Source organism: Vombatus ursinus, unplaced genomic scaffold (assembly GCF_900497805.2).
Source record: "Vombatus ursinus unplaced genomic scaffold, bare-nosed wombat genome assembly UNPS02014821.1, whole genome shotgun sequence".
NCBI lineage: Eukaryota > Metazoa > Chordata > Mammalia > Diprotodontia > Vombatidae > Vombatus > Vombatus ursinus.
This window is the reverse complement of record NW_020954599.1, coordinates 11691067-11835245: the sequence shown is the minus strand read 5'-3', so window position 1 is coordinate 11835245 and position 144179 is coordinate 11691067. Positions and strand designations below refer to the sequence as shown.

At 38.2% G+C, this 144179-nt stretch overlaps 1 protein-coding gene across 6 annotated transcripts; it reads right to left on the bottom strand.

The window, feature by feature from the left end:
- Positions 1-30322: 30322 nt before the first annotated feature.
- NPNT (nephronectin) lies at positions 30323-141880 on the bottom strand. Of its 6 annotated transcripts, XM_027837448.1 has the most exons (14): positions 141722-141880; positions 138652-138752; positions 112675-112725; positions 90855-90947; positions 77402-77494; positions 70643-70762; positions 68178-68297; positions 66698-66832; positions 66338-66460; positions 64153-64569; positions 45678-45770; positions 45113-45211; positions 36346-36602; positions 30323-33513 (listed from the first exon to the last, which is right to left on the bottom strand). In XM_027837448.1, the coding sequence occupies exons 1-14, from the start codon at positions 141790-141792 to the stop codon at positions 33397-33399; spliced, it is 1890 nt and encodes a 629-aa protein (XP_027693249.1). In that variant the 5' UTR covers positions 141793-141880; the 3' UTR covers positions 30323-33396. The 6 variants fall into 6 exon arrangements, with proteins under 6 accessions (XP_027693249.1, XP_027693252.1, XP_027693253.1 ...); XM_027837451.1 differs by lacking the exon at positions 66338-66460; XM_027837452.1 differs by lacking the exon at positions 66698-66832.
- Positions 141881-144179: the final 2299 nt, after the last annotated feature.

The window sequence follows — 144179 nt, the reverse complement described above, 5'->3', positions numbered from 1 at the left end:
CTTTTTCTTTTTTTAAAGATAAAGTTTTACTGAAATGTCTTTTTTCTTAACATCAGAATTTCTCTCAATAACCTTCCCTCTCCCCACCAGAAAGCCACCCCATATAACAAATAATATTTTTAAAGAAAAAAAAAGAGGAACGAAGAGCAAAAGTGATCAATAAATTGAAAAAATCTGAAAATTTTATGCAATATACCACACCCATGGACCTCCTACCTCTGCAGAGGAGTGGGGAAAGGTTACTTTTCATATGTCTTTTTTTGGGGGGTGGGGGCTATGAACAAGAATAATCCCTGCATTTATAACCAGTGGGTTTTTTACTCTGTCTATTTTTTGAAAGGAGTTTCTTACCCTAGAATTTCCCACAATGTTTCCCACAATGCCATTTTACACTTATAAGACCACTTTGATTTATATTGAATCCCTCACTTTCTTCAAGACTCAGTTTACATAACACTTTAGACATGATGGCTTTCCTGATCCCATCATAGTTATTATTCTCCCTCTCTACTTTATGTTTATTTCTTATTTATTCTTTACGTAGGATCCCCTATTAGAATATTGCCTCCTAACTTGCACTTGCTTTTTGGGTACCCCAGAGGGAAGCTACCACCTTAGGATTCAAAGTATATCTTGTGGGTACCAACTTCTATACCTAGAGCTTGCAAGCCCCCACTGGTGTGTTTGCCATTAAAAATTAGCCAATGGACACAATTAACTCATAGCAAAAACATAATAAGCATAGTAGCTACAAAACATTATCCCCATAAACCTAGAGCACACACTCCCACAAAAACACACTTTATCCATGGGAAGTGTGGGCACAAATGGAGAGTGCAATGGTGGTGAGGCACATATGCAGGGAGCAATATGGCCAAAGCAGTTCAAGTCTCCACAGTGTCTTGACATGGTTTCTACCTGTAACTCCCCCAGATTGCTACCTCTCTGCTGGGTGGGTTACTCATCTGGGCTTTTCTCCTCTCCATGGGTCAGTTCCTATCTACTAGGGATAATTCTCTTCTCTAATGCCGGGGGTCATGATCCTTTAAAAAGCTTTCTCCCTTTAGCCACTGGCTCTCTCTAGCTGTATCTGACTTAAGAGTATAAACAACTTGTCGCTGAACTGTGCCTCAAATTTTTTCAAACTAAAGCACTCTTTGACTGCTGGATGGAGAGTCTCTTACTGGAAGGATGGATCTACTGTTAGATGCCATGGTCTATGGGGGAGGGCGGAGCAATATATTCTCTCCTCCCTACCTGCTGCCCTCTTGCAGAGGTCACAGTCCAAAAAGTTTCTCTTGGTTTGGACTCACGTAAGCTGATTCTTATTGAGTTATTACTTTTAGACTTCATTATCTATCCTTTACTTTCTCTGATTGCATTCTGGGCTTCCTGAACTAGGGAGCAGTTAAAGATCACCTCCCTAATATGTATATCTTCATTCTGTATATAAGTGTAAGGGTATTTTGGCACATACCTAGATCACCTTAAATGGAAGCACCTGAGGACATGGAAGAAGACAGCCTATCATGTGGTTGTAAGCAGCCTTTTTCCATTGGCTGAATGGCTGGGATTGTCCGCCTTTTAAAAACCACCAAACTGGAACAATCTTCTTTTTCTTGCAAGCCCCACTGGTGTGTTTACCATTAAAAATTAGTCAATAGACACAATAAACTCATAGCATGTCTAGGGGTTCTCATTCATCTGTAGCATGGATATCATGCAGTAGGCTGTGAAGGAAGAAGGACAGCCTTAGGCTATGTGGCCCCAAGAAACAGACTTGGAAGTTTGGTTGATCTCATTTATCAGTTTCCCAATACTGTCAACTGCCTTGCTGACAACTTAAAGATGCCTGCCCAGCCCATGCCATCTACCCCTCTGATGCATTGTTATGACTTTTAGGACTTAGGATTTTTAAGTCTTTTCTTTTGCCCAGCAGCTGAACTCTCTAACATGCTGTCTTCCCCCAAGTGTGAACTTGACCATCGACTATATTTTTTTATTATCTCCAGTGCTAAACATAGCACTTGGCAACTAGTAGCAACAGATGCTTTTTCATTAATTCATAATTTCTGGTTTCTGGCTGCCCTGACCTTTCTCATAAATGTCATCCTTACTTTATGAAACAAACGCCTCTTTTTCTAGTTAGAATTTGGTGAAAGTAGAAAACAAATCAGCAACATGGATGGACGTTGGCCCAAAATGGATGTTCAGTGATATTCTGATCGATAATGATGTTGAATATTTCACATTCAAATTTTGTTCTTCCTTTTTTGTAAAATGTACTTTACTTTTATAATTTTGGTGGGATGTTGGTTGCTCTTACAAGTGTGTAGAAGCTTCTTATAGATGGTAGATGTCAAGCTTTTGAGTTGATGTAACGGCCTGATACTCTTTTATTTCTTTTTAAGCCAAAAGGCTAATATAGTTTATTAGTCAAAGTCAAAAAATTAAATTGTTTCTTTTTGATGGAAAAAATAAAACAAATATTCCATTGTGAAACTTAATCTGACTGTTAAGTGGTTAAATAGAACTGGGTTGCTTGGACCTCTAAAACTGGGGAAACACAATCAATGGTGGCTGTAGCCAATTGCAGAGATGAGAGATGCCCAAGAATACTAGAGTATCCTGGGGAAGGGGGTGAAATGTAACATACATAGCCTTCAGGCAATGGGGGAGTCAGGTTAATCATTGTTACACTTATACATGTAAATATTGTCTGCCCTGGTAGAATGTTAGGCCCGCCAGAGCAGAGACTGTCTTTAAATTTCTTTGGATTCCCAACATTTAGCACAGTGCCTGACAAACAGTAGGTACTTACAGTAAATATTTACTGACTGACTGATGAGAAGAGGAATTGTTTCAAGGTTTTTTTTATTTTTTCCATTAAATAGGAACAATTTAATTATTTGACTTTGACTAATAAACTATATTAACCTTTAGGCTTAAAAAGAAATAGAAGAGTATTAGGCAGCTACATCAACTCAAGAGTGTAACATCCATAATCTATAAGAAATTCTACAAACTTGTAAGAGCAATCAAAATCTTAGCTGAGCCTTGAAGGAACCTGGAGAAAACAGGGGGCAGAGGTGAGAAGGGAGATCTCCCCATTTCAGATGGAGGACAGCCAGTGAGAAGCCGTGGAGTTGGGAGATGAAATGTTGTGTGCAAGGAACAATCAGAAAGTAAAGAGTAAATAAGAGATCTGGAAAGGAAGGGGTCAGGATGTGGAAGCCTTTAAAAGCCAAACAGAAGATTTTCTATTAGATCCTGAAGGTCATAGGGAGTCATCGCACTTCACATAGTACCTTGTACATAATAGGCCAGGCTGATTGATTGGCTTAAATACAGGATATACTTTGCTTGCCCCCCCTCCTTGTTCCAAATTTGACTTGCTTGTATAAAACCTGAGCACAACCTGTAATTGGTATTATTTTTCGGTATGTATTTCTTAACTTTATGGCTTATATTACCAGGAATTCTATAATGTTAAGTGGAACTGGGATGCTTGGACCTCTAAAACTGGGGAAACACTCATCCATATATGACTCATCCATGGGAAGATTTAACCAGCGATCTTCTTGCTGGTAGAAATACAAAACAGAGGTATTAATGTAGACACGAGGAAAAAAGTCATAGCTCCACCCAGACCTTTCATTTACTCCAGGTTGAATGGCATGGCAACCAATGACATTCTGGAAGGTTAAAAGAACATAATCACCTCTGCTCCACACAGTTGCTTTGCAGTTTTGCCAAGTGGAGCATGTAGGGCTGTCTTGAAGAGACAGAGAATAATGACTAGAGGAAAATGGGGAACTCTAGCCTCAAGTTACCAATGCAGTAAGAGGAATTCATCCAAAAACAACCACAAGAACGACAGATAACCTTAGCCTGAGGGCTTCTCTTGGTTCCTGCTGACGCATGACAGGTTGAAACTGCTAATAACCCTGAGCTATAGCCTAGGATTAGGGCTAAAAGAATTGAACCCTCTTACAAATGAGTCGTGCAGAGCTGGGCTGACTTGATTCTTTTCAACCCCTACAATGCCCCTGGTTCCCTTGTGAGTCAACTTGGAAAAAAACCAGAAGAGCCAGGTGGAGCTATGACCTCTGCCTTAATTTTTTTGTTCTCCATTCCTGCCATTATTATGTATTTAATGGTTCAGCATCAGAAACTGATAGGATTTTATCAGTGGAAATGACATTGGAGAACACGGGCATTATAATCCCATGAGACTTTTCCATTTGGCTCACAGCTGAAACTTTCCCTTTGGGTTGTTTTCCCCATTAGAATGTGAGCTCCTTGAGAGCAGGGACCCTTGCTGCTTTCACAGCCTGACCCCTGCCTTTCCAGACATCATATTTACTCCTTTCCATGCATTCTTTCATCCAGCAACACTGGCTTTCTGGCTGTTCTTTGCACATAGCACTGCTATCTCCCATCTTTTCACTGGCTGTCCCCCATCTGAAATGGGGAGGTCTCCCTTCTCACCTCTATTTGTATCCTCAGTACTTAGCACAGTGCTTTGTACATACTAAGATCATAATTTCGTTTTTCAGTCGTTCAGTTGTGTCTGACTTTTCATGACCCCATTTGGGATTTACTTGGCAAAGATGCTGGGGTGGTTTGCCATTTTCTTCTCCAGTTCATTTTACAGGAAAATGAGGCAAACAGGGTTATTTCTTCTTTACCTCTTGAAATGGAAGGTGATTCCATATTGTCCTTCAAGTAAAAGAGAGAATTATTTGAGGACTCTGGTCCTTAACTCAGTCAGAACTTACATTTGTCATGACTTTGATACTGATGCTTTACTGTCTAGTTATGTATATTGGTCCACTTGCTTTGACTTTTTCATGTAAAGGACCTGTACTAATTTGTCCACATTAGTATTGTACATTAATGAATGTAAGCATCTAGAGGACCAGAACAGGATAAATACACCCTGAATCACTGATGATGCCATGAATTCCTCAGTGGTAATATGTGATTCTACTGTGGTAGATATACCTTTCCAATGATGAATGTTGCAACCCGTCTAAACCATCTCACCCTGGGTGACCCTTCTGCCCATGTCCTCAGGAAAGGGCTCATCCAAAGTGCACAATTATTATCCTGGTGTTTTAACATTGAGTTAATACCAGTATAGAGTGTGGGTGGCACTACCTGTCATTCCTTGTTTTTTGCTACATGACCTGTCCACCTCCTTTTCCAATCATATGTCTCAGGCAGTCAACTAGCATGTATTAAACAATCAACATGTATTAAATGCCTCCTCTGTGCTAGACAGTGTATGTAGCATCTCCTGGATGTTGTAATAATAATAGCTAGCACTTATATTTTGCTTTACAATTTGCAAAGCATTTAATACATCTTATCCCTTTTGATCTTCTGGGAGATGGGGCACTTAAAATACCCATTTGACAGGTGAAGAAATTGAGGTAGATTGGGATTATGTAAGAGACCTTCCTATTTCTAGGTCCAGGGCTCAATTCACTGTGCTCCCTCGCTTCCTTTAAAAAATCTTATTTAATATTTTATTTTTCCCAATTACATGTAAAAATAATTTTAATATTCTTTTTTTTTCAAATTTTGAGTTCCAAATTCTCTCCCTCCCTCTCTTCCCCCACTCATTGAGAAGGCAAATAATTTGACATAGGTTATATGTGTGTAGTCATGCAAAATACATTTCCACGTAAGTCATTCTGTGAAAGAAAACATGACAAAAAACCCCCAGAAAAATAAAGAAAAGGTGTCCTTGATGTGCAATCAGTTTTTTCTCTGGAGATGGACAGCACCTTTCATCATAAGTCCTACAGAATTGTCTGGGATCATTGTATTGCTGAGAATAGCTAAGTTATTCGTGGTAGATCATCATAAATATTGCTGCTACTGTGTACAATGTTCTCGTGGTTCTGTTCATTTCACTTTGCATCAGTTCGTGTAAGTTTTTCCATATTTTTCTGAGGGCATATTGATCTTCATTTCTTAAAGCACAATGGTATTCCATAACAAGCATATACAACAACTTGTTCAGCCATTCCCCAATTGATGGACATCCCCTTAATTTCTAATTCTTTGCCATGACTAAAAGAGCTGCTATAAATATTTTTGTACACATAGGTCCTCTTCTTTTTTGTTTTTTTATCTCTTTAGGATACAGACCTAATAGTGACCCTGCTTGGTCAAAGGGTATTTCTGGCTGTTCTTTGCACATAGCACTGATATCTCCCATCTTTTCACTGGCTGTCCCCCATCTGAAATGGGGGGGGGTCTCCCTTCTCACCTCTATTTGTATCCTCAGCACTTAGCACAGTGCTTTGTACATACTAAGATCATAGTTTTGTTATTCAGTCATTTCAGTTGTGTCCAACTCTTCATGATCCCATTTGGGATTTACTTGAGGTAGTATGTATGCATCCCTTTGGGCATAATTCCAAATTACTCACCAGAATGGTTCAATCAGTATACAACTGTACCCATAGGATATAAGTATTTTAATTTTCCCACATCCCCTCCATTTGTCATTTTCCTTTCCTGTCATATTAGCTAATCTGACAGGTGTGAGGTAATAACTCAGAATTGTTTCAATTTGCATTTCTCTTATCAATAGTGATTTTAGAGCATTTTTATATGACTACAGATAGCTTTGATTACTTTTTCTGAAAAAAATTACTTTATATCATTTGACCATTTATAAATTGAGGATTGGCTCTTATTTTTATAAATTTGACTCAGTTTTCTATATATTTGAGAAATGAAGTTTATCAGAGAAGCTCACTGTAAAAAAATTTTTTCATGGTAATGATTAGCAACTATGTATTTCCCTCCATGTTATTCCCCCCCCCCCATTTATCCTACTCTCTCTCCTTTTGCCCTGTCCATTTTCAAAGGTGTTTTGCTTCTGACTTTTACCTCCCCCAAACTGCCCTTCCTTCTATCATCTCCCCTCCTTCTCTTATCCCTTTCCCTTCCTACTTTCCTATGTTAAGATAGATTTCTACATCCAACTGAGTGTATATTATTCCCTCTTTGAGTTAATTCTGATGAGTAAGGTTCCCACTTCCCCCATTTCCTCATCCACAGTAAAATCTCTTTCAGGCCTCCTTTATGTCAGATAATTTATCCCACCCTACCTTTCCCTTTTCCCCTCTCCCAATGCATTCTTCTTTCTCAGACCTTAATTTTATTTTTTTAGATAATCATACCATTCAACTCGCAACTCTGCTTTCAATCTATATATACTCTTAACTACCCTAATAATAAGAAATTGTTAATCATTATAAATACCATTTTTCCATGTAGAAATATAAACAGTTTAACCTTATTGAATCCCTTGTGATTTGTCTTTCCTGTTTACCTTTTTATGCTTCTTTTGCATCTTGTATTTGAAAGTCAAATTTTCTATTCAGCTCTGGTCTTTTTGTCAGGAACACTTGAAAGTCTTCTATTTCATAGAATATCCATTTCCCCCCCCGCCCTGGAAGATTATACTTAGTTTTGCTAGATAGGTGATTCTTGGTTGTAATCTTAGCTCTTTTGCTCTCCAGAATATCATCTTCTAAGCCTGTCTGTTAAGGTAGTAGCTGCTAAATCTTGTGTTATCCTGACTGTGGCTCCACAATATTTGAATTGTTTCTTTTTGGCTGATTGCAATATTCTCTCCTTGATCTGGGAGGTCTGGAATTTGACTATAATATTTCTGGTAGTTTTCCTCTTTCCATTTCTATTTTACCCTCTGGTTCTAGCATATCAGGGCAGTTTTCTTTGATAATTTCTAGGTTCTTTTTTTGATCATGACTTTCAGATAGTCCAATAATTCTTAAATTATTTCTCCTAGATCTATTTTTTGGGTCAGTTGTTTTTCAAATGAAATATTTCACATTTTCTTTTTTTCATCCTTTTGATTTTGTTTAATTGTTTCCTGATTTCTCATAGTCATTAGCTTTCTCTTGCCCAATTCTAACTTTTTTTTAAGGCAGTTGGGGTTAAGTGACTCGCCCAGTGTCACACAGCTAGTAAGTGTCAGTGTCAAGTGTTTGGTCTGAGGCCAGATTTGAATTCAGGTCCTCCTGAATTCAGGGCAGTGCTCTATCCACTGCACCACTTAGCTGCCCCCCAATTCTAACTTTTAAGGAATTATTTTCTTCAGTGAGCTTTTGTACCTCCTTTTCCATTTGGCCAATTCTACTTTTTAAGGAGTTCTTCTCTTCAATGTATTTTTGTGCCTTTTTTACCATTTGACCTCTTCTGTTTTTTAACAAGTTTTTCTCTTCAGCAAAGGTGCCTCCTTTACTGAGCTGTTGACTCTTTTTTCATGATTTTCTTGCTTCACTCTCATTTCTCTTCCTAATTTTTCCTCTACCTCTCTTACTTGGTTTTTAAAATCCTTTTTGAGCTCTTTCAAGGCCTGAGACCAATTCATATTTTTCTTTGAGGCTTTGGATGTGGGAATTTTGACTTTGTTGTGTTCTTCTGAGTGTGTTTTGATCTTCCTTGTCATTATGGTAACTTTCTATGGTCAGAATGTTTTTTCTAATGTTTGTTCATTTCCCAGCCTATTTCTTGACTTTTAACTCTATGCTAAAGTGGGGCTCGGCTTCCCAAGTGGAGGAGACACTGTCCCAAGCTTCAGGTTTTTTGTGCAGCTGTTTTCAGAGGTAATTCTGGGGACCTATGAGTTTTTGGCTCTTCTGAGGTGGAATGGTATAGGGAGAGGTGTGTTTACTACTCTCCTGCACCATGCACTGGTTTGTGAGCAACCACAAACACTCTTTTCAACCCTGACACTGTGACCAGGATCCCTGCTCCCCTGAGGCCCACAAGCTCTGTGCTTCTCCTCACACTGGGACTAAGACCCAGGACTGTGACCCAGATCCAAGTATAAGCAATACAACAGAATCTTGCCCCTGGTGCCAGCAAAGGGACCCCTGTAAATCTCCTTCTGACTGTCCAATCCCCTTACCATCTGTGGGCTGAGAGGTCTGGGAACCTCCACTGATGTCACTGATCCAGTCACTCCCGAGGCCTGCTCCTGGTTTTCTGGGGCCTGGTCTACACTGGCATGGCCTGCACTAGACTGTAATCCTCTCTCACCCTGGTACAACAGATCTTTCCTGCCAACCTTCCAAGTTGTCTCGGACTGGAAAATTGTTTAATTCTGTCTTTTTGTGGGTTCTGCTACTCTAGAATCTGTTTAGAGTCATTATTTAAAGGTATCCAGAGGGGTTGGGGGAGAGCCCAGGCGAGCCCCTGCCTTTACTCCACCATCTTGGCTCTGCCCCCTCCCCTTGCTTCCTTTTATAGCTATTTCTTGTACACAAGTCATCATTGGTAATCTGACACAGCTTACTTATGTCAGCCATATGTCTTCTCATTGCTTTTTGGGTTGTCTGAAATTCTGAAACTGTATTTCTCAGTCATATAGCATTATTGGAAGAATGTCAATGTGTAAAAGATAGGTTTTTGTTTCAGGAAGCAGCTAGGAACATTGAAAGCATGGAGAAATTTCCTTGTTATAATTCAGCTGGTTCTTTTCCTCCTATTCAATTCTGGGCAATGGTGACTACTTCTCAGTAATGTCTATTCGAGATGCATGCACCAATTGACAGTTCAATGGGCTATCCATCCCGCTGTATATCATAGTCTCCACAATAGAAATTCCTTATTCACTTTTGTGTGGGTAGGAGGAGTGGATGGATGGATGGGGGTTGTTAGGCCAAATTCTTTTGCATAGTTGTATATCTCATTTAGGATCCTAGACTGGAACTGAAAGGGACCTTAGATAATATCTCACTGAACGTCTTCATTTTACAGATGAGGAAACTGAGGCCAGTAAGGTTAACTGACTTACCTAAAATCACATAGGCAGTAAACATCATAAGCAGGATTTGAACCCATGTCACCATGGTGAAGCTTTTATTTTATTCTTGGGCTTAATGTACCATCAGCCAACAGTATTGTCAAACTCAAAAAGAAATGGGGACCATTACATAAGCATCTCTTTCAGACACAGATTGACTTAGAAAAACACATATTTATGCATCAATTGTAATTCCTATCTGATTTTAATGTGTTTGCTAACACATTAAAATCAGATAGGAATTACATTTTAATCTGGTTCAGGCCATATTCCAGAGTGTTGGGGGCCACATGCACATTTGACACCTTTGCTCTAGAGCATCTCATCTTAGGAAATTCCTCTTCCATTTGGACATCTTACATGACAGAGGTCTCTGAGGAGCATGTGCCTCCGTTTCATAGCTCTGTAGAGTTTTTACAACCTGCAGATCATTAAAATCTTTATTAACACATATGATTCTATCATATGCATTGAATAAGCCTGATTTGTATAAGCTAGGTGACATATTGGGTAGGGCATTGGACTTGGAATTAGACAAAATTTGAGTTTGAATCCTGCCTCGGCTATTTATTAGCTAAGTGACCTCAGGCAAGTCATCATTCACATCTCTTGGCCTTGGCTCTTTGTAAAATAAGAATGTTGGGCCAGTTGCCCTCTGAGGTCCTTTCCAACCCTAAATTATGATCCCATGAATGCCTTTAGAGCTATGCTTGACAAACAATAAGCATCCTGGGATCTTATCTCTGTACCTTTTAGTCAATGGTGTGACTGTGAAGATGTAGCCTGCTGTGGAACACAGTTTGTGAAAGCCTGCCTGTTTCTTTTTTGTATGTTCACCAAATATTCTCTTGACCCTTGTGTAGCTCATTCTTGTAACCCTTTCATAGAGATGAAAAAGTAGCTTTAGTTATCAATGTTGTGATAGGACCAAGATCTACCAGAATTCTTTTCTCCTATTTCCTCCGTACCACCTCCACCTCCCATCACTAACATAGGTAAAGCAAGGTTTTCCCTAAAAAGAAGATAAAGTCAAGATTTGATTGGCCTGGCTCAACCTGTGCCTCTCTTGTTTCAGGAAGCTTCCTGGTAGCCTCTGGTTGTGTTGATGTGGCTTCCCGGTCTCCTAGAGGCATAAAAGTTCTCATCTTTGTAGGGTTAGGGACCTTCAGGTTCAGTGGATATCTGAAGACCATACAAGTCACTACCCCCTACCCCACTGACCAAGTATAGAGAGGAGAGGGACCTTGTCTATCCAAGCTAAGTGCTATTGTTTATCCTTGTTATATTAGAGTTAAATCGATCTTTTGTTAACTCTTCAATGACCTTTGAGTTCCTCATTTCATTCTAACGGCAAACTGATCTAACAGGGTACTAGCATAAGGCCCTTCCCTAATAAATTTCTTCTTAATGTCCCCTTTTTAGTAGCACTATCAATTTTTTTCTCATCATGTTGTATCTATTTCTCTGAAATCTTGAGAATCAATCAACATTCTCAAAATGATGTTGCCTCTAACAGAGATTTTGTCTGTGTGTACTTAATTTGATCCAAACTTGTGGCAAATGTGGAAACAAGAAAGCTGTTCACAACTGACTTAATGCTGTATCCTTGCTGAATATCCTTTCCATGCTATCAAGGAACAGGCATTTATTAAGTGTTTACTATGTGCCAAGTACTATGCTAAGCACTTTACACTTTTCATCCCATTTGATCCTCATAAATATTAACAAATAAAGTTCTTTTTGTTAAATGTTAGATAGTTTATAAGTGTCTCATTTCATTCCAGGCCTGACCCTGAACCATTGAACTGGCCTGAGTCAGGCCAAAAAAGAAATGGATAGAGATTCAACATTTAAATATGGAGTGAAGGTATTCACTGAATAGGGAACACCTTGACGCAAGGTCCAGAGCTAGGCCTACATGACATTAAGGTGAAAGAAAGTGGTTTAGTTTAATGAAAATGTAGCTAGACGTAGAAAGGAGTAGTGTGTTAAAGACTGGACAGAAAGGATGGTCCCAGATTGAGAAGGGCTTTGAATGCCAAGCTAAGGGGTTTCCAATTTATTCTGCAGGTAATAGGGAATGGTGGAGTGATACAATCAGATTTATATGAAAAGAAGTTGGGAAGATGTGTGAGGCATGACTGGAACAGAAAGACAAGAAGAGTGGGAGAGACTATGTAGATCACTAGTCTTTTTCTGGTTTGAGGTGAGGTTGGGGTCACCGCCAGGCCAGTCCCTCCCAACGGGCCATACCCCCACCTTTGTCCTCTGGTCAGCATTTCTCCCCTGGGGATGTCCACCTGCACCAGGACTCCTCCTCCATACTGCTGAGTGAAATCCTCTGCTGTGGGAGTTTACGAGGCCTTCTGATGTTCTCCCTGACCTGGCTTCCTGCCTAAAGCTTCTACTGGACATCTGGCCTCATTCCCATGATGTGACCTAGCGGCAGGAAATCCTGAATTTGGCTTAGTGGCTCATATCCCCAGTGCCCTCCTGGGACAGGACATCCTGCTTTTTGTCTGTTTTCCTGGCCATGCCCACTCTGCAAGTCCTACTGCCCACAGGACTCCCATGGCATAGGGCCACTCCCTTCTTTCAACCTTCTTTCTAAATATGCTGTAAAGGAGCTAGAAAAAGCTTACAGGAATCATATAGACAAGTGGGAAGAAAAGAGAAGGCATTGAGAGGCAAAAGGAAATTGGAAAAAAATCAGTAAATAAAGAAAAGGAAAGTATAGGAAGAAAAAAGTGAGGAAATGAAAAATAGCATAGGACAGATTTAGGGATGTAGTTATTTAAATTTTATGATTGATTTCTTTTTTTACATCACCTTCATTTCCAAAATTTTCCCTTCCTTCCCCCTCCTTATCCATTGAAGTAGCCTTTGCAATAAAGAAGGTGGGAAAAAGTCCTTAAAATTTCAAGAAGTTAGTCTTTGGGAAATGATGCTATGCAATGACGACCTTTGTGGAATGACCTGTGTGGGTCAAGAGCAATTGACAGTCTGCCAAAGAAACATATCTAGGACTTTGCATTCTTAGATTACGTTAAATTCATTGACAGGAATAATCTTTAATCTCTGTTCTAGTGGCTTGTCTGTTCTTCTTGACTGATAGTGTATGTTAAAGTGCTGAGTACCCCATGGAATTCTTAGGTCATATCTCCAAAGACAAGGCTAGAGAACTGCTCATTTCCACTTAGCTTGGGTATTTGAAATTGTCCCTAACCACTGGGTTTTATCAGGTATATTTCAGCCCATGGGCAAACCTGGGCGTTAAAGGCAAATACAGGCAACTGGGAGGCTGTATGATGAAGCCGGAGGCTAATTTTGCATAGGTGATAAAATAGTAAGTGACTTCATCTTGGAGATTGGCATCCTGATCCTGCTAATGGGCAGGATTTCCTTCTGTGCCCAAGGAAATCGCTGGATTTCTTCTGTAGGAGAGCAGAAGGAATGGAGCAGAGCCAGAATTTAAGTGTGGTAGCATTTCCATCAGTCCTACCCAAGTGCGCTAATAAGCACAGCCCAAGAGTTCAGTACAGAGGAACGTTCTTTAGACAACTGGCTAATCTGTTTGGATTTGTGAAATCAATGTAAAGCCCCGAAGATGTGGCAAGAATAGCAGCGTGTGTCTGACAGAATTCCCTATTACTTCGCTACTGCTTTAAAAATACCTAGGGACTTAACTTTTTTATAAAAATAACTCGGCACTTCATGCATGAGGGTGGGAGGACTGAAGGAAAAATGCTTCACAGTTCAGTTCTTTGACCTAGATCCTTCTTATTTCTTTCCAAGTCATCTCCTGAGAAAGACTGGCCGGTGATTTCATTAAAATATTAATAGAGACCTTTGATTCCGTTTAGTGAAGGGCACTGCTGAAGTGAGCAGAAATAACCCTTTATTATCCTCTCCTACCCAAGAGAGGGAGAGTAGTATAGTAAACTGTGCTACAGCTGGAGTCAGGAAGATCTGGGTTCAAGCACTACCTGTAACTTATGCTAGCTGTACAGATATATGGCAACATCCAATGCCCTAGCCAGCTAACCCGGTAGACTCAGGGTTTTCTCCACCAACGAAACCGCAGGTCCAGATCAAAACATTTTTCCAAAAATATTTTGCATAATAGCATTATATATTGTATCCAGATAACATCTGTGGTATCCAATGTTTTTGGGGAAGCTAGCATAAATATTCAGAATGGCATAGTGAATAGAACATTGGGCTTGGAGTCAGGAAGACCAGAGTTCAAACCCTGCCTGAGATACTCTCAGACAGCTGTGTGACCCTGGGTAAACCTCAATTTTCTCATCTGTAAAATGGTAATAATAATAAGACCTACCTCACAGCAAAGTTGGGAGGACAAAGTGGGTTAGATAGATATCACTATATGTATATAATGTAATATATTAATAATATTATAATATATAAATTATATATTATAATCTAATACATATAATATAATATATATATATAAAGCACTTTGCACATTTCAATGTACTGTGTAAGTGCTAGTTATTATTACAGTGTATCTGTAGCTAATATTATTGGGCAGCAAGATGGCACAGTGGATAGTATACTGGGCCTGGAGTCAAGCAGACTCATCTTCTTGAGTTCAAATCTGGCCTCAGACATTTACAAGCTCTGTGACCCTGAGTAAGTCACTTAAGTCTGTTTGGCTTAGTTTCCTCAACTGTAAAACGAGGTAGAGAAGGAAATGGCAAACCAATCCAGTATCTTTGCCAAGAGAACCCCAGACAGGATCACGAAGAGTTGGACATGACTCAAATGAGTAAACAACACCAACAAATATTATTATTATTAATTTGTTTTAATCTGCAAGGACCACATCTAAAGTTATTTAGGGACAGCTCAAAGTAAAGAGACCATCTCAGTTTCCTCATTATAAAATGAGCCTATGATCCTATCTATTCCACATTTGGCAGATGACATTTCTGGAAAAGGTCCTGGACTGGTCTCATTCGCTTGATTTGTATCTGGCCACGTAATGGTTATATGCATCAGACATGGCCAGTAAAAGAAGATGATTGAGTGCGTCAAGAGCAGAAAGGAGGTTGGTGCAGAAGAAAGAGTCAAAGGATCTGGGTTCAAATCCTGGCTCTGTTACATGATGCTTACGGAAGACTGGGTGGGTCGCTCCCTTTCTCTGGGCCTCAGTTTCTCATCTGTAAAAAGAAGGGGTAGAACTAGCTATCCAGCTCTAAATCTGGGATTCCACGAATTTCTTTAAAGAAAAATAAAACCACATTTTAGATAATGCCCCAATGTATTCAATATAAGTAGTACGACAAAAACAGATGTTTTGTATATTTTCAAGCTATCAGAATAATCAATATCTCGGCAACATCAAAGTAACACTACAGACCTGAAAAACGGAGCTCTTTGGAACATGCTTCCTTTGAAAGAGCATTGAACGAGTCACCACCACCATGACACCACACCAGGCATGTGTCTATTTACCCTTTATTATTAGTTTGGGACCCAGGAAGAAGTGACCTAAATACAACGGCATGAGCAGAGGACCTGGTTTTGAGTTCTGGTTTGGCTACTCAATACTTGTATGACCTTGGTAAGTCATCTCACTTTCGTGGGGTTTGGTTTCCCCAAAATGAAGCAGCTGGACCAGAATATTGCTAAGGTCTCATCCATTTCTAAAACCTGCTATCTAAGATATTTTTAAAGATTAACTCCAATGCAAACAAAGAAGCCACATGTACATCTTTCTCATTCCTTAAGACAAACAGTAATAGGCTCTGAAATGACCCTTGAAGTCTGGGGCTTAAAGGTCTTTTAAAACATGACCACCTGCTGTGGTTTGGGATTGAAGGAATTGAACAGGGGTGGAGGGAAGGCTTAAAGGAAATTTTTCTTTAGCCTGATTTCTCCCATCCCCACGTGGGTGGTAGGGGTGGGGTTGACTGTTTTGTTTTTGAGGGTGTAGTCTCCTTTATCTTGTCTCTTTTGAGAAGACAAGATCGCTTTGGCCACGCAGGAGGGAGGCTAAGCTTTGCTCAGAACCCCTCATGACAAGCACAGTACCTATCTTGTCCTCCCTAAGAAATCGCCCTGGGCATAAGAAGTTTGGGAATTAATCCTGGCTATGTCCAAACCTCACATGAGAGTGAGACCTTTCATTTAAAACTGGCACGGAGACTTCCATTTTAGAAGGCGGGATACGAAAAAAGATGTAAGCTGGCTAAGGTCACAATTGAGCCAAGATTTGAAGTAGGGATGGAATTAAGGAATTCCGTCTATTATAAGGGAACCAGGTTAATAAAATTTAAAAATATTTTGATAACTGTATAGATATATATATAACTGTATAATGATATATTTACACATAAATACATATATGTATACATGTATTATACATATATACACACAAAACACACATATGTATAAAAGAAGGAAACCAGATACCCAGAAGAATATTGTCTTTGGAAAACAATAATTTAAACTCTAAATAAAGCTTCCCTCTCCGTCTAGCCCTTGTATTGAGTTCTAATGGAAGCTCCTTCATATTTCTGTTGCTGAATGAAGGGATAGAAGAAAATAGTCATTTTCCTTAGTCATAAGTCTGCATTAGTCATAATAATGATAATGATAATACTAGCTAACATATAGCTCCTATTATGTGTCAGGCACTGTGCCAAGTGCCTTATAATTATTAGTCTCATTTCATCCTCGCAACAACTGTAGAAGGGAGGTGCTATTATTATCCTCATAAAGCTGAGGCAGACAGAAGGTAAGTGACTCACCCAAGATCATACAGTTACTAAGTGTCTGAGGCCAGATTAGAACTCAGGTCTTCCTGACTCCAGGTACAGAGCTCTATCCACTGAGCCACCTAGCTCATCTAGAATGAGTCACTTTGGGAAATATGGCAGGAAACCAGGTTCTCTTTCTTCTTTAGTGCTAATGAATGGACTCAACTGACAAGCATCTACTAAGCATTACCTTGTGCTAGGCAGTAGGCTTGGAACTGGAGATACAAAGATAAAAATGAATCAGTCCTTGCCTTCAAAGAGCTTACGTTCCAGCCAGGACTGACAACATGGACATATATTATACAAAATAAATGTGAAATACATATAAGGCAATTGATGAGGGGCACTAGCAGCTGGGGGATCAGAAAAAGTTTTATGTGGAAGGTAGTCCCTGAGTTGAGTCTTGAAGGAAACTAGGAATGCTATGAACACTGGACTGGGAGTTAGGAGACCTGAGCTCCGGTGCCAGGCTCTGCCACTAACTAGCTGTGTGGCTGACCTATCATTTAGACTTTCTGAACTTCAGTTTTCCTATCTGTAAATTGAAGGTCTGGAATAGATACTATTAGACTGTAAGCTCCTTGAAGGCAGGGAGTGTTTTTTGCCTCCTTTTGTATCCCCAGTGCTTGGCACTGTGACTGGTACAGTGTAGGTACTTAATAAATGTTTGTTGATTGATTGATTTATGAAACTTTCCAATTCTCCTTTCCTCTCCTCCCTTCTCCTCTCCTTCTCTCTTCTCTTTTCTTCCCTTTTTCTCTTCTCCTTCCATTCTTTCCCTCTCCTTTCCTCTCCTCTCCTCTCCTCCATTCCCCTTCCCTTCTTTTCTTTTCCTTTCCTTTCTTTTCTCTTCTCCTCTCCTCCCCACCCCTTCCCTCCCTCTCCTCCATATATAAAGATAGAGACTCAACTCAGTCAATCCATCAAATTAACCCAACCCACGTAAAGTAAGCAACCACATGTTATACTTTGATACCTTTATCAGGAGAGTACACATCTCAGCTGTTCACCAGATATGAACAAGACATTTCAATTAGGTGTGATGGGAAGTCTATTCACATTGGTTGAGGACCTTCCCATGCCCTAGTTTGGAATCAAGGACTCCAGTATCTTATAAGTTAAGATAGTCCCTTCCAGCAAAGCTTAAAAAAAAAAAAAAAGGATTACTTGGGAGATGGGAGAAAAAGAGCCTTTTCCAGGCCTTGATTCCATTCCCTACTCCCCTTGGCTAGAGAAGAACCTTATGAACTTCAGAGAAATAGAGGATTTTGACTTTTTTCATCAGTGTCCTATGAGTGTCCCTAGAGCAGCAATGGCTGATGGGTATGTCTGCATCAGGGACTGTGATTGTGGTTTGTGCTTTGCTCTCAAAGAGGACCATCATCAGGAAGATGATGACATAACTTGCAAATGAATTGGATTTGAGTGAGGGAAGGCTGTGCAAAGTCACCTCACTTTCTCCTCCAGAGTCATCTGGGTCCAGTGGCCAGATATAGATCAGGATGACTGGAGATGGACCAGTATGTAGTGGGAGACGTTGGCCTTTTAAAGCTAAGGTCTTTCTGAGGTCTCACTTTGAGTGAGGCAACACCCATTCAGTGAATAGGCCTGTTTAAGAAGTGAGTCAAGGGATGATCCCTTTAATTAAAATTGAAAAAAAAAAAAAGAATCAAACTGAGAGGGGAAGACCCTCAGAGCTGCTGGCCAAAAGAGAAACAATTACTATTTACATTCAATCTGAGCCAGGAGGGCCCAAAAAGTAACTATTAAGTGGTTCTTGGACAGGGACCTATTGTAGTCCAATCAATGAGAGCCCAAGTGAATTGGGTTTAAGCCATGATCTTTAAGAAAGAAATCTAGCCAGTACACCCTAAGATAACTAGGTAGGTTTCAGTCAGCAAAATTGATCTTCTTTGGGCAGAACACCCTCAGGTAAGTGTATAATACCCCATGTGGGGAGAGGAGAGGGGAAGGGAGGGATCAGGAGGGAAGGGAAAGAGGAGCTGAGTTGGCCAACTGGGACTAACCTGGCCATCAGGACCTAAGAACAGGGTGGACATGGCAAGGAAAGGCAGATTTGAGGCTCTACATCTACAAGGAGCTGAAAAAGAAAAGCTCTATCATATCTAAACAGAACTTCATGAGAATCCTATGAAGGGGGAAAAGGGACTTACAGTGACCAGGAGCTGAGTTACCCCTTGGCCATATGTACTCTCTAAACTCAAACCCACTTTCTCCTGTATTCTGCATGCACTTAAGGGAGAGTATGTCACAGACTTTTGAGGGCTATGTTTTGTACTGAATGTTCTTAATAGAACACCTTTATATACACCCCTCTCTAAAAGCTGATTATTTCTGGCTAACTGAAGTCAAATGATAATCATGAGAGGAAGCACAGCGGTGAGAGTTTCAGAGCTGTAGTACTAGAAACAATCCCCAACTCCTCAGGGTTAAGCCCAGAGCCCCGAAGGGATGTGGCAGCTGTGTTCTGGGGACCCAGCCTTCCAGCACCTCTAGAGTTGGGACAAAAAGTCCAATATTTGTAACACTTATATATGCATTGATTAAAATTCTGTTTGAAATAAATTGAAAAGACATATAAAGCTAAAGCATTTTTGTTCATTCATTTGGATTTACTGTTTTAAGCATTAAAGGTCTTTAGCAAGACTTTATTACTTATTTTTATGTTTATTTGATTATATCTTTGTTGATAGATATTGTGCATAACTTTTAAAAAATTATTTTAGGATACAGGAGAGGACCAACTAGACTGTTGTGAAAAATTCCTGGAAGGAGGGCTCATTGGCTCATGGAGCAGGAAACATGGAACCTGTTGGTCGTTGAAAGAAGGGATGGGTTTCCCTAGGCAGAGGTGAGAATCCAATGAGGTTCGTTCAGGCTGGGGCCATTGTATAGGAAAAGGCTTGAGGCAGAAGGCAGAGAAGGAGAGGGCAAAGTGAGATTGGGAAGCATATAGCAATCCAGTTTAACTGAAACACAAGTCAAATGCTTTCAAAGTCAGCATTCAGGCTTATGCACGGGCATATTGGCAGAGGTGCTTAAAGCATGCATAGACAGCACAGACTGGTGTAAATAATTCTTATTATCTCTGCAGAACTTTGTCCCAGATCTTCTGTGTACCAACCTGACCTAGTTGGACTGAAGCCTGCGAACAGCCCTTTTCATCTGGGTTAAAGATACTGACAGTTACTTGCTTTTATTTGGATTTATTCTTTTTGTAGCCTACGTGAATGACTATTATTTGTTTGAGCACATACATCTTTGGGTTGGCCTTATAGCCCCTGGGCTGTGACTCAAAGTGGGGCAAGTGTGAGATAAGGCTACCTAGGTAGGTTGGAGCCAGACTTAATGACTTTAAATGTTTTGCTGGAGAATTTGAAGAGCTGTAAGTAGGAATACTGCTGCCTGGAGAAAACTCAGTCAGTAAATCAATCAGTCAACAAGCATTTATTAAGTGTTTACTACGTGCCTGGTGATGTGCTAAATCCTGGGGATACAAAGAAAGGCAAAACATGGGCCTTGACCTCAAAGAGCTAGTTATTCTATTATTATATTCTAATGGAGAGATAACATGCAACTATGTACACATGATATACACAACATAAATGGAAAAGAATCTCAGAAGAGGGGCAGCTAGGTGGTGCAGTAGATAGAGCACCAGGTCTGGAGTCAGGAGGACTCATCTTCTCGAGTTCAAATCCATCCTCTGACACTTACTATCTGCGTGCTCCTAGTTTTACTAACTAGTATCTATAATACTAGATTACTAGCTGTGTGGTTCTGGGCAAGACACTTAAGCCTGTTTGCCTCCATTTCCTCATCTGTAAAATGAGCTGGAGAAGGAAATGGCAAACTGCTCCAGTATCTTTGCCAACAAAACCCCAAATGGGGTCATGAAGAGTCAGACATGTCTGAAACAACTGAACAAGAACAAATCTCAGAAGAAAGCTAATAGTTAGGGAGAGGGAAAGAGGAATCGGTAGACAGCAGGTAGGATTTGAGATGAGATTTGAAGGAAGTCAGGGAAGCAGGAATGAGAATTGAGGAGGAAGAGAATTCTAAGCAAAGTGTGAGGTAGCCTGGGTCACAGAGAGGTTGGCTTCAGACTCAATGGCACAGTTGATACCTCCTCAACTCTGGGGAGAAGGCTGAATGGGGAAGGGAGAGACCAGGAAAAGTCTCCTGAAGAATGGGACATGAATGGAATCTTGATGACAACATGCAAACAACTATGTACAAAAAACAAGACATATACACAGGATAAACTGCAGAAGGTGGGGTTTTAGCTGAGATATGAAAGAAACCAGGGAGGCAGGAGGCAGAGATGGGGACAAGAGCATTCCAGGCATGGGAGACAGTCAATGAAAATGCCCCGAACTGAGAAATAGACTGTCTTGTATGAGGAATAGCAAAGAGGTCAGTGTTATTATATCATAGAGTCTGGAAAGGGGTAAGATACAAAAAGGCTGGGATAGAAAAAGGGTTGGGTTATGAAAGTTTCTAAAAACAAATTATATATATATAATATACATATACATATATATAAACACACACATATATATTTATATGCATGTATGTGTGTATATACATGTATATATATGTGTGTGTGTGTGTATGTGTATGCATGTTATGTACATATTTGCTCCTGGAGGGATAGGGAGCCATTGGAGTTTATTGAATCAGAGGGTCAGTGACATGGTCAGACCTGGCCTCTAGGAAGACCTCTTTGATAGTTGAATGGAGGATGGACTGGAGTGGGCAGATGCTACACATGGTGTGTTGTGAGGTTCTAGGACAACAGTCTGTATGGTTTAGCACAAGGAGAAAGCATGTGCCCCTTCCCTCCAATGTTCAAAACTTGAGACAAAGCTCCATTTGCCCATCCTAATGATCACTTTAGTGGCATCACATAGCTGGCAGAAGATTACAAAGCACTAGTAACAGAAGCACTGAAGTACCTTGTATGAAGGAAACAAATCCCTTGTATGTAGGTGCCCTGGAGAGAAGAGCCAACTATCCCATCCTAATTATGGCTCCAGGAATTTGTGTTTTACTGAGTAGGGCCCTGGGGCACCACATGATTTTTGAACAGGGGAGAAAAGTGAACAGTCTTGTATGTACCTGGGCAGCTATGTGAAAACTGGGTAGGAGAAGGAAGAACCTGGAGTCAGGGAGACTATTTAAGAGGCTCCTATACAAAATAAGGCCAAAGGTGATGTGGGTGTGAACTTGGGTCTTGACAGTAGGAATGGAAAGGAGGGAATCAATGGAGGTTATCAGGGAAATAAGGTAACTAGAACTTGACTACTGATGGGATTGGGGGAGGAGATAGAGAAGAATACAGAACAATGTTGAAGTTTCAAGTCTATGTGACTGAGAAGATAATGGTGCCATCAGCAGCTATATGGAGTTTAGGAAGAAGGATTGTCTGGGCTGGAGGAAGAATGGGAAAGAGAAGACTTGTTTGAAGCTTGCTGGGTTTGAGGCACCAGGTGGAGATGTTGAAGGGGCAGAAAATGTTCCCCAAGTAATCCTGATATCTGCTGGCCTTCCTTAGGCTGCGAGCGTCTTGAGAACAGGGATTGTCTTTTGCCTTTCTTCATATCCCCAGCACTTAGCCTGGCCCATAGCAATCACTTGCTAAATACTTGTTGACTTGACTTACATGCCTTGCCCAAGGTCACACAGGCTTGTCAGAAGAGAGATCTAAATCCACGTTGATTCCATTCAACCATGCTACCTCCTATGGCATGGAACACAGCAGCATGCAGAAATCAAAGAACGTCAAAAGAGGAGAAAAAAGTGTAGTCATCTAATGTAATTCCCTTAGTTCCCTGATGATGAAACAGAGTAATCAGCAGTCAGGTGACTTGTCCAAGGAAGCAGAAATCCTTAGTGGAAGAGCATCACTAGAAGCTCAGGTGTCCTGACTCCAGGATCCATGGAACACTATTACCCCACACTACAGGTATGCTTCTCATCTACATTTGAAAGTATTAAATTAGACAAATTAACAAAGCTGAAATAACTGAATTATTTTGAGGGGACAAAAAGGGATACAAAAAGTATCTAAGTATAGGGATTTTGCTGCTACAGCATCTATACATCATCCAGCAAGTTGGCTTAAATAAAATTTGCTTAAAATTAGCATAAATATTACATTATTTTGCTGGTCAGGTGAGGTATAAAACCATATGCTTGTGTATGTATGATAACTTGGTTCTCTTGAAACATAGCTTAGCTTCAGAACAGTTATTATTCACTCAAATTCCAAAAACATATTTTAAACCAAGGTAGGTGGTTTCATGAGATTCACTGAATAGAGATTTTTAAATTATTCATTTTGCCTTTCCCCACACATACTGATTATAGTCAGGAAGTCAAACCAGTAATTATTACTATTTAGTTCCAGTTTGGGCTCAAGTGCAATTAATTTGGTTCAGGTTGATTTCACACCAACGATATAAATTCCAACTCGAGTCAGTTCAAACCAGTCCTAACCAGATTATTAATTCTGTTTTGTGGGGATATAAACCTGTTTCCCCCATCTGCCAAACTGATGAACCTTATAAAATATCTCATGTTGTTCTTAACTTTCTTTTTTTAAAAAAAAAGCAATCACCCAAAGTATGGGAAATTGTAAAGGTTTTAAGATTATCTCTCCATTTTGAAACACAACCTCTAGCCAAGGCAGAGTAATCACTTATGATTTAATTTAACCATACATTAGAGCAGATTGGTTTCTATGTTAATTGCTGAGCTCAACTGATAAGATGCTGGACATATTAGAAGTCTAGGAAGTAGCCACTCCATTTGGGATTTTTAAAGTATGATCTAGACACCTTGGGAATCATAACTGATAGAAAGATAGATGCTGCCAATTGAATATAAGTTCCTTACAGGCATCCTCATCCTAGCTAAAGCAGAGGCATCTCGTTATTTTACCCCAAAAGAGATCTCTTCCTGAAATCTCTGAATACTTCCATGAAGATGGGGCAGAAAAATCACATCTACCCCTCTTATGCATGCAGAAACTTATGAGGGATTATGGATTTCATCTGTTCCCTGAGTCTTGCCCCATTCTTCTAAATCCAGAGCATCCAGTTTCCTTTCCTGGAGGCAGAAAGCATTCAGTTGTATTTAGCTGCATTTCAGCCTCTCATATGTTTAGCCAGCCTTTAGACAACCAGCTGTTCATTCAGAAGCTGCCTTCCCAGCCAGACCTGCCTTCCCTAAATGTGGACAAGTGGAGAGTGATTTCTTGGCGTGGGTCCTCTTTTCCTCATCCTGGCTTTAAAGCTGTGCTCACAACTCATGCATAGACAGAAGCCTTCCAAACCATAAAGTCCTAAGCCAGAAACCTCATACCCAAATCATGGATGGCAGGCTGCTCACTGTAGTTAGAAAAGTGTGCTTTGGACTAACAATACCCTTAAAAGACCAGAAGCACTTTGTAATTTATAGCCTATGGACACACATTCCTTTACTATAAAAAGAGGGCACTCCTGGCCTGTTACTGAGCAGGTCAATCTTCATGCTTTAAGCCACAGCTCTGCTCTTTAAAATTTTTGGTCAGCATGCTTGACCCTGTTGGATGTGAATCATTTTATTTCTGATTTGCCAACAGGGCTAGCTATCATCTGCCAAAAAGGCCAAGACATTTCCTGAGAGGTAGTATATGGATGCTACTGACATCATAGTAAACTCCATCTAAGAATAAAATCATAAATCTCTTCACTAATTCTCTGGCCCCTCAATACTCTGAAACCTGGTCCTGGGATTTCCTAACTTTTTTAGCCAAAGACTGCATTGACTGTATCAGACCATGTGTTTGAAACTGTTCTTTTCATGTGTAGGTTTCTTTTTCTCATAGTTCTCAGCCAGGATTTCTTAAATCTTTTAAACCATCTTTGTCCACCTTAAAAATTTTTTTATTATTAAGCAGATATTTTCTTTTCACTTCTTCATCCAACTGAAAGATAAATGAAAAAAGAAAACCTTTGTGATAAATATTCATAATCAAACAAAACAAAGGCCCATATTGGCCATATTGAAGAATATGTCTCATTCTTTATATTAATCCATCATTTCCCTGCAGCAAGTGAGTAGGATTCTTCCTCATCAGTCCTCTGAAATCATGGCCAATCATGGCATTGATCAGAGTTCTTTGGCCTTCCAAAAGGGTTTATTTCTCACCTATAACACCCTCCACCATTTAAAAAGAAAAAACAAAACCCTTATAAAATATGCATGATCAAGTAAGATGAATTCCTATATTAGCCATGTAAAACAATATGTTTCATTCAGCACCCCAAATCACCTCACCATTAGGAGGTAGGTAAGTATTCTTTATCATCGGATCCCTTGAGCACTTCATTGATTTAGAATTCTTAATTCTTTCAAAGTTATTGTTTTACAATGTTGTTGTTATTATAGAAATTGTTCACATTTTTCTCACTTCACTCTGCATCAGTTCATACAGGCTTCACTGAAACCATCCCTTTCATCATTTCTTAAAGCAAAACAGCATTACACTCCATTCATATGCCATAAGTTGTTCAGCCATTTCCCAACTGAAGCGTACCCCCTTAGTTTCCCATTCTTTGCCACTACAAAGAGAGCTGCTATCAGTATTTTTGTACATCTAGGGCATTTTCTCTTTCTTTGATTCTCTTTGGGATAAGGGCCTAGTAGTATATCAGATGGTATATATATATATATTTGTAACTTTGGGGGCATAGTTCCAAACTGCTTTCCAGAATATCTGTATCATCCACACGTTCACCAGTGATGCATTAAAGTGTCTGTTTTCCTGTAACCACTTCAACATTTGCCATTTTCCCTTTTTGTCAACTTTAGCAATCAAGTACAAGGTTGAATATCAGAGTTGTTTTAATTTGCGTTTCTCTGATTGTTAGTGATTTCTAGTATTTTTCCTATGGCCAATAGCTTGTGTTTCTTCTCTTGAGAACTGCCTATCCATATTTTTTGACCGTTTATCAACAGAGGAATGACTCTTATTTCTGACAGACAACTAGGTGACACTGTGGCTAGAATGTTAGACTTAAAGTCAGGAAGACCTGAATTTGAACCCAGCCTCAAATATTTACTGGCTGTGTGCTCCTGGGCAAGTCAAATATGTCCTCTGGGCCTTGGTTTCCTTATCTATAAAATGGAGATAAAATAGGACCTATCTCACAAGGTTGTTGTGAGGATCAAATGAATTAACATTTGTAAAGCACTTTGCAAACCTTAATAGGCTATAAAAATGCTAGCTACTAATGATATTAATCATTTGAAACAGTTCTTCACATATCTTGGTTTAATTTTTAATTTATTTTTTATTTTTTTAGGCAATTGGGGTTAAGTGACTTGCCCAGGGTCACACAGTTAGTAAGTGTCAAGTGTTTGGTCTGAGGCCAGATTTGAATTCAGGTCCTCCTGACTTCAGGGCCAGTGCTCTATCCACCGTGCCACCTAGCTGCCCCTTTCTTCATATATCTTGGAAAAGAGACTTTTATCAAAGAAACTTGCCAGAAAAAAATTATTTCATTTAACTGCCTTCTAATTTTAGATGCATTGGAATTATTTGTGCTAAACAAAATTTATTTTATGTAATCAAAATTATTCCTTTTATCGTTTGTCGTCCTCTCTATTCCTTATTTGGCAATGAACTCTTTCCTTATAAAAAAATTATTCCTTGCTCCTTTAATTTGTTTATGATTTAACCTTTTACATCTAGGCCATGTATCCATTTGCAGTTTATCTTGGTATATGTTATCAGATGATGGTCTCGACCTAATTTCTTCCAGACTCCAATTTTCCCAACAGTTTTTGCCAGACAACGAGTCCTTATTCCAGTAGCTGAGATCTTTGGGTTCCCTCCATCCTCTTCCCTAGCTTCTTTTTTCTTAGTCCTCTTTATCGCCAGTCTCAGTTATATTCCCCAGGCCATCTTTCTGGCTCTGGCCTTCCTACTGAGGGAAATGAAGTCTCAAGCTTCTTCATGGTGAAGGGAATGGAGGTAGTAGGTGAAGAGGAGGAGGAGGAAGCACCAATATTTAGTTCTATTCTTTTCTCATTGATGTAGTTAGGGTATACCTACTTCATCTCTCTGGGCTGTGACTTTCTGTTCTGGAAAACTCTCCCCTCACCAACTAATCCACCAGAATTTGCATGAGGCAATGAAACAGGTCCTACCAAGTGAGGAATCTGCCTAGTCCCATAGGAATAAGTCTGGTACTGTGAAGCTGTATTACATGTGTATTTTGAACTTTTATCAGATCATGTGGGAAACATGGGAAAATCAAGCTGGAAATCACCTTTTCCTCTGCAACAGAGTATATATCATCAGCAGTGCCTGCAGGACAAGATTGGTCCTAATGCTACTTACACTTTTGTATGCCAGAGACCTGGAAAGTCCCCTTAGACAGCATTCATAATGTATGACTATCCCTTTGCCTTTTGCTAAAACAGACAATGGAGGCTATCTCCATTTGCATTCAGGTATCTTAAGTGGCATAATCTCTATCTTATCACGAAGACATTGAATTGTGCCTTTTGTTGGGGGAAGAAATATTCTTACCCCAGGAGAACAAATCTAAATATATCATATAAGTTTTTCAAAGATGTTATTCAATGCAAATCCCTCAGTGAATTACTTCAGATGGGAAATTGCAAAATCAGAGAGGATGGAATCTTCCATTGTTAATGGTAATGCAGAGAAAATAGCTTTAATCTCCCCTCTTTAGTACGTTTCTATAGATGTTTCCATCTTGTCTCCCCTAATCCTAATTAATCATGTCAACATTTGGCCATCCTCCCCCCCCCCAAAAAAAAGTTGTTTTTGAAAGACTCTTTTAAAATAAGCAACTCCTTGCAATTTGGCCTCCAACTTTATTGTTCAACTGAAATGTCTCTCCAAATTTACCAATGATCTCTTATTTGTCAAACTGCTGGCCTTTTCTCAATCTTCAACCATCTTGACCTCTTTGCAACTGTTGACTATTCTCTTCTCCGACTTTTCATGACTCTCTCTCTTCTCTCTGTCTCTCGCTCTCATCAGCTCCCATGAATTTAATGATCATCTCTATGCTAGTAACATATATATGTATATATATATATATAGTATATGCATCTGTCTGTGTCTATGTGTGTGTCTATATATATATATATATATATATATCCATATTCTCTCTCTTGAGCTCCAATCCTGCGCCTTCAATTACCTATTGGACATCTATAGGCATCTCAAACTCAACCTGTCCGAAACATAACTCATTATCTCTCTCCTCAACCCATCCCTCTTCTAAAATTCCTGATAACTGTCAAGGATGTCATCATCTTTTTAATCACACAGACTCTCAACTTTGGTGTTATCCTCCACTCCTTACTCATCCCACCTGTCCAGTTAGTTGCCATATCTTATTGTTTCTAACTCTACATCTCTTGCAGATGTCCCTTTCCTTCCATTGACAATCACAAGTTTACCTCATTACCTCTCACTGGATTATTACAATAACTGGTCTCCTTGTTTCCAGCCTCTCTGGATCCAATCCATCCTCCACATAGCTACCAAACTGATTTTCCTAAAGCACAGGTCTTATAATGTCATTACGAGATTTAATAAACTCTAGTAGGTTTTTTTTATTTATAGGATCAAATATAAAGTCCTCCATTTGGTATTTAAATTCCTTTAAAACCTGACCCTAAACTTTCTTTCTAGCTTTATGACACATCATTCCCCTCATGCACACTTTGATTCAGCCAAACTGGCTTTCTTACTGTCTCCCAACTCTGTGTCTATACTTGCAATGCTCTCCCTCTTTATCTCTCTCTTAGAACCCCAGCTTTTCTCCAACTCTCAGCTTGTGGCACCTTCTTTACTAATCCTGATCCTTCCAGCTGGCACTGTCTTCTCCACCCCCTCCCCCCACCAATGATCTTGTATCTATTTTATATACTTTTTGTCGATGCATGCATATTGTTTCCCATCTCTTGACTGTAAGCCCCTTGAGGGTAAGGACTGTTTCACTCTTGTTCTTGTAACCCTAATGCTTTAATATATATTGCTTATTGCCTCACTGTAAAAAATTATGAAGAATTAGCAGTCAATGAAGAATGTGCTGTAGTTTGTCTGTTTTTGATTTGTTTGTTTTTGGTCTGGAACTGGAATTTCATGAATGTAGGGAACTCAATGTGGAAAATTTCCTCCACCAATGTAGTCAGCAACTTGTCTGTAACTGAAAATTTTAGAGGTTATTTGGGGGCACTAAGATGTTAAGTAATTTCCCTAGAGTTATATAGCCAGTATCTATCAGAAGTAAAACTAGAACCAAGGTCTTCCTGACTCTAAAGTGAGTTCTTTATATATATATATACACATATATATAAAATCATCATTATTATCGTTATCCATAACAGCAATGTCGCATAATGCCCAGAGTATTGGACCTGGAGTTAGAAAGGCCTGGCTTCAAATCCTTCCTCTGCCACTTACTAGCTATATCACCCAGATAAGACATTTTAAGCTCTTTTAGCCTCAGTTTTCTTATTTGTAAAGTGGGGATTATATTATCGCACCCATCTCACAGGATTGTCGAGAGGGTCAAATGAGATAATACATAAAAAGCACTTTGCAAACGTTAAAGCACTACATCAGCATTAGTTATTTACTTCTACACGCCTTAGGGCACTTCTTAGGGTTTATCTACTGGGCCTTCTTTGAGAACAAAGAACAATCTACCAAGTCATATTTGGGATGGGAGAGAGAATTATGCCCCCTCCTTCCCCCCATGAAATTACTGATATTATTATCCAAGAAAGCCTAACGGAGCCCCAGATGCTAGGTTCTTATATTAGATAAATCAATTGGGACGTAGCAAAGCCCTTACATAGAACAACTTGTTAAGCTATTGTCTATCAAAAAAGTTCCATCACTTTCTCCATATAATCCACATGTAAACCATATTTCTATCCCTTACCCCAGCCCTACAATGGAGCTCTGCTTTCTAAAGAGTTCTCTTGTATGTTCTTATGAAAATAGTAACGAACCCCAAACAAGCCATCACACAAAATTGTCAAACACCGATTGGCATTTACAAAGAAACATTTTTATTTTTAGCAATTATGGAAAACCATTAACTTTTTCATTTTAGAAAACATTAAATAATAAACCGGTAAGATGTTATACAGTACTTTTGATAACTTCTTCCATTCGTTTAGTGCAATATATTATTGGCACCTACAAGTGGATTTTTCAATTTTCTCCTTCTATTTTATCCTGTGCAGTTATCTGGCCAGAAGAGAAGCGAATGGTCTATAATGTTTTCTGTATAGAAGTCCAAGGTCGTGTTTCCTGTCCCTTAGTTTATATGGACCTCATTAAGTGATATTTCTCACCTCACACCTTCCCTTCTTTCCCAGTAAATGATAAGACGCTCAGTGGTTTCCACTGTTGGCAGAAATTTTGCTGCTTGAAAAAGTGAGAAACCAGACTGGGCCATCCAGAGGACAAAGGCCCCTGACACTGAAGCGCTTGGCGGTCAACCCTTTAGAAAGGCCCAAGAACTGTACTCCCCTCTCCTGGGAGGTTCCTGCCACTTCCGTGATGAACGGAATTTCTCTGACATTCTCTCTACTCTATACTCTGTCTAAACCCGGCCAGAGTACTTTTTTTTTTTTTTAAAGATGAAGTGAAATTCTCTCATACTATACCATCAAACACATAACAAGCCTATATAGTGTTTATTTTGTGTAAGGAAAGCTATCTAATAGTGTTAGGGAATATCATGAAATGAAAGACATCTGCTGGGATCTTGGCATTTGGCAGGCATGGTACAGTCTTTGGAGGGAAGGGACCTGAGTTCAAATCTTGCTTTTGTCACTTCACTATTTGTGTGAGCTAGGGCAAGTGCCTTAAACCCTCTCGGCCTCAGTTTCCTTATTGGCAAAATGAGGGCGTTGGACTTGTTGGCCTCCAAGGTCCTTTCCAGATTTAACATTTGTGATTTCCCTGTAATCAACCATTATATGACCTATAGTTAGTAGGATGTGAGGATGACATGGGCTTCCATCTGCCCTGGGGACAAGAAAATCTACAAAGATCAACATATGGAAATAGCAAATTGGGACAAAGAAGCTATGATGCAGCTCCCTAGTCAAACTCACATTGTTTGATCTTAATAAAGCCATTGTTGGGTTAGAAGGTGTTTGGGGAGTTTATTTAGGTACTTGATTTTTTTTTTTTTAATCTATCTTGATATAGGGCTAGACATCCCAATCAGACCAAAAGAGCTACCACGTTTTCAAAGACTTTTGGAGAAACAAAGTCACCCAGTTCCCCTTCCTTCAGTAAACATCTAATTTAACAATTCTTTCAGTTGGGAAATTCCCTCTTGTCTCAACTTGTTTCCTCTTGTTATCTTTATTGCATATAAACGACAGAAGGTCATCATTCTCTGTGTAACTGAGCTTCATAGACTGAAAAATCAACATCGATTTGCCCCCAAAATCTTTTCTTCTCCACGCTAACCAATCTCAATTCTTTAAATATTTCATCACAGACCTTTCTCTCCCAACCCTCTACCAGAGTTTGTGATTCCTGGCAAGACTGCAGAAACTATTGTTATTATCTGAATGTAAATAAATAATAAAAATCAAGAAAGTATTATTGCCTTTAGGAAGCATTTATTTTTATACTTAAGTAGAAATAGGTTGGAAGTAAATATAAATTGGGGTTCATTTAGTCTAAAATGGTGATAGACCTTGTTAAATGACTGTCTATGAGCTGTAATGTACACAGTAAGCCAATCCATATCTCATATATCCTCCAACTTTCTTCATATCTTAATGAGATACTCTGGCATATAAATTACAAGTCAACATTTTAAAAAATTATTAAAATATGATTAACGCTTTAAATACTGGTCCAACAAATTCCCTTCTCATCTCCTTGGTAAGAAGTTTTAGAGATTCCTCAAGAGAGAGACATAGGACTACAGCAAACAGCTGTTAGTCACCATGTTTGGCTTTGAAACTATGGCTCCAAGCAGTGAGGGATGTGGACGTGCTCAAGAGCCAGTGTGACACAGCAGGAAAAGCATTGGTTCTAGAATCCAAGGACCTGGGTTCATATGTTGCCTCTGCCATTTACTTGTGGAATCTTGGGCAATTCATTGAATTGCCTTGTGCCTCAGTTTCCTCATCTATAAAATGCGACGATGGCCTTTGAGATCCTTTTCAACTATAGATCTGTGATCTATGACTCTGAGTCATTCTGGGTCTTACTTTCTTCATCTATAAAAAGGGGAATTAGACTACTAGATGAACCCCTAGGTGCCTTCTAGATTTATGGTCCTATGAATTCAAAAGTAGAGATTTATCCATTTATAAGATGCCAGAAATATACTTGTGTACTATAAAGCAATGGTTTGCTGCCCTTAGCGGGAAGGAAGGACCTGATTCCAATAAAAATTGTCTAGGTAACTGATGCCAAACTCAAATAGAAACCAGTCACCATACCTGTGTTTAAGGATTCCTGTGGGCTGCATATTGACTTAGAAAACTACATGTTAACACTATCTATGTTCTATTGTATATTGATTTATTTTGGGAAATATTTTCCAATTACATTTTAATCTCCTTCAGGCTATTCTGGGGAGTACTGTCAGCAGCAATATGGCCTGCAAGTCACAAAAAACTGTGGCAAAAAACCAATTATTTATTAAGGAAGTATTGTCTTTAAGAGGCTCTATTTTTATTCTTAAGTTAAAATCGTGTGGAGGTAAATATAAACTGGGATTCATTTAGTCTAAAATGGTGATAGGACTTTGTAAGGTGCTGCCTATCGCCTGCCATTATGAACCTCTGGTCTAGATTAATCAGAGGTAAGACAATTATGATATAAAATTATGTATTTAGCTCACACCAGTGCCTTATCCTGTCAAAGTGAGATGATATTTACAATTTATATCTGGCCTACAACACAGGGTCACAGAAAAGGATAAGATTTCACATGACGCATCTTTTTAAGCTCAAGAGATCACAAGCTGTTTTTACCTTACAGCTAGAGTCTGTAAATATTAGGAACACATAAATATATAATATCAATAGCACATTTACAGAAAACACAACTCTACCAATATTAAAGGGATGCAATGCTACTCTATGTAATTGTCTTTTTTGAAAAAAAAATGGATACAACATAAGAATAAGTGTAATTTGACATAGTACACATCCTTCTTTCTTAAAAAAAAAAATGGCAGTAAGTAGACAGCCAGAGTTTGGGTCCAGGCTAGAGCTCACTTAATTTAGGACAAACAATTTCCACAGGTATACCGTAACACCTGTGAAATGGTTATTACATCTGGTACAACAATGGACAGTTAACAGGATGCCCTTTTGAATGGGATGTTTTCATTTGTTTGTTTAGAAAACTCCCCACCAAGATGTACTCCTTTTCCTTTATTTCCAGAGACATCTTAGATCCAGGATGAAGGATGTGATTTGTCCCATATACACTGCAGCACCAGAAAAGACAATGGATGAAGGGCTGGGGGGTTTGCCTGATGGCTATCATTGGGGGTTCTTTATAGAAAGGAGAGTTTTACTCTTCATTGGGAATTGCACAAAGTGGGCCAACAAGAAGTGGATCACCACTTGCTTCTGACCCAGCTCTTCTCAGCCTGGTGGAAAGGGAGACGGGAGGGAGGAGACGGAGCCAACAGATGCTTATTGCCAAGGCTGGTGGAGATAGGGTTCTTCAGAGCACTGGCCTCTTTTCAAGGTCACATCATCCAATCCAATCTCTCCGGGGTAGCCATACCTTTTCTCACCTTTGAAGATGACCTAAGGAGAAGAACCATGTACCGGTCAAGACTTCCACTCACTTCTACTTCCACTTACTTAATGACCATTTGGGCTAGAATTTTAACAAAAAAATCAAATATTAAGTTGCTTCTGACCAGTTTTTACCCAACAGGAACAGCTAGAGAAGTGTTACCTTCAAAAACTTGAGTTGTCCATAAGATTTTAAAGAGATTGTATTACAAAGTTGTTCTATCAAAAACCACATTTAAGTGTTGAACTCTAGGGTCTTTATCTGTGGACTACAAGCCACTCCCTTTCAGGACAAGTAAGCAAGGTGAAAATATTGGGAAAGAGTCCAGAAGTTTAAAAAATGGGATAAAGTATAGAATGAGAAATTGAATAACAGAATGTGTCCCTGTTGCAGAACTCTGTGTGTGTGTGTGCGTGCGCGCGCAACCGTGTAGGTAACAACCTTTGTGAAGCCTTTCCTCCTCAATGTCCCCACCTCCACTCCCACCTCACAATAATTGGCTTCATACCTCTCTTATCAGTCAATAAACATTTACTACATGCGGCTTCACAAGCAATTAATCTCTAGGTGGCTTCACATGACCCTCTTGCTGACAGTCAATTAAAAGTCAACAAGCATTTATTAAGTTCTTACAGTGAGCCAGGAACTATGCTGAGGACTGGAAGGACAAAAACACAGTAGACCAGTTTCTGTCCTCAAGAAGCTTACATTCTAACGGGGGAAGACAATACATAAAAGGAAGCGGAAAGGTGAGAGGGGATGTGGGGGGGAGAAAGGTACCCAGCTGGGGGAGGGGCATGGTAGAGAAAGTCTGGAGTGCAACCTGGAGAGGAATGGGACATAGGTGGCCTGGGCACCCTCCTCCAATGGAGAAAGAGCCATCCAATGAGAGGGAGAAGCCAAAGAGGCAGAGGGTACGATCAGTCAGCAAGTATTTATGAATATTGTGCTAAGAACAAGGGATACAAAAAAGGTGAAAAATAAAATAGTCCCTCCTTCCAAGGAGCTCACAGTCTAATGGAGGAGACAACATGCAAATATCTAAATATATAGAAGATACGTGGAATAAAGATGATCTGAAAGGGGAAAGCATTATGTGAGCGTATGTAATACACATATGTTGTTATATGTCACATATGACGGTTAGCTCTATTCGTGTCTTATTCTTTACTAGGTTGAGAGCTCCAAAAGGGCAGGGACTATGTTTTGTCTAAACCTGTGCATTTCTCCCAGGGCTTGGAATAATAGTACTCAGTACATATCAGGCACTTAAGAATGTTTGCTTAAATTGAATGTCATGCAGCCTAACTTGCTTTTCTCAATAACTTGATAACCCAGTTATAACTTACAGTCTTAAGAGAGCTGCTAGGGGCCGGGAGATGGGGGCTGTGTCTCTGAAGGGTTAAATAACACGTGTGGGGTCATAGCCAGTATATGTCAGAGGTAGGACTTAAACTCAGGTCCTGCTGACTTTAAGGTTGCCACTTCTACTGATTCTGTATGGACTGCCTCTTTTTTATTCATAATCATAATTACATGAAACCATCCATAGTGCCAAAGAGTCTCGTGGATGCAAACATCACAATCTAACCCTAAGGAGATGCTATCATTGTATAAGTCGTGAAAACACTCAAGAATGCTCTTATTTTAACCAGAAGACAACAGTACTGGTAGTGCCAGTAAAACTAGAATAAAAAAGAATAAAATAAAAATAAGAGAAAATAGAATAAATATTAGATTCTGAAAGCAGTTATGTTTCTTGGGTCCTGACAAAGTATAAAGGAAACCTAGAAAGACATAAAATCCTAGAGCCACCAACTTGACCTCTATCAGTATATCCTGTCATTATTTTCCAGAAAATTATTAAGAAGCAAAATAGTATAAGGAGTTTTATGATTTAAAAGAAATATGATTAAAACCTCATTAGATTGTAGCTCCTTGAGGGTAATGGCTGTTTTAGGCTTTAAAAAAATTCCTAGCACTTAGCACAGTACCTGGCTCGTAGTAAGTGCTTAATAAAAGTTTATTGACTGATTTATTGATCATGGCTTGGCTTATATAGCCACAATGTTAAGCACAGTTTATTATAAAGACTAATATTATACAACCTGTGCCCAACCCTCCTTTATTTGGAGTCAAGGCATAAAAGAGGAATTAAGTATTCCAATTAGGACTCAAGAACTTTTGAAAACAATTGTTATTTAAACCAGGCCAACCATGCCACCTCATAGACTTCTCTTCTATTTATTCCTTTGTCTGTGCTCTGTATTGAAGTGAAAAGAAAACTACTAATGTTGTTTGAGGAATGCTTTATGACGTGCTCAGTGAAATCTGATTTCAGATTTTTAAAAGTATTTCAACCTTTCAAATATTTCAGTATTTCAGCCTTTCAAGGAATATCTATTTATGGTTTATGATTTTCAAAAGTTTGAATATGAGGAAATGGAAAGAGGAAGAGAAAAGCAGAGTTTTTGCTGGTCAAAATAAATAACATACATACATACATACAAACATATCATTGTATCACTCTCCACTCTCTTTTCCCTACCCAACACCATTTTTCAAAGTCTTTTCTAACAACACCATGACAGATCTTTGGTTCTGTCTCTTTTCCCAGGGTAAGTCTGCAGTGAATTACAGAGTGAGTAGAGACAATTAGTGAAGCCAGCTGAAGGAGAAGAATCCTGAAGCTTTACTGAGCCTTAATTGGTGGAGAGACCAAGATTTTCTCCATTCTGGCTTTTTAATGAAGAATAATTCACAATGCTTATCACTCACTCCAAGCTTCTCTGTTGTAAAGAGAACCTCACAGGCACTGATCACTCTGCAGTTTTACTTACACTCTTGATAGTTGAATCCCGCAGGGTGATCTGTGTTTGCCTCCAGCCATGGCCGCCATTTCTCCCCCACAGGGCCGCTCCGTGGGTACCATGCTTTCTCATAAACACATGGAGTGCACCAGAGTGAAACCCAGATACTTTGTGCTTGAATGACAAACACAAATCACCCGAGTTCATGAGGTGGCCTAGAGGCAGCACCAGGCGAGCTGCTTTTCCGCTCAGGTCTTTAGGTTCTGAGACGATCAGATACTGTCCACCTAAAATAGGAAGATAAACAACAGTGGTATTTTTATTCATGTTGGAAATTCTTTCTTTCACATATGGTTCGCTCTTTCTTTAATCAGAAATCTGTTGGTTGCTAAAGCTGTGTGAACTGTCCTAGACTTTAGGAGATTAAACGAAACATTAAGGTTAAATGATGTTAAAGTTATGTCTAAAAGTCTATGCTTTAATTTTTTCCTGATTATGTAGCTCCTTCTTTTAATTTGTGTCAACCCTTTCTTGGCCACTTCATTTTACAGAGCTTTCAAGGCACTAGGAATTAACTTCCCTGGGTCACCCAGCCACTACATACTGAGGCAGGGCTTGAATTTAGGTAGTCTTGAAATGGATGCTGGCCATCTATCCAGCATGCTATGATGTCTAATAGTTTTAAAAGCATTTACATGTTGCTTAACAAGAGAATCAGAAACACACTCAGACATGCCTGTCCGCTTACACTGAGCATCCCATATAGTCTCCTATTCCAATACTCTTCTTGATTTCAAGAATATTACCAGTTTAACCTTACGATGGTAGTATGAGAGCTTACGGGGAAGAAATTGATCAGAAAAACATTTCATTATGTATTAATCACTTGTAATTGACAAAATTGATGGTAATTTCCCTTTGTTTGCTGAATCCATCTTTAAAAGCCCAGATCAGGGGTTAGCCATTTTATAATTCCTATGCTTAGCACAGTGTCTAACACAGAGTAGGTACTTGTTATAAATGCTTATTGACATGACTTCCCCTCTTAAACCTTCCATAGCACTTTGTTTGTACTTCTCAATGCCCTCATCTGTAAACTCTGTGAAGATGAGAACCAAATCTTAGCTTTGTATCTCCCGCAACACATAGTATGATGCTTTGCATGTAGTGGGCACTTACTGTCTACTGAACTGAATTCTGAATTGCTTCTGTAAATTATTCTCAACCAATATGCTGATGACTTCTATTTTAATATATTTTGATGTATTACTAATAAAATAATATTAACAATTATTAATTATAAATGTATAATATAGTATATATTCACATTATATTAGAAATTATGTTATATTGTGTTGGTTATAAATTTACAATTAGTTTTTAATTATAATTATTAACAACCTAATGTAACTTTTGCAATGCCTGTTGACCATCAGTTAATCATCCTTCTTTCATACCTAAATGACTGACCCATCTTCCTTTCCAGTCATACATGTCTTAGATGATGTCCTTTAGGACACTTTTTGTCATCATCATTAATATGTTGCAGCCTGTTCAACACCCACCAAACATCATCTCTGTGTTGGTCACCTTCCATTTTTATTCTTCTGAGAGCATGGTATTCTAGGATCATAGCACAATGGATGGTATTTTCTTATTTTATATGTCAAGGTAAGGGGATAAAGACAGAAACAGGTATTAAGTGTCTGCTATGCGCCAGGCACTGCACTAAGTGCTTTAAAATATTATCCCAGTTGATCCTCACAACAACTATGGGGGGTATTATCTCCATTTTACAGTTGAGATTAATAGAGGTTAAATGACTGGTCCAGAGTCACACAACTAGTAGTAAGCATCTGAGATTGAATTTTAACTCAACTTTCCATGACTCTACACCTAGTGTTCTACATATTGCACATATGTATATATATATTGCACACACATATATATTGCATATATATATAGCTGCCTCTAGGTAGCTAAAGGCGATCATGTCTTAAGTGATATCCCTCACATCATTTCCTTTCCACATCATTAATATGCTGCAGCCTGTTAATACCCATCCAGCATCTCTTCACTGGTCTTTGAGTCACCTGAAATTTTGACTCTTCTGAAGATGTGGTCTTCTAGGATCATAGCACGATGGATGACATCTTAAAAGCTGCCTAGTCTAACCCTCTTATTTTATGGATGAGGAAATTGAGGCCAAGGAATATTAAGTTAAATGTCCAAAGTCACATAGAAAGTTAAGTAGCAGAGTTAGGATTTGAACTCAGGTCCCACAAATCCCACTGCACCAGGTATCTAGACTTCACTAGAAGAATATTAGTGTTAAAAATACTGATCCTGACATTGGGAAAACAAAGTGATAAGTGCCATACAAAAGCCAAACGTTTTTATTAAAAATCCTGAAAGCCTTAATCTTTTCACCAATTCTTCACTTCAGTAAATGTACCTGTTTCTTCTAGGTCAAGTGACTTCAATAATTTTCACCATTATTCACCATACTGCACCTTGAGAAAACTGTTGAACAACTGCTTCAACTGATCTACTGATACTTATATTCCACTTAAGCCCTTATCCTATTCTAAATTACACTATTTTTATCTCTTTATGTATCTCATCACCCCAAACTAAACTATAATTATAAATTATATACCCAATGATTCCCAGCATACATCATTTCCAATATGTTGGAAGCCTTCTTTTTACTTTTCCTCATTTACGCCCTATAGTTTATCTTAGAGAACAGGATCCAGATGCACATAGAATGCATTTAGTGTTTGCTGAATTGATACTCAATTAGGATCAGAGATCTTGAGCTGGAAGGGACCTTAAAAGACATCTAGCCCAACCCCCTCATTTTGCAGATGAGCAACCTATGAACCAAGGAGTTTAAGTGACTAGCCCAAGGTCTCAGAGCTAGTAAAAGTCAAAGGGGGGATTTTAACTCAAGCCCTCTAACTCCAGAGCCAATGGTCATTCCATCATCTCCAGGGAGATGCTTGCCTTGACACTAAGCCCAGCACCCTGTCTAATAATCCCATAAGAAAGAGTTAAAGTTGATTGTCATTTGACCCCAGCTGCCATAACATCGAAGTGATTTGAGTCCATTTCTACTTTTTTCATGAATTCTAATTCTAACTACTCTACCTACTTGATCCATGGTTAAGAAATGGATCAGAAGGCATGGGTATGTCACAAAGTATACTGGTAGAAGGAATACCCACATCAATTAAATCAAGAAAGCACGGAAGTATTAACATTGTTGTTGTTATTATTAATAACAATAATAATGGCTAGCATTTATCCAGAACTTAAGGCTTACAGGGCAATTGACAAGTATTACCTCATTTGATCCTCACAACAACCTGAGGAGGTAGGTGCTACTATTATCCCCATTTTATAGATGAGGAAATTGAGACAAACAGAAGTTAAGTGATTTTCCCAGAGTCACACAGCTAGTAAGTATCTGAGGTGGGATTTGAACTCAGGTCTTCCTGACTCTGAGGCAGCTAGGTGGTACACTGGATAAAGCAATGAACTTAGAATCAGAAAGATTGACCTTTGTGAGTTCAAATCTGGCCTCAGAGACCTACTAGCTATGTGATCCTGGGAAAGTCACTTAACCCTGTTCGCTTGTTTCTCATCTGTAAAATGAACTGGAGAGGGAAATGGCAAACCACTCCAGTGTCTGTGCCAAGAAAACCCCAAATGGGCTCGTGAAGAGTGGGACACAACTGAAACAACTGAACAGCAACAGTAAAAACTTCCTAACTCCAGGCTCAGCTCTCTAGTCATTGTGCCACCTAGCTGTACCAAAAACTAGAAAGAAGAATCAGAGTATCCTCTTCATATACCAAAGGCATGGGCATGTAAGACCCGTAGAGGAAGACTAGACTGGTGTCATGGTGAGTGCTACGTTAGAATCCATTAAACACCAGAGGGGGAAGGCCTTTGATCTATTGGTAGATCTTCTACATAGACATGGACAAAAATTGTACAGCAGGACAAAGTCTGGTTGATTTGTGACCTGTACTAATATCTGTGAAACCATGGATCCATTGAAAAGAGAACTCCTGCCTGCCCTAACCTCTCCTACATTTGTCATGCCAAAAAATCACAACAAAATAATAACAATTATGAAATAATTTTAATAAAAATAAAATTACAATGAAAATAAAAGTTGCAATAAAAATCCCATAATCTTAAGCATTTGCATGAAAATAGAAAAGTCCTTCCAAGTGTCAACTTTTGAATAGTCACAGGTATTCGGGTTGTCTGGAGTGTGAGATTATTGTAGATAGATAATGTTCAATTAAAAAAAGACAATAACTGGGATTATCTTAATCCTCCCTGGAAACAGATACTAATACTCTCAATCTGCTCCACGGTGAACGCAAACAAGAGGGTCTTACAGAGCAAATCAAACTAATAGCAATTTGAAATGATCTTTTTGTAAAGGCTATCAGAACCTTGGAGTCTCACTATGATAAATGAGGCTACTATTTATCTCACTTTGTCTTTAAGGTGTCTGAACCACGTCATGGAAAAAATTCTTTCACTTTGAATGGAACAGGATGGGTTTGGTTTTTTTTTTCTTCAAAAGCAGGAATAATAGCCTAAGGGGAAAACCTGATCCCTTTTTTCCCTACCCAGCAAAGCAGGTTAAGAAAATAAATGAGAACTCTTGTCTGGTAGGACCTGTTGGCTTAAAAAATGTTTTGAAAAATATTTTTCAAAGATATTAATGACATTTCTGTAAACAAGAAAATGCTACATAATATGATGAGGAAAATCTCAGAGGAATTTGAATTAATCTCTTTACAGAGGTTAAATTACAGAAATTTAATTTCTTGACAGAAAGCCATATTGCTTTGGAGATTGAGAGCTGTCCTGTGAGTAAGCAAGATCTGTGTTCAAATCCTGCTTCTAATACATACTGACTGTAGGGGCAAGTCATTTAATTTCTCAGTGCCCTAGGCAGCTCTCTAAAAAAGAGGTGCTTCACTTTTTTGGATCCTGGTCTTTATGGAAGTTTGTGAAGCCCATGGATGGACCTCTTTTCAGAATGTTTTAAAATGCATAAAATAAAATGCAAGATGACAAAGGAAGCCCATTATATTGAAATAAAGGTGTAAATTTTTTTCCCTTCAAAATTCACTCCAGTGGTAAGAACCACTGTTTTTATTGTTTTGTTTTTTTCCCCACATTAGTCATGTTGTGAAAGAAGAATTAGAACAAAAGGAAAAACAAAAACTATAGGAAAGAAAAAAAAACCAAAAAAGTGAAAATAGTATGCTTCAATCTGCATTCAGACTCCATAGTTCTTTCTCTGGATGTGGATAGAATTTTCCATCATGAGTCTTTTGGAACTGTCTTGGATTGTTGTATTGCCGAGAAGGGTTAAGTCTATCAAAGTTGATCATTGCACAACATTGCTTTTACTGTGTACAATGATCTCCTGAGAACCACTGTTCTAAGACAAATTATAGAACACATGAAGACCTACATTGGTAGGGCAAGTTTCCTCACCAGGAGGGCCCAATATGTATGAAATCACAGGTCCCATTTCCTCTCCATCAAAAAACACCCACAAATCTATGTTTTGTTTTATAAATTTCTGATTTGTATCTATTGTACAAAGGGAATTCCATAATGACCACTGAGTAGACTTTGTAGTTTGGGATAGTTATGCTATATTTCCCAACTACAAAATCAGTTGAAGTAAGGCTAGGATCTATGGTGTTTGTTATGGATTTGCCATCCCCCCAAAAAACTGCCAAAACTCTGAAGGGTGATATTCTGCAATAAGAAAGATGTGTGGATCATAGGATCCCAATCAGTTCCTTCAAGTCAAGTGACTGGGAAATAGTAATAGGAGGTCTAAAGTACTTATACTTTTCTAACATTCAATTAACCATTTAGTCAAAGTCTAACAAAATGGTTTTCAATAAGCTTGTGACTGGAGGTGATCTTCCATCCACAAAGAAAGGCAGATGGAGTGGTTGGAGAGAACTGAGACTCATAACCTGGGCTCACACCCATCTCCTAAGGGCTTAAGTGTTAACTTGGGGTACTCCCAGGGTCCTGGTAAGGATCAAATGAGATAGTATTTGTAAAGCACTTGGCAAATCTAGGAGCATTATAGATTATTTTAGCTATTTATGATTATTTTTAGGTTGATAATTGTAGCTCATTGTCATTAATTTCCTTTATAATTTTATATATTTTATGCATTTGTAGTCATTCCATCGGCTTCACTAGACTGCCAAAGGTCCATGATCCACTGACCTTAAGGTATTCTGTCTACTTACTGTGCCATAATGTCTCTCTTCCCTTTCCTAATTACACTAACTATATTTAGAGATTTATCCCACCATGTACAACCTCTCATCAGCATATTCCACTTTCCTGCCAGGTAGGATCAGTGGGCATGGGAAGGCCAATCTTCTGTTCTCAAGCCCTTGACATTTAAAAATATTCAATTATAATTAAAAAAATGAAAAAAATTGAGAATCAATACCATATACAAAATGGTCTTCTGACAAATTGTGAATCTGTTGAATTTGTACAAAGCAAGCCATACTTTATACAGTGATGGGAACTAATTATTTAGAGGAAAACTATAACAAACCCTTTTGTAAATTAAAGCATCCTTTAAAAAAAAAAGAACTACATTCCCCAATTTATTTTGTTGGTTAAGGGTTTTACACATCAGATTTTCTTACAACAGGCTCAAAGTGTTATTTATTAGTGTTATAATCATCACCATCATTTTCCAACTTGTACTATTTATTAAACTGATCACTGCCAGAAAGGCAGCTTTAAGTAACAATCAATTTTGCATTGTTAATGAATCTATGGTACCCAATACATCTGCAATCTGCAAAGCTAATGCAAGCGCATCCCTCTTAGTAACTATGGATGGTAATGAAGGTCCCAACTAGCCTATGGAGCAGTAAGGAGCCATGACAAGACTGCAAAGACTCTGTAGACATAGTTATGCCTAAAAGAGCAATTCAGAAGAGTTCTGTGAAATGATCAAGTCATTCTTGGGAAAGGTTCAGAAAAGTCAAAGATGGCAAACCAATACAAACCGGGATTCCAGAAGGCTGAAGATAAAGTTAGTTACCTAACTCCTTCCAGGGACAAGACAAACTTAAAATGCAGAAAGGGATATAGATTTTCAATCATGGTCAATGTGGAGCTTTGTTTGCATTATGCAGATTTGTTATGAGGTTTTTTTCTTTTTCTTTTATTTGTTCAATTGGAGTGGGGGTTGGGAGGAAGGGAAAAATGCTTACCAAAAATAAGAATAAACATTTTTAATTAAAACTGATTGTAGACCAAGACAGGGATTATTAAAAATTAGACATTATATTTTGTGCAGCTAACATAAGTAGTTTTTAACCCTTAAAGTGCTTTATAAGCATATGATCAAACAAAAGCTAGTTTTAGTTTTTAGAATACTTTGGAAGGATGTATGTGTATGTGAGAGATATGTGTGTATGTATATTTGTCTGTGTATATATATATATATACACATACATATGCACACGTGCGCGCGCACACACACACACACACATATATATATATATATATATATATATCTGTTTCCTGCATCCCTAGCCCTTGGCACGGTGCCCGGCACACAGTAAGCTTTTAATAATTGCTTTGTCTGCCTGATGGACATTTTTCTGTTTAGTTTCAGTTAGATTTACAGGCAGTGTAGGGTTCTCTTTTCTTCCACTTTGTGTGCGCACATGTAGATGAATATATGAGCACCTCTGTGCTCTTACTTGGTGTATGCTATATATGTTATTTTGAAACCCAGGGGTGTCTATAAACAGATTACACAACACATTATTTATTTAGAGGTTTTATTTCTCCCCTCTTCTAATATGTCATGTTGTTTCTTCTTGGCCTTGAAAGATGATTTCACAAACAAAAAAATTCCCAGTTTAATTTGTTTGCTGTTAGCTGGGTAATTTAAACATCGAGGAAGCAAACCAAATCATATGTGTTTCTGCTTCCTAAAAAGGAAGGGTTAAAGATGGACTACATAAAATGCTACTCAATACTGAGATTTTAGATAAGGAAAAAAAATATGGCAAACTTAGAAGCTTTCCAGAGGGCCATTTCCAGAGCAATTCACCTAGTGAAAAGCTTTGTTCTAGTCCTGGGGTACATCATGGTGGATGCTTATAAGATTTAATCTCTCAGACCACTCTAGATGGGAAATCTTCAGAATTTGACATGAGTTACTTTGGAGGATTTTCTGTTTTCAAACCCTGGTATTCTCATTCAGTAAGAGGTGCCCCAACTGGCCCTGTCCACTGACTAGCCATGCAGTTTTGGATAAATTGCTCAATCTCTCTGTGTCCCAGTTTCTTCATATGTATTAGAGAGCCAGTGCCACCTGCCCTACCTTGCACCAATGCCACTTGAACCTATCTTGCAAGGTTGCTTACTGTAAGAGTCAGCTGAGATAATTCAAGGTAAAGGGTTTTGAAAAGTGTCATATAAAAGTCAGGTCAAGTATACAGCGGAAATAATGGAGGAACTGAGTTCCAATCATGCCTCTGTCACATACTGCTTGTATGGTCTCAAGGCAAGTAAGTCACTTAACCTCTCTGAACTTGATTTTACTCATCTGTACAATGACTACATAACCTCAAAGATTCCTTATCACTCTAAATTTATGATTTTACAATCTTCTTTCATTACAATTGCTTCACAAGCCTCTAGGCAGATGGAACCTTATATCCAAGATGATGCCACTAAACGCTTTTACCTGCTGGATCTCTGGATGATTCCCAGTGTAAATCATCATCTCTTTCCCTGATCCATCCACAAAGACCATGATCAAAGTTACAGCTGTGGATCAGAACACCTAAAGGGGAGGAGAAAAACAATTGAACTAACACCTGAAGAAAACTTTAAGATGATTGCATTTTCCCCCAAATTAAAATTTCTTTCCATCCTTCCCTTCCCTCTTTCTGCTTCTTCAGCATCCCAACTTTGGTCTCTCTGAGACCACATTGGAAACTGCATAAAACCTCTCCCAACACAACTGCCAGCTGAGGCCATTTGTAAGAAGAGACTATAGAAAGTGGTGCCAAGTTCTGACAACACAATTCAGATGTTGCTTGATTCCCTTAAACATCAAAGAGAATGGGATAAATCAACAGTTTTGGTTCAAGCCCCTTAACTTCAGAGGAAACAAAGGTGGTGTGAAAAAGTCAGAATACATAGCATTCCCGGGAGTCAACAAGCGAAGATTTGGAATAGCCATCCTTGGAAGGGGGAGAAAAGGAATAAAAATTCATTAACATGTAAATAGGGATGCTGGAATCTACCTGGATCATCTCTGGCTTCATCTTCTGCACTGATCCCTCGTTCAATTTCAAATATTTCAAACAGGTCATTGTTCACTCCAGGCTGGCGAGGAACTGCAAGAGAAATGAAGGTGGTAGATAAGGAAGTAGGTCACCAAGTACCATTATCTTTAATGAGGGACAGAGAAAGAATGCCTAAGGCATTTTACTCCTCTTGGAGAACCCAATATACTTAATTACATTGCCCGTGGAGATTCACAAACTTTGCTCTTCAATGATTTATGATGTAAGAGTTATCTGAGCACAGTAAAAATTGATTTTCAAAGTTTCTAAACTTCTATAGAAAAAAACTAAAAAGTCTTCAACTGGACAATGTTTTATTAACAAATGTTTTGGCCTTGAACTTGCTAATTTCTAATCAAATGTGTCAAACCAAAAGACCTGTCTTCGCAAGAGATGAATTATCAGAGCCCCCGAATTAAAGCTGTGTTAAGCAGAAAGGACTGCAATTATAATGAATGTGGAAATGTTACAGTCTACATTGTTTACAGTAAAAAAAAAAAAATCCTTTGCAATGACAACTAATGGCAAAGGACCAGGATAGAGTTTGTTTCCTGATGGAAGTTAGAAATGACTGCTACCTGACCTAAAAATATGCCCAAGATCATTGATCCCACTTTTCAAAATGAAATGCACTTGGAGGTAGGAATGTTTGTACGAGCCTGTTTCAGAGCACTCTCCCCAGGGACTGAAGTGGTGGAAGGGAAAGTGGACTCCAGTTTAGGAAGATGGGAGGAGGAGAGAGAGAAATGTGTTTTTACTTCTGTTCTTGATATATCTTCTTGGTAAATATCCCTTTGTAAAAATTGTATTTTTTAAAAGATTGTTTCTTTTAAATTAACTGTAACTAGGAAACATGAACCTAAAGAACCAGGAAGCTGGCTGTTACTAGACTCTCAGCTTGTTCATTTCCATATTTCTTGTCTTAGGTTCCTACTGCTTTTCCCTGACTCCTGGGAACCATCTGATTGAGCATCTGATCGTGCACAACTACACATTCAAATACTGAGAAAGGGAAATGTTCTTTAGAAATCAGAAACTTGAAACCATGAAGACCCCCTGACATTCCACGAGCTTTGGATTCTAGGGGCAGCAGAAGCAGTATGGATATAGATTTACCATAAATACTCTTAAGCCTGCACTGAACTGTTATAAATAGGATTAAAATCCCATATAGCCTTTGTTAGAGGGCAATTTCACGGACACAAATGTCTTTAGGATGCCTTATAGCGTCTTTCCATACGGCGTGACCATGCTAAATTTAGGTCTTAAAATACTACTTTTAAAGGTTAAAAAAATGCATCAAACTTCTATTGATCCAAGATAAAGTCTAATAATCCTTCTCTTTTTGAGAAGAAAATCTCTATCCACATCCCTCTACTGGTAAACTCATTGCTGGAAACTATGAAACAAAGGCATAGCTTTCAAAAAGAAGCATTTAAGGCACACAACTTTTTTCTTTCTAAGGCAAATTCAACTTCTTTGGCCCCTTCGCTGTGGTATTTTCTGTGACACAAAAGAACAATTCTGCAGATGTTTGTGTGAAGGAGAGCTGGCCAGTGGGGGGCCCAGTCCTCAGAGCATGTGCAGGAGGGTTCTTTGTGTTAACAATCACCCCACAGGTGATTTGCTGGAATCTGAAAATGGAAATGTGTGGTAGTACACAGAGGGGCCCATCCCAAATTCAGATCATGATATGCAGTTATTTATTTCCTAGTGGCTTACCACAGAGTTAAAAATGCCTTTTAATTGTCTGCTGATGCCAATTAAATCCACCATCACCATTTCCCAGCCACTTCTCCCTTGAAGAACCTAGCCTTTCTCACCGTGGAAGATCCCTCCACCCCTGAAGCTCCTTCCTCTGATTGGTTAGTTCCTCTTGGAACCTCCATTTTAAGAAAGAGCCTAAACTAGCCGTGTTTGCTCCTTCACTCCTCTCCTGGCTTTGTTTCTGACTCCTCGGATTTCTGTTGTCCACCATACTTCTATGTGGATAACACCCACCTCCCCACCAACTCTCGCTTTCAGCTTCCTTTTTCCGTGTTATTTTCCCTCATTAGAATGTAAGATCCTTGAGGGCAGGAATTGTCTTTCTTTTTGTTTGTATTCTTATTCCCAGCATTTAGCACAATACCTGGCATTTAGTAATTGCTTAATCAATGTTGGTTGATTCAATTCAAAGAGGTGACCCTGTGAGTGTACACAGAAGACTCTAACAGAGAGGACCTTCAGAGTTCTCTCTCAATTGAACTTTTCCTTTCTTTGGCTCTGGAGTGTTTATTTTTCCTTAATCCTAATTCTCGTAATTGGAGCCAGAACTTTCTATACCAAGGCAGATCGATGCTTGCTCTGCAAATTATAGATTCAGAGAGTTGCCAGTGGCACCAAGAATTAAGTGACTTCAGTGCCGCAGGACCATCATGGTCAGAGGCAGGACTCAAACCCAGGTCTGGTCTATTATCTATTATCTCAGGAAGCTTCTCAAGAGAACTATTTTAAAACAAACACAAGTGCTTTCTCTCATGCTTTCAAGCATAAAACTTTAGCTAATCAAACAAAAACTTTTAATGCCATTTCCACCAATATTATTTAGGTAGATTAAACCCAAACATAGATGTCCCAGAATTCACAAATACATAAGAGTTTTGATAAATGTGTCCAAGGACAACAGGTTCATCACTAAATTAAATTCCTCTTTCTTTTCATTATTTGATCGGATTCTTGACCAACTTCGATTCTTGTATTATCTTCTCAATCTAGTAACAAAATTATGAAAAGACTCTCAAAATCAGCTCTGCTGGGCTAACGGCAAATTAAAGTCATAAAATTTTCCCATGAAACACTGGTAGATTAGAAAAAATGTATCTGTAATTATTTCTGTCACTCACAGTGTCACTGTAAACATGAGTGATGAAGAGGCTGGAAGCAGGAATGTGCCACTGTAGCTTCTCCTGTTCTGTGACCTGGCCAAATTACTGAATTACTCCTACCTTCTCCCCAGTACAATCAAGAAGACTAAGAAGGCTTCCCAATTACGTAAGAAAATAACAGCCTGCCAGCAAAAAATTTTTCCCTATAGCTTTTGCAAATATAATAAATAAAAATCTGGCCTCCTCTGAGAGAATTGAGAACAAGTGCTGCATAATAGCACCATATGAGCATAACGCCTAAGGACAGCCTGTTAACTGAGGATAGCCGTTATCTATCTGATGACTGTGGCCAAACATAAGTTAATGTTCAGGGAAGAACAATTAGCAGAGTGTCTGAGGCCAAATTTGAACTTGGGAAGAGGAGTCTTTTTGACTCCAGGCGTGGCACTCTATCCACTACACCACCTAGCTGCCCCCTACTTATGCCTGTAAGTTGCAGTGCCAATCTGCACTGGTAGATGGAAGTTTACTCACCTGGATGTTCACAAAGAAATCACACATTTAGTCCCTATACACACGTATATGTATACATATGTATATCTCTGTGTATATACACACATACACACAGATATACATAAACACCAATATATGAGGAGTCTCACCCCTACTGAGTACATGTGGGGATACGGCTGAAGAGGTATGTAAGATAGACTTAAGTTTTGAGTAATTTTCCCTAGAACTACAGGATAGGGGTATGAAAAGTCAAAGAGTATGAGGAAAAAAGAGCCTGAAATCTCTCTTTAGGGGTCAGACTCATGTAAAACGGAATCTGGTCAGCATGAGTGGGCAGAGATGGGCATGAGAGGATGAGGACACACACACAGAGCTAAAATATTTTTCTTCTTCAATTGAACACAATAAGAATACAAAAGAAAGGTGGTTTATTGTTATTATTGTAAGTGAAAGTGTGGGGTAGTGGAAAGAACAATGAACTTTACATTAGGAAACTGGGTTAAAATCCTGCCTCTGACATTTCCTGGTTGTGTGACTCTTTTATAAAATGAGGACAGCAATAGCACCTGCCTATGAGGGTTGGTGCACAGATCAAATAAGATAATACACACAGAAGGCTTTGCCGAGCTGAAAGCCTTATAGAAGTTAGTTATTATGCTCTACAACAGCATTATTTTTGACAGCCATCTAATAGACTAAAAATAAGAGAGTAACAGGTTCAGAGGCAAATATTAGAGGTTCTCAGCCCTCTTTTATGATGCATATGAAATGAGGGGCAGCCAAAGAAATCACTTCTACATATAAGCAATTTCTTATAAGCAACTCAAATTTAAGTGTAGTCCATTATTCTCCCTCCCCTCCCTCCTCACTCCCCACAAATGGGGCTTCATGAATACATATCTCTGGTGAGTTCTTTAACATTAAAATAAATTTGGATCGCGAGAGGATGCTTATTATTTAACGTCATGAAATATAACAACTTGAAGGAATTACACACAAGCACACTATGGGAATGTTCAAGGGAGGTTTTTTACATCCATAGTGGAATGTGGATTGGTTCCATAGACAAGTAAAATGTAATTCTTTTCTTTAATACTTAAGACATCTTTTCTCCCCCTTGAAATGGTCACACCTTGCCCATAATGAGTAATTTATAAGGACAGTCTGAATTAGTCTGGATTAAGGAATTGTGGTTCCATCACTTTTAGACGTGTACAATAACTTGAACTTGAGCCTAATAGAGCTCCTTAGGGGAATTTTGATACTTGCAATTTTGATGATCCTTTCCAGCTTCCCAATACTATAGTCTTAGGGTTCTATTATTTATAATTAGCATACTAATTATATACAGGGTGTCCCAGAAGTTCTAAGGAAGCTATTAAAGTTTAAAGCTGCCCTGAGATTTCTGGGACACTCTGTATAAATGGATTCTTCTAAATTTAGAAAATACCTTCAAGTATTTTAAACAATTCTCTGCCATCTTGTTTACACTGTTAATTTGCACTTGACAAGCTAAATTATAGCCAAGCTTCTTCCTGAATTAATATAAACTCCATATTAGGACAATCTGAATTAATAAGGATTTATAGTATTTATACAATCGTGGAATATTTTAGTATTCAGTTTACCATCACAGGCTACATATTTATATAAAGATTATACACAAAAGACATACATAGCTTAGATACTTAAAAAAAAAAAAAGCTAGACCTGGGATTTCATGAGGGTGAGGACCTTCATGTGAATAACTTGCTCTCCCAATGTAGCCTGACACTTTCTTTGCTATTTTTAGTTTTTAGGAGTTACCTGGGGGCATTGAAAGGGTTACTTGCTCAGCTTCACACAGCCACAGTGTGCATGCAGCAGAGAGGTGAACCCAAGTTTCCCTGTTCCCAGGCTAGCCCTCAGTCCACTGTACCATGCTGTCTCTCAGATAATACCTATTGAAGAATATACATATATCTCTATATATTTATATATGTATGGATGTATATATACACATACAAAGTCTAGCTATGTATAATTATATTTTGTACATTAGCAGAATGGCATAGTTGACTCTAGTTTGCTCCCAGAACAATCCATTTCCCTTTTTTTTTTTTTGGTAAGATATTTTTCTACTAAGAAGAAAACAGGAAGAAGAGGGAAATTATGTACTTCATCTAGCTGTTGTTAAGGACAATCCAGGATCTGCACCCCTTGGCAATCTTTATGACTTCTATGGTAAAAAAATCATACTTAGCTATACCAATTATGTTCCAGTATAGATTTGTGAGAAGGATACAGGTATGCTATAGGGGTTGAGCCTATACTTTACCATTTAATAGCTAAGTGATCTTGGACAAAGTTCATCCATGTATTACTGTGGATGTGTGATCTCATAAGTGAGAGTGAAGATCACATTTACGTGATGGGGATAAAATACGATTTCACTGGACCAACCTAAAGGCAGGGGATGGGACCAGATATTCTCCTGTTTTCCTTTCCAATTTTTCTCTGATGATTTTAATTTCAAAATATGGTTGCTACAGTCTAGCACTGACCACTCTTGCAAGTCACCAGAAACCAGGACCTTACTATGGTCTGCTGCTGAAAGCCATGACCTGCAGTGATCGTTTCAAAGCAGGGAAAAATATAGGCAAAATATGAAATTATATGGGTGAAACATTTATTGGTGCTTTTCCTCTAAATGGGGAATATAGAGGTAAAAAAATACATGAGCAAATTCATAGTTTGGATATGGATTTTAAATGTACAAATACCAGAATTCTGCCTAATAGAAAGCCCACATGTGTAATTTGCACTATTCAAGGGAATATTGATCAAGATCAGGTAAATACTGCCTTGTTGCTCAATTTTTTCTACCTAGAGTGAGTGATTTAGAGATAAGAATTCTGTGCTTCATAAGGAGAGATTTAATCAGCAGTAATACAAAACTGGTTTATCCTAAAGTTATTGCAGTAAATGCTAGCAAGCACAGTATTTTTTTAAAGCACTTTTAATCTTAAAAAAACAAAAACAAAAACAACCTTGCATATCAGCATCTATCCAGTTAATTATTAACTCCATTGCTAGGAAATTAATGAATCAAAGAACATGAAATTTAGAGAGCTAGCAATACTGATACATATAATACAAAAGGAATTTTATACCAAAAGGATAGCCTAAGAATAGACAATGGGAAGATTGTCTATATTAACCATATAAGGAGGGCTTGCTCTTGCTCAAATTGTGTCACAATTTGAGTGACACAGGCATCTGGGCTGTAAACTAGTAGTTATTCTTCCTTTCCCTACTTTCCGTACTTTCTGCCAGGTACTCTAAGCTAATTTGCACGAACCAGCCTAGCTTCTTTGGAAGAAGATAGGGCATAGGAAGTCAAGCTGAAGAAGGACACAAGAGCCCTCCTAGTCCCAAGGCAGCAGTGGAAAAGGTGGAACATGTAAATGGCACTGGGTCTAGGATCCAGGGGTGGGGAACCTGCTGCCTCGAGGCCACATGTGGCCTTCTAGGTCCACAAGTATGGCTTTTTGACTGAGTCCAAGTTTCACAGAACAAATCCTTTTATTATTTGTTCTGTAAAGTTTGGATTCAGTCAAAGGGCTGCACTTGAGGACGTAGAGGGTCACATATGGCCTTGAGGCTGCAGGTTCTCCACCCCTTGATAGGGAGAGAGGGATACCTTGGATTTGGAGTGGGAAATGGAGGATAAGGTTCTTATACCCAAAGCAAATATTGGTTTGTAGGTTTGGGATCCCTCGTAAAGAAAAGAAGGAGGGGCAGTTAGGTGGCGCAGTAGATAGAGCACCGGCCTTGAAGTCAAGAGGACCTGAGTTCAAATCTGGCCTCAGACCAAACACTTGACACTTACTAGCTGTGTGACCCTGGGCAAGTCACTTAACCCCAATTGCCTTAAAAAAAAAAAGGAGCAAATATCCTAGCGTCATTCTGGCCTGACTGAACACTAACCTTGTTGACTAAGCTATGGCATAATCCCACTACCATCCTACTTTTCAAAAAGAGTAGCAACTCCTGCTGGTCATGTAGAGCAAGAGGGCATCTTCAAAAGGATGGGGAAAAGACATCTTTGCAGATAAATGAATAAAAAGTAATTAGGGGAGGTAAAAGGAGAACATAAACACCATTAGATTGGAAGGTAGAGGACATGGAGGAGACTAATAGGTTGAATTGTAAATAGAGGTTTTCAACAATCCTGAAGACTTAGAAAGATCAGATATAGGAGAATTCAGAGGAATTCAGAATGCAGAAGGATGCCTGCTATAGAGCATCTGTAGAAGGAGGGAACCAGGAGAAGCAGCTACAGTGGAAAGCTCTGACCCTGACTCCTGCTGGAACCCTCCACAGAGCAGTAAATGTGACTCCATGTTACTGTTCACCATAGCACACTGCCATTATAGCTTCTTTAGACATCCAAAAATGTTTGGATACTTGACTTTTTAAACTCCATTCTAAGGCTGGGTATATGCCTGAACTTGACCCAGAATGAGTGTCTCAGGGCTATATTAAGGTTAGACTTACTGATTGGGATATAGACCTTCCAGGCTGTCATTCTCAATTGTCACAGAATTTAAACTTCTTGGCTAGGTTTCCCTTCAGGTTGTGGTTCAAAGATAGGGCCTTGAAGAAAGAAGTGGAAATAATTGCCAACTTCTCTCTTTACTGCCACCTGTTCATTCTTGCTTTGATGAGTAGTTTCTGGGCCAAGTTGTTAGATTTTTGGTATAAGCATTTACACCTCAGAAATGGTTATAAATCAGGGCTTGGTTTAATGTTTTGTCAATTGTCTAGACCTAAAGAAGTGATGGAGAAAATATTAATAATGCAGATTAAACTTAAAACTTTAAGTGTGAGCTGTATACATCCTCCCCTCCCACTCAAGAGCCCGTTTTTCAGCACACATCTGGATATATCTCATGTAAACTTTTTATCTCCTATAGCATCTACCATTAGCTCTCTGCACACAGCTAGTACATAACAGTGTTAAATGAACGAAAGTTGTTGTTATCTTGTGTGTTGTTTACCCGGAAAGGAAACTGTCATTGTTTTATAAGAAGATTAGACACCTTCACCAGAAAGAAAGAGGTGACAATCCTGCTGTTTTCTGCCCTGGTTTGACCTCATGTGAAGTATCATGTTCAGTTATAGGCAACACAATTTAAAAAGACCACAGACAATATGGATTAGTCTAGAGGGTAATGGAATAGGGACCAACCTTTATTAAGCACTTACTAGGCACTAGGAGCTGCTCTAAGTACTTTATAAACATCTCTTCTGAGATAATAGGAGGGAGACCAAGACAATCTGGGGACTGAAAACCAAGGTTATAAGAACTACCAAAGGAATTAGGGATGTTTATCTGGGAGAAGAGAAAACTTATGGGAGAGACAATTGTTTCTTTAAATATTTGAAATGCGGGCACATGTAAGAGATGCCAGGCATTTGTACTAATTGGCAGAAGTAGCACCAAAAAAGGGGAAGTTAGAGAGAGGTAGATTTTGGTGCCAAACAGAGCTTTCCAAAAGTGCAAGAGGATTTTGGTAGGTAGTGACTTCTCAATCACAGGAAATCATCAGGCAGAATGACTAGTTGAACACAATAAAGAGAAAATATTTCCTCAGGTTGTTGATTGGATTAGTTTACTTCTGGGATGCCTTCCAATTCCTGAGATTCTATAATTTTATATTTCATAATTCTTATTTCTATGTTTCACATTTTGAATATATAACTCTAGCTTAAATAGCCCCTTTTATAGAGATTTTACATGTTGTTATTTTTGTTTGTCCTTCGTTCTCAAAGAGGACCATGACATCAGGAAGGTGGTGTCATAACATGCAAGTGAATTGCATTTAAGTGAGGGAGGGCTGTGCAAGGTCACCAGCCTCACCTTCTCCTCCGGAGCCATCTGGGTCCAGTGGCAAGACATAGATCAGGATGATTTTAGATGGTCCCAGATGCAGTGGGAGACCTTGGCCTTTTCAAGCCAAGGTCTTTTCCAGTTCTCACTTTGAGGCAATGCCCTTTCAGTGATTAAGGCTAGCTGTTACTATTTGTCCTTCAGCTGTTACTATAACCTTATGTAGAGGATTTTGAGTATTGACAGTTGAGTCAGTATGAAACATTGAAAATGGCTTAACCAAACTTCATTCCCAAAGAGACTAGAACAGTTAAGTTCCACTGAAAACATGTCCGGGATGGACTTGGAAAGTTCATCTTTGAGAGGCAGTGTGAAGGGGCTGCTTGGAGAGAACTGAATTTAATTACCACATTTCCCAGAGTAACTGATCTTCCCTTCCCGATAAGAACTAAGCTGAGTTATTCTTTTATACTCTGGAGAAGATATCCCAAGGAAAATTCCTGAAGGGAATGGAGAGACTTTTAACTGCCATCCCGAGGTGAACTCAACTAATTGTTACATCTGAGGAGAGAGAAAGAGTTAACTGACATTTCTGAATAGCACTGAGTAAGATGTCATTCTGAGAGGAACAGAGTTCCAAAGATCATGGAAAAGTTGGATTGTGGCTCCAAGGTTTTGGAGTGCACAGAGATGACTCTAGCTGTGATCTTTCTCACAGCTGATATATTGTTTAAAAATTTATCTATGTCTTTATGTTACCTGTTACTGCTAATAAATTCCATGGTTAGTAACACTGTTATTTGTCTAAGACTACTAGCTCAGGGTTTGAGACTGAGGAGTGATTTAGCTTATGGGAAATGAAGTTTTCCTCAGTTTTGCCAGGGTGGGGGCTTGGAGCTAATTAATTGATTAATTAATGAGAGATTTTGCATTTTAAGTAATTTTTAGGGGCAATTTTTGATCATATCTATTATAGTGCTTTTCAATATATTTAGAGAAAAAAACTTTATGTGATAATTACTCAGGTGTAAACTGAAAAGTAGGAACTTGGTATGTTTGTCCCTAAGAGTACCTTAGGAATATTGTACTGCACACTCATATTTCCAGTGTCTCTGAATATACAAAAAAAAAAAATTTTAGTGATAAGTAAAACATTCATTTACTGACTGTGTTTCTAATCTTTCTCTCTGTTTATACAAAACCTCTTACAAAATGAAGAACCTTGATTTATATGAGCCAATAATTTCATAAACACAACCAAATACTACAAGACAAGAGAGCCGGTAAAGTTATGTCCTCATTTAGAGACCAAAACTAGAATTTTCAATTTTATGTGTCTCAAGTAAATACAATTAAATATGAAGACAAAATGTGATGTTATTCATATTACAGTATTCATGCCTGCTAACTCAAGGCCCTGTATAGATCTTACAAACAGCTATAGGAATTTTAAAAACATACAGAAATAAAATTTTAGAAAACACTTAAAATTTCTTGCTTTGTTGAGTTTACACACAATTCAATTTGTTCATTTTTGTGGTGAGCCATTTCTCTTTGCCTAAGACCACAAGATCCAATTAAAAAATAAATCAAAAACCTTGAAATTTTTTAGAAATCACATCACCAGATCCTGCCCTATACGCAGCGATAACTCCCTCATTCAAAATACTGAAAGACATTTAATCTTGAGAGAGATGGCAGACACATCTAGGAGCTCCTTGAGGCTCTGCTGTTTACTAGGAAGGAAACTAGTTTGGGGACCTTTTTACCCCTCAGCAGAAACAATCTTTTTACTCATCACCACATCATACAGAATATAGGCTTCAATATTTTCATGACTAAGGACATCATTGCCATTCTAGTCACATACTCTGTACAATTTGTAGAAGGGGAAATGAACAGAAAAGTACCTTTTTCAGAGTGCTTCTCTCTACATTAATGAAAAATATGTCCCCCCCCTTGCAGGCAACCTTAACCTTTCCGTCTATTTTCTCATGCTCTGTGCTAATTTGGACAATAATCTGTTCAGATGATGAGTTGTTCTGATCCTGACAATCAGAATCCTAGGACACAAACATCAAAATATACATTGCATTTCTATGTTCTATGTTCACTATGTACACTCCTACATCCTTTCCTCTCACTTTCTTCTTAACTCTCTGCACTCAGGCTTCAGATCTTATTATTCAATCAAAACTGATCTCTCCAAAGTTACCAATTCATCTCTTGATTACCAAATCTAATGGTCTTTTCTTAATTCTCATCCTTCTTGATCTCTCTGAAGTCTTTGACACTGGTGACATTCTCTTGATATTGTCTTTTCTCTAGATTTTTGTAATATAGCTCTCTCTCCTAGATCTCCTCCTACCTGCCTAAATGCTCCTTCTTATCGTCCTTTGCTAGATCTTTGTCTAGGTCATGCCTGTAACCCCGGGTGTCCCCCCAGAGCCCTACAGTGGACCATCTTCTCTTTTCTCTTCATGATATTTTACTTGGTGATCTTAAGAGTTTCCACAGATTCACCTGTCTTCGCTATGCAGATGATTCTCAGATTTATCCATCCAGTCTTAACTTCTCTCCAACTGCCTGCTAGACATCTTGAACAGATAAACCACAGTAATCCTAAATTCAACATGGCCAAAGATGAATACATTATCTTTTCCCCAAAACCATCCTTTCTATTAATTTCCCTCTTACTGCTGATCATACACCACTGTCCTCCCAGTCAACCAATCTTGCAATGTAGGTGTTATACTTGTTTTATCTCTCTTAATCCCCACATCCAATCAGTTGCCAAAGTCTTTCAATTTTACCTTTGTAGTATCTCTCACACGCTCCCTTCTCTCTTCTGACACGGTCACAACACTGGGACAGGCTCTCATCACCTCACATCTGAACTACTGCAAAAGCCTACTGGTTGGTGTCCCTATCTTGTCTTACTCCACTAAAGTCCACTGTCCGTTGAGCAGGCGAATTAATCTTCCTTAAGTGAAAGTCTGACCATGTCTCCTCCCCTTTCCCCATTCAATAAGCGCTAATTGACTAACAATTATTTTTACTGGCTGTTATAGACACACACCAAAGTACTAAAAGTTAGAAGTGATGACTTCAGACCTACTCTGAAGCTGAGTAATCATCCAATGGTGACATATATTACAATCTGCTATCAAATGTGATTATTTTGCATAGGAACATGCTTTTTAGTCAATAAGTAAGAATATCTACCCCTGTTGGTTGGTTGGGCAGCTAGTTGGCACAGTGGACAGAGCATGGAGCCTGGAGTCAGGAAAAGTCATCTTCCTGAGTTCAAATCTAGCCTCAGACACTTAACTAGCTGTGTGAACCAGGACAAGTCATTTTACCCCTGCTCAGTCTCCTCCTCTGTTAAATAAGTTGGAAAAGGAAATGGCAAACCACTCCAGCATCTCTTCCAAGAAAACCCCAAATGGGATCAAGAAGAGTCAGACGTGATTGAAAATGATTGAACGTCAACAAGCTGGTTGACCTACCTGCAATTTGTCAACTTGTGAAAGAATCTTAAAGGCAATTAGAAAATAATTAAAGACCACTTTCTGTGAAGTTTTTAAAAATATATAGTCTCAGCCCTTTAACTTATAGAATTTTAAAAAGTATTAATAATAAAGCTTTTTAATCCTGCAATGAAGATGTCCCTTGTGTTAGATAACATTCATATATTTTGACCCATTCAGGATGAGAATAAGGATGAAAATAGGGCTAAAATAGAATAAAAATAAGGATAAAAATGATGTCACCAATGTGACTTCATTGGTGCAGAGAAGTCCTCAATAAAGAATCCTCCCCTCTACCAACGCAGGTTGGCACCCTCTCTACAGTCTTAGAGAACTACCTAGAACACCAAAAGGTTAAGCAATTTACCAGTTATTTAACAACCAGTAACAACCAGTGTGCAACAAAGGCAGGACTTGAATCCAGGTCTTCATGACCCCAAGGCCAGCTCTCTATCCACTACACTATATAGCCTCTGTCACATATTCAAAGCCAGGACAAATTGTGAGCCAGTGAAATTCATCCTCAGTCCCCCATTTCCTTCCCTTTTCATCATGCCTATTTTGGGAGACTCACCATAGGTATCTATCCCATTACCCTACATCTACCCATTTATCTTTATTTCCCCTCAAGACCTCTTACATCTGTCCCTACCTTCCAAATTTACCTCTCCTTTAAATTGGTTTACCAATATCTGAACAGTCAATCTGTTGATCTAATACATGCAACGGTGTTAGTGGCGGTGGGAGCTGGGTTGCACAATGCATAGAGTGTTTGATTTGAAGTCTAGAAGACCTGAGTTTGAATTCTATCTCAAATACTTACTAGTTGTGTAATCCTGGGCAAATCACTTATTCTCTCTTGGTCTCAGTTTCTTCACCTGTAAAGTGGGGATAAAATAGCACCTACCTTACAGGGCTGTTATAAGGATCAAATGAAATAATAGAGGGACAGTGCTTTGAAGATATTAAAGTATTATATGAACACTATTATTGTTGTTGTTGCTGTTAATAATAATGGGATAACTGCAATTAATGGAATTTTATTAATCTACCACTTTAGGATAAGATATGCTTAGCAGCAGTCTTTTTTTTTTTTTTTTTGGCGAGGCTATGGGGTTAAGTGACTTGCCCAGGGTCACACAGCTAGTAAGTGTTATGTGTATGAGGCTGGATTTGAACTCAGGTCCTCCTGACTCCAGGCCAGCGCTCTATCCACTGTGCCACCTGACTGCCCCTACTGTGGTCTTCTTTATACAATACCCTACACCTTCTTTTTGGTTTGACCCATTAGTGACTCTAATAGGAATTTCAGGCCTTCTATGGCAGGGCCTTTTCAATCCCACCTCCTATCATATAAGTAAGTCTCCTCTCTTGCCCCTCACTTTTGTATTTTTATCCTCAAATCTTAGCACAGTGCTTGGCACATGTTTCTTTATCACTCATTTAGTTTTTCCGTTACAAGTATAGTACAAGGTAGGGAGAGATGCTGGCAAAAGAAGAAAAGTCAGACAACATGCTCCAGGAAAAGAGGAGAAAAGAATACTTCTTAAAGGTTAAATCATTTTCAGGTTAAATCAAATTCTTAAATCTCACTTTTTGAAGAAAATTAGATTAGATAATGGATTCCCCTTCTCCCCTCTCCAGCTTCTGAACTGTTTTAGTTCAGTAATTTTCTTTTTATCCTTACAATTCATCCCCAGATATCTTTATAATCTCCAAAACCCTCATATTATTTAGAAAACCTGAGGCTGACCTTTGCATTCCCACCCCCTCACTGCAGACTGGAGGAATGCAATGTCACGCATGCATGCATGCAATATTTGAAAGAGTCCAGGGAAACCCTGAATGCCCATGAGCAGCATGACTATAACATTCCTGCAGTCAGGAGGGCTGATCCTGCCACTAACCAGCTAAGTGACTGGAGGCAAGTCATGTCACCTCCCTTTCTCAGTCTGTAAAACCTGGAGATTAGACTAAATCTCTAAGGTCCCTGGGGGGAGAAAGAACTGGGGAGAAAGGCCTTTTAATATTTTACAGCTCTATGGACAGCAGTTCTCCATCTACCTTGAAGGAAAAAAAAGAATTCCTCTGTTTTGAATATCTGCTGCATGCTAAGAAACCCTGAAATGAAGGAGAACTGATATCTTACATGGTAGTTGTAGTCCTTTGTTCTTGAAAAGGACCAAAATGACGTCGCTATGCTAGAGTCAGGTTTCAGTGGGTGTGACTGGCTGATCAGACCAACAGGAGCTCGGAATGTTCTACCACAGGTCGGGCACAAATAGTCCGTGTGAACTTTTGGGGTGGATTCTCTAAATTTGCGCATCCTGCATTTCCTTTGAGCTGTTTCAATTCTGCTTTGCCCATTGAGCACAGCACCTTCTCCAATGAGGGTGTGCCATGCTGAGCAGTCCTGTGCGAGTGTCTCACGTGTCATGCAATCAATTCCAAAGTTCTTAAGAGACACCTTGAGAGCGTCCTTGTATCATTTCCTCTGACCACCATGTGAATGCTTGCCCTGTGTGAGTTATCCATAAAATAGTCTTTTTGGCAAGCATACTTTTGCATTCGAACAATGTGGCCAGCCCATCAGAATTGCGCTCTCTGAAGCAGAGGTTGAATGCTTGTCAGTTTAGTTCAAGAAAGAACCTCAGCGTCTGGTACCTTAACTTGCCAGGTGATCTTCAGAATCTTCCTAAGACAATTCAAATGGAAGCTATTCAGTTTCCTGCCATGGTGCTAGTAGACTGTACAGGTTTCACAGGTTTCACAATGAGGTCAGCACAATGACTCTGTAGTCCTTCAGTCTGGTATTCAGCCTAATACCTCTTCTCTCCCATACTTTCCTTTGGAGCCTCCCAAATCCTGAACTAGCTCTGGCCGATATGTGCATCAACCTCATTATCAATATGTACATCTCTGGAAAGTACACTATCAAGGTAAGTGACCTTATCCACAGCATTCAAAACTTCTCCATTTGTTGTAACCCAATAGTTCCAAATATGGATGGTGTGGTGGTGGCAGATGGAGCACCTGTGTTTTCTTTTCTTTTCTTTTTTTTTTGGCAATAATTATTAGGCCAAAATTAGCACAAGCAGCAGAGAATTGATCCATACTTTGTTGCATCTCAGCTTCAGAGTCTGCATTGAGTACACAATCATCTGCAAACAGAAAATCACGCACCAACACTCTCCACTTTGGTCATGGCTTGTAGCCTTTTCAAATTGAAGAATTTATCATCAGTGCGCTAACTGACCTTGACGCTCTGGCCTGATTACTGAGGCAGATGGGAATCCCATTTTGTGGTGAACACAAAAAAAAATATACAAAACATTTGCAAAGATATTCCACTCATCATAGGCACATGGTATGTGCACACACTTACAGGCAACACAAAATCCAAACCTGAAAGACAAACAGTTCTTGTTGCAAGAGAACTCATCAGGTATCACATCAAAATAGCAGCCCTGAGTGAAATAAGGCAGGCAAATGAAGGCCAGCTTACTGAAGATGGAGCTGGATACATATTTTTCTGGAGTGGCCGCAGTGAAAGGGAGTGCCACGAAGCTGGTGCAGGTTTTGTAATCAAAACTAATCTAGTTGATATCTTATATACTCTTAACCTAACTACCAGCTACACTGTATTAGCATGGTACCTGTCACATAATAAATAACAAATGCTTGCTTTATTAATAAATCTATCTACCTAGCTATGTATGTGTGTATGTATATATGTATGTATGCATGTATGTACATATGTATGTACCTATCAATCCGTGTATGCATATATGTATGTATCCATTCATCTATGCATGTTTGTATATATGTATGTATGCATATGTCTCCATCTATCTATCTATGATGCTCAGTATGAAATGAAGAGAGTATTTCTTGGCAGGGGCAGCTAAATGACATGAAGTCATGTTATTCATGGCATACACTAAACTTGGCAGAGGACCAGAGAGATCAATGCCTTTGCAGGGCAGTACTTTCACATTACATTTCCTCTTCATAATGAATATCTTAAAACCCATCAAAATTTGGTGCATCCCACTTTTTTCATGGCAAATTTCACCATCCATCCAACTGCCTCTTTGTGTCCACCAATCGGGGTGAAATATGGTATTGTGAATACACATATATCTATATATATCTATATATATAATATCTATATATATCTATATATATCTATCTATATATATATATCTATATTATACATCAAAGTACCACAAAGGTACTTCGATGAGGAACCATAATATATAATTTATGATAATGTAAGTAAAATGGAATGTTCCAGTTAAGTTGTTGCTCAGACTTGCAAACAACAGATTGTTTTTTAATTTACACAGAACTATTTTAACCTAATAGCAATGTCTTCACAATCATTAGCTCTTTCTATATCAATAGGTCTGTTACATTAGGGTGTTCAGGAGCTTCCAATCTCAGCCACGTTCTTACAAAATTAGGTGTGTTCAGAAGTTTGCAAAGAATTTGGAACTACACTGATATCAGATAAGAAAATCTCTAAGAAACTACCCTGTAAGAATCACTTCCAGAAAACAAATCAACTCTGTATCATCACTATTTTCCAGAGCAGCATCTCCTGCCCACCCCCCACCCCATCCCAGTCTTTTCCCCAGTCAGTTGAAAAGGTGCAAAGATAAAGAGAGAGAAATATGGATAGATAGATAGATAGATAGATAGATAGATAGATAGATAGACAGATAGATAGATAGATAGATAGATTGATTGATTGATTGATGTAGAGGCACTTTTGTAGTACAGAGCAAAGAATATTAAACAAAGTGGATGTCATTAAATGAGCAAAGGCTAAATAAAACATGCTATATAAATGGAGTGATGTAAGAAATGGTAAGTATGATAAATAAAGAGAACCACAAGAAGTCATATGGACTGATGCAAAGTGAAGTGAACAAAACCAGGAAAACATGACTACACCAACGTCAATGGAAAGAACAAAAAAAAAACTAGTCAGAATTGAACGGTTGTGAAATTTTGATGCCCAATCTTTCTTCAAGGAAATGATATGAGAAGATAGCTCCCCTTGATTCTTTTCAGTGATAATGGATTATAGATGGAGAACTTTCATAGTCTGAGCTTTCTGTGATTATGAATAATTTCTTTTTAGTGTAAATTCTACAAAGTTACCAGGATGACAGTGCAAAAATCATAAAATAAAGAGTTGTACATATATATGCATATATATGCATGTACACATACACACACACACACACATATATAAACAGATTTCAATTAAAAATTTAAAATCTTCTAATATTTAGAACTGTTGGCTCTAATGGGCTGCTTTATAAGGAACTTACCTCCTGGTCACTGGAAGTGTTTGACCTGAGGCTTAATTACCATATGTTAGGAACATGGTAGAAGGGATTCCTGCACAGGATGGCTAGAGGATAATCTCTAAGGCCTTAAGCACTTTTTTCTATTCATAGACAAAAAGAAAAGCTGGGAAATAGTTGTTTGTAAAGTTCTTACAACATTTCATTACCAGCAACCGTAATTGATTTTGTTGAATAATTAATTCTTTTCATGAGTTCAATTTAACATCAGGTTTAACTCTATTGATATCCAAAGAAGCTAAGAAACAGAACACTATTAATGTTACTTACTGAATACGTCTCCTCTGGGTTTCTGAGGATCTGTTGGTATTCTGTTGTCAACCGTCATTCCTCTTGGAGAAGTACTTTCCACTGGTATTTTGGTTGACAATGAAGGTGCCATTGTTGATGGTTTGGGCTGTGGTCTTTGTGTTGTCACTGCTGTTGATGGTGGCGGTGTCATCCGGACAGTAGTAAGTTGAGTTGTGGTTGGTGGAAGTGGTGTTGTTGGCTTTGGTGTAGGTCTCGGGGGCTTAGGAGTAGGTCTCTCAGTATGAACAGTGGGAATGTGTGGTGTCCTTAGAGGCCATCTAGTACTTGCAATATCAGGAATTGTATTAATATGTCCTCCACTACCTTTTGGGAAAGTACTGTTTCCTTCTGATACATGAACTGGTTTCGAAGGTTCAATCATAACCTTTGGAATATCTGAAAGAGCAAAAAGGAAAGAATCAAATCAACATGCAACCATTTCTCTCTCCAGGATGAAAAACAACAGAAGGCGTTACTCTATTGTGCTTACTGAAAAAAATGTTAATTATTTCTATACTTATTCTCTATGAATGCAAAACAAGTAATACAAAAACCCATGAAAAAAACTAAGGTTGGTTTAGAGTCCACATTTAAATATTTCATATTACAGTCCAGCCATCTTTCAGGTGAGTAGATAAACTTCAAGTGTATGTTCAGCTGCTTTATGGGACTTTCAAACCTGAATGTTATATAGTCATATACTGCCTAATATGAGAGAGACAGTCAGAGACAGATAAGAGACAGAAATAGAGAAACAGAAACAGAGATAAATGGAAGAACAAGAAAAATAAAACTGAAACTAAATGTTATGAAGTTATGATCAAGTTTGACTCCAAAGAAAGGATATAGAAACGTACTTCTAGACCTTTGTGGAGATGGGGGACTATGAGTGTGAAACTAGACACAATGTTGAACTCGGTTGATATGTTGGTTTTAATAATCCATTTCTTTCTCAATCTCTCTCTCTGTCTCCCTCGCTCTCTTCTCTCTCTCTTTCTCTTCAGATGGGGAGCAGATAAGGGAAGAAGGGATGTATTGGGAAATGAAAGTGACAATGACAAAAGTTCTAAATAATTTTTAAAAGTTTTTGTTTTTAAAATACCAGAAATAGCAGTTGAACTGAACTGATTTTCTATTGGTAGATAACCTTGAGACATCAACAGAAAAAAAAAGAAAGTCCCTTGCCCACTGAGTAGACCCTCTACGGTGAATTGATGGGAGAACGTAGCTAAGAAGATTGCCCAGCATGGGCAGGCATGGCTGGGATGGAAACAGCATCATTGGAGGGGGAAATCACACGAAAAAGATGACAAAGTCAAGGAAGTACACCTATTAAGACAGTCATTGACTCTCAATACAACAGCTCTAAGCCCTTCTCATTCTTCATCTTAAATCTGCTTACAAATTTCATAGCTCCAACAAGCAAAGAAAATGATGATTAAAGGAATGCTATACACGTAAGAAAGGCTGGGAGTTAAAGCTTGAGCACAAGAGTACCACAGTGCTACACATCCAGGTCTAACTTCAGCAGAGTCTAAATGCCAATGACACAGGAAATTTCTGAATTAAATGTTAATCTAATTTACAGCTTTCACTTGTCACAGAATTCACCTTCCTAATTCTAAGGATTAGATTCCTAAAGCTAAGACTCTGTAGCCAAAATAATGTAGTCAGGCAAGCTGAGATGCTTTTTAATCTTGGATGCAATATTACATCTTTTCTTATTTATAAAACAATATTGGGTGACTTTAGTTCTTATGAACATCAGAACAATATTGTTGTTGGCTGTGTAGAGCTGAAATTTACTTTGTGGTTCAGTTGTTCAGACTTTTTGTGACCCCATTTGGGTTTTTTTTGGCAAAGACACTATAATGATTTGCCATTTCCTTCTCCAGTTCATTTTACAGAGGAGAAAACTGAGGCAAACTGGACCAAGTGACTTACCCAGGGTCATATAGCTAGTACATGTCTAAAGCCAGATTTGAACTCAGGAAGATGAGTCTTCCTGACTCCAGACCTGGCATTCTATCCATTGCATCACCTACCTGCCCCTCTGAAATTTAGAGTCTTAGATAAAAGACCTTCTTTCCCATCTTTCTGAGTAGATTATTTCTGTGTTTTATTTGTTGTGGAAACTCAGGATAAAAAGGTAAGTATGACTTACATATGCAGTTTATGCCATCTCCCCGGTAGCCATCCCTACATTTACATTTGTATGACCCGTATACGTTGTAACATCGGGCAAAGTTGCTGCACTGATACTGACCAAGAGAGCATTCATCTATATCTAGGACAGAAAAAGGCAATGAATCTATTTAGTGAAGAGACAAATGAGAAGGGCTAAAAAGATTCTCTTTATATGTTTCAAATTTTACATAGTAAAACGACCCAAAAAATCAGCAAGAGAAAATGATCATGCTACACAAGCAAATATATATATGCATATATGTATATGTTTATATTTATATGTATATTGTTCCTAGACCCTTGCACAACAAGTAACACGAGGACTGAATTTCATTACCATGACACTGGTATTTGCCTCCAATATACATGAGGTCAAAACCTTTATGGCACTTGCAGATGTAGCTTCCAAAGGTGTTCACGCATTGCCTAAATCTGGGGCAGGAAGCTCTCCCAGTTGCACATTCATCCACATCTAGAAATGCAAACAATATGACTTCATAAATAGAGAGGACTGAAGTTGCTTAATTCAGAATATATATCCTCTACCGAAGTCCTGCTCTGATGCTTCAGCACAGCATGGAAGGTACCCTTGGGCATTCTTGAAGGCTTTGCCAGGGGAACCTGAACCTTAGCAAAATCTGCTGAGGAGAGAAAGCCTGTTTGTAGAGGCAAAAGGGTCAGATTATGCATCTTTTGAGACACCAGTTTGAATATGTTCCAGCAGGCTCACCCCTTGAAGACTGACCACCAGATGATGAAATTTTTTGGCCACAGTTAGTCATGAAACTGTCTACACTAAGGCATAGAGGGGTTGCAATCTGTATTGGTAGAGGAAGTGTCCACAGTGATGAGATCAAAGATCTTTCTAAAATGAGCAATTTTTTTTAAAAGATCTGAACTGTCCATAATTGAAATAATAGTCTTATGTGTAATGACAAGGTTTAGTTCACAGCTATGCCATTCATTCACTCATATATTAAGTACGTAGAAACACACAAAGTGCATAGAGGAAGTTTAGAGTAGTGGATAGAGTGATAAACTTCAAGAAGACCAGAGTTCAAATCTTTCCTCTGATACCACGTGAGACTAGAGAGAATGGGAGTGTCTTTGCAACCTGAGTGATTAGTACAGTGCCTGTATATAGCAGGGACTTATTAAATACTCATTGATGAACTGACCAATTTGCATAAGTCAATTAACCTGATATGCTTGTCTAGGGAATAAGCATTTATTAAGTACCTATTGTATGTGCCAGGCACTGTGTGTTGTTCAGTCATTTCAGCCATGTCCAGGACCCCATTTGGGGTTTTCTTAGCAAAGATACCACATTAGTTTCCCGTTTCGTTTTCCAACATATTTTACAAAGGAGGAACTGAAGCAAACAGGGTTAAGTGACTTGCCCAGGGTCACATAGCTAGTAAGTGTCTGAGGTCAGATTTGAACTCAGAAAGATGAGTCTCCCTCACTCCAGGCCTGGCACTCTATCCACTGTGCCACCTGGATGCCCTGCCAGGCACTGTGGTAAGTAATTTATAAATATTATCTCATTTGATCTTAACCACTGAATCAGTTATGGGAATCCCCTGCTCTGAGGCTGAGGACTCCCACGTTGAAATCATGAAATCCATGAGTACTCGCAGATATACAAAGTACATAGTTCTGTACATGGCAGACAATTAATAAACTTGTTGAATTATGTAGCTCTTTGTGCATATAGATTTAAGCCATGATTTCCTCTTTTTCTTTAACTAGTTATGATGCATTCATACAAGTACATACAAGTTCCCTCTGTTTCCCATTCCCGTTTTCACACTCACCCACACAGGTCCTCCCATCTGGCCCCAGCCGTAAGCCTGGGGAAGGACAGCGGCAACGCACATCACCTTTCATCACATCACAGCCATACTGACAATTCGCCATAGAACATGACAGGGCACCTAAAACGAAACAGATACTTGTTCATACAAGGTGAGAGAAGAAAATGGACCCCACTCCAATTGACGTAGGTCCCTGGGGGACTCTGGAGAAATAAAACATGAGGTTTTTTTTATCTAAAGGACTTGCAGATCAGATCTCCATGGGCCATGCAAAAAGGAGAATGCATGGAACCAGTCATCTGGATAGCCCAGGAATATTTCTCCCCTTTTCTCCAGGCTACTATCTCACATGCCTGATTCACTTTTCTAGCAAGGTATAGAAACAAATGCTCCTATGAGGGTTTCCCCAGTAACCTGCCCAGTCTCATTCTAGGGTCACTGTTCCTGAGACAGTCATTCATTCCAAGAAAACCTCATGTTACCTCTACACTGTGCCAAAACTGCTGACTATCTATCCACTGTGTAACAAAGACTGAAGCCAACCCTTACAACCATGTGTAGTTTGATGCAAAGCTTACATGGACTGCAGAATATTCTATAACTTTTCAGTCCACCTGACCCCAAACTGGGAGTATATTTAAAAGACACTAATAAGACAAGATGTGCCTGTCTCCCACTCTTAGCTGCCTGACTAATTCAAGTGAGAAAGCTCTACTGAAAATTTACGGGTGGAGAGAGGTGCTGGACCCTCTCCACTTGGGCTGACATGTAACCTGAGAACATGGACCTTTGTTCTTTGCCTCTCTCTATTTCTTCTTTGCTGTTTTAAGATAAAGAATTATTAGACTAGGCTGAAACCTAGTGAGCATTAAGTTTGTGAGAGTCAGTCACCAGAGGTCTAAAAGCTTAAATCCATACCAGATTTTGTGGACAGCTGAGTCAAGCTCCTAGTAATTCATTTCACCCAGCACAGCAGCAATGGAAGGCAACCTAGAAGGAGCATCAGTAACTCCTCCATTGGCTATGACTCATTTAGAAGTGAATTTGGTGGGCTGAATGTCTTGTAGCAACTACTTTAAGGTTGTGTTTATTCTCTCCAGAGACTGAGGTGGTAATAAGGGAGAGTGTGCCTCCCAAGTCAGGAGGGGAAACAGTTCATAATTTCTGTTATTGTAGCATCTTCTCAATAAATATCCCTTTGTAAAAGTTAATCGATATTAACTAGTTCAAAGATACTGGAGTGATATTCACTGGGATATGTTAGTGATATAAGGGAGATATTTGTTATAATTAGAGATTCACATTGAGGAAAACACATCAGAAAGGGGCTTTGTGTCCTTGCCATTAGAAAGACAACACCCAATCCCTCAGGGCTACCCTCAAGAGCCCGAGGGGATATATTGTAGTCTTGCTTTAAGGAAGCAATTGGAATTTGGGATAAGGACTCCAGTTTTTATATCAGCTACATTTGTTTAGTCAGGTGTTTGTTTGTTTGTTTTAATCTACATAGTCAATTCAGTGAAAATAAACAGCCCTGTCAGTTGCTTGGGGTGGTATAGACCCAGAGGGCTGTATTTAGAGCTCAGAAAAAAAAAAACCCCAAATGCTAGAGGAAGTAAAGACCTTATTATTCCCATTCAAGGTAATCATCTATAAGAAGATGACTTTTATTCTTTTTCTTTCTTTCTTTCTTTCTTTCTTTCTTTCTTTCTTTCTTCTTTTTTTTTTTTTGGTTAAACCTATGGTTTTATCAATGTAGGGATCAAAGCCGATTATTAATTAATTATCAAAGCAGATTAACACCTGCTCTGCCACATCTAGTTAAGTGTCCTGGGAGGCTGAGAGTTTAAGTTACTTGTCCAAGGTTACATGACCAATACATATCAGAAGCAGGACTGGAAATCAGACTTCGAGGTCAGCCTTCCATCTATTACATCAATCTGCCTCTTGACAAGATAATAGGGAGAGTTAGAATTGTGGAGGTACAATTTCTTTGTAACCACAATTACAATTTCTGTAAAACACAAAATTGTGATTTATAGTTAGCAAGCATTCAGGTTGTCTGACACATAGCAAGAGATTGCTGCCCAGCTTTATAAAGAATAGCTAAAGAAAGGAAAGGAAGGGTAGAGAATTGTAGATATTTGTTTGGGAAATGTCATGACCAAATTTAATTCTATTCTTGTGTGGATTGCACTAAAGTACCAAGATATCCACCACATCAATTTTAAATGGCCACTTACAATAAGATAATGCTATACATTTATTCCGAGTGCCTCCAATTTCAATTTTAAGCCAATATCTACATTGAAACAGCAAGCAAATTGAAATATGCAAGTTTCTCTTGAGATAGAATGAGGAGACTCTCACAAAGTATTTGAAGTACCATAAAAAAAAAAAAAAAAAACAAGCCAAGAACCCTTCCAGAAAAGGGGGGGGGGAGAGGAAAAGGAATATTGACATACTTGAACAAGATCCATCTGCCATAAGCATGTACCCATTCAGACAGTAGCACTTGTAGCTGCCATAAGTATTCATACAACGATGCTTGCAGGGCCGGGGCTTCAGACCGCATTCATTTAAATCTAAAAAGAATGGGGAGAGAAGTGGGGTAGGAGCAAAGGCAAATGACTTCCAGCATCAGATCTGAAAATATTAACTCACTATAGGGTGTGTGTGTGTGTGTGTGTGTGTGTGTGTGTACATGTGTGTGCATATGGATAAGTACAGAAAATGGGAGAGAGAGCATGGGAACTGATAAGTGAAGACTGAAAAAAGAAAACTATCTCATTCTCACTTTTTCAGCCTTTCCACAGTTGAATTCCAGCTGGATTGATGGGGAACACAGGCTATTTTTATCTGTAACACAGATCTTTGTGCCAGTGGGATGGACATCTGACCTTCCAGGGTCGGATGGACATCTCGTGTGGGTCACCCCAAAGGGGGAGTCCAAGAAGTACTCCCTAAAAAAACTCAGCTGACCTGACATTCAAAGAGAGCTGAAGGAGAAATATTAACCTTAGGAGAAGCAGAAATCTGACTGTTGGTGAGAGAGGGAGGTGAAGACTGGGAAGAATAAATTGGCTGTTTTTATTAATCTATTCCACCCAACTTATGGGAGCAGAATAGGCCAGACCTGCATTTTCACCCTCCAGGTCCTCAAGTGCGGCCTGTTGACTGAATCCAAACTTCACAGAACAAATGCTTTTATTGAGGGGATTTGTTCTGTGAAGTTCAGATTCAGTCAAAGGGCCCCACTTGAGGACCTAGAGGACCACATGTGGCCTCAAGGCTGCAGGTTCCCCATCCCTGTCTAGGTTGAGTTGGCTGTTACCTTCCTCTTCCTAAGTCTTATTTTTTTCATATCTATTTTTTTTTTCAAAAAGATAGCTACCCCAACTTATCTCATCAGATGAGAACAATTTGTTTAATGTGTAGATGCCTGGAGCTTTTCAGAGGAAAGGTGCATCTTCAGAGCAAAAGTACTAACCTAGTCCAGATACTTCTGAGTTTTTCTTTGGACCAGAACCTTGATTTCATTAGTGTAGAAAGTGAGGCATCTCCTTTCTTAATGCAGGCCAGTACCTTCTTTGCAATGTTTTAGAGAGCTGCCTGGGACACTGAGATTAAGTAAATTTCTCAGGGTCCCACAACAGGTTTGTTTTCAAAGTAGGAATAGAATTCATGTCTTCCAGACTCCAAAAGCAGGTTCTCTACCGCTATTCCTAGCTGCCTGTCATTATTACAGGTAGAATTGTTATTCTTAGTGATTCATTTATCCAAATCGTATCTATCTAAGATCAAAGACAGGATCTGAGTTTCTCAGTTTAGTAGCAAATTTTAAAAAGCAGCAACTAAAAAAACCCAAAGCTCTTAACCAATTTAATCTAGGACATTAAAAGGGCAATGTGGAAATACTAATTTAGATATTAAAAATTGAGCATTATTGATTTCAGGTTTATCAGTTTAACTAAAAACACACAATGAAGTACACATTATGAAAATTTCCACCTTCAAATCTTGCCCCAAGTGAACATAAAGCTCATAATGGGAAATAAATATTGTGAAATACTAATGTCAGGATGATAGACTTTATTAAAAAGAAATGTGACCAACTGTTTATTTTCTCTGGAATCGCCAGTATAAGCACTAAATTAACATAACTTCTATTGTTTATGGGCTCCTATTAGGAAATCTGGAATATAGATTATCAATATATATCCGGTGAATCTTAATCTTTAAAAAATTAGTTCAGCTAAAATCTGAGTTTATGACTTATTACAGGTCTATCCATTTCATTTGACCAAGTGATTAAGTTACAGTATGTTTAAAATTGAAGTTGCTTCTCACAAATCCTCAGAGTCTACCTCCTTTCAAGGTCTTATTTTCTTCCACACTACCTCACCATAATGGTAATGGTTAGGAAATTAAGCCCCACTTCTTCTTTAATTTTTTTTTCTGGGTGAAACTAGATGAAAATGGAAAGGTTAAATGGAAAAAAATATCCCAACATTGAGATGAGATCCCATACCACTATTCTGCTCTCCTTTCCTACTTTGGATAAACTCAAAGGGCCTCAGAACAAAATTGTATCTCAAAAGATTTCAGGAGGAAATGTTCATCGTATAAGGGACCGGCTACGTAGTCCATTGTCTACAAAAATCTCTTTTCCCCTCTCTCTGATGGATTGAAAAATCTCAATTACAATGAATGAAGAGCAACAAGAGGCTTCTCTTTGCCTTCTTATTCACTTCTTAATTACATTTTAATCTTTATTATAAATGAGACTCAAGGAATCACTTGTTAGGACTATTTTAAAGTGGCAGACTATATTATAATGGATAAATCCCTGAAATTCATATCTAGTTTAAAATAGATTACTATATATTTAGTACTATAGATATAGCATTTAAACTTGAGCACTTTCTGTTGGAGGATGGCCTAATATCACATTATCTGCAGCATAAAAATTGGATGATAAATACAATTCCATATTCTGAGGTTTTTCTTTTCTTTTTATAGGGCTGTCCTCTGTTCATAGTTACTTCTTGACATAACCATATTCTTCCAATAGACACCTTCAAAATAATAAAGATAAACCACTAAAATAAAGCCAGGGAGTGATTATATATGATAATGTGCAAAATCATGGTCAACTTTACCACTAGGAGGGAAGTGAGTTACACAGGACTGAACTTTGATGATGGCCAGACTAACCAGCTTCAAAGTCCTGTTTCTGATACATGCTAGCTGCCTTCAATGTCTCCATGGCTGTCAGCTGCAGAGAAGGTTCTGATCTGCATTTGTACAGCTAGGAGGTTCTGTTGAAATCACATGTCTGGACCAAACTCCCCAAAATGGTTAAATACCCTTAGCATTGTTTGGCCTCTTTCCTGTGCTCCAAACGACCATTTTAGTAAACTGTCTTTCAGATAAAGCCGCATTCTCTTTGTCACAAACTGGTTAGTTACAGATAGCAATAATTATACACATATCCTTGCATTTGGGATACTTTGTATGTGAGCGTATATATGTATCCGTATATAATACACTATTGTTATTATTGTTCAATCGTTTTTTCAGGTGTGTCCAACTCTTCGTGATCTCACTTGAATTATTCTTGGCAAAGATTACTGGGGTGCCATTTCCTTCTCCAGCTCATTTTTCGGATGAGAAAACTGAGGCAAATCGGGTTAAGTGACTTGCCCAGGGCCACATAGCTAGTAAGTGTCTGAGGCCAGATTTAAATTCAGGAAGATGAGTCTTTCTGACTCCAGGCCAGGCACTCTCTCCACTGTGCTACCTAGCCACCCATATAGTATATACATAATGTAATTATTTCAAATATCCCTAATGCCCACAAGCTCTGTCCTCTAATTGAGATATACACTTCGCCCACAGATGACCACCTACAGTGGGTATACATTCCCTTATAATTTGGACTGTGATGAGCCTGGGAGACCTGATCTATCTCACAGCTGCTCTTAAAAAAAAAATTAAACGAAAACCATATAGCATGTTGGGAAGAAGGAAACATAAAATTTCTAAAATAGGGACCAGAATTGTTTTTTTTTAAAGTTAGGACTTCACTATTCTAGAAAGTGTGGTGATAAACAATAAGGGATTCAGCAACATACAGAAGAAAACATTTAACGGAATAGAGATTATATATCTATTTCTAGATATCTAATATATGTACATATGTAAACATTAAGTACACCTCATTCCAAAGACTTGTTTTCTTCTACAATTTATAGCTCCAGAAAAAAAAAAGGCATGTCAGCTATAAAGAGAGCATGGTAGAGTGGGTTGAGTCTCACAACCCCAAGATCTGGGTTCTGCTGTTAATCTACACTGATAGAAGGAGTTTCTTCATGAGGTGTTCACAGATCAGGAAGATTTATATATATATATATTACATATATATGTATGTATGTATGTATATGTATGTGTGTGTGTAAATATATGTATATAAGTATATATATAAAATATATAGATGGATAAGTGTGCGTATAAATATATATATGTAAGTATATATATAAAATAGGCGTGTGTGTGTGTGTGTGTGTGTGTGTGTATCCTTTGAGGATATACACACATACCCATGCATTTAGGTTTGAAAAGGCCATTTTCCAAATGACACACAAGACATTCTAAAAAAGTTTAAAGCAATTTGAGAAAATTGTAGCTAACAATTTGTTGACAGTACTGAATGATTCTTCCTGACAAATGGCAATGCCTTGATACTTACCAGTGACTGAAATAGTTTCTTCTTCTGACACATACATGTATCTCCTAAAAAAACCTCAAGCTGTCATTCACAGAGGTCACTATGGAAGGTCTGAAGTTGAATGTTAACAATAACCAGTGACTGTCAGCATTCACTAAACAGCCGGCATTCACTCTAACAGGTAGCTTCAAAAGGCGAGATGGGCCCCATGTTATAGTGTCTGCCCCTCCCCACCAACTGCCAAGGTTTTTAATTACTTCTTCCATCACTTTCTTGAAAAATTGTTTCTATTATGTACTTTATGATGGATTTTTTTTTGCTTTATAAATTCAAGTCAATGTGGACTGCCAGAATTAAATACCATACTCAATATCTGCTGATGAATAATATGTATATATGTTGGTATAATAATATAATGATGAAAAGTCCTATGACAATTAAGTCAAAGTTCAACTTCAAATGCTATGGTACTTATAATAAATAATCTCCCTCTAGGAAGGAAGGAAGGAAAGAATGGAGGGAAGGTGAGAGAAAGGAAGGGAAGGTAGGAGGGAGGAAGGTAGAAAGGAAATGGAGAAAGAAGGACAAAGAAGAAAAAAAAGAAAGAAAGGAGGGAAGGATAGAAGAAAAGAGGGAAAGAGAGAAAGGAAAAGGGGAGGAAAGAATGAAGAGAGGGAGGGAAGGAAGGAAGGAAGGAAGGTTTTATGAAAGAAAGAAGGGAGGGAGGGAGGGAGGAAGATATTGCCTGGGCACTGGAAAATGAACATTAAAAACCCACAAAAGATTAAAGGGAACCTAAGTAAATTAAAATGAAATTTTATGTCTTTTAAAAATATATTAACTTTATTCTTGCTCCTTCAGAACTTTAAAATGTGATATGAATTATAATGAAGGACGGGGGTAAAAGGGTGTTTAATGAGTCCCATTATGTTATGGAGTCACCCACTTAATTCAAAACTAGAGAATTATAGAGTTAAGCCACTTAAATCATAATGCTACAACTTTGTACACAATATAGAAATGGCACGTATAACCACGATGAACACATTACAAATGCCACATGTCAAAGCAAGTTGGGTGGTTCAGGTGCTTGAAAAGGAAAGCAGGTTCAGGAGGTAAGCCAGGCTGCAGAGCTATATTCCATTTCAGAAAAAGAGGAGAAAATGTAAGTGCCAAACAAGGCCTAAGATCTCTGGGTAAGATTCATATACAAGCCTCTCAATCTTTAGCATACCTTCCATCCATATTGGATTACATGTCACTATGACAAGGACTTGTGTTCAAGTTCAGCCTCTGACATATATTAGCTATGTGACCCCTAGGCAGTGAATTAACCTCCCAGTGGTCCAAGCAACTCTCTCACTGATTTTAGAAAGGGAACTCCCTCCACTGTGGTGGTTCACAACCTGTCTATAAATTTTAGTCCCGTTGGATCATACCCTATATGTTATCAAGTAGAATATTTTACAGAGCATTACATTTTTTGTAGCTTTAAGCTTAATCTAGGAATTGATTGGGAGTGCCAGCAGTTTACGTTTAAACTGGTTCTGATTTAAGCATAGTGGTAGAATGTCAGTAAATTTTAATAATCTAAGAATATAAAAATATATCATCAAAATTTTATTTAAAAAAAATTCTGTGCCCACCATTGGTGACTCTGGGTCTCCATTGCCCTAAGGTTCTTGACATCATCACCATGTCACCTTATCCTTTTTCAGTTTCTTGTACATGTTGTCTTTCCCACATTGGAATGTAAACTCCTTGAAGGCAAATATTAACTTTTTTTTGCTTGAATTTGTATCCTAATCACAGTACTTGACACACAGTAAGCAATAAATGCTCACTGACCAACTCCTTGTGCAAAGTCTAAATGCAGAAAATATCCCAATTACATTTTGGCAGCATTTACCTAAACTCTCTGGAAGTTCCTGAATTTATGTCTGCATGAAGGACATAGTCTCTCAGAAGAGAAATTGTATTGTAAAATACACCTTAGACTGGGGAAATTGGCTTATGATCTGATTGTTAGATGGCTTAATAGTCTATATTCAAAAGAAAAAAAATCACTTCTACAATCTATCTGGGAAAAGCTGGCCCTTTGATGGCAAAGCCCTATCCGCATAGTATCTTTCCACTGCTATGATGTTGTCACTGTGCTTTTACATGAAAACCAAATGATGACATCCTAGGCCCAAGAGAATGTCTTAGAAAGCATTGCAATGCCCTGGAAGGAAAGGACAGCAAGAGCGATTATATTGAAGCATGGAGAGTTGCTGAAAATGGAACCTGTTCATAGAGCACAGAAGGGAGTAACCAGGAGGAAAGAGCTGTCCATTGGCTGGCTGCACATGCTCAGGGACTTCAGGCCTGGCTCCGAGATGGCAGCAGTCAGCAGCGCATCATTCTTCAAGTACATTTGCAAGACATTTGTATTATGTAATGGAAGCCGTGCAGGTGGGAGGTGCAGACCACCTGAAATCAAGCACTTTCTCACCCCTTGAAGGTAAATTCGTTGCACGAAGATCCGGGGGGTGGATGTTAGGCTGTTCACTGTGCTGGTCAAGAGGTGTTGGATAGAGGTGGTCATCTTCACACCAGGAAGAAGGTAATAAAAGTCAAAAGACCAACTCTTTGAAATGATCAAATTTCTTATCTCTAAAATACCTCCAAATAAGTATAAATTATATCACATATAAAAAAAACCAATAGGTTTCATTGGCAGGGGAATTGAAAAATAACTTTGATGTTGGACAGAAGATACTTGCTAATTACCTTCCTTTCAAATTCCATTATTACCACCTTATACTCAAATATGAAAATGATCATAAACCTCCCATTTGTATCATATTTAAATATACAAAGCACAGTCACAGCCCTTGTCTCATTTGAATGCATATTACATAATATTCTCATAAACAATCATGTCAGGAATACACCTCCTAAATCAGTGTTTTCAAAGAATGGTCTATTGACTCCTGGGGTCCCCAATACCCTTTTAGGGAGTCTGTGAGGTCAAAATTATTTTCCTAACAATACTAAGACATTTCCATTTTTATATGGTAAATAGCAATAGATACTGAGCTAGCTAGCTAGATATAAGCAGCTGGATAGATATGAACAAGAATTCTTTGGGGTCTTCAATAATTTTTAAGAGGGTAAAGGAGTCCTGAGACCAAAAAGTTTGAGCATTATTATTCTAAACGATTCAGTCAAGACAGTAATCATAAAAGTATAAGACAAAAATCCTACACTTTCTAATCATCAACATGGAGGAATCATGTCAAACCAAGGCAGTTATGAATGATCAAGGATGCACAATTTACCCCAATTACTGTCTTTCACATAGTCTACATTTCAACAAAACTGGACTCCTAGACTTTCTCCACTTTCAAACATTTACACATGTCTAACACAAACTCCCTCTAACTCTACTGGTTAAAATCCCTTTTCTTCTTCAAGGTGTCACCTCTTCCATGGAGCCTTCCCTGATACTACTCATTGAACTTAGTATTCACTCCATCTTCAAATTTTCCTAAAGTACTCTGTTAGTCTCTCTCCTTTGACAGCTATCAGCTATGCTTTGTATTTGTGTATGGGTCATATCTGCTTAGCAGATTTGGGGATTATGTGTCAGCATTGTGTCTTCAGTGCTTAAGACAATGCCTTGCACATTTTGTGCATAATAAACATTGGTTGAATTGACCTGAATTCCTTTTTAGGTTAACCATTAAAAAATATATTAAAGAACTATGCAACAAAAATTCACGTCACTCTGACATTTCAGGATTACGAACATATACATGATTTCTTTTTTTTTTTAAAGCCCCATTCGGAATATCAGGAGGTATCACTAATATTTTCATTCCAGATAAAGGGATGATCTTAGGTTAAAATCACTTTGTATTCATGCATCTTTGAGAGAAGATTTACATTGAAAACGTGAATGCTACCCTTCTCAGCTTCTCAAAAACATTGCAAGCTAGGTGGAAATCAAAGTAAAAAGTTCAATAAGATAACAAACCCTTATTCTCAGATTCTTACAGCTTGTTTTCACATCAAATTAAATGCCTGATACTAAATGAATCTCAGTTCCCGGATAAGAAAACACAACACACCTCTCATATTAACAAGGTCAGAGGCAAGTGCTGTCACTGTTGACAAACTAAAACAGGGGTTGAAGTGCATGGATGGTTATCCTTCAGAAAAGTGATCATATTTCAGATGAAACCCATCTGTCCGCCAAAGGTCACTGTCTGGTTCTGAGACACCAAAGGCTGATCTTTCCCTTGGCATGCAAGAATCAGGCAAGATGAAACACAAAACCATGTTGAAATTACAATAGTAACACAAATTTAGACATTCCTCCTTTCTTTCATGATGATCCCAACACATCTGTCTGTGAATTCATTGGCACTATTTTCTAATTCCTCAAAAGGCAGACATTCAGAATATAAAATTTCATATTTTAAGTATAGGAGAATAAGGGGTGTTGCTTCTTTTTGGGGGGTGGGGAGAGGGGTAGACAAATTGTACTTTTGATGATATTCAATTACCTATTCCCAGTCAATACTATGTTGGCATTACTGGAGGACATAACGCATCGAGCAGTGAGTGCTTCCAGTGGGACTGTTAGAATATCAACTCCTGTGAGAAGAGCCAAGAGCTTTCTGTGGTGTCTTGGTGACTGCCTCAAGGCTATGGTTTTTTTTATATCTTATCTCAAAGGGGAGAACGAACCTCCAACAGCAGATTCACACTAAGCACCACAGACAGTTGCTAAATTAAGTCAACTGGAAGCATCGCCTGACTTCCTGCTTGAAGTCACTGCCCTGTAAGCACTTGGAAACTCACAAGTGCCTTTCCCAGGCTGTCTGTATGAGGTCTTATGGCGGGAGGGGGGGGAAATGAAAAGAGGTTCTTAAAAGATATGACTTTTACCAGAGTCATTCCTTGATGCTCCTGCCTCCTGTTTTCAATCAAAACCTACTTTCCAAACTCAATGTAGTTTTTTCTTAAGCCCAATTCAGTGTGAATGTAATCTCAATCTCTTTAAGCTTTCCCAACTCCCTGTGATTTTCTTCCTTCTACAGGAAAAGTTTCATATACCAGTAGAAAATTTTCCATACATATATAAATATATGTATATATATGAATATACATACATATGTACACATACACATATAATACACATATATGTATCGGGGTATATGTATATATGTGTATGTGTGTACATATGAAATAAGTGCGTGTGTGTGTGTGGTTTTTTAAAAAGCAAGGCTTTTTTGAAGGAATATGCTTTAACATAGTCATACAGTTTACAGTAGAAGTGGACCCTATATAGGGATCAGTTCTAAAGTCAGGGGAAAATCCAAAAATCCTCATACTGCTGTCAGTAGGCTGCTAAAATGAACAGTCTCCATCATGAAGGAGAAGGAAGTTAGCAAGCCAGACCGTAATTTTAGGGACGGAGTCTCTTAAACTCTGAATTTATGATTTTATGATCCAAGATTGCCTTTAAGGGCTGAGTCATCAGGCTGGGGCAAAGCAGTGCTGGCCTGAGCACCAAGTTCCTCCTACGCATGCTGCTCACTTGCTCCCCAGACACAGTGTTCCATGTTCAACTCCATAAATGTGCCTCTATTTACTTAGGTTTCCTTTTAACTTTTATGGATTTTTGGTGATATTCACTTACCTGTTCCCCGTCAATAACTTCTCTTGGAGGGAGGAAGTAAGATCACTTTTTATAAGTTCAGCAGGTTCCCCAGAGGGAGGAGGATACTTGACATCAAAAGTGGAGGGGATAGGTTTATGTCTATCTCACCTACTTATTCTGGGGCATATGCTCATTGAGCAGAATAGTGAGTAGAATGGCAGAATTCCTTTTTTCCCCAGCAATATTAAAAGTATTATTCTCTCCTCCCCCCTCTCTTTTTCTATTTCTCTCTCCTCCTCTTCCTTTCCCCTTCTCTTCCCTTCCTCTTCCTTCCTTCTCCTTTCTCTCTTCTCTTTCTCCCCTTCTCTTCTCATCCTCCTTTCTCCATCTCTTCACCTTTCTCTCCTTCCTTACCTCTATCTTCCCCTCCTTTCCTCCACTTTCCCCGTTTTTCCCCTCTTTTCTCCTTTCTTCCTCTATTTTCTTCATTTCTCCCTCTCCTTTCTCCCTTCTTTCTTTTCTCTTTTCCTTTTTTCCTCTCTTCCTTATCTTCTCTTTCTCTCCTCTTCCTTATTTCTCTCTCTCCTCTTCCATTCTTTCTATCTCCTCTCTCCCTCCTCATCTCCCTTTCTCTCCATTTCCTCTTTATCTTCCTTCTTTATCTCACTTCCTCTTCCCCCCCTCTTTCTCCCTCTCCAAATCCTCATTTTTTCCTTTTCCTATGGTGAGATTCACCTGAAATTTAAAGAGTTATCCCTCTCATCTACCCAGATATCATAGCAGCTTTCTCCAGCCTGGCACAGATCTTAGGGCCAAGGAGCTGAATAATAGTCCTAAAATAGTATACCTGACATATCATAGAACTCTTCACTTCTCCCAAGGCACACAAAACCTCCAAGGGTCTCTAGCAGCACTGACAACTTCATTAACAAGCAACTAAGAAGCATCCAATGATGACTATAGCAAACATTCAGCATGGATACAGATTAAATATAACATAGCATATGCCCTTCCAATCTAGTAAAAAGAGAAGACAACTATAATGCAAGTTAGAATATGCCAAGTGCAGCAGGGAGATCAGAGAGACATAACAATAACAGTAGCTAATAATAGCTAGTACTTATATCACTTTAAGGTTTGCAAAGAACTTCATAAATATTATCTCATTTGATCTGCAAGACATTAAAGGAAAGATGGATCACTTCCAGCTCTGGGGACCAAGGGAGACTTCATGAAGGTGGCACCTGAGATGACTCTTTTAGAAAGGGAAGGATTTAATGACTGAAAACAGGGGGAGTTGAATTACTGTGCTGGGTTTGGAAGGCACTAAAGAGTAGAATTGGAAGTGAGCAGAAAAATATGGGGGAAGGAAGAATAGTTCAGTTTGGCTGTTACATCATCTGACATCAGGCTGTCAAGGTATGTCAGAGTCAGACTGTCAAGGAGTGTCTAGACCAGCAGTCTAGGGTGTTTGTATTTTAGCAAGCAGTGGAGAGACTCTACAAGAAAACAACACTATCAGAATTGTGTTTTAGGCTGGTACAGCATTGTTGCTATAGTACACCTTGTTCTCAGGGTTCTTCTCACTTTGCTCTGCATCACATACCTGTGTTTTTAAAAGACTACTCTATCAGGGATTTGGAGGATGAATGGGCAAGTGAAGAGTTTGGAGTCGAGAAGATTAGTAAGGACAGTCTTATAATAGCTAAGGCAAGAGGTAAGGAGGGCCTGAACTAGGATGATATCAGTGGAGAGGGAAAGGAGGGGTAAATGTAAGAGACAGAGGAAAGGTAGACCAGACATGGCTTATTGGAGGGTAAAGGAGAAAGCAAAGGTTCTAATAAGCCTGGGCAGTTGAAACAATGGTTGTGTAAAGAATGTAACGATGAAGGAAAAACCATTTTCTTAAACACTTAATGTGTGCCAAACTCTGTATTAAGTGCTACTGCCACAAATACAGAAAGTAAGATAATTCCTGCCCTTAATGAGCTTATGTACTAATAGAGGAAGACAGCATACATAGGGGAATGTCGGTCAGGGAGGTAAGGAGATTTTGCTCTGGGAAATCATAATGATGATGACAATGATGACAATAATGGCGATGATAACAACAACTTTCATTTTCATATGCCACTTCAAGGTTTATAAAGCACTTTACATACACTATTTCATTTGATAAAGAGGGTAAGAAGCAGGCTTTTAGGAAGAAATGAATTCATTGTTGAGCTTAAGGTATTGGTATTAGAGGTGGATAGATCACTGGTTCTGGAGTCAGGATGACCTGAATTCAAATCTGGCCTCAGACACTTCCTAGCTGTGTGACCCTAGGTAAGTCACTTAACCTTTGTCTGCCTCAGTTTCCTCAACTATAAATGGAAACTCCCATTACCTCCCCAGGTTGCCGTGAGGATCAAATGAGATAATATTTATAAAGTACTTAGCACGGTGCCTGGTAAATAATAGGCACATAATAAATGCTTATTCTTTTCCCCTGGTAGAACATACACGTTGTCTTTCCTGATAAGATGTAAATTCCTTGAGGACAGTATCTATTTCATTTTTTTCATTGTGTCCCCCAGTGTCTACCACAATATCTAGTACATTCTCAGTGCTTAATAAATGGTTGTTGATTGATTACACATGTATTTTGAGTTATCTGAGGTGTTAGAAATCACCCTGGCAAATCCTTTCATTTTGTAGATGAGGCCACTGAGGTTTTGAGTTATATAAATAATAAATAACAGAACTATGTTTAGAACCCATCTCCTTTGTCTTCAGAACCAGTGCTCTTTCCACACACAACCCTACCTCCACGTCTAGAAGAGAGGGAGGGAGAAACATAAGACTCTAGCTCATGACTAAAGAGAAATATTTGGGAGTCACTCACATAGAGATGATAGTTGGAGTCATTAAAAGTGGCCAAGAGAAGAAGGTAGTTGAGGACAGAGCCTTGGAAGACTCCTCCTCTCAGGGAAGAGGGACAGAAAGGAGAATCAGGGATGACTGAGGAGTGATCTAAGTGGCAGGCAGACAATCAAGACAGAGCGATGTGTGAAATCCAAGAGAAGAAAGAGCATGAAGGAGGAGATGATCATCAATGTCAGGAAAGATGGTGGTAACGTGTAAAGATTTCTGCTGGGTGCTATTAGGAATATAACAATGAATATGACTTGGTGATTATACTAAGGAAAAAAAACCCTATAACTTATCAATCAGAAAGTTGCCACAGGCATTTTCCATAGGATTAGAATTTATTCCTTGAATCCATTGAGACAATTTACCACATCCATTTTGCCTATTCTACCCTGTCTCCTCCCCTCCCCCAACTCAATTCTTCCTGTTACCATCTCAAACCCACCATGGCTGTCTTCATACTTTGGTGCACATTCCTATCACATTTATCAAAGGAGTACAAAGAAAAAGATTATTAAGACATGCTCACGTAGATGTGTCAGTTTTATAGTCAGTTGGAATTTTTATTTCTAAAGCTAGTTTTAATTTTTTTTTCATTTTGATGTTTATAGCTTATAACAATTTCTTTTCTTTTCTTTTTTTTTTGCAAATGTAAAAATGCTGGTTCGCAAGTTAAAACAACATCTGACTTCTCCCTCTCCAAAAAGTACCATATAAGGACTGTTTGGGGGTCTGATATTTGAACCCAGTATATTAAAGTTCTCTGACGAAAACCAGGAGCATACATAATGAAGAAGTTCATTGTAAACTGATTTCCTCATGCTAAGAGACATGAGACAGAGTTCTGGCACAATGGGTAGCCTAAGTAGTTTGGAAGTGTTTTATTTAAAATCCTAGTAGCCATCACAAAGCAAATTGAAACTCACTTCCTGAAACCTCAGAAGTGGCTTATTAAGCACACTTCTCTGAAGCACAGCCCTGGCATTTAGGGACACATTTGTAAGGTATTGACGTACATAGCCACAGTACTTTGGACTGTGTACTCTCCCTCTTTAAAAAAAACAGTATTAAATTAGGGTTTTAATATAAAAACAGATCCCACCATAACCAAAGCCCGACTTACTACTACTTGTGAACATTGGCCAACAAGGAAGAGCAAAGAAAACAAGATGGTGGTTTTTAAGAAACAAAAATGAAAAAAAAAACAACCTATCATATGTAATGTGTCAAATTTTTGGCTCAAATGAATTGCCCAGGTAAAACTGGCAAATCCCAGAAAAAGTCAGGTTTAAAAGAGGAAAACCAAGTAAGAGCTAGCATTTACATAGTGCTTTAAAGTTTGCAAAACACTTGAACCTCCTCTCCACCTCCCCTCTCCCAACAACGAATTTGGAAATCAATCTCAAATAGATTGAAAGATACTGGGAGAATCCATTTCTTCAAAGTAATCTATATAGCTACTGACGCTGCCCCATTTTTCTAATCCTTTTCCATATTACATTTCCACAAAGCTGGCCTAGACTTTGAATGTCAATAGTTATGAATAATTGTGACAGCTGAACTTATGAATCTCGCAATTAATTAATTCATACCATCACACCAAAGAAGTAGGGTCAAGTGATCAAAGGCTAAAGAAAACCTCGTGAAACCTATTTCTAAGTATGTAGGGAAAGATGCCTACCTCACATATATGCAAGCAATGTAACTATGGAAAATGTAGGTATAAAGAACTGAGTATATCTACATATCACATCCTAAAATGGCAGGCAGTGTAGCTTTAATTTCAAAGATATGTTAGATCTTCAGTCTTTTCTTTTTCAAATTAATTATAATTTGATTTTTTTCACTTCCAGTTTCTTTCTTACCTGAAGGCAAACACTTTAAGACAAAAATTTTAAAGCAAAAGGTCATTAGACTTGGTAACAATGTACAAAAGAATTATCAACAAAAAAGATCGCTTGTTATCCATCTTTCTTTCAGTTAATTTTTTTCAGTTAAAAAGTACTTTTCTCTCCTTCCCACGTCCCGCTTCTCTTGGAAAAACAGAAAATCTAAATCATTGTAACAAAAATAAGGAGTATTAGTAAGTTATAAAATAATATCATTTGTTACATAACAAGCTTTATTGTCGCTCCTTTGTGATTGGCTCCATTGAGCTCTAATACCATATCCAGATCTACTATCTATCAGTTTCCAGTGATTCTTCCTCCTTTCTCAGTTCCCAACTTGAAATTTTCCTCTCCACCCAAATCCCTTATATTTGGAGTCAAGCAAAGCAAATTCTTATATTGGTCATGTTTAAAAAAATATGTGTCTCATTCTGCTTAGTCTATCACTTCTCTGTCAGAGAAAAATGTTTATAGCAACTTTTTTGTGGTAGCAAAAAAATGGATCCCCTGTTAATTAGGGGATGGATAAAAATTATACTGTGTGAATATATTATCTATTATGCTTAAAAAATGATGAAGGGCACAGTTTCAGAGAAACTCAAGAAGGCTTATATGAAAGGATGCAGAGTAAAGTGAGCAGAACCAGTATAATAACTTATATAATAACAACAATTGTTATTATATAAGTTATTATACTGGGAATATATATATATAATTATATATACATATATAACTTATAGATATTAATATATTCAATGATATTTTCTTTTACCTTTTGCAACTACAGTTAATAAAAGGTTTTACAAAACTTGTTGATAAGTTTCTAGGCATATGACCACATGTATATCATGTAAGTTCCCCAAGATTCAGGTTAGTCATCTGTAAAACAGGGATTACCAGTAGACACTTTATGTAAACTTTAAAGTGCTATACAAATGTTAGATATTGTTATTGTTGTTGTTGTTGCTACACAGAGGGTTGTGATGAGGATCAAATGAGGCATTCTATATAAGGTGCTCTGTAAAGCTTAAAGGATTATATAAATATTTTCTATCATTGTCACTGTCATCATCATCATCACTACTGCTAATGTAACTGTTTTACCATTTTTTATCATCATCATCATCATCATCATCATTACTACTACTAATATAACTGTTTTACCATTCCTCCTTTGTGGTTGACTCTATGAAGGTCAAACACCATATCCAGATAGATCCTGGCAGCTATTATTTACCAGTTCCTAGGTGATTCTCCTTCCTTTTTCAGTTCCTGGTTTGAAGTCTTCCTCTCCACCTCAACTCCTTATATTTAGAGACTTCAAACTTGTAAGTTGATGTCACCTCAAATATCTTTGCTTACCAGTTCATCAGCCTTTTCAACTCTTCATTCCATTTCAACTATATAAAATGACAGTGAGGACATTCCTCACTCACCAATGTTCCATACCCACAAGTCACAGTTCTGAAATTCATCTACAGTTTTTGGCCATAGCCATGCCATTCTCTATTCTCAGCTCAGCCTCTAGGAACTCCATCCTTCTTTTCCAGGCCATCATTGTTGCTTGAGTCTTACCACAAAATCTTGACTTTTATTAATCAGTTTAACTTTTACTACCCTCAGTCATTGAATCCCATGTTCCATCATCCTATTACTAATCATTCCTATCCAAAATCCAGTCCAGTATTATCCCTACCATTCATCTTCTCATAAGTTGCTGAATGACAATAAAGAAAGTCACAGACTGTGCTGAGAGGGTCCAATATGAATTTATGTTATCCATTCTCTTAATTTTTGTGCATTGCAACATTTTTTATTTTGTTAAACATTTCCCTATTATTTATATATATATAAATTATTATTTTTAACATTCATTTTTAAAAATTTTGAGTTCCATATGACCTCCCTCCTTGCAGCCCCTTCCCTACCCACTGAGAAGACAAACAATATGTATCAATTATACATGTGAAATCATGCAAAACAAATTTCTGCACTAGGCATGTTTTTTAAAAAGCAAGAAAAATAAAGATAGTGGAAAAAATTATACTTCAATTTGCCCTCAGAAATCACTTCTCTCTCTGGAGGTAGGTAGTATTTTTTTTTATCTTGAGTCCAGAATTGTCTTGGATAATTGTATTGATCAGAATAGCTAAGTCATTAACAGTTGATCATCATTACATTATTGATGTTACTGCGTACAATGATCTCCTGGTTCTGCTCACTTCACTCTGCATCAATTCATATAGGTCTTCCAAGTTTTTCTGAAACCACCACTTTTTATAACACACAATCCTATGCCACAACTTGTTCAGCCATTCCCCAATTGATGGGCATCCCCTCAGTTTCCAATTCTTTGCCAACACAAAAAGAGCTGCTATAAATATTTTGGTACATATAAGTCCTTTCCCTTTTTCTTTTTTCTCTCCTGGACACAAACCTAAGTCAAAGGGGGTACACATAGTTTTATAGTGATTTAAGCATAGCTTCAAACTGTTCTGCTGATTGGTTGGACCAGTTCACAACTCCACCAACAGTGCATTACTATTTTTCTACATTTCCTCCAGCATTTGTCATTTTTCTTTTCTGTCATTTTAGCTAATCTAATAGATATGAGGTAGTACCTCAGAGTTGTTTTAATTTGTAATTCTCTAATCAATAGTGATTTGGAGTAATTTTTTTCGTATGACTATACATAGCTTTGATTTCTTCTGAAAACTGCCTGTTCATATCCTTTGACCATTTATCAATTGGGGAATGGCTCTTTTTTTTTTATAAATTTGATGCAGTTCTGTATATTTTTGAAAAATGAGGTCTTTATTAGAGAGTCTTGCTGTAAATTTTTTTTTTCAGTTTCCTGCCTTCCTTCTAATTTTGGCTATATTAGTTTCATTTGTCAAACATTATTTCAATTAATACAATCAAAATTATCCATTTTGTCTCCCATGATCCTTTCTATTTCTTTTTTGGTCATAAGCTCCTACTTTATTCATAGATCTGACAAGTGAGATATTCCATACTCCCCTAATTTGCTTATGACATCATCTGTTATGACTAAGTAATTTACCCATTTTGACCTTTTCTTGGTATACAGTGTGAGATGTTGATCTTTGTCTAGTTTCTGCCAAAATGCTCTCCATTTCCCACAATTTCGGTCAAATGGTGAGTTCTTGACCCCAAAACAAGAGTCTTTAGGTTTATCAAATACTAGGTTACTATGGTCGTTTACTCCTGTAAATGTTCACTGATCCATCACTCTGTTTCTTAGCTGGTATCAGCTTGTTTTCATAATTATTGCTTTGTAATACAGTTTGAAATCTGGTGCTAGGCCACTTTCCTTCACATTTTTTTCATTGATTCCCTTGATATTCTTGACCTTTTGTTCTTCCAGATAAATTTTGTTGTTATTTTTTTCTAGCTCTATAAAATCATTTTTGGTTAATTTGATTGGCACTGAATATGTCAATTAATTTAGGGAGAATGGTCACTTGGCTTAGCCATGAATAATTAATATTTCTCCAGTTGTTTAGATCTGTCTTTATTTGTGTGAAAAGTGCTTTGTAATTGTGTTCATATAGTTCCTCAGTTTGTGTTGGGAGGTAGACTCCCAAGTATTTTGTATTGTCTGCTGCTATTTTTTTAAATAATATTTTATTTTTTCCCCAGTTACCTATAAAAACATTTTTAACATTCTTTTTTCAAGTTTTAAGGTTTGAATTCTATCCTTCCTTCTCCTTCCCATTTTTCCAGTTATTTTAAATGTAATTTTTTTCTATCTCTTCCTACTGTAGTTCTATTTCTAATTCTCAACTAAGTTCTTACTGCTGCCCATCAATCTGCTTGTTTTTTGATTGTCTCTTTATCACACTTGCCACCATGACTATTTCAAACTTCTTCCTCCCTTCTCAAGCCATCAGCACCCTACTACATCCTTCCTCCCTCTCCACAGAGGGAAAAATGAGGTGACTTTTTGTCTTACAAGTTCTGCCCTTGATCTTATCCCTTCTCATCTCCTCCAATAACTTGTCCCTTCATCCATTCTCTATTTTCCTAATTTCCAACCTCTCTTTATCCAGAGACTCCATCCTTGCTGCATGTGAACATGCCCAGACTTCCCCTAGTCTTGAAAACCTTTATTTGACCCTATTATACCTTCAAGGGATCATCATTTACATCTCCTTTTCCCAGTCAAACTTGGGCAAAAAAGTTGTACTCTTCCACCACCATATATTAAAGTCCCTAACATTTACTTGAATCTAATCTCTGTCTCTGTTTCTCTGTCTCTGCCTGTCTCTCCCTCTCTCTTTCTCTCTCTCTATATACATACACACATATATGTACACATGTAAAATTTATTTACAGGTATCTATCCTTAAGGTATGTGTGTATCTATCTATCTATCCATCCATCCATCCATCCATCCATCCATCTATCTATCTATCTATCTATCTATCTATCTATCTATCTATCTATCTATCTATCTATCTATCTATCTATTTGAATAGGGATTGTTTCATTCTTTATATATGTATCCCTAGCACCTAGTACAGTGTCTGGCACATAGCAGATGTTTTGTTTTTGACACAAACATTTCGAATTGATTGGCTGATTCTTAGAGAAAACATTCCAATTTCATTAATTGGCACATCCAAAGGAGATTTAATTACAGAATCACAGATATTAGAATCTGAAGGATCCTACAGGAATCAGCAGGCAGACAAGGTGTTATCAACCCTATTTTAGAACGAAAACAATTGAGACCCAGAGAGGTAGAGTAACTTGTGGAGAGCCAGACCTTGGACCTCCCGTGGGGTTCTTTTCACTCCACCATATTGCTTTTCAAAACTTAAAATGCATTTTTAGAAAAGAGTAACTTTTAGAAAATAAAATCAAATAAAAAATAAAAAATTTTCGAAAAGAACCAAAGGGATAGAGCTGCTTTTTCTGTTTTAAGACCTGGTTCAAAAAACACAGGACTATCATCACAGAGCTACATCTGAAAAGGATCTCAGAGGCAGCTGCTCATTTCACTGATGATGAAACTGAGACTCAGAGAGGTTTACTTGACCATGGTCACATAGGTAGTCAGCAACTGAGTCAGGATTTGAAACCAGGTCCTCTGACTACCATCTTCTCGTTAAGTGGTACAGTGGCTTGGGATCAAGACCAGAATTCAAATTCTGCTTCAAGCACTTACTGTGTGACCTTGGGCAAGTAACCTCACATTCCTCTTTCTCAGTCCTTTCATCTGTAAAATGGAAACAATACCAGCACCGATCTCGTGGGATCACTCTGAGGATCAAATGAGATGCCAAATGTAAAGCACTTTGCAAACTATAAAGCGCCATATACATGAGTGGCATCATTATTATCATTATTCCATTTTTGCAGACCATCAAATGTGGTTTGCCAAATGTTATTTAGGAAATGATCAAACTTTGGAAAGGAGCTACCAGTAAAGGATATCGCATTTTCTTTTTCTAGGGTGTTCCTACCTTGATTGCAGGTTTTCCCTGAGTATCCAGGATGACATTTGCACTTGTTTGGTCCTATACATTCACCGTGCTTGCAGCTGGGTTGGCATATAGCTGTGGAAAGAAGGATGCACATGTCATTACTAAGTCAATTAGTAAACACATGAAACACATTATGTCTGTAAGCATCAGCTCTAGTCTTGTTTCAATGACAAAAAGAAAAGCAGTACCTATCATCGAGCAGATAAAATATACAAAATTGGGGGGAAGAGTGTCTAAAGGTTTTACATTTTAATTTAATGTAAATTTCTATTTTAATTAATTTTTTTATTAATTAATTAATGGTACTTAGTCCTTAAAATATTTCATCTTAGCATTATACCAGAAAACTTATACCATGGATTTATCTACTTATAGATTTTACTTGACCTAGAATATTTACTAAGATGTAGGGGAATACTCGTATTTAAACGGACAGTATATGTTTGAACACAGATTTGGGCATAATAAAGATACCGACTTTGCATTACCCTCTAATGGTAATAAGTGCTAACATTTACAGTTTAGCACTTTAAAGTTTGCAGAATGCTTACCAGCTTATATCATTTGATCTCTATCACTACCCATAATCTCATTACTCTAAGCACACTCAAAGCTGCTTTAGCTGTAAGCCTCTAATTGGGTGTATTCAGAAGCTTGAAATGAAATTTGTAAGTAAAATTATCTTCTTAATGAAAACTGTGTTAAAAGACAATATTTTGTATTTGTTTCATAAGTTGCCATGGCCAAAATCTTGTTGATCTCTCTACTCTGGTCTTCCATAAGCAGATGTAGCCTCTACTCTTCATTAACTCTTTCTAGCATGGAAGAACTGGCAGTCTTTGGGCTCCTCAGCCATAGCCTTTGAGATGGCAGGCTCACTTTGTTTCACGGGAAGGCTTTGTGGAGATAGCAGAGAAAGGAAAAACGGCCCTTAAGAAAGCAATGATGAGAAAAAAGAGTCAGGCCAGACTAAGTGTATCCAGAGGAAGCCTAGTGTCATTACCCCAAATGAAGGTAATCAGCAATAACTATTGATTCATATGCATGCTTTCCCATGTCTATAAAATCTTTACTAGAATAATCCAAAACCACATTGAAGGTATCCCTGATGATGGTTTGAGAAGCTTCTGAAAATTAAATTCTTAATAGCAGACAATGTCATTATGATTAAGAACTGACTGACAGGCACAGAAGACAGGGGGGCAGCTAAGCTGATACACAGTGAACAGAGTGCCAGTCCTGGAGTCAGGAAGACCTGAGTTCAAATGCAGCCTCAGACACTTACTAGCTGCGTGATCCTGGGCAAGTCGCTTAACCCTGTTTGCCTCAGTCTCTTTAGCTGTAAAATGAGCTGAAGAATGAAATGATAAATTGCTCCAGTATCTTTGCCAAGAAAGCCTCAGTTGGGGTCATGAAGCGTCAGACACAACTGAGCAACAGCAAATAAGAGGCAGAGGACAGAAGCTTCCACTGGACTTTGGTTTGTTTGTTGCCTATAAAAATGCACTTGGTTCAGTAGAGGAAAACACCTCTCGGAAGGCTCCTCACCTCTAGGTGCCTTCCCTCCACCCCCCACACATTTAAAAATCAGACGGGACTCCTCGAGACGTGTACCAATAGAGTGTGACCCTCTGTTTGAACAGGTAGTGGCAGTACAGTGGGAAACAACATTGGACCTGAAGTCAGAAGATATGGGTTTACATCCCAGCTATGACACTCACTACCTGTCTGACCTTGATCAAGGCACTTAACTTTGCCGGTCCTCAGTTTCCTCAGCTGTAAAATGAGGGCTGAACTAGATGACTTCTGAGGTTCCTTCCAATTCTATATCTAGGATCCTAGGACAATAATTTGGCATTTATCCTCCAAACGTGTTATTAAATTGCTGATTATTATATTATATTATATTATATCATATCATATACTATACCATATCATACCATATAACATCATATCATATTATATCACATCATATTATATCATGTCATATCATATCGCTGATTATTATATTATGGAATATAGGTAACAATATTATATATATGTACATATATATATTAACCCAAAACAGAGTTGAAATGAAAAAAAAAAAAAGGATTCCCTATACATGATAGGGCCTCCCAGATTCTCCTGTGTTAGTTGCATCAAGCCTTGGGACACTGCAAAGCTTTCTAAATATGAGCCATAATTCATAAAAGAATTTGGTCCAACTATCCATGAAAGAAAATCTCAGTGGATGAAGAATACCCTAAGAGGTTTGGACTATTATGTATAGTTAGAAAGACATTGAGTTCATATATGCATATACATATGCATAATATAGATGTATATTACACATACACATGTGCATATATGATGTATGTGGGTATACATGTACAACATACACATGTGTATATATAAGCACACATGCATGTGCGTACACACACACACACACACACACACCTTGGACAAAGCTGCAGATAAAAAATGAAGCGGGCCCAGTAATAAAGAAAAAGGGAAATACAGGATGGACTGTCTTTGGGAAATAGTTACTCACTGCTTTTAATGACTCAAAGCTTAGCCCTTTAGCAAAGCCCCATCATTTAACTTCCAGTTTTCCTACAATGCTGCATATTTGCAACTTGTAGAATACCAGAAGCTCCAATAAGTTAAAGGACAATAGCAAGATATAATGTTATTCCCAGCAAAGAGGCTATATAAGTGAAATCATATAATGTACATTTGGAAAAGGAGGGTTGGCCATGTATCAAAATGAAGGGATCACTAAGAGATAGTCTCTGTGTTCCTTTGGCATTCACGCACTGGGTTTATGAGAGGATTTGGTCAACAGTCATACGTGAAAAATATAAATGGGCTGTAAGGTGCACTGCTGGAGAGAACACTATTGGTATGAGATCACAGACTAATAGAAGTGACATAAAAGTTGATGTAAATTGGGGAACAATGATTTCATGCAATTCAAGGCAAAGTGTTTTCTTCACATGTAGATGCCACCTTTTTGAAATCCCATCCATACTAGGTTATTTCATTGTTAAGAACCTATAATGGTTCCTCCTGATATATTAGATCAAAGTTAAAGTTCTCAGCTTGGTATTCAGAGCCCTCTGTTGCTTTCTACATATCCTTTCTATCCCCATTAGTAGCTTTCAGTTCAGTTTTTATCACAGCCTTCCCATTCCAGGCAAGCTAGTTTCTCACTTATTATATTTTGTTGTTGTTCAGTTGTTTCAGTCATGCCTAACTTTCCATGACCCCTTTAGGTTTTTTTTGGCAAAAAACCACTAGAGTGGTTTGCCATTTCCTTCTGCTGCACATTTTATAGATGAGGAAACTGAGGCAAGAAGGGTTAAGTGACTTGCCCAGGATCACACAGCTACTAAGATGAGTCTTCCTGACTTCAGGCCCGGCACTCTCTCCACTGTGCCACCTAGCTGTTTATATTTGCCATCTATTAACCAAGTGCTGGGTCCCAAGCAATAAGCAAAAGAAATGTGTGACATTTTCTAAGTCTTCTGCAACCTAAAATTAGAGTTGGGAGTGGAAGGGCAAGATACACATACATGAAATGATTAAGTCTCAATACGATTACCCAAATGAAAGGGAGAGCTTTAAAGGAATTCAGAGGAACTAGAGAGATGTCAGGGAAGGACCTATGGAGGAAAAAGGCATTAGCTGAATTCTGAACAATTAGCAGGTAATTAATAGGCAAAGGATTTAGATAGGCAAAGAGGAGGGGAAAGGGAATTCTAGTATCATAATTAATAGTTTGGAATAAAGAAGGCAATATTTTATTTAAGGGCCAGTAAGGAGGCTGTCTGGGCTGGGTGTAGGAAAATAATAATAGATATGGTTGAATAAGCAGAATATAAGCTATCTGAGGGCAAGGACTCTTTAATTTTTATCGCTGTATCCTCAGTGCCTATCATAGTGCCTTGTTCATAGCATGTGTTTAATAGGCGTTCATTGAACATGGTTCCAGACCACAAAGAGGCTTCAGCACCAGACTGAGGAATTTGAATTTTATCCTAGGTGAAAGAAAGCCATTGAAAGCCTTTTAGCTGAGGATGGGGGCAGGAAGGGGGAAGGACATAATGAAATTGGTATTTTAGAAAGATTAATTTGGAAGTGCCAGGTAGAATGGAAATGGGGGAGCCTAGTGGTAAGATCAGGTAAAAGATCATTTCAAGAGTCCAGACTCTGATGATGAGAATCTCAACTAGGGAGATGGTGAATGAAACAGGAGAAGTATAAGAAACAATCTTGAGGAGGAATATACAGGATGTGGTGACTGACTTGATAGGAAGAACATCGGGGTGGGGGGAGCCAAAGATGAACTGAAGGTTGGATAAATTGCAATACAACCTTCTGGTTTTTGTTCATGCTGTTCTCATTGCCTGAAATTCCCTCCCATCTCTCTTTTACCAATCCTTATCCACTACATTTCCTTCAAAATCATAATATTCCTTGGAGATGACTAGTAAAGACCATTGCCAATCACTACTCTTTCTTTTCATTTTCCAGCACTTAGGTATAGTTGATGTTATGTTAGCTTCAAACTAGTAACTTTTTGTTTCTTGACTATTTTTGCCTTTCCAATGAACCCACAAACTCCTAGAGGTCAAAATCCATGAACTCTATTGCTATGCCATGCATAGTAGGCATCTAAAAATGCTTAGTGAAATAATGAATGAACAGTTTTTTAAAAGCAGAGGATATTTTACTCGACAAACTTGAAATATAATTAGGAATATCACATGCATCTCTGACAGAAGGAGATTTGTTCAAAGCTTGGCATGGAAATGATTTACTCAAGCAAGGCTGATAATATTCCTGTTGAACCAACTGTAGACTGTTATATGATCTATAAACTGATTTGGGCACAAGGTCCAGAACAATACACACCTTACCTCAACTCTATCCTTAGATTTGCTTCTTACTCCTTCCTGTAGCTTCAGTTCACCATGCTAACTAAGCACTTAATTAAATGTCCACCAACATAACTTACAAAAAGGATTTATAACTCTTTAAAATATGAAATGCATCCTTAATTAACATGTTTTTTCTGAGGTGACAATCATAATGCTTTCTCCTCTGAGATTACCTTCCATTTATACCAAATATATCTTATATATCTATTAAGTTGTTTACATATGTCTCTCCCATTAAAATGTGGGCTCCCTGAGGGAAGTGAACCTGTTTTTTTCCCCTTGCTTTATATCCCCCATTCTTAGTAAAGTGCCTGGAACATAGTAAGTGCTTCATAAATGCTCACTGACTAATTGAAGAAAGGGAAGGGAGAAAGAGAGAAAGAGATACAGAACCAGGAAAAAAAGAATGAGCCAACATTTCCAAATTTGATGCATTTAATTCTTGGTATATTCAAGCCTAGAGGACAAGAATAAGCTATCTAAAAACATGAAAATAGAGGAAATGAATGACTGAAACCCTAAGCAAGAGGCAAAGAAGCAGCCCGAGCAGGCAAAGGAAAAACTTCCTAAATATTAGCAAAGCTCCCAAATGGAATGTGTTCACTCAGGTGGTAGTGAGCTCTCCACTCTCAAAGATTTTGAAGAGAGACTGGTTACCACCTATCAGTGATGTTACAGAGACGATTCATGATTTTGGTAGGAGTTAGACTAGATGACTTCTGAGATCCCTTCCAACTGCAAAGATTGTATGACCCTGGACAATATGTGCTTTGCTCAAGCAAAAGTGTCTTGAAAGTATTTCCATGAGCTTTAGTAGAATAAAAGATGGTTTCCTGTTTTTTCTTTCTTTTTTTGCTCTTAATCCAATGTTTTCATCTTGAGTTTTTGCTTGCATAAACAAGTACACAAAATATCAAAGGACAGAGAATTCTAATGTTCTTTGGAATGATGAGATTTGGGGGTTGAGGAAAAGGAGGTGACAGACACCATTGAAGGAAAATGTGACCTTTTCAAAAATTGTCTTTAAAGAAATAAGGTATATAGTGCAATTGACCCTCTAGTATGAAAGTGTTCCTGTCGATTTATAAAAGGGAACAAGTTTGTGTTTCTGGGCTCCTGATTCAGAAAAACATTCTGAGCTTTTAATATCCACTCTTCCCTGGTTTGAGTCAAGCAATTATTAAATGCCTACTATATGCCAGGCACTGTAAGGCAAAAACAGTCCCTGCCCTTAAAAAGCTCACAGTCTAATAGCAGATAGTAATAAATTGCTTCTTGATAGGAGTGAATTTTTCATCTCTTTAAAGAGATTAGGCAACATGGATGATCAGGGAAAGTCGTGTTTTCAATAGTTAGGCAGCACTATTTTGAATAGTTTTAAAGCATTAGTTTTATGCTGTGAAGTTTTCCTTATGTTGAACCAAAATCTACTTTTCCTTTCCTTATGTTGGGTTTTAACCATTTATTTCAAGATAAATTGTATTCTTTCTAGATAAACAGCAACAATTTGATATTCTTGTGTTATTCAAATAGTAATTATTTGCACATGCCAATAGAGTGTGTTCTCTACTCTTGAAAACACCAAGAATCTCACTGTTGGGTTTGCAACCATTATTCCCTCTCCTCCTTTTTCTTTCCAAATATTCTCTCCCTTTCTACTTCTAGAAGATACAATTTTCACCTCAGAATACCTGGTTTTTCAGGAAGCATTTCATGATTTAAAAGGGTAAAGGGTGGCAAGTGGCTAGAGCCCTGGAGGCAAGGAGATTCAGGTTTGAAGCCCACGTCAGACCCTTCCAAGTTATGTAACTCATATATCCTCTACGAGGCTGTTCCTCATCTATAAAATGGGGGGCTCTTTCAGTTCAAATCTAAGATCCTATGATTTTATAAAGAATTTACTTAAGTTGGCTAGCAAAGGACCTAACATGCACCTTGAATGTGGTAGGTACTTGACACATTTTTGTCGAACTGAATTATATAGCAAGATGAGGGCAGGAAGGGAACAAACATTAATTAAGTGCCTACTATGTGCCAGGTACTGTGCTAAAAACTTTACAAACATTATCTCATTTGATCCTCACAAAGGGAGGTAGATGTTTTTCCTACGCCTATTTTATAGTTGAGGTTGTTCATCCTTTGTTTTTGAAGAGGACCAATGACATCACGGGGTGATGTCGTGACTTGCCTATGAATTAGGTTTAAGTGAGGCAGAGCTGCATAGAGTCATCAGCCTCACTCTCTCTCCCAGGGTCACTGATGTCCAGTGGCAAGACAAAAGTCAGGATGACGTGATAGCCAGGGATGCTGTGGATGACCTTGGCATCTTCAATGTCTGACCAAGCTCTAAGTGCTCCACAGCACCTGCTTCAGCCACCTTCGTGGCCATTGGAACAAATTGTTCTCATCTGCCCATTCTGTCCAGTTGAGGAAATTGAGGCAGAGAGAGGTTAAGTGACTTGCCCAGGTCACACAGCTAGTAAATGTCTGAGGCCAGATTTGAACTCAGGTCTTCTTGACTCCAGGCCCAATGTTCTATCCACTGAACCACCTAACTATCTCTAGATAACAAATCAATGTATAGACTATTTTAAGTTTTATAAAGGGCTTTCTTCACAATAATTCTGTGAGGCGCATAGTTTATGTATTATTGTTCCCACTTTACAGATAAGACTGTAAAAAGTCAGCCTTACAAAGTCAGACTTGCCCAAAGCCACGCAGTTAATTGAAAGTGTTGGAGTTGGAATCCAAACACAGGCACTAAGTTCGGAGTAAGCAGAAGACAAACGTGAATATTTGAGGTGCTTTGCCACCTTACATAGTTAGATATCAGAGGCTTTCTGAGCAACCTATTGCAAAGAGCTTAAAGCAGTTACTATTTGAAGCTGCTCCAGCATCAACTCGTTCTGGTTTGGGGGGCAACCACACACAAAGTGGGCACAGAAGCCAAGTGGTTCATCAAAAAAAGGGGAGGCTGAGCAAAAAGATGGTGTGCATGTGTGTGGCACTGAATCTGCTTCCTTCCTGCTTCTGAGGATCAAAACAAAATCTATAAAGTACTTTGAACTCCTTGGCAATGGGTGTGGTAGAAATTAGAGGCATTATGATTATTAAATCATCTGGCATTTGTAACCCCTACAAGAAAATACACGCTTCTCTTAAGGATGATGAAAAACGATTCTCAAATTCCTCATAAATCCCTGCCTTATGACCACCAATTCTGCTGTCTTGTGATCTCTCTCTTCTTTCAATGAGAAGTCACCCATAAAAGCTATGGGAATTCTGAATCTTGGGAGTTCAGTAACTACTACTTTTGACGGCACTAGAAACCAAGAAAAATCCTAGGTTTGGTATTCAAAGCCCTTCATAACCTAGCCCCTGCCTATCTTTCCAACCATCTTACACTTTGTCCTTCAACACGTATGCGTCGATCCAGTGATACCAGCCGCCATGTTCCACAAACAAGACATTCCATCTCTCACCTCTTGGCATTTTCTCTGGCTGTCCCCCATTCCCAGAATGATTTCCCTCCTCAATTCTGCCAACTGACCTCCCTGGCTTCAAGTCCCAACTAAAATTTCAACTTCTACAAGAAGCCTTTCCCTACTGCTCTTATTTCCAGTGCCTTCTCTCTCAACTATTTCCTATTTATCACACACACACACACACACACACACACACAAATTTTTGCTTTGTATATATGCATTTGCATGTCTCCTCCCCCTTAGATTTTAAACTCTTTGAGGGCAAAGACTGTCTTTTGCTTGTTTTTGTATCCCCAGTGTTTAACACAGTGTCTGGCACATAGTAAATGCTTAATAATCCCTACTGATTGGAAAGAATCACAATAGAATCCTCAAATGTAGATGTTCCAGCCAGATGGGATGGCAAATGCCATCTGCTCTTGAGGAAGCCAAGTCTGGTAAATTGTTTGAACTCAAGGGTTCTTAGCTACAGTAGAGCTAAAGTCACTCAGATGTTTGCACTAAATCTGGTCCCAATGTAAGAGGGTTCTGGAAGCTGGAGAAGGCTTCCTAAGGCTGCCTAAGGAAGGGGGGCAACTTCAGCCGAGATGAAATAGGAAGACTCCGTCTCAAAAAAGAAAAAAAAACACATTGCACTAAAATTCTATTTTGATGCCTCACAGCAGCATGGAGGTAACCCTGGGTTCTCATAGGTCCTAGCAAGACTGTTCCTTGACAACCTGACTCTGTAAATTTCAAGATGCACCACCAGATGACGAATTTCTTTTGGACCCAGTTTTCATTAACTGTCCACTAAGGGATGGAGGGACTTTGATCAGGACTGGGTAAAGGAAACATCTGTTTTATATCACATTAATAAATTCACCTGGTTTGCAATGGCAAAGGACATGAACATTGCAGAACCAAGACAGGAATTTTGTGGAGCACTATTCCCCACCTCTGACTGTAACATGTGTGTTAGCGGTGGATTCACCATAAAGTCATGCTAGGTGATGTCCACTGCCCTGGAGAAACTGACAAAGAGTTAAGTGGTCTATGACTTGAGCAAGATTCCCCAGTTTTTCATTTTGTTTTGTTTTTTGTTTGTTCATTAGTTTTTTTTTGTTTTGTTTTGTTTTTTACCAGGCAGGCTGGACGATTGAGTGACACACAAGTAATCTGCCCCTTTCTATATGTCACTTTCATCAACTTCTATGCTAAGACATTTTCTTTAAATTGGAAAGAATTCTAAATGGCTTGGGGAAAAATATGAACATAGCTTTTTAATTTGATACTAGTTACATTAAAATATTTTCAAATGAGTCTGATTCCAAATGTTTTATTCTTGTAAGAAAACAACCAAGTTCATGTAACTGTGATGTTGAGAGTTGGACCATATAATTTATTGCTGATTTAGTAAGTCCTGATTTCTTACATCTTCCACTAGAGTCATCCAGTAATGCCTCATCATGGTATACAGGTAACCCCAAGCTACCAAAAGCTATTTCAACAGAAGGAGCAAGTTATACTACATGCTATAAAGCCACAATGACTTGGTGACTTTGTGTATCTGTCTCCTAATGAATGACCAACCTTGCTAATCTCAGAGAGACTTATCACAGAAGACCAGGCAATGACTTCTTGCCTATAGCAAACTCTTCATGACTGTCAAAGACTAAACTATTGAAGAGTTGTATTCTTTGGCCATGGAAGGAATGCCCACAACCACTGGAATATCCCAGATCTTTTGAACTACTGAAGGTTTCTCAAATATTAAATTAGGAAAAAAAATGAATCTACATAGCAGTTTTAAAATGTTACATTTATGACCTAATCATCCTGTGAGCCAAAATTCAAATATATTGGGAAAATAAAACCATGTTGAGATGTCAGAGAAACAAGGAAAAGGATAACACAGTATTATTTGTTCTTTGTAACTTGAGAAGAACCTACTTAATGCAAATAAGATTATCTTTGGAGCACTAGGAATCATTTATTTATTTTTTATATATCTACATAATACTGTACGTATGTTTGTTACTTTAGGCTTAACGCCACAGAAAACCAAAACAAAGAATCCTGTCCTTGAGGGTGTCTAATTTAGAAGCATAAATGGCAGAGATATTGCAAGGACAGTGAAAGGGCAGGAAAAAGAATGAAGAAAATGTGTCTGTATCAGTAAACAGGAAAGGGAGAATCACATCTTCACTATGACTGAACTCTACTCTTGCAAAAAGACTATTCAAAAATCCCATCTTTAAATCAAAGCACAGTCTTCAACTACAGTAACTCAAAATGCACAAAACCCTACAAGGAATAATAGCTCCATGGAGTATCATGATGCAGCCTAAGATACACGTCACATGCCTCTTCTGTTAGTCAACAATCTTTGAATCAGCAAAAAATTAAAAGGTACCTTTTGCTGTGGGTGTTTCTACATCATGCAAGTATAAAAATAATTTAATTTCAGCATGTACTATGGCCCTGGAAAAACTACTACTCCTACCCCATCTCTACATCTCCATTCAGGTTATATTTCTTCCCCCATTATTTTCTTCCTCCTAAAAAAATCTCATCTGCCTAGGAGGTGGTGAAGAGGAAAGAAAGAAGGAAAGACAATTTTTTTCTTCAAGTCCTTATATACGTATATATATATATGCATATATATAGTATATGCTTTTCCATATTTAAGTACATTTTTTTCTTCAAGTCCATATATATATATATTTTTCCTCTGTATATTCTATCAAGATAGAAGTCAAGTCTCTAGTAAGAATTTCAGAAATTCTGACACAGAATCATAGAATTTTAGAGCTAAGAGGAATTTTAGATGTCATATAATCTGAATCCTTCATTTTATAAATGGAGGAACTGAGGCCAAGAGGTAAAATAACTCGTGTTAAATTCTGCAATATGTCCCAAAGTGATCATTTTGTGTATAGGGTTTGTTCTGGTTCAAGGATAACTCATTCAAAAGTAGAATTACATTGCCTGCAATTGTCCATCTTTAACTCCCAGAGAAACCTTTGGGGTATTCCAAGTTCCTTCTTTTTTGGTCTTTATTTTTCACATAAATGCATGGTAAATTTGTTCAAGGGACAGGTAACAACAGCAGCAAAAAGAACTTTAAAGAATTCTTCATCTCAGGAAATGCATCTTAAAAGAGCATTCCTTAAACATGATGCTTTTTACTGTTTTTTTTTTTTAGTGTAGAAAACTTTGTGGTGTGGAAATAGGGGAGAAGTCTAATAGAATGTGATGTTTCTTTTAAAGTATATGTAGCAATTATTTTGCATATATGCCCCAAAGATAAGCAGAAAGAGAATGGTCATCACCAACAGGATAATGTGAAAAGAATACCAGCATGGTCTTTAAAGACCCATTGTTGGTTTTGTATTTAAGTACAAATTACAATCTATGTTACAGGGATTTTTTTTTCTAGAGATAAAATAGTTTGATGATTTGCATATTAAAAATTGTATTAGATATTAATATATTTTTGTGTAATGTGCATTTTAATATATATTTGCATATGTACACACACATATACACACACAAGGCTAGGTAACTTATATTCACTACCAAAATGGGTACATTGGGGCATTACTAGCAAAGAATCAGAACCTTGAATATGACACGATTCAACCTTGTTGCAAAACTACTTTGTACAGAACTCCCCCACAGAATGAGGACTTCCAACTGTGGCAATCAGCAAAGTACAATCAAGCTACTCAAAGGAAGCAATAGTAAGACATTAGACCCAGCAGTACCATGCATAAGCCCCCTCCCCCAAAAAAGGCAACTTCAAAAAGGCTCGTCAAAAATGGCATCCAAGACTCATTTGAAAGCAAAAGGAAGTAGGCAGCAGGAAAACCACCAGGATGCTACTTTCAAATGTAAGTCAGTTGAAGTTAGAGGGAGAAAGGCAGCTAAAAGGAGTATGAAATTACTAAGTTAATTATTTGAAGCAGAGACTCAAATATGGGCAGAACTTTGAAGAGGAAAATGACAGAAATAGAAGTCTGTGAAAGACCTGGAGAACACTTCTATTTCTTCAAGCATGCCCAGATGAAACACACCCAGACAGATGAAAGTTTATTCTGCTCTTTAAAATCTCCAAGGAAAAAGAATTCCCATGGTAACTCACTTTAATGCCTTTAGATATGAAAGAAGTTTTCTTATGTTCAAACCTAAAATTCTGTCATAGGAAACACTGAAATAAGAGATGACAATACCTTGTACTAATGTCACCTCGGTAAAGTAGTATCTATTAGTGGTTCTCACATACAGGCAACTTTTCCTCCTAGGAATCTCAATTCATTTTACTTAGATTATTATATTTACCCTTGCAACATCCCTATGAGTCAGGAAAAAAGAAGGAGAAGTTTTTCTCCTTCTCATATACTTCAGTCAATCTGTGACCTTCTTGATATGGGCAGTCCCTTTAGTAGTAAAACCTGCACCACCACCCCTCCATGTGTTCTCACCCTGCGCAACTCTCTTCCATTGTCTTCCATAAATTCTCTGCAGAGGACCTACCCAACATGCTAGAGAGTGCCTCCTAGAGGATCCAATGTGATAGAGGCCTTTTGCATTCTTGTGGATACCAGTGAAGCATTCAGGCTGTTCATCTGTTATCTCTCATCCTTGTGATATCCCTGGTCCACCTCCTTTTCCAATCATGCATTTCCTTGATGATATACCTTGCACTATTTCTTGCAAGTGTGTCATCATTTGAAATAGGCTGTAGCCAGCATATGCCTACCATAAACCTCTCCATTGACCTTTGGGATTCAGCTGCAACGTGAATTCTTGGGAGATTGGGTTGTGCCAAGACTCACAACCATACAGCCTTTGGCAGATAGGGAAATGGAAGCGTGAAAGGCTTAGTGGTTTGACCAACTTCGCTCAGTCAGCAAAACATAATGTTTTACTGTTAGTTTAGCGCCCAATCCATTAGCTATGATGACTGATGGCCAGAAAAAGCAAGAAAGAGTCCAGGATTCAGAGAGGCTTTAGAAAAGAAGGGGGAAAAAAGCAGAAAATGACCAGAATGCTGTAAAATGCCATGTCAGGGACAAAATGATGAATAAAAGAAATTTAGCTGTATTCTAGGAGAAGGAAAAATTGCAACTAGAGGCAATTTTACAATTCTACCACTCAAACTCAAATGAATTAAAGTAACAATATAAAACATTCAAGTAAAATAATTTATCTTTCTGCTAATTTTGCATGTACCAGATTATACTCCCTAACTGACATAGTAATTTTGAGACTGTTCCTGAATATTGCTGTGTTGACATATGGTGGCAGTATGGCAGTGGGACCAGGAACCCCACTGCCTCCAAAGAATTAAAAATGGGCATCACACAGTGAGAATACAAAAGTGAATGGTGGGCTTCAGCAAACTGCAACATAGTACTAATGAGGAACTCTGGGGAAGATGAAAAGCAAAGGCTGTCATCAAAAAATTATATGACAAAGAGAAAATGAGTTGGTCGTGTGGTGAGGGTAAAGGAGGAAAAGTGGATGGTCAGAGTGCTCCACTGGTACCCTGTACAGGTTAGGAGAAATCAAGGAAGGTTTCTAACACATTGGCTAGATCCTCTTTATCAAATTTTTGGGAAGTCATGGGTGAGAGTCTCACAGGACAGGTAAACATGGAGAGGTTGGGTTCTATATCATTGAAAGGAATTCTTGAGCAGGTTCATTTGAGTATCAGACATTTCCCAAAGATTTCTGTGTCTTCTTAAACAACGAGATGCTTTTTCAATATAAAACCTGAATTTCTTTATAATATCTTTGTGGCATCATGTAAATTAAGCAACTAAATACAGCATAATATTAAAATAATTAAGGACCTTCACGATCTTAACTCTGTCCTGTGGCTGTTGTCTGTTACTTTTTCGTCAACATATTTAGAAAGTAAAAGCTGTGCTATAAACTTCTTTGACAATCTATTACTTCCAGACTTAACACTTGTTCCTCTTATGTTTTCCAGATTTTATGGATGCCAATTACTTTAGAGCAAAATATTTCTTAGTTGCAATCTCAAATATAGTTCATTGCAGTATATGACCTCTCAATTCATACAGTATCAGTTAAAGTCAAGGAATGTCATTTCTGGGTTATAACCCTTTCTCTCACAGCATTAAAGTTATCATTTAAGATGCCAAAACAATAATTTATTTTAAATGTATGGAGGGGTCCAGATTTGTATTTCATTGATGTAGGGAATGCCCAGTGAGGTGAGTTGTTCTGCGAAGTCTTAGAGAATTGCTTAGGGACACTTAGAAGTAAATGACTTCCCCAGGGTAACATAACTAGTATGTTTCAGAGGTTAGGCTTTTACCCAAGTCTTCCTTGATGTGATGACTACCTTTAATATGAACTTCTTATAGCTCTCAGCTATAGCAGAGTGGCAGTCAGCTTCAGGTATGGGAGGCAACCCAGAGTCGTGGAACAAGGATTAGAATATGTTGCCAGAATCCTGGCTCATGACCTTAGGTAAATCATTTTATTTCTTTGGGTATTAGTTTTCTCATCTATAAAAAAAGGAGTTTAGGACTAGCTCATCAAGAAGTTTCTAGCTGACCTTAAATCCCAAGTCACCATCAAAAACAAGTGAGAAAGCAGTTCATATCATGGAAATTTCAGAGAATACAGTCTGGATATTCTGGCAAGTATGCATGTGTGTGTATGTAATCTTACAGAAACCAGTGTCACTTTTTAAATTGCCAGACTTAATTATTGATGACGAGGTACTCCTGTTTGGAGCTGATACTGTGCTGATTGCCACAAGCCCCAAAACATTACAGAGTCTCCACAATAAGACACATGATTGCTCAAAAGATCAGCCCACTAATCTATATGAGAAAAACTAAATGGATGAAAAATACCTGGAATGCACTCTTTCTTCACCTTGCCTCAGAGTGGGAATTGTTTCGTTCTTTGTCTTTGTATCCTTGCCTGTACCTGGCATTTATAGACAATCTACTGAGTCAGACCATAAGCATACATATCTAGGACAGGCAAAGCTGATGGAAAATTATTTGGATTCATAATTAAATAGGAAGAAGAGAGAAGGCTGGTCATCATTTAGGAAATTTTACAGTGTTTTCAACGATTCCAAGTTTCTAGTGAGTATAAAACCTCGCCTTTTTTTTTAAACACAAATGTCACCCCAGTGACATACTGTTATAAATCTTAAATTAACACAATCTCAAAGGAATGAAAATTGGGGGTGAACAACAGGGCAATGGAAAGGTAGATGCGAGTCGGCGGTAGTATATTTCTAATGATGACTGATGTGTAAGGAGTGACATAAAGGAACGCCTTCTCAGAAATGTGTGCCTCTATGTATGAAATAAAATATGTAGGATAGCAAAGTAAAGCAATTATCTTGAAATAGTTACAAAAATGTTTTTAAAAAGAAATTAACAATAAATTATATTATATGAATGTTATGAAATACTACTATGCTTCAAGAAAGAATGGAATGGATATTTTCAGAAAAACCTGTATTTGAATGAACTGATACAAAACGAAGTGAGCAGAACCAGAACAATTTACATAGTAACAGCAATATTGTAAAGATAATCAACTGTGAAAGACTTAGTAAATCTCATCAACACAATGACTCACCACAGTTCCAAAGGACTCATGATGAAAAATACTGTCCACCTCCAAAAAGAGAACTGATGGATTCAGAGTATAGACTGAAGCATATTTTCTTCTCTTTCTGGCTTTTTCCTTTTTTTTTTTAAGGATGGTTAATGCTGAAATTTGTTTTGCACAACCATACATATTTGTAATGCATGTTATTTTTTTCTTGCCTCTCAATGGGTGGGGAAAGGGAGAGGGAAGGGAGAGAATTTGGAAGTGAAAATAAAATAAAATTGAGTATTAAAAGAGGAATAAAAAGTGAATGACTCCAGAGAGAAAATAAATATATATTTTATAAAAGTTCATAGACTTCAGGTTAAAAACCCCAGGTGTAGAGAGTACAGAGGTGTCTATGCATTATGGCAGTTCCAAGCACTTGGAAGACAGTTCTCTCAGACTGTAAAAGCCTTGTGCCAAGGATTCAGAGGCAGTAGGTACTGTCTGCATAGACGCATAGGCTGTCACAGCATGGGAACAGCTACTCTATCCTGGATCAGCTCTCAGGAATGAAAGTGGAAGAGAGGTGGAAGTTTCCCAGCATGGAGGAGAATGTAGACAGGAAAACATCCAGATATTATCTAACAATATACCAAAAGGTGTTTATTTAAGCAGCACAATGAGCCTATAGGATCATTGCATAGCACAGTTCAGTGGTACATGGTGAAAAGGGTGTGCTCATGGACAAACTGGTCAACTCTCCACAACCCACTTCCACCACATATCTCTGCCAACCTCTGTAACCACAGTAGCAAGATGAGGAAAGAAAGGAATGTGAGGTAGAAGGAATGATTTAAGGAGCAGGTTCCCAGAGGAGATAGGAGAGGATGGGTCAAGGGCACAAATAAAGGTAGGGTGATTTCTGTAGCAAAGAAAAGGGTGACTTCTTCCTCAGAGCCTAGAGAAAAGAGAGACTGGGATATGATGGAGGGCACATTGGAGTAGAGAGCAGGGGAGATGAAGGAAAGAGTCGTAGATGGCTGTATTTTCTCAGTAAAGAAGGGGGTGGTATCCCCTGCTGAGAATGAGTGTACATAAGGGAGTAATGTAGCAAGCTTGAGAAGAAAGAAGTTTTGGAATAACAGCTGTGAGGGGTGTGATAGTGTCTGTTAGGTAACAATACAAGGATTGACGAGCAAGAGTGAGGGCGAAGAGAAGATCAGATAACATGAATTTGTAGTGGACAGATGCAGGCGATATGCCAAGACAATGCTGGGCACATTGTAAGGGCTTAACAAATGTATGCTGATTGATTGATTGGACCTTGCTTGTATGACTGTATGATTTCTTCTAGGAACATTCAATAGCTTAGAAATGCTAGAATGAAGAAGGTAGATGGTGGGGGAAACTCAAGGCTGAGATTTGGCAAGACCAGAGTGCGGGTAGAAAAAAAGGTACAAGAGGTTCAAGGGGGCAGACTTAAGGGATGGAGTGGTGCCCAGGGCATTTAAAGGACTCTTGTGTGGAAATAGGTCTGGACTCAGACACGATCAGCTTGGTCCCAGAGGTCAGAAGGTACAAAGGCGGAAAATTAGGCTCATTTATTAGGAAAAAAATTCATAACTATTAGGGTTGTTGAAAAATATAAGGAGTTGTCTGGAGAGGAGGTGTTTTCCCTTCATTAGAAATCTTTAAACAAAGTATATTTTTGAGGTTGGATTAGAGAGCTTCTGAGATTTTGTAATTTTGAGGGCTTGGTACCTGTGATGATGGGAAACAGCAAAAATCACTTTCCCAGTCAGGAAAATTTTATGTGTTATCCTTATGCCTAGATGAGGTATGAATTCATGTTAAGGAATACATACTCTGTTGATATCTTGAAAAAAACTTTTATAATTTATGTAATATACACATGTATATGTGTGTCCATATATATGTATGTATATATACATACACACATGGGAAAAAGAATACTAACTCTTAAGTGAAAGGACTTGGGTTCAAATCCTACCTATGGGTGTAATATTGAGCAAGTCACTTTACTGGGCTTCTGTTTCATCATCTGTTTAATGAGACCAGAGGTCTCTTCTAGCTCAAAAGCTATGATCCTAAGATTCTATTTTTAATTGTACCACCAATTCAACAATCATTTAATGGTTTTTCTGTTTCATTTTCATCATGTGCGATGTTAGAGTACAATCAGATTATAGGATGACAACTGTCAAATTTGTTCAATTGAAATACTTTCTCAAACAAAATTACCAGTAATTTTTTTTCAAAACATGACTAAAACAAACAACTTTGTTCCATTAGCAAACAACTAAGGGAGAGAACATAGTACTTGTAACATTTTCCTTCATTTAAAACTTAAGTTAATTTAAAAAATAGTATTAGATCTAATAGTTTGCTTGTAACTTTCAATTTTTCAAACATATTGGATATGCTCATTTGTGGACAAATAATTAGCTAATAACTCTTTGTGGATGTATTTATCACATAAAATTAGTTTTACTGCCTAAAAATACATAATCGTGCCAAGCATATTTTAATTCATAGGCTCTAATACTTATGATCCTTAAAAGTTAATCAAGGCTTTATAATACTTTGATCTTTTAATTTAATAATAAATATACATATATACAGTGTTTTGGACCATTGAATTCCCAATCAGGATATTTTCAGAGGTATCAACTTACTAGTTAGTTACTAATGGAAGATATCTCTAAAAGGTCAGTTACATTGGTTATTATATATTTTTTCAGACAAATAATTTTCTCTTTACTAGTTTACAAGAATCCATTAGTGAATGTTTGGTGGATTAAACTGCAGTCCACACAAAAAGTGACCAGCAGGGAGAGGAAAATGAAATCATTTCAAGAATGAATTCCATTTACGTTTCCATTAGACCATGAATGAGGTTCAGCAATAATTTCCTAATGACACAGGTAACTTAGAATTTGAATTGTTCAAGGAAATTTTCCTTTCAGAAACCAGCAAGAAAAACTTTCTTTAGGGCATGCAGAAGTTAACCACCATGGACTGCAAAATGTATACAGTCAAATTTCTGAGGAATTTATCTTATACCTCTGGAGTTGGCCATAAAATCTGCCATCCTCACAGTGACCAACATAAACCTTCCAAAGTCCTATCCTAATTTCATCCCTTCTAATGTCATCCCTTCATTGTTATTAGACTTGTCCTATGAGCTTCTGCCATTCATCTAATTCAACTGGACAAACATTTAAGCCAATGATAGTAATATGCAAGGCATTATTTTGGGTAGTAGGGAAAATGACAATAGCTACCATCAAGGAGATTATGGGCTACTAGGCATTTATAGCATGGACACAAGTGGAATACATCATGAGAAGGGGCAAAAGGGAGATGTAGAGCCAAGGTTCCCATAGAAAAGTATCTTGGATGGTCTTTTTGTTCATTCATTCATTCTTTCTTCCTTTCTTTCTTTCTTTCTTTCTTTCTTTCAACAAACATTTATTGAACATCAATAATGGGCAAAGCTTTGTGTTAGGCATTTTAAAGGGTACAAAGAAGAACAAATTCAGTTCCTGCCCTCCAAGAGCTTACATTCTAATAAGGGAAATGATACAGGTACCCATATAACTACAATACAAGGCAAAATACAAACTGTACTATAAAAGAGGTACAAATAAAATACCATGAAGGCTTAGGGGGGAAAAAAGAGAGATGGCATGTGGTTGGAGAGATCTGGAAAGGTTTCATGGAGAAGATGGAATATGAAATGGGCTTTATAATGGCTAGGAAATAAAGAGGCTACAATGAGGGACTGAAGACTTTTAGCTCTAGTCATGAATGTTGAATTATTAAAGTGAACAGGGATAGAATGTAGTGGGCTGGTATTGTGAACCTTTTTGGGGTGGGGGAACAAAAATCTATCCAGTTACTGGAGCAGCTTTACAAGATCTTAGGATAGTACTTTTAATTCATTCTCTATTCCCTCTTCTTTTCCCTTTCAAGTTGGTTCTAGGTGGGGTCAGATCAGAAATGAATATAAATGGAGGTAAGGGATTTGATTAGCATAGGTGTGGTGAGGTTATTAGGGGAGTGCGATATTATCATATGATCATAGATTTAGAACTGGAAAGGACTTCAGAGACCATTCAGTTTTACAGATGAGGAAACTGAGGAACATAGAGGTTAAGGAACTTGCCCAAGGCCACGTGGGCAGTAAATGGAGGAGCTGGGATTCATACTCAGGTCTTCCTTGGTGGTAAAATTCACGGCACCATGCTGCTTGCCTCCTTTCCTCCACTTCACACACTGCAGGCTGCCAGATACTAAATAGTCTCACTTCCCTTTAAGCAAAGTAGATTTGTCTCATAGAGAGAAGGAAATAAAAACCCACTGAGTTTAGCAGTATGTTGCCCAAAGAAGCCAAACTTTAACATCTATTTTAGAAGTTAATTATTTAAGAAATTTTAAACTTCAAATAAGTCTTTTCTAAAAAAGAGATTTGGAAATAAGAAATGACAGCGGATTGTCTTCATTTGCCTATATCCTGTAAGGCCTTCAGTGGATATTCCAGGAGCATTCTCAATTACAATCTTATCAATAAAAAGGATAACGTCAACTATAATCCCATTCATTTTTAGTAATTATAAGGGATATTCACTTGAGTTTTATGTCTTTCTAATAAATAAAAACTTCTAGCATGATCAACTTTACTTGTCCCCAAATATAATGATTAAATTTCCTTTTAAAATAAACTTCTTATAACATGAGATAATCTTTCCCCCAGTAGCAGGTGTCTCTCTTCACCAATTCCACAAATTGTTAGGATTTCATATAAATCATCTGGTGAAGTTTCCCATAAATATACCATGAATATGTTATATTCAATCACATTTTTTTCTTCAAAGTAATATCCTTTTAAACATTTATACCTTTGACCAAAATAATACAATTATGAGTATTGATTTGTGAGATGGGAGAGGCATTTGGAGGAAATGGGAGAGGCATAAAAGGATACTGTTTCTTTAACACCATCTAGGAGTGTCTAATTCAGTGATGTGTTTTTCAAAAGCAAAAAAAAAATTCAATGTATCAGATATGATCTCAACAATAAACTGAAAGAAATCATTTGTCTCAATAGCAAAGGCTATATTATGGTTTAATTGTTTAAGGGGAAAAATTAGGATGATTTGAGAGGAGATGGGAGAGGCTTTTGGAGGAAATGGGAGAGGCATAAAAGGGTACTGTTTCTTTAACACCATCTAGGAACCATTTTCAAACGATCTGATTCATTTTTAAAAATACATTAAACACATTTTAAAACAAAGTAATAGCAACTTAATAAATGAGTAATCGATAAGTATTAACATAACATTCTATGCAATTTAGACAATAAAACATCTCTTACCTTAATGTGGAGAGTAAATTAATTTGAGGTAGAAATCTCTTATGTTAATGACAAATTTGTTAGTAACCATATACTTAGAGAATTGTTTATTATGATTGTTTCTTTATGTAGTAAGGAATATAAAGTTTCCTGGAGATTGGGATGGAGTGGTTATTAGATTTGTTAAATAGGAAAAGAGTACATATAAACTGAAAAGAAAAAAGATTCACGAATTATCTAAGTTAAAATGATCTTAGCAGAATTGTGAATAGAACAAGTATATCCCTATGGGGAGTACTTCCCCCCAAAGAGATCAAAAAGAATAGCTAACGTTAAGGTTTATATATAGTTCTGTCAATGTATTATTTAGAGGGCATGCCTTTCAAGACATAGGATTGCCAAGATTATTTCAAGAAATATGTTCTTCTAACCTTTGAGTTGGCACCTTATCCTGGCTATTCTCTGCCTTAAGACGTAGAAAGCTGCAAAACAAATGTCCAAAAAAAGAAAATTCCAGATATTTTTGTATGTTTGTTTTCTGTAAGGAGACTGGACTTGGGCTTTTATCAATTTGCTACATTCCCGAAGACTTAACACACTTTCAATATTCAGTGCTTCTCTGAAACAACAATAAAAACTAGGACATATTTTAAAATAGCATTATCTTAGTCATTGTTTTGTCACAAAAGTCATACATTTCTAACCAAAATAAAAATTATCCAATGATTGAAGCTCTACGATTCTTCCGTGCATTCTGGTTTATTTTTCTGGAGCTTCCAATCTAAATTTTTGGTTTTCAGAATATTACTTTGTGCTCTTAGAGAGACAGTACCCTTTTATTAAAGTGAATGTTAGGCCAGGAGATATTAAATTTAAATGTTAGATTTTTTTAAAAATTTAGTCATCGAGATAACTGAAGATACATACAATTTTAAGATATTATTATTGTGATCAGTGAATGATAACGATTGGAAATTTTCTTTCAACAATTATTTCCTTGGATAGCTGCTCAGTCAGTCAAAACAAAAGCGCCTTTTCCGAAGCCTCAGTTAAAAAAACTTTAAACTCAGTTTAAAAAAAATAGAGACTAGAATGCTCCCTTTGCTGAAAATTAAAGGGAGAATTCTCAAAGAGGTGTCAACAATGGTCAATAACTCTGACCACGTCTTTCCCAGAAGAGAAAGAAAGAAAAAATATTTGTGGTTTCAGTCCACATCAGATCTCACACCTTTAGGCAAGAAAAATCTCGGTTTTTATTTTAAAAAGAGACAAATTATGGAAGTAAATTGTAACAATTTAATGGCAGTTTTTTCTTTTTTGGCTTGAAATGGGGTTAAGTGACTTGCCCAGGGTCACACAGCCAGTCAGTGTCAAGTGTCTGAGACTGGATTTGAACTCAGGTTGTCAGGTCCTCCTGACTCCAGGGCTGGTGCTCTATTTTTTTCTTAAAAAGAAGAAAATTAAGTACCCTATGTGATTGAGAAAATAATCTTTTTTTTTCCTTTAGTTGAATTACAAAAATATATAAACAGTCCAGAGTCATTGAAACATTTTTTAAAGCAAATCTATATGCTTTCTAAGTCTGAGAATGAAATCCAGACTTCTGTTTTCTTTTGCTATTTTTTTAAATGGAAAGACTGCCATAGCTTCAGGCTATCTAATTCAGTGATATGTTTTTCAAAAGCAAAAAAAAAATTCAATGTATCAGATATGATTTCAACAATAAACTGAAAGAAATAATTTGTCTCAATAGAAAAGGCTGTATTATGGTTTAATTATTTAAGGGGAAAAATTAGGATGATTTGAGAGAGATGGGAGAGGCATTTGGAGGAAATGGGAGAGGCATAAAAGGGTACTGTTTCTTTAACACCATCTAGGAACCGTTTTCAAACGATCTGATTCATTTTTAAAAATATATTAAACACATTTTAAAACAAAGTAATAGCAACTTAATAAAGAATAGCAAACATCAACATTTTTCTAGCTAGTAGCAGCCAAGCAGTTCTGTATAGTTTATTTTTAGTTTAGAAATTTTAGAGATGTATCACTTGCGTTCTATTTAACATGTAATTCAGCCATGACAGGTACAAATTTAGTGAATTTTACAGTGTCAATAGGTTTTCTGAACACCTCCAGCACTGAATTTCAGTGAACATTCTGTTACAATTGCAATTAGTATGGTTTAAAAAAAACTATACAGAATAACAATTGAAGTTAAAACAGTGCTATACCAAGGGGGGGGGGGGCTTTCTAGGACCATTTTGAGGTCTATTCTCCACTGATGCATGAAGGCATTTTCACAGGCAACTACTGCCGATTTTCATGAACTTTAGCTACCAAAGTCAGTCCCCTTGTGGCCTGCATGCATCTTGTGGTATATAAACCCCTTTGTAGGCAGCTGAAAACCATCTATTAGTAGCACACCAATGAGGAGAAAATGGCTCACTTTCTCCCATTCACTGGCCATAACCCAGGATAAGAGAGAGAAACAAAGAGCGAGTGTTCGTCTAGAGCTAAGGTGAGAAGGCAGCTGTAGCAAGCTCATGCATCACAACCAGCCCCGGTCTCTGGTTACCTTCCCGACTGAAGCACCCCCTTCTTGGGTTTGTATAAGCAGCAGTGTTTTGGGTTGGCGAAGGGTTCTCTGTGATAGCATGCATTTTACTAGGCAGGGCTAAAAATAAACCAGCCAGTTTGGGTTTTTTTCCCCCACATTTTGTGGAGTGGTGGTTCATAGAAATTACAGAGGCTGGGTTGTGCAGGGATTATTTTTCTTGCCTTTTATAACTAGCAGGACATGGGTTATGTGCTTGGAGCCAATGCAGAGCAGCCGATGTTAAATAACAGTAACTTTCTGACTCGCCGTCCCCCATGCTGTCTAAATGTATATCTATCTGTCTTCGGAGCTGTGTTTTAAGTAGTTGTCGGAAGCCTAAAAATAGACCAGCTATCCAACATTGGGGGAACTGAAGAAATCTTTCTCTTAAAAAGCTCTGATTAGGTCTTTTTTTTTTTTTAAGTTGAAGACTAAGATTTATTTCTCTTGCACAGCAATAATCCCTGGGTGCAGTTTTTCAGTGATGCGCCTCACTGCATGCTCTATACGTGCATAGTGCCTTCATTCCAACTTTCTCCACAAAGAAGAAAGTGACTCTTTACCTCCTCAAATAGGACCCCCCCACACACACTCTGAAAAGGAAGTATTGCCACCCTTTTCAGAAAATCTTAGTTTTTCTTTTTTTCAAAACCCTCTAAAAAAAAAAAGGCTCCAGGCCAAACTCATTAATTTTATGCTGGTCCACTGAACACTGAGCACTGGATTTGATGTCCAAGGACCTGATTTCTAATATTATCCCTGCTACTTACTATCTGTGTGATCTTAGGCATGTAGTTTCAGTCCTCTAGACCCAGCCTCATAGAAGCGAGTTGGTGCAGTAGAAAAAGCACTGGACTTATTAGAGTTAGAAAGACCCGGGGTTCAAATCTTGCATCAGACACTTACTAGCTATGTAACCCCGGGGAAGTCACTTAACTTCTCTGGGCTTCAGTTTCCTCATCTATAAAATGGGGATAATAACAGCACCTACTTCACAGGGTTATTTTGTGAAGATCAAAATTCCATAAAAGTGCTTTGCAAACTTTCCCCTTTAGACTGTGTGAATTGTTGCTTTTTTTTTTTTTTTTTGGTATCCCCAGTGTTGAGCAAAGTTCCTGGCATATAATAAATATGTTTGTTGACTCTACTGTAAAATGAGTGCTGGACGAGAAGACCTCCAAAGACCTTTCCAACTCTAAATCTATGATTCCTTGATTCACTGACCTGCCAATTCCAAAGGCACGGGCCTGGGTCACTTTTAAAATAAAAAATTTTCAAATGACCCTTACCCAGTCCTACCTCCAACAACAAAATCCTGCCTGAAACTTCCATTATTCACTGCATAAGACAATAGGGGAGTAAAATCTAAAGCAAATGAGTGAATTTTTACTAAATTAGCTTCATGCTTTTCTTCCTGGGGTAATGATTTGAGAAATACCTTTTACCTGGTTGAGTCAATGGAAGTTTATTTGAATGTTGCCTGGGGACTTAGCTTCAGCCAAGACTAAGATTCTCAAAAGGCTTTTATGAAATAAAGTTGAGCGTGGGGAGTAAAAGGGCAAGCAAACTCATGAATTTACTAATTATTCCTTCACTTGGTGGACACCGACAAGTTTTAGTGTTATATTGTATTGTATTGTATTGTATCTGCCAATACATTTTAAAAGCCAAGCTAATTTTTTAAAATTCATACCTTTACCATGGCATCTAAATCTGTGGCATCACAGTGGCTCTGTTCTTTCTAATTCTATTAAATTTTACAACAAAGAGAAGACTTTGGGTATGGTTCTAGTAATAGACTGGCTACTTGAATGAGACAAGTACAGGGAGATCCCTCACCACTAGGTTGGCTACATGGTGATGAATTCTTTGACTGTGGTAACCTGTGAACCAAAGAAAAATACAAAAATGATTCTCAGTCCTGAACAATCCTTTCTTCTGCAGGGACAGTGGCAGAAAGGGAAGGCAGAGAGTGCTAAGAACCTCGCCATCTATCAATATTAACTTTGTTTAACAGCTGCATCTTACAGAAGGGCCTAGATCAAATTTATCAGGCTATTTGTCACTACAAATGAAACCAAAAGACACAGCTCAATGGAAAGATGCCTCATATTCTCTTTGGAAAGGAAAATAAAGGAATTGGCAGTTTGGTTTCATTATGAGTCCAAAGACAACAAGAAACATTGCATTGTAGTATACTTCATTATCTCTTATTGTAGGGCTCAGAATAGGCATTTGCAAAAGACCACCATGAAGGCAACTGAAGCCTATGAGCAAATATTTGTTGCAGAGAATGAAGATGTAGGAAAAGTTTATGATGACCTCGATGAAACTCTTCAAAAGAAAGCAACATATATTTCAATGCTCTGTGATTTGAATGAGAAGTTGGACATAGGAGAACGCAAAAAAAAAATGCATTGGAAGATATGACCCAGTATTAAGAAATGAAAGAGGCCAAAGTTTACAAGGAAGGCTAATAACTATATATCACCAATACTTTCTTCAAGATGTGAGAAGGCAAGAATCAAACAAAAATGTGGTCAGTTTCATTTTTATGATGTTATTCATTACATAAAAAAAGAAAGAAATGGATTAAATATTGACAAAAGAGAGGGAAAATAGTCTGTGGGGAATCCAACTGGTGGCTTGTTAGAACCAAGATAAAAATGAATATCAAATTAGGAGAAAAAAGGATAACAATAAAGAGAAAATACGATATTCAACTAAAGCAACTATGACCTGAATCATTTAAATCAGCAGAGGGAAGGGAATAAGTATTTATTAAGTGCTTATTATGTGCCAGGCACTGTGAAAACTTTGTGCTTTACAAATAGTATATCTCATTTGATCTTCATAAAAACCCCGAGAGGTAGGTGCTATTATTATCCCCATTTTACAGTTGAGGAAACTGAGGCAAAGAGTGTTTAAGTGACTTGCCAGCATCACACACAGCTAGTAAGGATACCTGGGCAAATGAGCTAATGACAATCTCTCTGTCTCCCTACACACATACATACATACACACACACACACACACACACACACTGGAAAGAACAAAGGAATAAATATCAACAAAGTTTATTACAATTTTCTAAAGTGTTGTATCCAATGTAAAGCAATTGCTGCAACAAGGAAAACAAAAAAAGCTCAGAAACCTCTTAGCCAGCAGACCCTTAAATTCTTTCCAAGCAGAGAGACAAGGCAGTCAGAAGGGTTTAGAATACAGACACCTTTGCAAAACCTTATGGAGGAAAAAGGTGGAGAATTATGAGCAGTAGCACTTCAAAAAAGAGTAGGGGATGGGGAGGAAGGGGCTGGGAAAAACAAGTTTGTAGAAAGCTTGGTGGAAATCCAATTAAAATTAGATCATTGAAAGAACATTAAAAGATTAAACTAGAAGGGTAACAAAGAGATGGACAATAGAAAAGATCTATCAACACTTATTAAATAATTTTCTTTATCAGTTAAAGTGTTGGGCACTCATCTCAAGATCATCAGTATATGGTGAGGCACTAGGAAATGGAAATAGTATTTTTTAAATAAATACAGGAAAAGCTATTGGAACTAGGCAAGTATATACAGAGAAGGTTCATGTGGAAGTAATACAGTTTTGCTGGTATTAAAGGGATCAGTTCTTCAGACATCTGAAAGAGGAGATGATACCAAATAATAATTAAAAATCAGACACTCAATTACTACTGGAATGGAGAAATCAATAAAGTCATCAGGCATTTATTATGAGCCAAGCACTGTGCTAAGGACTTGGAATACAACTACAAGCAAAAAGATAGTCACTGCCCTCAGAAGTTTATACTCTAGTGAGAGAAGACAACACATAAAAACACATAAATGGTTGAGGTGAAGGAGAAGATGAAGGTACCTGATTGGTAGAGATTGAGGGGGAGGGAGAGAAAGTCCAGAGAGTCACAAGTACAGCCCAGAGAGAAATGAAGACATGGTTGTCATGGGCATCCTCCTTAAATTGGAGGTTCTATTAGGAACTATTTTCTTCTCCAAAATCTTTATGATAATAACCTATACACATATTAACGGCAACCTTGATGAAAATACGAGAAGAGAACAGGAAGGAAGGTTTTCACAAAGGATATTCTGTAGCAGAGTACATCTTTACACATTGACTAAAATGTAGAAAGAATACCAGAAGCAAATGTTTTGATTGTTTATTGACTATGAAAAAAATTAAAGCCAAATGTAGCCTTAGGCTCTGTATTTCCCATCCAAGTATTAAAAAATTAGGCAGGATTCTTAGATGGACACAACAGATAAACCTTGTTTGATAATCCTTTGAATAGAAATATCAACTGAGGTATAAAACAGGCCGATCAATGCTCAAAGGACTTTGTTATTATCATGGATGATGTCTAATACAAAGTCTAAATGCAAGATGGATTATCTACAGAGGATGAGGTCCTTGATATGCCCTCCTGTTGGCAGATAGCAATGTGTTGATTGAATCAATCCACTGAACACTGCAGACCCTCCTAAATGAGAGTCAGGAGTACTCAGAAGCATTCAACTCCATAATTCTCACAGGAAAACCAAGGATGCGACAAAGATTTATTGTCTATATTATGATATGCAGTTTGATGACCTATAAAGTTGAATAATCAGTGCATATAGCAGCTTTCCATTCAAAGCCCTTTGAGACTAGAAAGGACAAAATGAAAAGATAATGCTGTTGAGAGGCGATACCCAAGATAAGTAGGAAGAGTACAACTAGATACACAGGATGAGGTCAGGCCAGATGAACTATATCCTCCTGTGCTGAAAGAATTTCCACATGTGATTGCTTTTCCACTATCTGTGATCTTTGAAAAGTCATAGAGAACATCAAGGTTTCAGTTGTTTTCAGTCATTGTTTGACTCTACATGATCCCATTTGGGGTTTTCTTGGCAAAGATAGTGCAGTGGTTTGCTATTTCCTTCTCCAGTTCATTTTACAGATGACGAAACTGAGGTAAACAGGGTTGAGTGATTTGCCCAGGGTCACAGAGCTAATAAGTGTCTGAGGCCATATTTGAACTCAGGTCTTCCTGATTCCAGGCCTGGTGCTCTGTCCACTGTGCCACCTCACTGCCCACAAAGAACATCAGAAAAGGGCAAATAATCATCCTTATTTTCAAAAAGAGGAAAGAGAATGGTGTCTTCGAATTATTAGCTAGTGAGGTTGTGAGGCTGACTTTGATGTCTGGCAAAATTCTATAATGTAGATTAAAAAGATCCCTAGGCACTTTTCAGATGAGGAAATCAAAGCTATCTATAGTCATATGAAGAAGTGCTCTAAATCACTTTTTATTAGGCAAATTAAACAACTCTGAGGTACCACTTCACACCTATCAAATTAGCTAATATGACAAAAAAAGGAAAATGATAAATGTTGGAGAGAATGTGGGAAAATCGGAATATTAATTCACTGTTGATGGAATTGTGAACTAATCTAACCATTCTGGAGAGCAATTTGGAACTGTGCCCAAAGGGCACTCAAACTGTGCATACCCTTTGATCTAGCAATACCACTACTAGGTCTGTATCCCAAAGGGATCATAAAAAATGGAAAAGGACCTACATGTCCAAAAATATTTATAGCAGTCCTTTTCATGGTGGCAAAATATTGGAAGGGGATGCCCATCAATTGGGGAATGGCTGAACAAGCAGTGGCATATGAATGTAATGGAATACTATTGTATAATTGTTGTTGTGGCTTGTCCTTCGTTCTCAAAGAGGACCATGACATCAAGAAGGTGACGCCATAACTTGCAAATGAATTGGATTTAAGTGAGGAAGGCTGTGCAAAGTCACTAGCCTCACTTTCTCCTCCAGAGCCATCTGGGTCCAGTGGAAAGATATAGATCAAGATGACTGGAGATGGCTCTCTATTATGCAATGAGAAATGATGAGCAGGCAGATTTCAGAAAACCCTGGAAAGACATGTATGAACTGATGCAAAGTGAAATGAGCAGAACCAAGAAAACATTGTACAGAGTATCAGCAACATTGTGTGATGATCAACTGTGAATGACTCAGCTCTTCTCAGCAACACAATGATCCAAAACAAATGCAAAGGACTCATGAAGGAAAATGCTATCCACATCCAGATAAAGAACTGATGGACTCTGAATGCAGATCAAAGCATATTTTTTTCACTTGCTTTATTCTTTTTTGTGTTTTTTTCCCTTTTGATCTGCTTCTTCTTTCACAACTGTGACTAATATGGAAATATGTTTCACATAATAGCACATGTATACCCTATATCAAATTGCCTACCATTTTTGGAAGAGGGGAGGGGAGAGAGGGAGAAAAATTTGGAACTCAAACTCTTGTAAAAATGAATGCTAAAAATTGTCTTGACATGTAAATGGAAAAAAATACTGTTTAAAAAGATTGTTAGTGAACTTCTAGAAAAGAAGGCATGATCATAAAGAAACAGTCTGAACACTTTCAAGAAAGGGTCATGTCAGAATGACCTTGTTTCATTTTTTTGATAGACTGACCATACCAGATTAATATAATGCTGTAGCTATTATTTACTTATATTTTCACAAAGAATTTGGCAAAAAAAAACCTCTCATTGTATTCTTATGAAAAGGATGGAGAGATATGAGCTAGATAACAGTATAGTTAGAAAGTTTTGGAACTGGTCCAATAATTCAAAATTCCAAACCTTCACTAATGAATCTTGCACTTAGTTTCAGAATATCAATTTTGCAAATTTGAGATGAGGGCGGTGTTGGCCACACAGTAGTTCATCTGACAAAGGTGCAAGTACAATGTGAATCAACAGGGTGATATGGCAGTCAAAAAAAGTAATGAGATCTTACGCTTCATTAGAAGAAATATGAGGTCTAGGACTAGGGAGGTGATTATTCTCTCGTACTCTGCCCGGTCAAAACACATCAAGACTATTTCATTTGGTGCTGGGGTGCCGTATTTTGGGATGAATGATGGTAACCTGGAGGCTAGCCAGAGGAAGATAACTAGGATACTGAGGGCTTTTTAGTGGATGCCATGTGAGGCTCAGTGGAAGGAACTGAGGCTGATGAAGCTGGAGAGGAGCAGGGTAAGGAGGACATGACAATTGTTGAGGGGTTGGGCTTATTCGGCTTGGACCCAGAGGGTGGAACTGAAGTAAATGAAATAGTAGAAGGTATAAAGAAGAAAAATTAGGGCTTGACATAAGTGGGGGACAAAACTCAACACTAGAGGCGTCTGAAGGTGAACTGGAGCTGGGAAGTAGTGGGCTCCTAATCCCTGAATGACCTTTTTGCTCAGTCTGTTGTAATGGCTTGTTCATGCATGAATTAGATTGATTAGCCTCTGAGGTCTCTTCCAAAATTAAGATTTTGTGATATATTGGACAGCTATTTGGCATACATGACCTATGGTCCCAGAATTCAATAAGAGGAAATGAGAGCAAGGCTGTGGTTGGGAAACGATACAGCCCTTTCAAGCTGCTCCCTGAAATAGAAGCCAGTCTTTTCAACACCAGTGTTACTTGGCTGATACTATGTAGCTGTGAATCATCAGATATCACAATCTTCAAAGCAACAAAATGGCAGGTGATCTAAGGGGCAATGGAAAGATGTGTGGTGGGCAAAAATAGGCCATAGCATTTTGCCGGAGGTGAACTACATGCAAAAAGTATCATCAAAGAGATGTGTGACTCAAAAAGAAGATAGGCTATTTATGTAGTTTGCCATAAGAGGAAGAAAATTTGCACATTGCAATGGTATCCACACAATGTTACGAGACATTTCTGCTAAGAGTCAGGCTCCTAGGACATTGAGTACATCTATAGAGGATTTATGGGAGGAAATGGGCAATAGCCGTAGAGGTTGAAAAGGACTGGGATAGATGGGATGTAAACTGTACCACTGAAATGAGAATGAACATTGATTAGATCACAGACCAACTGAAATACTGATAAATTCTTTACTCCATTGTCATTGACGATAAAGACCATTCAGTTGACTGAATGGGATGCATATCCAAGATATACAAGGAACTGATTCAAATTTATAACTATGAGAGCCATTACAAAAGTATTAGAGCAATTCTTTAATCAATAGTCAAAGAATATTAACAGACAGTTTTCAAAGGAAGAAATACAAGCTATCACCAACCATATGAAAAAACGCTCCAAATCATTAATAATTATAAAGACGGTAAATGTTTAGGACTGTTGATTTTTAGTTATTGCATTTTGATATATTAAATGATATATAAAATATAAATATATGATTGTCAGTATTTGAAAATTACATCTGCATCTGCATGGCACATATCTATGTTATAACATAGTCTTTTCTGTTCATTTTAAAAAATACTTAAGTGGTATATTGGTTAAAATATAGAGAGATAAATCATTAGAACAGATTAGGTGCCCAATTATGCAGAAGCAAAGAGACACAGTAGTATAGAATTACATAAACCTAACAACCCCATTTACTGGGGTAAGGACTCAGTATGTGATAGAAAAAAAATTTGCAATGAAAACTGGAAAACTGTCTAGGAAAAATTATGACCAGCATTTAACACTAGACATCAAGATAAGCTTCAGATGGATTCATGACTTAGGCCTAAAAAGTTGGCATCATAAGCAATTTAGAGGAGAAAAGAAGAAATTACCTTTTTGATCTATGGATAGGGGAACAGTTAATGACTAAATAAGGGGTAGAGAGGATCAGAGAAGATAACTTTTTGCACAAAAAAACCAATGCAGTTAAAATTAGAAGTGAAACAGTAAACTGGAGAAAAAAAATCTTTACAGCTAGTTTCTCTGATAAAGGTCTCATATCCAAGATATACAAGGAACTGATTCAAATTTATAACTATGAGAGCCATTACAAAAGTATTAGAGCAATTCTTTAATCAATAGTCACAGAATATAAACAGACAGTTTTCAAAGGAAGAAATACAAGCTATCACCAACCATATGAAAAAATGCTCCAAATCATTAATAATTATAAAGATGCAAATTAAAGCAACTCTGAAGCTGGAGGTCCTTTAGGAAAACAGGTGTATCAATACGTAATTAGTGGATCTGTGAATTTGTCCAGCCATTCCAGAAAGAAGCAGGAAACTGTGCCCCCTAAATTATTAACATACCCTTTGACCTAGCAATACTACTATTAGGCCTAAATGCAAAAAACAAACAAACAAACAGAACAAAACAAAACAACAAAACAAAAAACAAAAATAAAGAAAGGGGAAAAAGACTCACAAGTACAAAAATATTTACAGTAGTCTTTTTGCAGGTAAAGAACTGGAAACTAAAGTGGTGCCTACCTATTAGGGAATGGCTATTGTAGCATATGAATGTAAGGGAATATTTCTGTGACATATGACATGGTAAAATGGACAGTTTCAGAGGAAACTGTGAAGACTTCAGTGATTGAAGAGAACGGAACAAGGAGAACAATTTATATAAAATGACATTATAAAAAAAAAACAGCTTAGAAGGACTCTAGAACTCTGAATAATGCAATGATAAGCCATGATTCCAAAGGAACAGAAATGTAGCACACTACTTCCTACCATCCATCAGAGAGGAGATGAACTTAAAAAAGCAGAATGAAAAATAAATGATTGAATATGGTAAATGTGGACATTTTTTTTGCTAGGCTATGCATAGTTGTTATGAGTTTTTTTTTTTAATTGTTCAATTAGGAGGGGCAGATAGAATGGGAGAAAATAAATACATATAAAAATTTAAAAATTTAATTGAAAAAACTTTATTAGTAACTATTATGATTGTGAAAGGTATCAAGCCAAAATAGATAGAAAGGTGACCTTAGAACCAGAAAGACGTGAGTTCAAGTCTCCCCTCTGACATGTAATAGCTATGTGACCCTGGGCAAATCAGTTAACCTCTCTACACTCTCTGCAATTTTCTAAGACACTAAGCTTTGGAGAAGGTGCCAACCTGCATTAATAGAGAATGAAATCACAGGTCTATCCCCTCCCCCTGTTAGTTATTGTTATATGTTAAAATATACACTTATAAAAAGATTGTAGCAAGTTATTTTTAAAAAGCATCCTTGTCAACTAAGAGGATTTTAAAAGAAATCCTATGGGACTTATTAATATAATTCCGTGGGCCCATGTTAAGGTTATCTCTGAAGAGTCATCAATTAGAATGTACTGATCTGGAAGCTATATTCCAGTTACCATCCATGATTTCTCCTCTATATATTTATTTAATGCTTCAAAATAACCATGCAGATATTTCCTTCACACATATTGTAATCCCTTCATGTCTTAGTAGATGGTCTGTGTGAATTTCTTCAATCAAAATAATTCACTAGCTGGCAGCGAACCTTCTGTTCTCATTTTTAAAAGTTCCTTTTTATTTTATTTTCAGTTCTGAATTCTGGCCCTCCTCCATCCACCTCTCCCACACAGTGAGAAAGCAAGGAAAACAAAACCAGTGAGCAAAACAAATCCCCACATTAGCCAAGTCCCCCCTGCTCCCCACCTCCCTCCCCGCAAATATGCCTTGATCTGTACTTTGAGCCCATGGTTTCTCTCCGTCTAGAGTTCAACATAGCTAACTTCTAGTCGCACGCCTCCCTGAACTTAGTCAGGCTGGGCCCCTTCCCTCAATTCACCCTGCTGTCACCTGAGTTCAGGTCCTTATCACCTCCTGCTTGGACTAATGCAATAGCCCTCTGATTGGTCTCCCTGACTCATCTGCCCCTTCTCCTCTCTATCTTCCACATGGCTACCAAAGGAACATTCCTAAAAAACAAAGGCCAGACAATATTATCCCCCTGCTCAATAAACTCCAGCGACTCCTCTGCCTTTCACAACCCAGATTCAACCTCCTTTTCCAGTCTTGTTTATATTTCTCTCTTTCACCACATGCTTTGGTCCAGACAAACTGACCTATTTGCTTTTCCTCACAAATGGCGCTCCATCTCCATCCATTTGTACTGGCTGTTGCCAATGCCTAGACTAGGCTCCTTCTTCATTTCCTCCTCGGAGAATCCCTTGCTTCCTTCAAAACTCAGGCTAAATGTTACCTCCAGCATGAGGCCTTTTCTGATCCCTTCAACTCTTGGCATTTCTTCCCACATAATTAATTATCTTGTATATATTTGGATGGGGCAATGGCTAGAGCATGGGGCTTGGAGTCAGAAAGATTTGACTTCAAATATGACCTCAGACACTTACTAGCTGTGTGACCCTGTGCATGCCACTTACACTTTATTTGCCTCAGTTTTCTCATATCTACAATAAGTTGGAGAATGAAGTGGCAAACCACTCCAATATCTTTGCCAAGAAAACCCCGTGGACAAAAGTCTATAGGGTCACAGAGTTGGACACAACTGAACAACAACAACAGTATATTTGGTTGTACTTAAATATGTATATGTTACTTCTTCCAATTGAATGGAAGGGGCTATTTCATCTTTGTCTTTGTATCTCCAACATCTATCATAGTGCTTGGCATAGAGTGAGCATTTAACAAATATTTGTTGATTGATTGGCTGGTTGGTCTTTGATCAAAAGACTTCCCAGGCTCATATGCAAGGCCTTTTCATCTCAGTAGTCTGTCAGTTATGGGCCACTAGTATAACCTTTGAGAACTCAAGACCACCTCCATGCCACAATGAGGCAACTGAGCAGAACCTTAGTGGGAGTTTAAAAACTTCTAGTTGTTTATTTCAATGAATAAAAATATCTATATGTATTATATATCTGTACTACACATATACACACATATGTATATATAGATAAATGCAATATGTGTGTGTGTATGTGTGTGTGTGTGTGTGTGTGTTTATAAACACAACACATCACCATAAGGTTGACCACAAGGTGATGAAGGATTTTTTCCTTTCTTTTTTTTGCCATAGTAATTCACACAACCTTACAAAGGTATGAAGGAATGGTGACCTACGTTGTTAAAATTATATAAATATTTATGGCTATTTATGGAAAATATAATTTCACAAGTTACAATGATAATGGCTACCATTTATATAGCACATTAAGGTTTGAAAAGTACTTTACATATATTACCTCATTTGATCATCTCTATAACCAATCACCAAATATACATCATATCTCTATTGTATATACTTTTAATTTTTTTAAAGGTTGATTGTGAGAACAAAGATAAATGAAAGAAGTAAAGCTTTCTTTTTTTTAAATGGAATTTTAAAAACATTTTAGAATTAAAACAATTTAATTATTTCTAAATGCTTCAAATTGACTTATTGAAATACCAGATTTTCTACAATTTTCCTATCGATGTCACGGCTATAAGAAATAAAAAGGTAAACTACAATTTCAAAAATGTATTCTTTGGCTAAGATGCTATATGATCCATGGATTAGTTTCTGGAAGAACTTGTGAGTACTAGCAGGGAAGTCATATGCATCCTTGAGAGAGGTGGACAGCTTGTGGGCAGGAACCCTAAGAAGGGGGGGGAGGGCCTGGCAATTAGACAAATTTCATCCAATCCTATGTCAGCCAGATGTCCTTTTGGGGAGAGGAAAGCAGATGGGTAATGATAAAAGATGCTAACTCCTCACCCTCTGCCAGAGGGATTTCAGCAGCCTGCTGAAAACAGAAAAATAGGTGGGATTCTTGATGAGCTCTACTACAATAAAGGGCCATTTTAAGAATACCTAAGTGGTATTTCTCTTCCCTATCAACAGTTTCTCCATCTTAATAAAGCCAAGTGGCCATGTAGGAAGGTTCTTCTCAGCAACCAGTTCCCCTTCTCCCTTTCTCACACAGGCATTCTGTTCATTTGATCCAATGACTAAATTACACCTTCATATTTTTGGTCCTTTCATCAAAATACTATTGAAGTTCCATTAAAGTCTCTGAAATTCCTGTATTTTCTGTCATGTTTGCTTCTGGGCTTGTTACCCTGTCCAAGCTTTATAGTATTACTTCAGTCATTGAGTTTAGAAAGTACCTTTCAAAGGACCCTATTCACTGTGAAATTTTTTGATTAATTCTTAAAAATTAAGTCCATCAAGAATCGTCTTTCTTTAATATTTTAAAAGATCTTTGATTTCGTTGGTCTGAAAGCTTCCTCCATAAACATAAATCATCACTCCTTCGTACCGTAATAGACAGTATTCAGGAATGGCTGTAGCCAAAAGAATTCATCAGATGGGGCCAAATCTCAGAGATGCCCAATGTACGTCTTTTCTGTCTCTCTCCTCAGCTCTTTCTAGAGGATATAGCACAAAACCAAACTTTGTTGGAGGGATGTTTCATTACTCTTCTTACATATTAAGTAATTGCTTCAAAAGGCATTTAATAGAGAGATGAAAAGCAGTAAAAGGGAATAATGCTAACTACACTCACTATAACAGGTAGGGAAATGCACACCTGAGTTTCTGGAAGCTTTTCAAAAGATTTTGTTTTGCACAGCAAATACAAAGTGTGGTCCCTTCCTTTAGACTGGAAAGAATCTGGCAATGCCACATTATAACCTTTTTAAAAAATAAAATGGAACGTCCGATGACAGGTAGTTGATAGATCTGACAATCAACCTCATAGAAACGGGACTGTGTCCTTTCATTTGACCCCCCCATCTTGAGATAATAATGATAATAATAATAATAGAATAAAAATAATATGTAGAATTTTTATAGTGCTTTAAGGTTTACTAAGTGTTGCATTATATTATCTCACTTGATCCTCACAATAACTCTGTGAGGTAGGGGCTATTATTATATTCACTTTTCAGATGAGAAAACAGAGGCTAAGAGAAGGTTAAATGACTTGCTCAGGGTCATACAGCTCATAATTGTCTGAGGCAGGATTCACACAAGGGTCTTAATTCCAAGCTCAACAATACTCTGCATTATTACTCCTGGCTGCCTAGTTAAGTATGATTATATTCTTTCATGGGAGGCCCAAAATCTGCATGGATCAATTATAACATTTGTGGACATTAAAAATTAGTAGATACTGAATTATACAAAATTAAGGGAAAAATATGAACTAAAAAGTGAGGGATGTTACAAAGAAGTTAGTTATATCTGGTAGGACATAGAACTATATGACTTCTGAGATCCCTCACTCCTCACTCTAAGATTCTCTGATTCTATTTATACTCTCCATTCTCAAAGACCACCTAAAAAAGACCAGCCTAAAATGTCATGTTTTCTGGCTAAAATTTTATTTTGCAATTCCAAGACCATTTAAGATTTCAAAGAACAAGATGTACTTAATCTCTTTAAGGAGGGTAATAGCTTAAAATACATTCCAATTTTAATATAAAAAAGGAAATTCTTAAGAAAGATATTCAGTTCCTTAGGATTCAGGGTTAGTGCTAAAAAAAAACACACACACACACACTTCAAGGGAGATTCTAAAATAGTCTACACTGCAGGGGTTTTTAACCTGGGGTCTATGAACTTACTTTTTAGAATTTTCTTTATAACTATATTTTAATTTCATATTTTAATATAAAAGGTTTTACACAAACAAAATCAATGCAGCCAAGATTAGAAGGAAAGCAGAAAACTGGGAGGGGAGGGAGGAAATTTTATAGCAAGCTTCTCTGATAAAGGCCTCATTTGTCAAATATATACAGAACTGAGTCAAATTTATAAGAACATGTGGCATTCTCAATTGATAAATGATCAAAGGATATGAAAAGGCAATTTTCAGAAGAAGAAATCAAAGCTATCTATATTCATATGAAAAAATTCTCTAAATCTCTAGTGATTAGAGAAATGCAAATCAATACAACTCTGAGATACCACTTCACACATTAGATTGGCTAATATGACATAAAACGAAAATGTTAAATGCTGGAGGAGATGTGGGAAAATTGAAACACTAATGCAGTGATGATGGAGTTGTGAACTGATCCAACCATTTTGGAGAGCAATTTGGAACTATGCCCAAAAGGCTATAATATAACCAGCAATGCCACTACTATGTCTGTATCCCAATGAGATAAAAAAAAAAAACAAAAAGGAAAAGGACCTATATTCACAAAAAATATTTATAGCAGCTCATTTTTGGTGGCAAAGAATTGGAAATTGAGGGGATGCCCATCAACTGACTAATGGCTGAACAAATTGTAGTATATGATTGTTATGGAATACTATTGCACTCTAAGAAACGATAAGGAGGATGGTTTCAGAAAAAAAACATGAGAAGACTTATATGAACTGATGCAAATAAAGTGACCAGAACCAGAAGATCATTGTAAACAGTAAGGGCAATATTGGAATGATGATCACCTGTGAAACACTTAGCTACTTTGATTAATATAATGATCCAAGACAATTCTGAAGGACTTATGAGGAAAAATGCTATCCACCAAAAACTGATGGAGTCTGAATGCAGATTCAAGCATAATTTTTTCCTTTTTTTTTTTTGCAACATGTCTAATATGGACATGTTTTATATGATTTCACATGTATAACTGATATCACATTTCTTGCCTTCACAATGGGTAGGGGAGGGGTAGAAAGGAAAGAATTCAGAACTCAAATTTTTTAATGTTAAAAATAAGTGATAAATTTTACAATGGGAAAATATATTAATAATTATATATTATAAAAATATTTCAATAAAATTTGTTGCCATTATACTCTTATTGATTTTATTAGATGTATTTAAAATATTATTTTGAAAAGGGGCCTATAAGCTTTACCAGACTGCCAAAGGGATCCATGATAAAAATAGCTAGCATTTATTTAATACTGAGGTTTGCAATGTACTTTTACATGTATTTTCTCATTTGATCCTCACAAAAATTCTTTGGAAGTAGGTGCTATTATTATGTCTATTTTTGTTGGGGTTTTTTTGAGTGGAGGCTAGGCAATGGTGTTAAGTGACTTGCCCACAGTCACACAGCTAGTAAGTGTTATGTGTCTGAGTCCAGATTTGAACTCAAGTCCTCCTGACTCCAGGGCCAGTTCTCTATCGACTGCGCCACCTAGCTACCCCTATTATGTCTATTTTACAGATGAGGAAACTGAGGCTGAGAAAGGAAGTGAATTGCTCAGGGTTTTACAGGTAGTGTCATTTGGGGGGCGGGATATGAACCCAGGTTATCCTGATTCTTCGTCCAGGACTTAGTCCACTAAGCCACTATAGCACCACATACACACACACAACTATAGCAATGATTTTTACCTCCATCCTTGAGGAAGGATCAGATTCCACGTTTACATTCTCAGAATTGGAGCAGAGAATACTAGGAGCATCTGTGTATTAACAGGTCTTAATGGGGCTCCGGAAGGTAGGATTATCAGGATTACCCCAGAGATCAGAACAGCTGTGAAAGGTTAAACACTATTTCAAAAACTGTGACTCAGCTGCTAATGACCAACGGGCAAACTTCAGAATGGTCACCTTTTTTGCTGTTGTTGTTTGCTTGCTTTTTAAAACTGAGTCATCTTTCTACAAGGAAGTTTTCTTTAAAAAATCCTAAGTCCTAAGTGATGACTTTTAGAAGTTCTCCAAAAATCAAAACCTGAAACCAAACAAAAGGATATTTTGCACATATCCTAGGCTCAAAACCTTTAAGTTCTTATCATCTACAGAGAATTAGAAACTTTGTGGACTGAGCTTCTGTTTTTTTTCCCCCCAATTGATAAGGTTAAATAAAGCTGGTTTTTAAGCAAATGAAAATGTCTGTTGAGTGCCAGGGGTGGGTGGGGGTTGGTACTGGCAAAGGTGTAAGAGTTTGAAAAAAAAATACACACACACACACACATATATTTATATATATATATGTATATATATCCATGACACACTTTTAAGTTTAATTTGCATTCTTACCATTTTCTCCTTCACTTTCTTAAACCTAGACAATCAACAAAACAATCAATGAAGCCCTGACTTTAGCCTTGGGGATTTCTGAGGAATAAATGCTCACATTGAAAATTTAACAATCAGCCTCCAGCACACCCAGCTTGTCTAGTATAGAACTGGAGATTTGGAAAATTGAAATAGTTTCATTTACTTAGGGCTATCCAATATTAAAACAGGAGTCTTTAGCAATAGAAGTGGAAATTAAAACTACTCCTTATGAGGTTAATTATTTATCCCTGTTGTTCCCTTCTCACCCAGAAACACCCCCTGGCAATGCTGCCCTCCTGTTCCTATTGATTAGTTCCTTCCAACTTGCCATTTAAAGGAGGGGCCTAAGCAGTCCATCCATCATTCCTCTTCCAGCTGGCCTTCTGACTCTGGCCTTTGTCCCTGTGTGGGTACCTTCTCTCCACTTCCACCCCAGTGTTTTTCAGCTCCCTCCTGTAGAATGTCTGCTTCTTAAGGGCAGGGGTTGTCTTTCTTTTTGCTCGTATTTATAGCCTCAGCACTTAGCACAGTACCTGGCACACAGTAAGTGCTTAATAAATGCTTGTTGCCTGCCCATTTGTGAGAAGGTCTGCTCCTGGCTGGGATGTATATTAATGACATTAATCTTTCTTGGATAGCTTCAACATGTTTCCAAACTTCAGCTGGTTTCATTCATTGGCACCAGCTTTCCAGTAGCCTTCTTACCAACTTAAGGTGGTTAGTGGAGGGCTAGTGGGGCAGCTAGGAGGCACAGTGGCTAGAGTACTGGGCCTGCCCAGAGTCAGGAAGAACTGTCTTTGTGAGTTCAAATCCAGCCTCACACACTTATGAGCTGTGTGACCCTGGGCAAGACACTTACTCCTGTTTGCCTCAGTTCCTCATCTGTCAAATAAACTGGAGAAGGAAATAGCAAACCATTCCAATATCTTTGCCAAAAAGCAAACAAACAAATAAAAACCAGATGAGGTCACAAAGAGTTGGACACAACTAAAACAAAAAAAAGTATTGCAGAGTGGGAAAGAATGATTGCCTTGGAGTCGCAGGGCCTCAATTTCCTCATCTGTAAAATGAGGGGAGTAGAATGAGTAACCAGTAAGGTCCGTTCCAGCAACAGATCTATGACCTGCAATCCTAGTGACAAAAAACCAGAAGTTTCTGATTTAGAGAATTTTCATGCAAAGTTTGGGTTAGTTTTTTTAGAGGGGAGAGGGAGAAAAGAACTTTAAGGAGCAAAGATTCATTCTGTGTTTAGATCTTATATCAACTCAAAATCTCCAAGTGAAACACAAACAAACCTACATTTTACCTTATCTTGTGAAGAAATGATACAAACCACCCTATTTCATATAATTTCCTTTGGAAACCACAAATTGCTTACTGTCAGCCAAAATCTAGAAACTAAATAGCTCTGTTGAAACCTGGAGCCAGATTCATGCGGTATGTGGTATGGTGTGTGTGTGTGTGTGTGTGTGTGTGTATGTGTGTGTGTGTGTATTTTCACATTTGTACAATGCTTTCTTATACAGAATGGCTACCACATACATGGCCAAACTTGTGAGCAAAAATACTGCGGTCAGAGATTACTATAAGAAAACATAAGACCTAAGTATTCTGCATGTTTTTCTAAGTATTCCAGAGAAATCCCTTAACCTATAGATCATCCTAAAAGCCAGGCTTTAAATCCATTTCCTCTAGTATGAATGAGTAACTTTGGCCTGAGCTCTCCATTAGCTTCAATGAAGTACAGGAAATGCTAATATGGTTAAAATCAACTATTTATTAAGATACTGAAAAGCTTTAAAAGCAGAGAAATGGTACAAATTAGGAAGCAAGAATATTTTGTGACCATCAGTTGAAACTATTTAAGCAGTTGCATATTTAATACAGCCCCCAAGTGGCTTCACTCTAGGACTCTTTGTTTGACCTTGGACAAATTATTTCCCTTCTAAACTTTAATTTCCTCATTTATAAGGTTAACAAGTTGGGATCAGATGATCATCATGGTCCCAAGCAGCTCCCAAAACTGATCTCATTTGTAATCCTAGGTATTTATTCTGTTTTATGCATTTTAAAACATTATTCTGAGAAGGGGTCCATGGGCTTCATCAGATTGCCAAAGGGGTCTAGACACACAAAGTACCTAAGAACCCCTGAACTACAGAACAGAGCACAACAAATATGAGACAGCATGTTAGCAACTTAAAAATAACATGTGATTTGTTTACTTGCCACATATGACTCTCAATTCGGAGATCTAAAGAGAGGTCTCAGTAAGGCCCAACCAATATCTATTCATAAAAGCATCCATGCTCGGGAGTCTGGAACGTAGGGCCCATTAGAATCTGCTGAGCACTCCAGCTAATGATTTTTTGAATTTCTATTTTGAAATAAAAGAACAAGGTCATCTTCCATAGAGTGACCTTGGCACTCAAACTTCCTCTCTTCCTTATAAGCATATCCTTAGTTGGCTGAAATTTAGAAACTATCACTTTAAAAAGAATTTTTTAAGAACTAAATTTCCTAATCTCTGCCATTTTCCTATGGGGGACCTCTAATGTCACATTTAACTATTATAAGACAACTATTATAAATATTATTAACTATTATAAGTAAATTTCCCATTACTAAATGGAGTAACGCTTTGAACTTTCCGAAGGACCATATAAAATGTAAATGGTTTTCACAGATTTTTTTTCCTGATAAGCTTCCTCTGAGATGGTCAGAAATGGACTACCTAGCCAGTGTTTATACAATTGTCTAAGGCATGCAAAATGCTTTACATATGTAACCTCATTTGATCTTCACAACAACTCTAGCAGGTATGTGCTATTATAATTCCCATTTTACATATGAGGAAAATGAGGCTAAGAAAGCCTAAGTGACTTGCCCAGGGTATCTGAGGCAGAATTTGAATTCAAGACTCCCTGACTCCAAGTCCAGCACCCTCTGTGATACCCACCTTACTCCTTCTTATAGATGGCAAATTAAAAAGTCAAGTGACTTCCACAGCTTCAACTAGGGCTAAAATCAAGGATTCCTAATTCATGAGCCAGTGTTATTCACTATTAGGCTCTATTCTATTCATATGGAGTATTCTCCAACTCCCTACATATGTCTTCCGTATTTGATTGTTCCAACAAATCAGAACATTCACAAAGCTAAATGTGGGAATTCTGTAGAAGTAGGGCCCCCACATAATTATGAAACACATAAAAATATAGTGGGAGGATTCCAACTAATACTCTAGCATCTTCAAATGGGACAGTGAGTGTGCTTGTGCGCTAGTTTTGAATGTACAAGAAATGCATGGGATTCTTAAAGAAACCACAGATGAAGCAAAATCAATCTCCTCTCATTAAAAAAAAAAAAGCTAAACCACCCTGTCATTTTAAATGCTGCCAGTAGACCCAAGGAGGAAGTATTTGGCCCTTCTTTCTTCAAGAGTGGTTTTATTCTATGGCGGCAACCCAGAAAATCTCAGAGTTATTTAATGTTTTTCAAAAGAAACAAGAAAAGTTGTCATGCCCAGCGAGTTCTGAAAGTGGACATAATCCTGGTCTTTGCTAACTTTGCTTCTTGGTGACATAAACTTAATTTTCAGTGAAGCAAAATTCCATGAGCTTAAATCCTAGGTTACATAGGGTTCATAATTATTTCGAGTTATGAATATGTATGTGTATACATCTATAAACATTATTTTTGTTCTGAGAGGCAGAAAGAATAATGAGAGGAAGGTCACACTTGAAAAGGTGCTTCCCTCTTCTAGTAAGTTCAAGTATATAAGTAAAATGAATAATGAGAAAAAGAGTGAAAAAAAGACTGCAAAGTATGAAAACAGTCAAGAGCATGACAGTCTTTGAAAGAAGTAAAGTTGAGAATCATCCAAAGGGCAATGGAAAAACCCATAGTGGTCTATGAGCTGGAAGAATATTACAAGGAAGGATTAAGGAGATGTGATATGAAGGATGTCATAGGAGAAATGGGTGAACAAACAAAGAAAGGGGTTGTCTCAGTTATTTATTAGTTGTGTGACCTTGGTTAAATTTCTTCATCTGTGAAAATGATGTGGCTGGACTTCATGGCCTCTAAGGTCCCTTCTAGCAACTACAAGCCTATAATTCACTTGTATCCCTGTTATGTCAAGAGATGTGAGGAAAGTCAACAACTCTTTGGATGGACTCCACAGAGTGAATTTATGGGAAGGAATGGAAGAGTCAAACAGGACAGATAGGCATAGATGAATTATGATCTGATTGCATTGTAGGAGGGAATATTCACATAGATAAGTTCACAGATGGCTGGAGCCTCATTTAAAAAAGAATAATTCCTTAATGTGAAAAGTACTAGATATTACAACATCTTGAGTTGCTACAATTATCTCTCTGTGTAGTAGACATGGAATCAGGAAGACCTGAGCTCAAATCTGGCCTCAGACACTTAGCTGTGTGATACCGGGCAAGTCTCTTAATTCTCCTTAGCCTCGGTTTCCTCCTGTGTAAAATGGGGATAATAATAGCACTTATGTCCCAGGGTTGTTGTGAGGATCAAATGAGATAATATTTATAAAGTGCTTTGCAAACCTCATAGTGCTATATAAATGCTGGCTATTATTATTGTTACATAAGGGTTTGGTATTCAAAACAGTGTTCTTAATTCTTTAATCAATGGGTAGAACAAATTGCTGTGTTCTCTAATATCAAAATAATAAATATATGCACATGCAACTGAACAAAGATGGAGGATGAAAAGGTGTGGAAGTCCACTTGTACCCATTTACCCTGCACCATGATAGGGTCTTATAGCTATTTTGGTGGGCCACCCACATTCTTATTCACAGACATTCTTCTAATACTTCAAAAGGGATGGAAGAGATACTAAGCAGACTGTAGCTGAAGATTTGGCAGACATCCAGAACATGACATGTGATGGATCGCTACTTAGGCATGCACCTCAGAGGGAACACCAGCTCAAACTTCCATTACTACGATACTTATGATAACTCGTTTAGGACTAATTTTTTAACATCTCCAATGGAAACATTAATAAAAGTTAGAATATAATTTCTGACTTCTCCTAAAGATTTTTTTTATAAGAGGCTATCATGTCCCCAATAGCTGTTAAGAATATTATCACAGAAAGACCTGCTCAAAACCAGCATGGATTCTTCAACTTCACTTTGTCACTGATTATTACAAGACTTTGAAAATAATTCACGTGCAGAAATTCCAAGTTAGGGGAAAAGGGACATGGGAAAGAAGAATTGTGGAACAGCTGGAGATGCCACCTCTGGCATTCCATTGAGAATGTGGTGGCCCTCCAAAGGGCACATGGCGCTCTCCACTTAGAATGCTCTAACAGCACATTTTAGCTAAAGCTACATGTACTCCTAACTCCTCTGCCTCAGAGTAAGGCTCTCTCCCCTCCTGCTCCTGGGCATCTTGCCAACGTGGCTGCTTATTCTGGGTGGAGCTGAGGAACTATATTCATCCAACTTGCCACTGGGATTCACGATGGAAGTTCTCTGGAAATGGAGCTATCAGCAGGGCAACAAGAAATCATCGCCACCCCTTGAGAGTAACTGCACCAGCTGGCCACCCAAGAATAGAGGGAGAGAAGAAGAATTGGTTGCTGCCAGCACCCCCTCCCTCTTCTTGCCAATATAGGGTGCCTCTGAGGTCAACATCTCTGAGCTAGCACCTTCTTATCTGGCCCTATGCTAGAAGGCCACAAAATATCCCCCAGCACCTTTCTCATTTTTGGTCACCATCCCCTTTATTTCATATTGATAAGGCATAATATTATTACTGCTTTGCCACACCTACTCTTTAAATATCCTGAACGTGCTACAAAATAAGGCTAAATAGGCAGTCTCATCAGCATGAGTAAGCCTCATCACAGTCTCTCTCCACTAAACTTAATAAAGGCATGAAGTTGAAACCATCCCAGAGCTTAAAATTGCTACGGAAACTCCTAGCTTTTGTGCACATAAGTTTGCTTTAATACTTCACTGTCACTATACCTCTAAGACGGGATCCTTCCTTTCCAATTCTGGCCTCCTTGCTTTCCAGTCTTTCAGTTGATCTGTCTTCTGAATTATGGCTACAGAGCATATTTGCTACCAAATGCTAATCTGGCATTGACAAATTTCCAGGGTTGGCATGCCCAGTCCAATCCTCTTAAGTCTTGGAGATATCCTAGGGATCCCAGTGCTCAGGTGAACAATTCTTTGATCATCACTTAGATAGCTTGGTTTATGGAGTGGGGATGCCTAGCTTTAAAAGTTTTACATTAAAGGAATAATGTTGTAATTCTGAATTTGACCTTCCTCAGCTCATGTGATATAATCTTAAATTTGACCTTTCTATAATTTTTTTATGATCATGGAAAAAGGGAAACCAATATCTTAACTAGGCACAGGTTAAATGGCTTTGATTTAACAATACAGAATTAATTTGGAACTGGTATTTCTTTTAGTTGCTATGAAATTTGACTTGTGTTGGGTGAGCCATTCAGATTGTACTGCATGGCTTCAAGAAAATGTTTTTTTGTTTTGTTTTGTTTTGTTTTTTCCTAAATGGGCCACCTTACGTTACACAGCAGCTAAGGCAAATACTGTATCATAGTCATCAGGTTCAAGGTTTATTTAATGTAAATACAGTCTAGACTCATTATCTTGCCCCATCTTGAAGCCTGGAGCAATGAGAAGCAAATTTGATGAGAAAGCAAAAGCTAGAAATATTAAGGACAAACAATTAAGTGGGAAGTCCTGGGTGGTTCTCTATGAACAACAGAATTGGCATCATAACGAAGGTAGGTCAGGTTGGGAAAGGGCAAGATAAGGAACCCGAGACTGTACGTGAAAACTTAAACATCAGACCTGCACGTGCCAAGCCCTGTTCAGTAATAAGCCCAGCACTGTATAGAGTGAAAGCCATTAATGACTGTGACAAGCCCCTCCTCCCAGGTGGCTAAAAGCCCCAGCAGTGACAATACTCACGTTGACACTGTCCCCATGACTGGCGAGCCCAGCCCCAGCAGCAATCAATCCTACTGCCATAGCGGCATAGTCCAATGGAGGACACTATTTGCCTGGGCCACCTACAAAAAAGGAAAAAGAAAAGAAAAACCAGGTAAATACATTTTGGAGATTAAAAACAACTCCATGAATTTCTTAGAAATAATATAGCATATATCTCTCTGCTAAGCCTGTCATCTATGGAAATTTTAAAAATCAAACTTTCAGGTAATATTCATTATGACCTAACTCCCACAGTGAAAACCTCAAATAGGGGGTAATCCCTCCCTAGAAGAAGCTAAAACAAATTATCTTGGATACTCAGTGCCCAAAGTCATAGGATGAGTGTTAAAACCTTGTTCCTAATGACCTATTACTACCAATGGAGAACAAAATCAAAAGCTTTGACTGATTCCACACAAACAATTAAACATCAACCATAAATTTGCCAAAACAATGAACAAAAATAATCTTTACTTTCTCTCTTATATAAATGAGAAGAAAAAAAAAGAAAGAGATTATCTTTCCCCACCCTGGATATAGTGAGAATAAGATAGTAGGGATTTGAAGAGATTCCTTTTAAAAGTTCTCCACCAAAAGCTCTTGAGAAAAAATCTTAGCAACAAGACAAAAAAGTTTACAAAAATTTTCACTAAAATTGTCCTGGAGATAACTGACTAGCTAGAAAGAAACAGAACGTTTTCTTTTCTGTCAATAATCCTTACTGTTTTCCTCTTTATGCAGTGTGACAAAGTAGGTTGTAGAACGATTGCCGAAGAGTGTAAATAGAAAGGAGTCTGAAGACTTCAGTCTGAGTCTTCCTAGCTCTGCCTACTTACTAGCCAACGTCTAACCAAGAGCCTCAGTTTTCTTATCTACAAAAGGGCTTGGAGTGAGGGAGCCCTGAGTTCAAATCTAGTCTCAGACACTGTGTGTGTGTACCTGTGTGAGAGAAAGAGAGAGACAGAGAGAGACAAAGACAGAGAGTCACTTAACCTATGCCTGCCTCAGTTTCCTCTACTGTAAACTGGGGGATAATAACAGTATTTACCTCCCAGGGTTGTTGTGAGGAACAAATGAGATAATAACATTTGTAAAGCACTTAGGCACTTCCCTTCCTTTATCTGACCCACTTGTTCTAAGCATCAGATGAGATAAGGCATATGAAAGCGCTTCATAAAAAAAGCTCTAAACTCTTAACTGTTGTGTACTATTAAAAGATGCTATTATTATTAGTGCAAAGCTAAAAGTAACAAACCGAAAATATTTCATTATATTTTGACAGCTAAAGGATACACAGTAGGCACTTAATAGAAGGCCACAGGTCATTGATTGATTTTCATTTTTTTATACATTCTTCCTTTGGACACTTTTTTTTGTTAATGTTTTCTCCAGCTAAGCTTAAGGGATTTTCAGTATATACATATGTATGTGTATGTGTGTGTGTGTATACATATACATATATGTATGTGTATATATATATGGTTATGCCTATTTCTGATTTTTTTAAAAAAAGGTCCATAAGATTTCGTGCAGATGTGTATTTGATGAATTCCTAACTGGAATCGAAAGTGTAAAAACTGCATTGAACTTGTCTATATTGGACTCGGAGTAAAACAGAACAATACACTTAGTCTATTTCTCCTGCTAGAAGTGTTCTCTTTACTGTCCCACCAAAAAGTCCCCCAAACTTTCTATTTCCCTAGGCCATGAATGTACATCAAGTGGCTGCACTTTTTTTTTTCTTCAAGTCTTCTTAACTACCCCCACCCTTACCCCAGTCCGCCTGCGTCCTCAGTAGGAACAAGAAAGCAAACCCAGCGTGGCAGGTTCCTTCCAAGACTGCACAGGTAAACCAGGTGTGGACTGTTTCTTTAGGGGGCAAGCAGGGAAGGGGGTAAGGAGGCGGGGTTCAAATTCCAGGAGCAGCTAAACCAGCCTAAGAAGAGGAGCCCTGAGGCTGTGTGACCCTCTCAGAAGCGCCCAGGGCTCCAGACACCCTTAGCTGATTCACCTGGAACGCAGATCCAAGCAGCGGCTTAGTCTGTTCTCCGGCTGTCCGGAGTTAACTAAGCGAGCGCACAAACACGCACTGATCAGGCCCTAGCAAGAAAGGGCTCCCCGGCGGCGTCAACTGCGGGCGAGCCCGGCAGCTGTTCCCGACCGGCTGGAGGGAGGGCGCAGTGTGCAGGAAGTAGTGCGCCCCAGCTGAGTGACAGTGCGCAGCCTGGGGAGAGTTGTTCAAACCTGTCAAAGCACGCAGATGGCGGGTCCCTGTTAGGTGCAACATTCATTATTCAAGTACACAGCACACACTCCGGCCCCAACCTCATACCCTTGGTTCTTTCCCCCAGGGGGCCAGTGTCCCTTCTCCCATATTTTCGGGACATGCTTTCAGCCTCCGACTCTTTAGAGGAGGAGAAAGAGGGCCAGTGGATGAGGCATCTTCACCAGAGCCCTCAGGCTCTTCCCGTCTAGTCCGAGTGTACTTGGGCCTCTGATAGTGCCACGGAGAGATTTACTGGGGGCTACTCAGAAGTTTCCCTTTCACACGGTAGAGAACGGTGAAAAGTGGACTAACGTCCTAGGGCAGTGAGATGGTCCGGGGTTCATCTGCTCGTTCGGAACGCTCCCCTCCACAGGAGATGAAGGCATAGGCTTTTTTTAGTTAGAGCGCACAGGCTGGGATCCTTCCTCGCCAATAATCTTCCCCCTTCTCCCAACTGGGGGCGGGGGAAGAGATGTAACCGAGGGACGGTTGGACGCCTTGCAGCCCGCGGCCCCCACCCGACCACTAAGTTATTTGCCCCGCACAGGTGGCTGTCTCGTACCTTCAGTCCGCGGTGGTGAGACAGGCTTGCAAACTGCCGGGTAGCAAGGGACTTCATGCATTTCTCTTTCCCCAGCTCGGGTATGTATAGGGTCCCGACCTCAGCCGAGGCTTTAACAAACGTCTCCCTGACCCGAGTGGAGGGCCGAGAAACCCTTCTCCCCCAGTCACGGTCCCCTGCCTCCCGAAAGCTGCGGTTCCCCTCCACGGGGTTCGGCTTACCTTCCATCGAACTCCGACGAAGCCTCCAGGTAGAGCGAAGACGCGAGCACCAGTCCCAGGAGTAAATCCATGTCTGGAGGGGAAGCCCTCCCGAGAGGGTAGCCCGGCTGGGGCTCGAGCAGCGCAGAGGAGGTAGCAGCAGCAGCGAGGGAAACAGGTTGGAGGGGAGGAGCAGCGCTGACAGTCGGCGGGGCCGCCGAGAAGCGCACGCTCCGTCCTCAGCCCTTCTCCCTCTCCGAGCTGCCAACTGCAGGGGTCCCCCTCCCGCAGCTCCTGGAGCTCGGGGGCCAGGAGCGTGGAGGAGAGCAGCCTGAACCGCTCTGGCCAGGCGCCCGCAGCCCCTCTACGGTTCTCTCCCGGAGAGAGGGAGGCGCTGCAGGGGAGGGAGGGAAAGAAGGAGGGAGGGATGGGGAGAGGGAGGGCAGAAGAGCAGCCAGAGGGGCGGGGAAGGGCGCGAGCCCACGCGCGTGCCTGGCCTCCTTCTCTGCTCCCCGAGAGCTCGGAACGAGGGGAGAGCACGCGCAGGCTCTCCCGGAGAGCCCAGAGCGCAAGGAAACTGCAAGGGACTGAGGGGGTCAGGGACAGTGAACTACTGGGACATGGGAAGCAAAGTTGGAAGCCTAATGAAATGAGGAGGGAGCTGAGGCCAATGGTGAGCCAGGAAGGAGAGGTATGCGCTGTATGCACAGCCTGGGAGAAGGGGTTGGTGCAGGTGAGTTCTAGTCGGGAGGGGTGTGTCTTGGAGAGAGCGGCAGGATCGGCAGGCGAGAATGCAAACCCGGGGTATGCATTCAAGTCTGCGTGACTCTAACAGAACTGGCGAGGGCATATTCCGGGAGTCGCTTATCCCCGGGTTATGGCTTGGCACATTTTTTTCTCCCAGAGGAAATAAAACACCAAGCCTTCTAGTAGAGGTTTGAGTAGCGTCCGATTGGATTGTTTTGAGCTTGTTCAACTTAGCTTCAAGTACATGAAGAAGACTGGACAAGAGTATTTCTTCCCGCCAGGGCCACACAGACCAAAGATGAATCATGTAGCATCTTCATTATCATTTTATTATCGAAAGGGTGGAAGATCTCCATATTCCCCTCCCCATTCAAAAAGTACCAAAATACAGGCTATAATCTCACAAATTCCAAAGGCATTAATAGAAATTGTATTTCATTTGGAATGTTACTGTAAATTAAAAAACAAAAACAAGTGTTTTGAGATTTCCAAGATTTTGCAAAATCTGAGAAAAGCCTGTTGCTGCATAGTTTTACCTTCCTTATCTCTCATTTTGTCTAAGAAGAGGAATTTTCCCTGCGAGTGAGAAAATAAATGATTTCAACACGAATGACTTTGATTTCAAGTTATTTTCTGTGAGCAAAACAAGTTTCTATTTTAACATCAGGAAACATGATGAGTACATGCCAGTTCAGACTTGGGACATTTTTTTAGGCAAACAGCTTGTTGTCATCCACCCCAGCTCCTGATCCTAATATGACCCAAAAATGTTGGAATCAAAATATTTGCTCCAGAAAATGAAATTTTTATAAGTGCAATGTAGGCTGTGTTCCAGGCAGCAGTGGCTTCTCTGACCCATTCTCTTTGTTTATTGGGTTCCTGACTCGAATTTGCAAATAGCTTTGGGCGAATAGTGGAGAAGGGCATAAGAAAAGTCCAAGCGAGAGTATGGAAACATGTGAAATAGAAAGAGTAAAAATTGTTTATGGTGCTATTCTGTACTTCTCCCCATAATATTCTTTGTATATTTCTTCCTACCTTTTCAATTTCAGCTTCTCCCTTTTCTAAACTCTAACTATATCAGCCAGTGTTTAATCTTTGAATTAGATTCTTGGAAGGAATACCTGGAGATCTTCTCAACGTGCTTTTCCCCCTGGGTAAGACTGTCACTGAGAGACGGGATGATATCTAGGAAAGGAGAATATACAATCTCTGTTATTTTTTAAGCCTTGATTACAGTGACTAACAAAAATAAAGTTTACCAGTAGACATATACAAGTTAATCTGCATTCTAGAAGAGTCAGAATAATGCCCTTCTCAATTCAGGTTACAAATAAGAACAAAACTTTTTTTTAAAATAAATTAGATTAAAGTTTTGAAGGTCATAATAAAGAAGGAATAGGATAGGAAGAGGCAGAAGGGAATCCTGATTGAAGCAGAAGCTGAAAGATGGGGGCAGCTAGGCAAAGAGGATAGAGCACCGGCCCTGGATTCAGGAGGGCCCGAGTTCAAATCTGGCCTCAGACACATAACACTTACTAGCTGTGTGACCTTGGGCAAGTCACTTAACTCCATTGCCTAGCCAAATATATATATATATATATATATATATATATATATATATATAATTTTAAAAAAATGAAGTTGAAAGATGAGGAAAAAAGATAGAGAAGGTCCACTGAACACTTCAATCAATCAATCAATAAACATTTATTAAGTACTTGCTATAAGC

Bases quoted from the DNA above. Each gene is read 5' to 3' on its own strand.
- NPNT (XM_027837448.1), bottom strand. From the start codon at position 141,792: ATGGATTTACTCCTGGGACTGGTGCTCGCGTCTTCGCTCTACCTGGAG. The intron at 68,298-70,642 runs GTATGTCAATAT...GTTTCGTTTTAG, and splicing joins GGCAGATGGATCTTGTTCAA to GTGCCCTGTCATGTTCTATG. The intron at 33,514-36,345 runs GTAAGTAAAACT...TCTTCTCCTTAG, and splicing joins GGGATTCAACTATCAAGAGT to GTCATCTTCAAAGGTGAGAA.